Here is a 117,969-nt window from a genome sequence, read left to right as displayed (position 1 = left end):
TTGAGATCTCATGACCGAATAAAACCGGCCGTCATTGAAATCTTGTGACGAAAAAAAAAGTTTGACAATGGAAACTACAAAGAACAAAGAAACCAAAAAACCGACCGCCATTGAGATTTTGTAACTGAACAAAACTGGTCGTCAATGAAATTTCCTAACTGAATTAAAATTACCGTCATTAAAATCTCGTAAAATAACAAAACTGACCATCAATGAAAAGTTTAGGGGGATGTTCTATTTTGGTTATTTTATGGTCATGCAAGAATGTTACAAAGAGGACATTTGGGAAGTTAACAGAACGTCCTATAGTAGTAGTCCACTAAACATTCCCAGAACGTCCTGAACGTTCCCCAAACCTTAAAAGAACTCCACTAGTTGACAGGTTACCCCGCTAGAAATGTTACATTCCCAGAACATTCTCAGAACTCTCTGGTATTAAGGACGTTGTCTAGTAATGTTCCCAGAGCATTCACGATGTGGAGTTCTTTTAAGGTTTGGGGAACGTTATTTGGTGGACCTTCAGGGAACATTCAGGACTTTCTGGGAATGTTTAGGGGACTATTACTATAGGACGTTCTGTTAACTTCCCAAATGCCCTCTTTGTAACTTTCTCGCACGACCATAAAATAACCAAAATAGAACGTCCCCCTAAACTCATATCGGGAACATTATTAAATGACCAACAGAGGACCATGTGGCGATGTTCAGTTAATGTCCCAAATATCCTCATTGTAACATAATTTGGTAATTAACCAAATTGGAATGTCCCCCTAAAATCATATAAGGAACCTTGAACTGCAGCACTTTCATTACCAAAAGAGTAAAACATTTTATGGCCCAAATGTTCTTTAAAATTTCAGAATTTTCATCACTTTTAGAGAACTTTTAGGCAAAGTTGCGCAAGGTCACGAGAACATCGGCTTCTGCGTGGGTGTTTTATAGAAAATAATAAAGTTCACCGTTATTGAAGTGAGCGTTTGTTTTAGATAGGCTCTTGATTCTTGCCATTTTAACATTAGTTTTCAAGATACGTTTGTTATAGCAAAAAATACAAGAGACATTCTGATCAGATGAATTGGGTTGTTTAGTGCTGATGATTCACTGATCATCACCAGAGTCTAAACTATGATTGTATGTTAATTTTGCATTAACTAATGGTTAGGGTTTTTTTTCTTTTTTATTAGTTTTTTAAGTTCATTATACAGACAAGAGTTTTGAGCAGTGTCTAATAACTCACACAGACATCATGAATCAGCTAAGAACCTCAACAATGGTGACAATAAACAAAACTCTTTTTTTGTGACTTTAGTAGCTTGTTTTGTGATGTTAATCTGTTTATGTGAAAATGTTGTCAGAATCTTGATGTCTGTGTGTACATGATGCTGTCTGAATAATTTCTGCATAATGATAAAAACTTTCAAAATGTCAAAGCAAGACAGGATTTTATGCCTTATCATAGGACTACAACACAAAAGAAAATACAATTTTCAGAGATTAGTGAATAAGACCACTGTATGATGACATATTCATCAACAATGAGCAACCAAAGTCATTTGATCAATTTTTTTTCTCACACTTTTTTTTTGGTAACAAATGTGCTTTAGAAACACACAGTTACAACAATTAAGGAAAAAATAAAGTCAAAACGCCAAGGGTCAAGAGCCCAACTAAAGCAAGCGCTTACCTCCGTAACGGTGACATTTATAAAGTTTAATAAAATATCAACACCTCAATAAGAAGATTTGTGTGAAAGAAACAAAGTCAGAGTGGTTTGTAATAAGTGAAGATGCAAAGATCTAGAGAGATCTGTTAGTGTTTAATGTTCTGTTTCTGTTTTCTGAGTTTTGTGAGGTTACCATTGTGCTGGAGAGTAGCGCATGTGCTTCAGTCAATGATGATCCAGAAATATTGTGTTATGTTGTATGTTACTTTATTTAAAGACAGTAACTGTGTAATTGCTGATGCAGTGATACAGTAGTTACATTAGTTCATGCATGTGCTGTTGTCAGTTAAAGACTTATTGCAAGAGATTTGCATTTTAAAGAAAAGGTTTCATAATACTAATACAGGAAATACCTGAGCTTTTTTTGTAAGACATTTAAGAAAAAAATAGTTTTTGTTTGAACAGCTGCTTTTGTTAGTCAATTTAGGTCTAATTTTCAATTCAATTTTTTGACAAGTGCAGCAGGGACGTGCTGAGAACATTTCCAAATAAAGTATGGTTCCCTAAACGTTCAGAGAACGTCTTGAATGTTCTGTGAAGGTCCACCAAATAACGCCCCCCATTCCTTAAAAGAACTCCATATCGTGACCGTCTCTGAAGTTACTGGGAACGTTACTAGGCAACATCCTTAACACCAGTGGGGACGTTCTGAGAATTTTCTGGGAACATAAATTACTTGCGGGGAAGAAAATTTCTAAACATACAGTAGGAGGACAAAATTCGTTCATCAGCTTTTAACAAGTTAAGTTTGTTATTTTTTTCCTTTTCTAAATTTACTATAGATGCTATAAAACTCTTTTGGTTTGTCTTTTGGTATAATTTGCTTGACTAGGCCTAATTAAATAAAATGTCAGTCCAAAATATTAGTGATTTGTCCTTTTTAGACTAGGCTTGCTTGGTTTTCTCTTGAGGATTTGTACAGCTGCATGTGAACAACACAATATTGAACTCCATCATGTGAGTTCAAACTCCAAACTCCTGAGCACTATGAAATGATTAACACTTTATTACAGATGCTTACCAGAATGTCATCCAAGACACACAGTTGTTGAGCATGGTGTGGAGTACAAGAAAAACATCGCTAAGATTTTTGGTGGCTTTTGGTATGTGTGTAACATTGCTTAATTAAGTTAAAGTTTAACTCGACTTTCGACTCGTGTCGAAATCCCCTGTACATTTTCGTTATTTGTAGTTCACAATCGAGAAACTATATTTCCCAGAACTCCTGTACATTTTCATCGACGTTTATTGGTTGCGCAAAGACACACCCCCTCGAGCTGCCTATCAAGTTTAACGCAGCTACAACACGAGCAGATAATGTGCCACTTTCAGCACAGACAGTTATTTTTGTTTTCACGATGGCATTAAACTGCAGCGCATTCAGTCGCCTTATCTTAGGGGCACACACCGCGGCTGAGGCCTGCGCAAAGCGGGCAGTTCGACAGACATGTGGGAGATATAGAGTGTGTCGATGGTATTCCAGTATCACGCATGAAGAGAACAGACTGGAGCAAGTGTTTGTGCCAGACTCTTCCTGTACATCTGTCACAACTGCACAGGTAAGATAAATAGCCTATCTTAAAAATGCACGTGATGATTTTACGTCACAAATAATGATACTGTTATATATAATATAAGTATTAGGAGTTGTTTGATGCAGCCAAACAATAAAACACGGCAATTTATTTTTCTGTTTACATTTTTTTTTTCAATACATTGCAACATATAAATACTATGGTTATGTAATGAATAATAGTCATTCATTACTGTGTAAAAAGTAGCCTCAGAAAAGTATTTGGAAACATAAGCAACATTTAAAAAATAATGACTGTCAAACCAGTAATACACGCACAAGGTCTCATTTATGCTTCATTCAAGAATGGGTGCTGAACATAATGGTTTTAAAGTGTGACAAATTATAAATGGTTCCTTCTTTACAACAGTTGAGTCATAAGACCCTCACTAAAGTACCAAACCAGACATATCAGTCATGGATGCATGTGATATATAACATGACAAACTGTTATGCATTCTCTTTTGCCATCAAAGTGTTTACCACAAACTGGTCAATAGCCTACAAAATGATGTAAATTAAATCGAAATATCATATTCGTACAATATAATTTATAACAAAAATTCTCCCTTAATATGGACTTTGGAAAAGCAAGCCGGGCAGTTTGTTTAGCTGAGTTTAAAGAAAGCTTAAAGGGTTAGTTCAGCCAAAAATGAAAACTCTGTCTCACCCTCATGCCGTTCCACACCCGTAAGACCTTCATTAATCTTCGGAACACAAATTAAGATATTTTTGTTGAAATCCGATGGCTCCATGATGCCTGCATAGATAGCAATGACACTTCCTCTCTCAAGATCAATAAAAGTACTAAAAACACATCTAAATCAGTTCATGTGAGTACAGTGGTTCAATATGATTGTGGTTCATGATTCGGAACGTGTGTCAAACCGCCAAACTGCTGAAATCACGTGACTTTGGCGCTCCGAAGCTTCCTGAAGCAGTGTTTTGAAATCGGCCATCACTAAATAAGTCGTTATTTTGGTTTTTTTTGGCGCAACCAAAAATATTCTCGTTGCTTTATAATATTAATATTGAACCACTGTACTCACATGAACTGATTTAAATATGTTTTTAGTACATTAATGGAGCTTGAGAGAGGAAGTGTCATTGCTGGCTATGGAGGCCTCACTGAGTCATCGGATTTCAACAAAAATATCTTAATTTGTGTTCTGAAGATTAGCAAAGGTCTTATGGGTGTGGAACGGCATGAGGGTGAGTAATAAATGACAGAATTTTCATTTTTGGGTGAACTAACCCTTTAATAAGCTGAATGGTTCTTTTAATTCTCAATACTGAGTTTCATTATAAATATAAAAGTTCAGAAATAGAAACACTTTGTTTGTGCAGCAAAGTAACGCCATTCATCTTTCATTATATTCCAAATAATCTTTTTGGCCTTCAAATAAATTTGGATATTTAAGTATACCAAATTTTATCTCTATACATACAGTAAACTGGTATAGGGTCGGCGATATATACTATACAGCATATCTCAACTGCTCAATTGCTTGTATGTTCGGAAAATGTAAACCATATCAGATTAGAGCTGGGTGATAATAAATGTAAATGTGTAGGGAACAGCACATTCTAGGGCCCAGTTTTATGGCAGGGCCCCTCTCTTACTGCAACAGAGGAGAAAGATTTGCTACATTTCAACTGGATCTTGGTGGACTAGCACAAACAAATGTCCAAGACCATCAGATAAGTAAGCTAGTACAACTGACAGACACCTCAAATGCAGGAAGGACAGGACTTCTCACTGGTCCACACAGGCAGTTTCTGCCCTGCACCCATCTTGAGACTAATCCCTAGGGTTTAAGCCAACCGCCATAATTCTTTAGGACTTTTTGGATGCAAGAGCAGTGGCTAAAACAAAGGGAGGCCACAATGATCCATCCAGTCCATTCATAACTATGTTTGAAAACCTTAAAACTGATGTAAACCACACACATCCATTTCATACTTATTCACAGATAAAAGTATTCTCAGTGACAGCTCTTTGTAGTGCAACATCTTCTAAGTTAATATACATATGAATGCATGCATGACTGCTCAAGCTTGTCCCATCATGTTTGGACTCTATTTGTTATGAATATTGCCAAAGGTGTTCTGGTGGTGGTTTGGAAAGTGAGAAATGCATTGATAAAACTTTAAAGACACTGCTCTAACTGTGTGCTTTAGATTATGCTAATGAGTTCTACACTGGAAAAAAAATGGTGGGCCACCCTGTGTGTGTGTCCCCTCTGATGCTTGCAGCCAATCACAGCACTGGAATAGAGAAGCGCCAACTTGCAGTCTCCTCCTCATAGGAAAGGGATAAATGTGCCCTTTCAACAGACACTCAAACTCAAGACATTAACAGAAACGCTCATGTTCTGACTGAGTCTCCCGTCTGGCTAGACGCTAACAGATACATACTTGTTCTGAGCCTCCAGCCCGTAACATTAAAAAAGGCAGCAAGAGATACATTACATTCAGATTCTGAGTCTCCCATCTGGTGAGATACTAACAGATATGCCATCCTGAGTCTCCAGCCTGCAAAGGTGAGACAGCAACAAATTCCATACTTTAAGTCGACAGCTTGTGAGGCAGCAACAGATACGATCACGTTCTGAGCTTCCAGTCTGTGAGGAAAGAGACAAGAGGCACGTCCCAAGTCTCCATGCCAGAGGGACAAAAGCGGATTGCCCAAGTCCTGAGCGCCTGGCCCAGAGGCAGAAGACATACAGACACATTTGCAACAAGGTTAAGCTCAGGAGAACAAACCTTCACTTCAAGGTATCAGGGCTTCATCCGTGTGTTCCAGATTTTAGGACCCTTTTTGGTGCTCCAGGAGATCAGCATCCCACAGAGTTTCTTGTTCAAGGCTGTTGAAACGGATTCCGGCTCCTCTCCGGACTGCATTGTCACCCAGCAAAATCAGTGGAAGACGTAACCGTCATCGGACTGCTCACTCAACCATGTGGAACATAAATATTACTTTGCCAAACCTCTTTCCAGAGACCTTGACCTTTATGTTATCTGTATGTGATTTTCTCATTTTCATTAAAGGTAATATAACTGATGCTAGTTAATATATATAATCTTTCATTCATTTGTTTGATGTATAATAAGGTTCTTCACCTTATTAGTTTCAGAGAAACAATTTATCTTTCCATAAGATCACGTAACTCTTCCATAGCCTTCATCACTTGTATTTTATGCACATTATGCACTTTATTCCTGTATCATTCATGGTATTCATTTTGTAGTTTTGTTGATTTACTCGTTTATCTTTTTGTTAATAAAATGTATTTTATTACACTTGTGTTAATAATGTAGAAGAGGCTGTACATACAAGTTAACAATATCTCACAAATCCTTCAGATTTTTCAGATGACAAACAGATGACCCTCCAATTAACATAAAATGATAGTTGAATAAATAAAAAAGATTGTTATTTTATTGTTAAGGCAAGATTCCTTAGCTGGTGCCCTGAGGAAATGTCACTTGACACTCTTGCACTCACCTTAAGTGATGTGACCAACACTCACAATTATTTGGTGCCCGTATATACCAAATCCTTACTTATGGTGCCCATTTTAAGCATAAATCACTATAAGATATATTAAGATATCATAAACGTTAACATTCTGTAAAGCTGCTTTGAAACTGTATTGTAAAAAGTTCTATAAAAATAATTTGAGTTGGCTATATTTTATTTGCTCACAAATTAAGAGCGGATAACAATTAAAAGTAAGAACATCACATTATTGATAACTTTAAAGGTGCCCTAGAATTGAAAATTGAATTTACCTCGGCATAGTTTAATAACAAGAGTTCAGTACATGGAAATAACATACAGTGAGTCTCAAACACCATTGTTTCCTCCTTCTTATGTAAATTTGATTTGTTTAAAAGACCTCTGAAGAACAGGCGAATCTCAACATAACGCCGACTGTGACGCAACAGTCAGGATCATTAATATGTATGCCCCCAGATTTTGCATATGCTAGCCCACGTTCAAGGCATTAGACAAGCCAGTATTAACATTTGGAGCTGTGCACAGCCGAATCAACAGACTTTACACAGGTAAGCAAGCAAGGACAATGGCGAAAAATGGCAGATGGAGCAATAATAACTGACATGATCCATGATATCATGATATTTTTAGTGATATTTGTAAATTGTCTATCTAAATGTTTTGTTAGCATGTTGCTAATGTACTTTTAAATGTGGTTAAAGTTACCATCGTTTCTTACTGTATTCACGGAGACAGGAGTCGTCGTTATATTCATTTTTAAACACTTGCAGTCTGTATAATTCATAAACACAACTTCATTCTTTATAAATCTCTCCAACAGTGTGTAACGTTAGCTTTAGCCACGGAGCATATACTATCAAACTCATTCAGAATCAAATGTAAACATCCAAATAAATACCATACTTGCATGATCTGAGGCTGCATGACGAACACTTTGTAAAGATCCATTTTGAGGGTTATATTAGCTGTGTGAACTTTGTTTATGCAGTGTATTACAGAGTTGCGAGCTCGGGGGCGGGGAGCACGAGCATTTAAAGGGGACGCGCGCTGAATTGGCGCATTTATAATTATGCCCCAAAATAGGCAGTTAAAAAACTGAATAAAAAAAATCTATGTGGTATTTTAAGCTGAAACTTCACTGACACATTCAGGGGACACCTTAGACTTATATTACATCTTGCGAAAAAGCGTTCTATGGCACCTTTAATAGGCTGTCAAAAATAAGAGAAAGTTACTGTGCTGATTTTACTGGCCTTGAGCTTTTCCTGTCTGCCACACATAACTATTTACCTGATTAGTTCTTATGTTCTCCATGTACTGTACTATGTACTATAACTGTAAATAAAAACTATTTTGTTCTGCTGATATGTCATCTGATCGTGCCCTGTTTGTTGTTCTCGGCAGGTCCAAGAGCTTGTGGTTCCAGGTGGTCATAAGCGAGTTCTGAAGGATGTTCTGCCTTTCTCAGCATTCCTTACGGACTCTTTTGGACGGAGACATAATTACCTACGCATTTCCCTCACCGAGAAATGTAACCTTCGCTGTAAGTTTCTCAAATACTGTATGCTTTGTAGAAAGACTTCAGCTTCATGAATATGCAGATTTGTGCCTGAGTCCCGTCAGGATTGATTTCCATCGGCAATGGAGGTGAAGACGTCAACTCCCATGATTCCATGCCCCTGCACGGCGTCATCAAGCTAATAATAATCTTTGCTATTGTTTTGAATAAGTGATCTCTAGCGGCTAAACTTACATACTGTCCCTTCAAGACAAAAATTGAGAATCAATAGTGATTCGTTCTTCTATTTCTCAGGTCAATACTGTATGCCACAAGAAGGGGTAAAACTCAGCCCTCGCTCTCAGCTCCTAACAACAGAGGAGTTACTGACGTTAGCCAGACTCTTTGTACGAGAGGGGGTGAGCAAAATACGGCTGACCGGAGGAGAACCTCTCATTCGCCCAGACGTTCTGCATATTATAGGTAATTTTTACACCTTTTATTAGTTTTGTAAATGCTTTTTAACTTTGAATCATAACACAGTAGTGATATAGACTGCATCTCATGTTGCATGTCGGAATGTCTGCAATTACGAAATGTAAATCAGTTCGTACTTTTAATGTACATTACAGAGACTAAGGGTAGAACTAAAGAGTGAACACATTTTTCTGTGTTCAGTTTATTTCAGTGAATGTCATTTTAAGTCAATGTTACGGTGAGACTAACACTGATAATAATTTTGTTGGTCTCTTATCATGTGCTTCGTGTTTCCTGCTTATTGGCTAATATTCTGAATAACAAGCATGACAAATGATGTTGCAGCCAGAAATGCTTTGAATAGTTGACCGTTTCTCTTTTTTTCTGAAAGGGGAATTGAGGAAGTTGGAGGGTCTGAAAACCATTGCAGTCACTACAAATGGCATGAATTTGTCCCGGCTGTTGCCCGGTTTGAAAAAAGCTGGAGTGGATCTGCTCAACATCAGCCTAGACACCCTGGTCCCTGCCAAATTTGAGTTCATCGCTAGACGAAAAGGTGCAATTTGCTGTTGATCAGTCACTCATTAAAGACATATATAACAAGTGTAAAATAACATAGAAAATAATTAACAACCGGATAATGAAGATGTACAGTCACTGTAAGTGGGGAATGCTCCATATTCTCATTTCAGAATCAAAACGCATTGCAGAAGAACAAACGTGTAAACCCTGTACTATGTAACTTCCATCTGTAGAGTTTCTTACATAAATCTAACCCAGTTTTGTTACATTCTTGTGTCAAATGTTCTAATCAGAAGCTGTCCAGTGAAACATTTTGTCAGACTTTTAGGGATATTAGATCTTTTACCCATTCATATTCAACCGTTCAACCGTTATCTTGTTGGGTCGTGAAGGTGAGGACATTTTTCCACCAGTTAAACTGCACAAGGTGGCACGGACATTCATGATGGTGCGGAGCAGAGTGAGCATTTTCAATTAATTCCTATGGAAGTTGAGCTTCCATAGGAATGAACTGAAAACGCTCCACGTCAACAGACACGCACTTGCCCGTATGGCTGCGAGCATTTTACTTTTCCAATTTGTGCGTGACAATTGCTTGAATTTTGGGTTCATTATTATATTTAATGAAAAAAACAACTAATCCTTTGCAGGTTCCCTATTAGCACTGGGTTTAAATCCATAATACTGCAAAAGTCCAAAAATCTGACTCCTGCTGCTGATCTATGCTGCGACTTTCATTCGGCTCACGTTGCATTGAGCAGACGCGTTCAGTTTTTAATTGTAGTGTCTGTTTTGTAACTGAACTAAATTATTTTTATTACTATAAAAAATCAAAATGACGGTGGGGCCGGCTGAACACTGAAAACACCGTCAACACCTACTATTATCTTGTAATGCCAAGTATTTAAGCTGTATAATAGCTGTATTGTGAAAATTAACTGACACAACTATGGTAGCAAACTTTCTAGACACTATTGGACTCCATGTTCTTACTAGAAAATAAATTGAAATTTAAAAGGCTACAGAATTTAGCTTCAGCTGTGAAAGTCACATATTTGCAACCATTATTTTAAATGGTCTTGCCTACAATATGCCTACAATACTTTCTAACTGATGCTTAATATTGGTACCATGTGCAGGGTTTCATAAAGTGATGGAAGGCATTGAAAAGGCTGTTGAAATGGGCTACAATCCAGTCAAGGTAATGCCCCTTTCTCAAAACATCATGTTTATAATCCCTTTTGATGTGTGAAATGGCCCGTCTCTAAGAAGGTTATGGCTTCAGAAAGATGCAAAAGTTCACCCAAAAATGAAAATTCTGTCATCATTTACTCACCCTCATGTTGCTCCAAACCTGTATGAATTTATTTCTTCTGCTGAACACAAAAAAAAGAATATGTGTAACCAAACAGTTGATGGAACCCATTGACTTCCAAAGTATGGAAACAAATACTACTATTTAACTTTATAACTCTGTTCTCAGGTGAACTGTGTGGTCATGAGAGGTCTGAATGAAGACGAGTTGATTGACTTTGTGTCACTGACAGAGACGAAACCATTGGATGTGAGATTCATTGAGTACATGCCTTTTGATGGTAAGATTATGTTAGCTAAAGTCAGAGAAATCTACATTGTGCACTTGTTAGCCCCTGTTACAGGTTGTAGTATAATTGGCACGTTGTAAAGGTTGCAGTTTCTGCCCCAGTTCTCTAATCGTATTAGTAGTGCAGATTATTCTCTTTCCAGGTCAGTGAGACTTTGTTTTCCTCAGGATTTATTTTCATAACACATGTAACACAGTTCACATTCTGGTGATGTTTTAGGTCAAGAACCATTTAAGTCCTATTCTTTCGCTACTAAATTGGTTTAACAGTGTGCAGAGACAAGTTTCAATGACAATGAAGAGATTTGAGATTTGTTGAGCCAGTAGCAGGAGCTGTTTTGCAGTCACTGTTAGAGGTTCTTGCCCTGGGGGTCAATACTACAGCGATCACTCCAATAGCAACTGATTAGATACTGTGATCAGTGGAGCCGTTTGTGAGGTGTGCAAACAATGACTCATCAAACCATACATCACCCGACACAAAGTGAAACTATTCATGACTACAGGATTTCTTTAAAGAATATTAAACAGACTCCAACTTAAGCAACAAAAAAGCCTTGTTTTGAACTATTGTATTATCAGTTTTTCATAGTTTAAGGTTTAGAAAGGTTGAAATAAGCACTGGAAATAAGTCAGCAATGTCACAAACTGTACTAATCGCATCTAGACTAATCACAACAATGACCTATTTTGGATCCAAAACGGCAAATTTCGCTGAAAGGTGACACGTTTGCATCCCTGAATTGTAATGATACACTCCAAGTTTGAGTTAAATATTAATATCTCTTTACAAGTGATGACTTTTAAATACAGGGTCATTCTGTGTCAAATCAACGAAATTTTGGAAAATTCCCTGGCTCATATTTTTTTCTGAAACAAACATACATTGTGATGAAAGCGAAAATATTGAATCTCATGGATGTATATTATTTACGGAGTAATCCACTATTTTGTGGAGGGGGGCCAAAATTTTCACCTGAGATTTGGAGCAGGGGTAAATTACAGGGGGTAAAAATTCCTTTTTTGTAAACCCAATGTAATTTGGCTCCAGGTGAAAATTCTCATTTTGACCCCCCTCTACAAAATAGTGTATTACTCGGAAATTATACATCCATGACATTCAATATTTGGTATGTATGACGTAATGTGCCATTTAATACATGTTTGGAGAAATAATTTCTACATACAAAAATGTAAAGCAGTTAAACGTTGTTTAAGCAAGTTTTTACACATTGGCTGTCTCTGTAAGGTAACAGATGGAACTTCAAGATGATGGTGAGCTATCAGGAGATGCTGGACTGTATAAAGCAAAAATGGCCCAATCTGGAACCTGTGCCCGGAGAGGAAACAGACACAGCCAAGGTCAGCTCAGCTCCAGACTGCTAAATAAATCATTGGCCATGAATCATTCCCAATGTTAAATTCTCATGGTGGAGCTAATTTGAAAATATTTTTGTTTTGGCTCATTTCTAAGGGTCAGTTTTATTTTGCAGCGTTACTGTGCAGTTGTTATACATTGGTTTGTAAATGTTTTGAAACTTTCTCATGTTATTAATAGGCCAAAAAACTTCTATCAAAACATTCCTTTTCAAATCTTGAATCATGAACTATCAGCGGATAAGCCCTCGTGTGTGTATTTCTGTGTTGTGCGCTCACAGGCGTTTAGAGTACCAGGATTTCAGGGCCAGCTGGGCTTCATTAGCTCCATGTCAGACAATTTCTGTGGTTCCTGTAACCGCCTGCGCATCACGGCCGATGGCAATCTTAAGGTACATGTTGTGTGTTTGATGTTCCCTAAACACCCTTATGCTTTTCAACTAGCCGTCTGCTCTGTGTTACTTTGAGTTTTATTGTGTCTGTGTTGGCCTGCTATTAGGTTTGCTTGTTTGGGAATTCAGAGGTGTCTTTGAGGGATTTTCTGCGCTCCGGAGCACCTGAAGAGGAACTACTGCACATAATAGGGGCAGCAGTCGGGAGGAAGAAGAAACAGCATGCAGGTAAAAACACACACACACTCTGGCACAACACATCAACTGTGCAGCAAATGATTCCCAAAAGGATATAATTTAAAATTCAGTCATTTATAACTCAACTAGGTCATGTCTACTTCATCATGTACTTTTTCTGAACTGAATATAACTTTCTCTCTTTTCTTCAGGGATGTTCAATATATCTCAGATGAAGAACAGGCCGATGATCCTCATTGGTGGGTGACGTGGCTGTACGTAATACACTTCCCATCTCACTCGCTCTGTTTCTGTCCTTCTCTGCTTCTCTGTTTTCACTCATAGGGTTGGGTGATATACCAGAAGTTTTTCAAAAACAGTGAAAAATGTTTGCAAAGTAAATGCAAATAAAATTGACAAAGTTTTATGTAATTAAAAAAAAGTGTGATAGGAATAACTTTATATTTTAACATTTTTTTTTTTTAAATCTATGTTTTTCATTAAGTTTTCCATAAAAATGTGTATTTTGTGATTGTATATCAACTAGGGGTGTGTGATATTGAAATACAGAAATTCACTTTTTCATTAAGGGGTGATATTTGCCATCTTTAAAAATTAAAAATTTAATTACTCACCTTCATGTCGTTCCACACCCATAAGACCTTCATTCATCTTCAGAACACAAATTAAGATATTTTTGATGAAATCCGATGGCTCAGTGAGGCCTGCATTGCCAACAAGACAATTAACACTTTCAATGCTCAAAAAGCTGCTAAAGACATATTTAAAACAGTTCATGTGACTACAGTGGTTCAGCCTTAATGTTATGAAGTGACGAGAATACTTTTTGTGCACCAAAAAACAAAAACAAATAACGACTTTATTTAACAATATCTAGTGATGGGCAATTTCAGAGCACTGCTTCATGAAGCTTCGAAGCTTAACAAATCTTTTGTTAACAAATCAGTGGTTTGGAACGTGCGGAATGTGATTTCAGTATACAAGGTTTTATGTCATGTCATAAGTGTTTTGAAATTTCAATGGTTCACCACTGGGGGGCGTGACTTTGGCAGTTTGATACACGCTCCAAACCACTGATTTGAAACAAAAGATTCGTAAAGCTTCGAAGATTCATGAAGCAGTGTTTTGAAATCGCCCATCACTAGATATTGTTGAATAAAGTCGTTATTTGACCGAAAGTGCATATGAAGTGTGCCATTTGGGACAGGACCATAAAAGATCACTATCTGCTTAAAAAAAAAAATCTGTTTATCGATGATGATACATATCCCACACCCCTATCAACAACATTTTTCAGATATGTATTGTTTATTACCCATCCCTTTGCACTCAGGTAAACATGTATACATTTCCCAGATTTCCAGCAGTTGAGGATTGACATTTAGAAACTATTGTTGAATATGTTTGTCCTTGTTTACAGGTAGGGATTGCAGTTGGCTGCTGCCAATGCCTCCATTCAGAGGCAGTCAGAGACCGGCTCTTTCTCTCATCCACTGCATGGACTCAGCAGCCTCTGCTACAACCCGGTCATTACCAAATTACCGTAAACACTTTTGTAGTAATGTGCATCAGGACTTCACAAGCACTTTTGATAATGAAGCACAAGGTTTGACTAATTTTCATAGAAATAATAATCGACTAAAATTTAATCCCATTACGAGCATTAACAATCTAAGACACATCTGTGCAGCCTCAGTGGCGCTTTGTCATCAGGTGAATGTTGGTGCCTCAAAAACCCTTACAGCTGTAACCATTCCTACACATATTTACACCCACCCACCACAGCTAAAATCCAAAACATTGGCTCCTGTGCCCTTTCGTAGTGCACTACTGTCGACATCCACATTTAGAGATTCAGCTCTGCAGTTTGCACGCCACTGCCACAGAAAAACTCCTGAATGTGGATTCGATTTGAAAATACCACATACAGACGCACAATCGTCCAGCTTTGATGGAACTTCTGATCAGTTGACCCACACTGATGCACAGGGTAAAGCCTCCATGGTCAATGTGGGCTTTAAGGCGGTAACTTGTCGCACAGCCACAGCTTGTGGCAAAGTCATCCTGGGCCCAAAAGCTTTTCATCTGGTGTGTGTCAACCAGCTCGCCAAGGGCGATGCCCTAGCGGTAGCGCAGCTAGCGGGCATCATGGGTGCCAAGCAGACCTCATCCCTCATTCCCCTCTGTCATCCGCTTCCTCTTGACCACGTTTCCGTTACCATAGAGCTGCTCGAAGAAGGACATGCCGTCATCGTAAAGGCAACCTGCCAAACCACGGGCCGCACAGGAGTGGAGATGGAGGCCCTGACCGCCGTTACGGTGGCCTCGCTGACCCTCTATGACATGTGCAAGTCAGTCAGCCATGACATTGTTATTACTGACATCAAGTTGCTTAGCAAAACGGGAGGGCAGAGAGGTGATTTCCATCGCTGGCCCGACTCCTAAAGAACGCACAAATCTTACCTGTTTGAATGTAGCTTTATTCACTAGAGTGACATCAGTGTTCTCTAACAAAATGTGCCTTCAGATGCCTCTAGCTGATCCACTAATTGTTATTTGAACCTGTGTTTATAACCAGCATGAAATGTGATTTATTCGAGTAATCATTTACTTTATACAAAGAATACATTATTTTGGCCTAGATTTATTTTGATAATGATTTTGAGCTGTATTTGGTAAGGGTGTCAACATTTAAACCAGTTAAGGTCTATGAGGATTCCTTTGCTCTGAAAAGTGTTTGCATACCTGAGCCAAAACAAACTGTATTCAGGTTATTCATTTGATTCAAAGGAATGTTTCCCCTTAAAAAAGTTGTTTTGAAAAATGTCACAGTGGTCAGTGGTTTTTTTCCCCCCATATAATGAAAGTCAGTGCGGGGTCTAGTATTGTTTGGACCCCTCGTGTTCTTCAAAATATATGAAGAAAAAAAGTGCATGCAGGTTTGGAACAACACAAGGTTTGAGTAAATGATGAAACTAGCCTTTTTATGCAAAATGCAATGACCTGACGATGTCAAAACCCGGTAACGAGTTATCATTTTAGCACTTCCGGTTCCATCGACCTGAAGTGAATGGGTTTGGGGTTAAACTCAGCATGAAACAGAGGAAGAGGATGTGCTAGTGTTTTCTTTTCTATTGTGATACACACAAGTGAAACGGCTTTTTGAGAAGAAAAAAAAAAAAAAGTAGGGCAGGACTTGATTTTGTCCATGGGTTGATTCGATTGTTGGATTGTTGTGGTTTGACAGGTTGTCCCCCCTCGCACCAGTAAACAAGTCGTCAGAGAAGAGTTATTTTGGGTTAGGGTTATGAAAAATAGAGATATGCATGAATAGTTTATAACAGTGGTTCTCAACTCCAGTCCTCAGGACCCACTGCTCTGCACATTTTGTATTTCTCCCTTATTTAATGCACCTGATTCAGATCATCAGCTCTCAAGGAGAGAGCTCCATGGAACTGAACCGAGTGTATCAGATAAGAAAGACATACAAAATGTGCAGAGCAGTGGGTCCCGAGGACTGGAGTTGAGAACCACTGGTTTATAATACTGCAATATTGCAATTTTTTTTTTTTAAATATTTTTATGGTGACTAACACAAGCTCACAATGTTTTCACATACAGTACAGTCCAAAAGTTTGGAACCACTAAGATTTTTAATGTTTTTAAAATAAGTTTCGTCTGCTCACCAAGGCTACATTTATTTAATTAAAAATACAGTAAAAAACTGTAATATTGTGAAATATTATTACAATTTAAAATAACTGTGTACTATTTAAATATATTTGACAAAGTAATTTATTCCTGTGATGCAAAGCTGAATTTTCAGCATCGTTACTCCAGTCTTCAGTGTCACATGATCCTTCAGAAATCATTCTAATATGCTGATTTGCTGCTCAATAAACATTTATGTGTTGTGTACTTTTTTTTTTTCAGGATTCCTTGATGAATAGAAAGTTCAAAAGAACAGCATTTATCTGAAATACAAAGCTTCTGTAGCATTATACACTACCGTTCAAAAGTTTGGGGTCAGTAAGAATTTTTATTTTTATTTTTTTGAAAAGAAATTAAAGAAATTAATACTTTTATTCAGCAAGGATGCATTAAATCAATCAAAAGTGGCAGTAAAGACATTTATAATGTTACAAAAGATTAGATTTCAGATAAACACTGTTCTTTTGAACTTTCTATTCATCAAATAATCCTGAAAAAAAATATTGTACACAAATATTTTCTACAATTGTACACATTAAATGTTTCTTGAGCAGCAGATCAGCATATTAGAATGATTTCTGAAGGATCATGTGACACTGAAGACTGGAGTAATGATGCTGAAAATTCAGCTTTGCATCACAGGAATAAATTACTTTGTGAAATATATTCAAATAGAAAACAGTTATTTTAAATTGTAATAATATTTCACAATATTACTGTTTTTTACTGTATTTTTAATTAAATAAATGTAGCCTTGGTGAGCAGACGAAACTTCTTTTAAAAACATTAAAAATCTTAGTGGTTCCAAACTTTTGGACTGTACTGTATAACAAAGTACATAAGTTATACCTTATGAGTTTTTTTTTTTTTTTTTTTTTTTTTTTTTTTTTTTAAAGCTTGTATTTGTCTGGAAAAGGCAACAGTAAACATTTTCGAAATCTTCCTAATAAAACACCTGATTGAACTCATCAGCTCCTCCTAGCAGAGACTCCAAGACCAGAAATAGATGGGGTCAGATATGGGAGACATTCAAAATGTGTACTGGATGACACCAGGAACAGGGTTGGGGAAACACTTGCTAAAGGGACTCCAGGTAAACGCAGTAGTTCATTAAGAGCCGTTTAACTTCTGACGGTTGTATTTAGAGCTTATTTTGTGCATTAATCTAAAAGCTAACGAAAAACTCTTATTGTGTTTTGTCGAGGGAACTTCCGTTTTGGCCTACAAAAGTACGTCATCGCTGTAGAAAAGGCTTGTGTTGAAAATTCGCACTTGGCCTAAATACTGTGACTTTTCTCATAAATATTATAAACATCTTTTAGATGACATATGGCCTCTTTCATGAAACACAAACAGATCATTTCTTTATGAAACAAGTGTAGCTTGGGCCTGCGGATGCCTCCTGTGGGGCCAGCAATTGTCAGAATGCTCTTCATCATAATATTCTAACCAGATTGATAAAGTTTACAATGTATCATTTGCTCCATATCTTAACTGCATTAACTGCAATTTTGAATGACAGATCCACCAGACGTGTTTGGTAGCCAAATACTTATTTTTTCTGTCTTGGTCAATTGTTATGGATACCTAGAATGATTGAACATTTTATTACTGTAAAGTCATGCCTAAAAACTGTGACTGGTTAGGACTTTATGTTGGACCCAGGAACTGCTGTTTGACTGGTCAAATTTACAACTGTGGTTCCTTCTGTGATCAGAAGAGGGCACCGTTGCACCGTGGGAACAACTTATTCAACCGTGAGAAGAACTGCCATCACTAAATGGAAGAAAGACTGCCTGAGATATTCATAGCACAACATTAGACACACAAGTGATTTAAGAGCCAGCTGTACAGGAGTGTGACCCAAATTAAAAAGTTTACGCAAATGTCAGTGAAACAAGTTTATTTTTACCCTACAAAATGTCACATGGAAAGGGGTCAGGTGGAGGGTTTGAGGGTCGAACCATAAACAAACAATTATATATAAATCAGGAATGGGCAACTTCTGTTGAGAAGGGTCAATGTCTTGCAGAGTTTAGCTCCAATTCTAATTAAACACACCCGAACAAGCTAATTAAGGATTACTAGAAAGGCAGGCAGGAGAGTTATTATGAGGGTTGTATCTAAACTCTACAGGACACTGGCCTTCCAGGACTGAAGTTGCCCATCCCTGGCTTGTCATTTTCATACAAACTATCCAACAATTATCAATCACTATATAGTTATAATTATACAATTTCTGTCGTAATGCTGTGTATACATACAAAATATAGCAAACTAAATAAATAGAGGTTCAATTTACAGGAAAACAAACTCATTTCCACATTCCTCAGACTTTAATTTTACCCTTTCTTATTTTTATGATGGTGTACAAAATATTTGAGAACTATACATCATTATGTGTCAAATCAGCCTTTAAAATTGTGAACGCGGCACAATTACAACCTGTCAAAATCAGGGGTGGAGCATTCCATGAATGTGATTTGTTTCATGTCACAGACAATAATACACCGGTATTATCAAAGAACCACACCTATGCACAACTCGAGCCAATAGGGAAAACATCAAGTGCATTATTGGACCAAGCAGAAGTGTGAGGCAAAACATTCTCTTTCAAAAATATCTAGATATAAAAGTGAGCAATACATTTAGGCAGTTTTGCTTGCTGTATTCAGATGCAGTTTGATTACAATGACTGTCTTATACAGTATATTTACTTTGTTGTAACATGTACCAAAGATAAACAATCAATTTTCTTTACCCTTCATATCACAGCCAATATCATATCTATCGATATTCAATCCAACAAAAGGTTAGTGTTATACAAAAAAAACAATGGAACTTGGAATAATGGATAAATTTACACCTATTTACGAAGGCCTGATTTCTTAACTACAAAAATATACTTAAATTTTCATATTTTTATCAGCCTTTGGCTCCTCAGGTTTGTGGTGCAGGAAAAGTTTGTCCTACAAAAAGTGCATCAAGCAACTATAGCTACATCTTTTCCTTTCTGTTTTGGACAATCAATGACCAAATATATATACAAAAAAATAATAATACTGAAGATTTTAATACTCTGTGGAACTGGAAAGAAAGAACACCAAGATGTCTGCAAAACCACTCCTCTCACGACAAGAACAAAGACGTAAAAGGAAATAAAAGAGCCCAAAACACCCCGATTTTAATTTGGCAAGGGGGATCATTTTTCGATACTAAATCAGGTGCAAGATTATAAAATATATGCCTTCATATTCATTTCGGTGCGCCCTGAACAGTAAATTGTGCAAATCCACATTTCCTAATTGTGCGTGATCTCAATTTAATCGGCTTAAGCTTTAGGACTTTGCCATAAGATCTAATAAGAGCCTCCGTGGGGAATCCTTAGGAAGTGCAATTAAACTAATTACAGACAAGTTAAAGCTAATTGAAATGTTCTGATTTAAATAGGCAATAATTGTCTTTTTCTAAATGTTCTAGACAAGCCTCTGTGCTCTTTTCAGGTCAAACCAAAACGATTTTAAATCACAACTGCTGTCTGTTGTACAAAACATACTGACTCATACTAAGTGTTCAAGCCATTAGTCACAAAACATGTGACCTAAGACAGATGGAACTGCAATTACTACTTTTGGTATATAGGTACACCATTAACAAAACAAACATAAATATACACCTTTCAATCATTAAATCTAAATAAGTACACATAATGAGCTGATGCAAGTGAGAAAGGAGAGAATGACTGCACTGGCCCTTTGTTATGGCACTTGCAAGCTTAGCGTTGCAACTCGTGTGTTTTTGGACTGTTAATAAATTATCCCACTGGCTTAATGAAATATGGATATACCAATGCTCCTGCTCTCGTACAGACAAACCCTTTTTGTTCCTTAAGCAGGGTCAGGAGGCACAGAACTGTACCCGCAAAAATGGAAAAGTAGCACCATATTTAATCATCTCTTAAAAGATAAACACAATCACCTTAAAAAGAACTCCCACTGTGACCCCATATGGACAGATGACACAGGAGGCCTACAAATCTCCAATTTAACTTAGCCTACATGTTGAACTAGGATGCCTCTTGAGAAAAAACAAAGCTGCATTCTTTTCTCTTTTTTTTTTCTTGGTTCAAAACAATCAAAATCTCACTGGACTCAACCTCCCGTTTCAGATGTTCGCACTCGACACCTTCAGCATTGCCTTCACATCTGTGTCTGTATCCAAATCAGTGGCCTCTCGTCTCGTCTTGCCTGTCTAACACCGTTTTCTCTGTCATATCGTGCCAACTACAAGGTCATTGTATGTACATCTGCAACCTTTGTCCTGACTACAGCTACTTAATATACATGTTTTAAAAAAGAAAATATGAACAATATATAATAAACAAGAAAACCGAAGTGGGTTACATAATGTTGACCTCGAGTTAAAAGGTCAAAGTCTGAAATTCAGTGGAAATCTCTGAGATTCAGGAGACAACTGTGGCAAATAGCAGTGTGTACCTAGTGTTTCTTTATAAACATTAAGATATACGTGAGGCATCGTTTTGTTTAACATAATCAAGGCCCAAAGGTTCAGTATGTTAACCTGAAAAAGTGATGAAGACACATGGTAGTACTTGCTCATTGCTAACTGCTTCTTTAAACAAAATGTCATTGTCCCTTCCTTCCTAGAAAGCTACCTAAGAGCGTTTTAGATAAAAGGTGCGGTCGTAGAGGACAGATAAGACAAATTATGACCGATTCAAGGTCACAAAAGTATTCCAGTAACAACCTGATGGAGATGTATTAATGTGTTACTTTGGTATACCTTGAAGCGTCCAAAAGCATTCAAAGAAAAGGCGTTAAACAAAAATAAACGTGAAATATGAGAGTGGGTCTGCCTCTACATTTAAATGCCATGACAATCCTACGGGTTCATTTAACTGTTTGACACAATGCATGTAAAGGAACTCGAATTTCTGCATTCATAATATTCACTCGCATTTTGAGACTTCCGGTTTTGTATTATTCTCCGAGTCTCTCTGTAAAAGCATTATTCTTTTGTCGGTATCTCCATCCAGGAGGTAGTCCTCGGAATGCCGTTATGCTTGTAGAGGCACTTGGGGAAGGAGTATCCCAACCTGTAAGGCTGCATCCACAGTGTCATACATCAAATCTAGCTTTGAATAATAATATTTCCTTTTTTATCTCCATTTTCATGTTTAAGAAGCACCAGCTGCATCCTTTAAATTGAAAAGCACAGTTGGATCCGAAGTTTAGAGGTACTAGATTTCCAAAAATGGGGCTCTCTCTTAATCTCCCAAAGTTAGAGCAAGGGAATAGGCGGCGGGGAAAGGATAATAATCTTGGCTGGTAATAAGGATGAACCGAATGGATTCTACAAGTGATGTCCACCTCTTGTATTGTGAGACCTCGCAGTGCCAGACTGCTCTTCTTGAACTGTTCTTCCAGGTTGAAAGTCTGGTTGGCCACAAAAACCAATAGTAAGATCTCAGTTTGAGAGTACATGACAAGAAGGAAGACCGAAAAGCAGAAACAAGAGGCGAGAGATTGCAGGGTATCCTTCACATAGTAGGTCCAGACTATTTTACAGTGAGCCTGTCCATCTTTGAGCTTGTCACTTATTACTTGTCTGAGCAAAATTTAAAATATAGGGCAGTGTACAACATTTCAAAAGAGTTCCCCGTCAGTCTGTGAATATAAAAAGTCTGGTCTCCTTTTGACTGTATTCACTGGGGTCAATAGTTCACCTTGGTGACTGGTCTTTCACGACCCCCTCCATCCGTCAGCTGGTTGACGGAGCGCTTGCGGTTGCGTTTAAGTTTAGAGTCCTTGTCGAAGACTTCACCTGAGCGAAGTGCCGACACAAGGTCATCAAACTCTCCCACCTCCTCTGACACACTGCCTCCGGTGCTTTTCTTCGCTCGTCTCTCTCGTTCCCGCTGGTCCTTCAGCTGGGATGGATAAACGAACAGAGATAATGTCAAAGAGCTGTGATCATACAGGGCAGCAGCATTATATTGTTTTTAGCAGATATAAACACATATGATGATGTTATTATTTCCTCTGCCCAATGTAAAAATGATTTGAAGAAGCTTTAGATCAAACTAAAAATCCTAATCAGTGAATAGCGGTCAATCACGAAAAATGTGCTACCAAAACAGTATCACAATACAGAAGGGGCCTAGCAGAGCTGTTCTGAGGTGATTCATGGTCTCATGAGTGACTACAATAAATAAATAAATCAGCATCTGTGGTCCTGCTACCAATTACTCCAGGCCTTACAGCCTACATCACTAGTGTCATCACATTTGAAATGGTTTTTCTCATGCAGCATGTGTGAGAATGTGTTTGTTGAAGTGCATGATACTTTATATACATGGTAAAAGTGACAACGCTGTGCATTTTCATGTCTTAACAGTTATGATTTATTAGATAATGTACATGGATTTGTGTGTTGTTTTACATGAGGCTGAAAATTGAGAAGTCAGGGAAAAGGAGAAAAAACCCTGCAGAAAAGTTGTGCATAATATTAACTTTTTTTCTACTTTTGTTATTGTACCGTTAAAACATCTTGCATGTTTCATAGCTTCAAATGACAACAAAAAGCATTTATTTAAACCAAGTTCCAAAAGTGGCTTGTTTGGATGTTGTGAGCTTTGTGACATCACAATGACAAAATATATCTGAATATGACTGCCTCTGAAGAAAGACAGCATTTACATCATTGCACAATTGGTAATGCCAATGGCTGTGGCTGCCAACATTGGGACGTGAGAGTCAAGTCAAAAACAAATAGAAAGCATTATAACCAATGACTATTTCTCACTCATTCCAGGTGCTTGAGCAACTTCTGGAGGAGGAGCTGATCTTTTTGGAACGTTGGCTTTCACACGTCCAGTTTAGACTGAAAACATGGATTGCGGGGAAGTGGTGTCTCGTAAATGACCAATGGTGGGGAAAGAGTTAACAACATCCTGGATAGTGTCAGAGGATTATATGTATGGTTGGAGCATTTCACTGCAGATTGATTTGTAATCAAGCCACAATGTAATTCAGGGTTTGCAAAGAAACTGTTGAAAGATTAAGCAATGGTAACTATACTGGATGTGACAGTCATTGATACTTTTTTCTGTGCATGGCCGTTTACTGACAAGCCTTAAAGTTCCCCCAAAAATGAAACTTTCCCATGATTTTCTCACCTTCAAGCCATTCTAGGTGTATATGATTATCTTTTTTCAGATTAACACAATCTGAATTATATTATAACATATCCTGGCTCTTCCAAGCTTTATAATGATCTCATGATTTTGAAGTCCAAAAAAAAATGCATCCATCCATGATCCATCATAAAAGATGATGGATCCACACGGCTCCCACATCCTACATCATACATCGCATCAGAAGTTACTCTATATGCATAAGCCGTCTGCCGGAAGTTAGTTATTTTAGTTAATAAAGTTTTAAATGTGGATATTTTTCTTACAAAATGCCTTCACTTCACTTCAGAAGTCCTTTATTAACCCCCTGGAGCCGTAAGAATTACTTTTATGAAGGATGATGCACTTTTTTGGCCTTGAAAATCAAAAGCGCCATTCACTACCATTATAAAGTTTGGAAGAGCCAGGATGTTTTTAAATATATCTCCGATTGTGTTCATCTGAAAGAAGAAAGTCATATACACCTAGGATGGCTTTAAGGTGAGTAAATAATGGGATAATTTTTGGATGAACTATCCCTTTAAAAGGTGACCTCCCTGTTTTTGTGCAAAAAGCTTTACCAGCAATATAAGTAAACCATAAGGAACATAAAATAATAAAAAAGGCATATTACAGCTCAAGAAAACCAGCTGTTTTAGATTAGAGGCAAAGACAGAAGGGCCTCCAAGCAAGTGTGAAATTATCCAGATGAACAGATGAACCATATCTATGGATCCTGTTAGCATCCCTGTGTGTATTTTGTGTATTGCTGTTTCAGTAAATGTGTATTGTACCATGGCCTCCATACGTATTCTCCTCTCTTCCTCCTCCTTGCGTCGCTGCATGTTCTCCAGATCGTGTCGGGCCTCACTGAACGACTGCAGAAAGATGTCAAAGATTCCAAAGAACTCATCCGGCTGCATGCGACCTTCCTCCTCTCCAAAATGCTTCAGAGACTTGGAAAACTGGAGTGAAGAGGAAATAGAGAAGAGTGATAACCAAATATGGATAAGTGTGGACTATGGCTGAGAAACAACAACAACAAAAAAAACATGAGTGGAAAGGCATGAAGAGGAAATCAAATGCAACATATGGGGCAACCTATGAACTGGAGAATTACTGAGATTTCACTGTGCACCACCTTTGAGAAGGTAGATTACAGCTAAGACTGGGTAATATACACTCTTAAAAAGGTATGAAAGCTGTGGTGCAGCATCCTTTCAAAATGTAGTAACGAGTGCATATTAGTACCTAAAGCATACATATTAGTCCCTAAATGGTACATGTTAGTACTTTATGAAAGGGCACCGCTCCAGTGACAGCTTTTGTACCATAGACATCACATAGGCTCCAAGCTCTATCTATCTTCAATGCATTGTCAATCCCTTCCATATTTGCCACCAAAACATACACATAGATGCCAAGAGAGGAAGATAAATCCTCTTCACTGTGAGTGCCAAGAAATTTCTTGGCCTTGGGCCTAAGCTGGCAATAATCGTTCAGAACTGATACAGTAGTCATTAGGACTCTTTAGTATTTTTGAACAAACTTTCCAAAGCTGTTTCAATCTTGACTTAATAAGCGACTGCTTGAGCTACATAATTGAATTGCACACAGATGCTGTGGCTAAACATTTGTGGAGAACTAAATGTACATGCCCAAAAAGGCAATACACTTTTAGTGTGGTTTGGCATACCAAGGTGTCAAAGGTCCTTGTTCTAAAAGCCATCTGAAGTTCTGTCTGCCAAGAAAGTATATACTAAGCCTTCATCCACTGTAGATGTGCCATGGGGACTCATTTGTCTGAGTTCTAACTGGCATCTCTCTCATTGTGATTCTGGCCAAGTCTCCGTCTCCTCGGCTCAATGAAGCCACCAATTAAGTGATACTCCATGTGAAGTCAAAGCGAGTCTTCTTTTATGGGGACAATTAATATTTAGTAATATTACTTATTTAACTGCGAGAACAAAATTTAAACCGAATTGAGCTGGATAATGACACTAACTGCAACATTAACACTGTTATTAAACTGAATTGAAACAACATTGAACTGAACTGAGCTGAATAATGACTACTTCCTTCTGCAGAGTCACAACTAAACTGAACTTATTTCATAATTAATGAACAGTTTTTGAACTGAACTGACAACATTCTACTAAACTATTTAATTAATCACTATTACCTTCTGTAGAGCTGCTTTTAGGGCTGTGACGGTAGGCATGACAACCGCGCCACCGCGGTCGTGGAGTGACACCGGCGGTGGTGTGACGTCATATATAATACATATTATTTATATATCTCAGAAATCGCGTTAACTGAAAATTTTTCGTCTTTGATGGAATTTGTTTAGCAGTGACGGAAAAAATCTGCAGCCCGTCCGTCATTTTGACAGATTATGTAGTTTGTATATAAGCTTGTTGTAATTCCCACCCCTGTCCAGTAGGTGGTGAGTGCGCTCCAGTGTGGCAGCAGAGCGCGAGTTCAGTCTCCAGAATAAAATCGAATAAAATGAAAACGATGCGACGAGCACCCAGTTTAAGTAAATTGTATAATGATAAAGTTACTTATGCATGCTTACTTAATTATTATTATTATTTTTTTCTTGCTGCCTATAAGTTTATGGTCAACGAATGGCTTTTCTGAGATATAATGTTAGGTGACATTGTTGGCAACACTGACTGAACTGACGTGATACAGATTTCGGTAAGCTACTGTATCTTTCAACATATATATTTATTTTCATTCATGTTTATTTCGTTCTGTACAGTAGTGAAGAGGAAAGGATGATCGCATTCACTCACAATCCGTGACAAGAGTTCAAGATGAAAACTGAAAGTGACGCAGCTTGTCTTTGATCAACTTTATTTTCATAGTATAAATAAATGCAAGCTTATGCCCATTTGCTTATCCTGTAAGTTCGTGAATAAAATGCCTAATTAAAATATAAAAATTAAAATGACGGGTAATATTGATTATGATGGATTTTTTTTTTTACGATCCTGTCCATCAAAATGACGGCGAAACGCAAGTCTAATGCTGTGTTCACACCAAACGCGAATAGAGCGTCTGGCGCGAATGATTTCAATGTTAAGTCAATGTAAAGACGCGTTTACGCGCGTCTGGAGGTCTCGTGGCGCGAATAAGGCGTTTAGCGCGGCGCGGAAGACGCGAATTCGCCTCATTCGCGCGTCTAGTTCGTGCGAATGACGCGAATTGAGCGTTTTGCGCGATACGCGCGATACGCGCGTTACGCGCGAATGGTGCTTTTTGTGCATTTAGCGTTTGACGCGAATTCGCGTCTGACGCCCGAGTTTAAAAATTTGAACTTTGGCGTAAATTCGCGCCGCGTTAACCAATCAGGAGCCTGCTTGCTGCTGTGGCGGCAGGCCCGCCCGGAGTCACTCATTCAAAATGGAGGAACGACTGATATTATCAGTGAGCAGTCACCCAGAGATTTATGACACAAGTTCATACTTCAGACAGGAATAAAAAGGACCTCGCTTGGAAGAGTGTTGGTGAGGAGATTGGGCTACCTGGTAAGTTGTAAATACACATTTTACTTTTGAGTCACGTACACGTTTTTCGACCCGCGGCCTTCCCGCGACGCTGACCCCTACGCCGCTGTTCTGCTCTCCAGAGCAAATACAAAGCGGTAGCTCTCTCGATGAACGCACGATCAACATCAGCCATCTTGCAAACAGACAACCGCCTAGCACTTGCCCCTCCCACAAGAAGCGGATTTCGCCTCGGACGCGCGTCAATTTCGCTTCAAACGCTTGTTTTTTACGCGCGTCTATTTCGCTCTAGACGCGCGAATGCATTCAAAATGTTCAAGCGGCAAACTAGACGCGGTAGACGCGAATTTGACGCTCTATTCGCGTTTGGTGTGAAAGCAGCTTAACGCTATATATATATATATATATATATATATATATATAAATAAACAACCCCCCCCCCCCCCCCCCCCTTCGGACCCCACCACCGCAACACCGGCGGTTGTTGGTGATTTACCACCGCGGTAGTAAAAATTTGCCACCGTCACAGCCCTAGCTGCTTTACAGCTGAAATAGAATTTTTACAACATTTTATTCTCCATTTTATTAGGTTGTTAGCTGCTTTGAAACAATCTATATTGTATAAAGCAATATATAAATGAATGTGACTTGACTTTATCATGAAACTGAATCAATAATTCTGGTTTCCACCTGAGCTTTAACCATTAAGACCATTTTGCGGTCATTCTATCATTTTGAGGGCTGTCAGCATCTGCAGTCCTGTAAGAGACTATGGAAAGAAACTTGTAGCAATAACTTGACTTCATATACTGTACATTTCAAGCTTCAGGTGGCGATAGTCCCAACAACTCCTGCACAAGCTATCAAGTGCAGAGATCTTCAGCATCTTAGTGTTCACAATACTCTTCCCTTGTTCTCAGCTGTAATGTTTGTGTTCATTTTAACCCACCTCAGGGGCAAGAATTTCTTACAGGAGACTGAATTCTGACCCTTGGGGGGGTAGCAGGAAGAGGTAGATCTGTCTGGAAAGCACAGGGAGGCCTTTGTGTCCTCACAGCTCATAGAGCTTCAGGGTCAGCCATTTCTCATGAAGTCTCTCAAAACCTTTATGGCGTTACTAAATAAATAATTTGGACGATGGTGGAAAGGGTTAAAGCAACAGTTCTGTTATGGGGAATGGAGTTTGGATGTCAGTCTGCCCAGTGACCAAAACACATCCCTACTCACACTTTCCACCACCACAAAATAGACTGCTAACGCACTCACAAACACACATGCACAAATCTTAAAAGTATTCCCAACGGTTTTCAGAATGCTTCTCTTTCATGTATTTGAGAGTTGGGGACATACCATGGTGGGGGAGGGGTTAAGACCAAGCCACATTTCAAAAGAAATAAATCTCTTCAAACCCTAGAGAAAAAGCCCTGAGAAATTTAGGACTGGCTGCCGGGATTCCCCGGGATGTTTAAGTCATCATGCCGAGCCAGGAAGGGTATACAAAGCCTTCTCTTTTCTCTTCATCTTTTTCTTTCTTTCCCTCTCACTCCCTGTTCCTTCATCCTTCTAAGATATCAGGCCCCGGTCCATGCACAGGGTTGGCAGGGCTCTAAACGATGGAGAAGGGGGCTGGGAAGGCCTGCTGGGCCCATACTTCCATGCTTCTCTGAAAAAGCCAAGCTCCACTCTACAACCCTCTCCTGTGACCCACTCAAAGACCCTGTTCTGTCCTCAACAATAACCCTGAGCTCATGTTGGAGAAAACATTTTCAGCCTTAGGCATTGAGGGAAAATCCAGGCCTTTTGTTTTCTCTCTCTCTCTCTCTCTCTCTCTCTCTCTCTCTCTGCCAAGGAACTCCTTTGTACGACTGTATCTGACTGAAATGAAACTTTTTCTTTTGGAATGGAGATGAGGAATAGCATTATTAGCTTGGATATTTAAGGTTGGAGGTTAAAAAGTGAGGCAAATATTGTGTGATTGAATAATTAAGAGATGATATTACCTTATCTTTGGCTTCATTGAGTAGTTCTTCAAGTTCAGAGAAGCTGAAGCTAGCGACCGTGATAAAGTCACTGACCACTGGGACAAACTTGTCTCCCCGGTCACATGCTTGGCTCTGCTGGTATCGTAACTCCTGATGTAAACAATAAATATTACATTCAGAAATTGTGAAATTAATATTTTTAATTTTTTGTTCCTCCTAAATGAATTTTACTACAGAATATTTGTATTTAACTTATTCATGAGGCAATATTTTCTTCATATTTCTAGACAAACACAGTTTTGTTTTTAGGTTTTGTGCAAAAGTGGTGTGTAATTGTAACTTCAATGCAGTTAGCTCATAAACCAGCAAAATTAATAATATTCTCTGACATACACAATTCTTCATTAACATTACACAAAATAAAAGTACAGAGCGTTTTGAGCATCATATTTTACCATGTCTAGAAGCTTCTTCACCAGCAGAAAAAATGAGGTAGCTAGCATGAACCACTGTCAAAGAGTATTGCGAAATAATAATAATAAAATAAAGAGTGCGTCAGCGATGTTTGAGGGGTGTCTCAGATGAGAACATTCAAAGGAATAAATGATGGATGACTCACCGCCTCCAGAGCTTTCAGGCCACTCCTGATGCTGAACACTTCCTTCTCAAGCTCAGCCAGACTGTGTGAAAGTAACAGTAAGACAAAAACTGTCTCTAACCAACTGATACATAAAACAGCTTATGCCCACCACAAACAGCTATTAATAATGAATACATATTCATGCTTGTCAGTATGCAATGTAGGACTCACTTGACTTTGGCAGCTTCTGGTACACTGACTAAATCCTGTTGAATATTGAGGATATCAGGATAATTCTTCTCAAAGATCATGATCAGGTAATGCAACATGGTGATGTTCCTGTTGAAAATGCAAATAGAATAATGATTTATTTCAATTTAATTAATCCATTCACATCAAATGCAATTTATAAATATAACTGAATGGAAAACCTGATATACCGCCAGTTTCACAGACAAGGCTTAAGCTAGGTCCTAGACTAAAATGCATGTTTGAGGTTGTTTTAACTGAAACCAACTTGTACTAACATATCATAAAATATGTCAGTACCATTGTTTTGTCTCAAAATGCACACCAGTAATGCTTTTTTCTAGGATACGTTTATAAAAGCTACTTAAATACCCTAATTGAACTAAGGCCTAATCTTGGCTTAGTCTAAGCCCTATCTGTGAAACCAGGCCATAATGCCTCCTTGAACATTAAGTGAGGACTAAAATAAACAATTCATAGAGACAAGTTGTCCAATTATATCAGTTCAGCAAAATTAATTCTAAATGGTAGCAGTGAAAAGACCAGATTGCTTTGATTGAAAAAGCTGAACAAGTTTAACAAGCAAAAAAAAAGAAGAACCTCTTCATTGACCTCTGACCTGTCTATACTTGACTTGGTGTCTACGATCTTGTTGAGGCTGGACACTTTGAAACCATATGCGTTGCCCCTCTGTCCTTTGTTCATGAAGTTCCCGAATGCCAAAACCACTTCCAGAACCTGTGTCAGACGCTTGCTTCTCATCACCTCACGCGACGCACACAGAATAGCTGGAAATGAAATGAAGAAAGGTATAAAAAAAAATTTTAACTGATGTATACATATTTCTAAAATATTTATTTTCAGGCAGTATGGACACCATGAGCTTCTTTCACAGACCTAAATAGAATTTGGTGCATCATTAAGAGTTATTAAAGGGATAGTTCACCCAAAAATAAAAATTTTGTCATCATTTACTCACCCTCAAGGTGTTCCAAACCTGTCTTCTGCTGAACACAAAAGAAGATATTTTGAAGAATATCAGTAACCAAACAGTTGATGAACCCCATTGACTTCTATGGAAAAAAAAATTCTATGGAAGTCAAAAGGGTTCCATCAACTGTTCATAACATCTTATTTTGTGTTCAGCAGAAAAAAAGAAATTCATACAGGTTTGGAACAACCTGAGGATGAGTAAATGATGAAAGAATTTTAATTTTTAGGTTTACTATCCCTTTAAAGTCATAAGCAGGCCCACATGAAAGCTCAGCAGATTTGCGCAGAATTGGAACGTCTGTCATTCAACTAGTTTGACACATTCCCCAACCTATGTGTTTTTGTTTCTTAAATATTTTGGCTAATTTGATTATGCTTTCAACTACCAATAAGAATGAGATACCCTCAACTCTGTTAAACACATTTTACCACATGTAATTCCATTCCACAGAAAGTGCAGAAAATGCGGAAAAAAGTCAGCAGGTTCCGTCTGGGCCTAGTAATGAGCTGAAAGATGGAATCATCTAAGATTCAATGCGATTCATTATACAAGATCAAAACCCATGGTAATGTCAGTATGAATCAACAAAGACGCTTTTGAAGAAAATCTAACTCTACCTCTTGCTTTTCTCACTAAATCCATACGCAGCCCAGTGTGAAAGCCTATGTTTTTCATAAAGTCCAAATTGTTGAACATTACTGGTACTAAACTGATGTTTAACCTCACTGTTTTTGTGTGTGTGAACTAGTTTCAACTCCAGTTTTCCCTCACAATTCCCATCATAGAGCTGCATTACTGCAGTCACTCCGGAGGGAACAAGAAAGAGCATGCAACTTTGATGCTTGTCCACAATTTTCCCGCCGCCAGTTTCCCACAAAAAAAAAAAAAAGTTTTCCCGGAGGATCTTAGCCAAAGTTAGACTTCCTTTGCCTGGATGTTAAAACATTCAAAATGCCTTCCTGTTAACACAATTTAATGTGTAAGGATGGGTCAGAGAGGTCCTTTATTTGTTTTGTCTGTATGGATGGTACCCAGTTTCTCTGCTCTATAAAGCTTAATTAGTCACTGCTATTAACTTAGTCTTGTTGCTCGTGTTTTGTATTTATAACTGTAGACATGGCATGACATTGTCAAGTTTGGGAAACTATGACATTTTAGCATCCTAAGGGCCAGATTTACTCAACAGGGCAAATTAGCATGAGAGCACAATTCCAAAACAGCACAAATGGTAGTGGAAAGTTCTGCATGTGATCTACTGATGCTGTGCAAATTAAAGAACACAGACACAGCCGGATCATTTAAACAAGGACCAATGCAATCTACCAAGAGCATTGCAAATTACATCTGGTTTACGACATGCTTTTTTGGGCAGTAAGTAATGGTGCAAATACCAGTAAATTGACAAGCACAAACCTTAGTAAATCACCTTGCATGATTCATTTAAACTTCATACAAATTTATCAGTACACATAGTGGGTATCAGTATACACAGTGTGTGTCCTGATAAATTTGAGGACAACCGATATTTTAAGTGATCTTTTCAGTAAATATCAATTCAATTTAAATTTAGGTCTTTTTCTCACACAAAGCTATTGTGTGGCTGTGTATACAATATGGAATACACAGCCACAATATGGAAAGTGTGAACATTCTTCAAAACATCTCCTGTGTTCCACAGAGAATGACATGAGAGCGATTAAATGATGACAACATATTTGTTTTGTGGTGAACTGTCCCTTTAAGTTTAGCTAAAAAAGAGAGGTCTTGAACCAGAATTTGGGCCGGCTTATGTTCATCCAAAGTACTTTGCAAGCACATGCACGCCACAACTCTTTCATGAAAAGCTTGAAGCTCTTTGAAGAAAAAAAGCAGTGTTTATGAGAACGACTCTCCCCTCTCAACATGTGCCAGCTTTCCAAAACAGCCTCCGTGGAAACAGTGTTCTTTATTTGAACTGGAGATAAATTCAAGTATAAGAGCCACACACTCACAAACACACCAGACCTGACTCGTGCTCTCATATCCAAATCTTTCGCTTCACATTTACAGTACAGTCACTGGCCTCTATCACTTGAATAATAAGTCTGCGTTAATTTGCAAAGAAACACCTCCAGTAGCATCCCACTAAACCTACCAACCTTCAACCTTGGGCTTTGTCTCTGCTAGACGCTCTGCAAACTTCTTTTTGAAGAAAAGAGACTGGAGCCTCTGTTGATAGTGGTCGATTCTGGTGGAGAGAAAGAAGTCAAAATCATTCAGCTTCAGCCATTGGGGTAAATCTCATGAAGACAAAATTTTTTTGTTCAGAAAAGATTCAGAACAAAAATTATAATGTAGAGTAGATCGAGTCCAGCAACACCCCCAAAGCTTCACAGTCATGGGTCGACATTTCATTCGGTAATGTTTTGATTAATATGCTGTTTAATAATTGATGATCGTGTTAATATATGTGTAAGCAATGCTTCTATCTCTTGTTTCTGCTTCTTCTTCGCCTGTGTTTTGATCCAGAGATTCTGTACTCTTTCAGAAGATGAGTAATAGCGCCCCCTATGATATAACAGTGAAAACATGGAAACAGGACTCATTGCATCCCCAATGCATAAGAACTGATGGCAATATCTATGGACTTTTAAGATAATAAGCTAACCTAGCTAACCTTGGTGTTTTACATTCAATTTAAATATCTTTGTTAGTGAGAATAAGAAAAAAAGTTAGATATCAATCTGCATATGCGATGGACATCGGTTATGCAGATCTTTGCAAAGGCATTTTGAGTAAAACGGCTAACAAAGCACATACAAAAGACCTGAACCGTAAGCAATGTAACCCTTTTTATTGAATACAGAAGTTTGTTGCGCAAAACGTGTGCCGGAGAAGCGTTGTGTTGTAAATGATGGAAGATCCCGTCAATGGCGTGGAAAGAGTTAATGTAGTTACCTTATCTTATGTAGAAAACATATGACTTTGTGGGTTGTTGCTTTGCAATTTTATGACCAATTATGGATCTCTTATAGTATGATGTGATGTGAGATCGAACAGAGAATTTGGGGAATTCTAGACACCACAGATTTTCATAGTGGCCTGTTTCTTTGGTGGTAAAATATGCTGGAAAATCGTAGCCTATAAATCACTGTTAAACTTGGGTTGTTGCCTGCCTTGTCATTCATGCAATTCAGTATTAAATCTTCTGATCAAGAACTTTTCATTGTATTATTCTTCCCTCATCCAAAGTGACTTTTTTTTTTAAATCATGTACTCATTTTTCAAATGTATTTCATCTAAGCTTTAATCATTTAGCAGTACCTGCTCATCTCAAACAGGAAGCGATCAGCCCGAGCCATACGCTCAAGCTCATGTTTGTGTTCCTCCAGAAGGTCAATATCACTTTTCTCAGGAACAAACTTCAGCAGCTGTGAATGTAAAATATATTTACATATACAGAGTGTTTACTCATAAGCATTAAATGTACTAATCAAAAATGTTTCCCAACAGAGCACTTACCTGTTCTAACATGTCTTTAGCCAGCTCTTCCCTTTCATCCATCTCTAGAATGGCTCTTTTTATCTCTTCATTGCTCATTTTTAACCTGTATGAACAGAAAAGGCTTTCTTAATTATACAAATTAAGAGAGAGAGAGGTTAGGTATAGCCTAACAATCAATGTACAATCAATCTTCTCTCCCCTTTAGCTCTGATCTATAAAATTTGGCCACATCACAGAACACGATCAATCTATTCCTGCCCTCATTAAGTCATTATGTGGCCCATAGGCCATAGAATTGCATGCGCTAGCTTGTTTCCCCCTAGCATTGGCACCATTTTCTGTTTTCAAAACTCACATTTGTTTTTTAAGTACAAAGAAAAGTTCTGAATGTCTTTGCTGAAAAAAAGGTTAAATGTTCAGTCAATAATCTTTCCATTTTTTAAATCAACTCCTGGATTTGGCTACATGAATTAAAAAATTATGATGTTCATGGATTAATCATTTATAATAAACACTATTCCAGTATTCCATTAAGAATTATCAATTTATAGAACTAGTCTGATCAACTATCAGTTGACCAATGGGCAATCTGTCTTAATTTCTGGATTCAAATGAGACCAATGTATGTTTTTATGTAACTAAGATAAGTTATGAACAGTTTTAACAAAAACGACTAGTAAGACTAGTCTAAATATTTTATGCAATTGGTCACAGAACACATCAGTACACCATCTCCTACTATAACATAAAATTTCAACATTCAAATTTGTACATTTTGTGCCCAACACAAAAAAATAAAAAATAATGTGTTGGCTCAACAACAAAAATTGGTCAGGAAATTAGCCAAATTTCAGAAATTACACTACTTAAAAAGCCATTGCTGTCTCTGAAAAACATCAAAGACAGAATGAAGATTTTGGCAGAATACGGGAAGTTGTGTGTGGAGTGATGAATCACAATGAAACATGAGTTGACGTTGGCGGTGTCTTGGAAAATCTGGCAAGAAATATCATAATAAATGCATCTCTACCACAGAGAGTGTCATTGTGTGGGGAGCCTTTTTAGCTGCAGGTATTGGTGAGCTACTTCACTGTGAAAAGACATGAAATGTTTTGGAGTACAGGAGAAAATTGTTGAATGCCTTGCTTCCCACAAACGAAAAGTTATCTAAAGAGGAATGATCAGATGTTATTTTTCAACAATACAATGCTCCTGGCCAAACTCCAAAGACAACCAAGAAATGGCTTGAGAACAAGTCCATCAGGCTCATATTTTAGCCTGGTAAGAGTCCAGATTTAAACCCTATTGTGAATATTTGGTCTCACACTAAGCTCAATTTTTCTCAAACAACATTTTTCAGCTACGCATGAACTGTTTGAAGCCATCAACATTGAGTAGAACAACCATGACTCTTCTTCCTCTAAATAGCTGTCTGCAAGTTTACCCACATGGCTTAAACATTTAAAGAAAACAAATGGGAAGGCTATTCCATTCTATGTTACTTCATCTACAGTATTTGTGTGATTCTTGCTATTTTTCTGACCAGTGATTTGTGATTAAAATAGTTAAGACCATTAAAAGACATTATTAAAAATATTTTGCCATATTAGGCTTGGCTCTTTTTTTATTTATTTATTCATTTTCTTTTAAATGTCAAACATAACAGCATTAAACACAAACAGGTCTTTCCCTTCACTAAAAAAAAAAAAAAAATCATAATAAAAAATACAAAAAAAAACAAAAATTTCAACATTTTACTCCAATCCAGTCCAATAGAAAGAAGGCTGGGAACTAGAAATCCACTGCCCAATTTCCAAAGTTATCAAGACAGTTTAAGTTACTACAACTTTTTTTTTTTTTTTTTTTTTTTAAAGTAAGAAATTTGAGTTTAAAATGAATTGTTTATTAAGTTTTTACACCATGTTAGCATCACGGCTATTTACATGGCAAACACAAAGGTCAATATCATCCATAAAATTTACGTTATTATATAAAATATTTCTAAGTTAATGTAATGATCAACATCATGATGTCAACAGAACTCATCAAATAATGTTTAATTAAATCAAGAAATTAGAACTTGCAGCCATGTTGTGGTAACAGGTCCCCTTGAATTACATTTTAGAGTGTAACAAGCATAACATCTGTTATCCAGGATATCCATTAACAAAATGCTAACAGTGCTGACTACATACTTGGAAAGCAGGATGACACAGTTCTGGGCTCTCCGGCCATCGATGACAGACAGCTCTTTGACTTTGCGCGAGCTTAGATAAAGGTCATCCATTGACCCCGTCTCTTTCTGCAGAAGAGGAGAAAAACTATCATCATGGCCACTCTCTTTATAATAATGAATGTATAAAATATTAAAAAAAAAAAAAAAAAAAAAGGAACAAACTGATATTAACAATTCATTGATTATGTGGGACTGTGCTTTGGCTTGTATTTGTCTCCATAGGCTGAATTTGTATTTATAAATTAGCCAAAACTTCAAGCAAGGTAATCATTTAATTTCTGTTTTGACTAAACAATAATATTCTTTGTCTTTCAAACCCATTTTTCAAAACTGAATAAGTCATTTCAAAGGTTCCAGTGCAAAACACACAATATACTATATGAGTAACTTTCCATTTGTCTCTCAAAAGGCCAGTATTCAGAACAGTGTGTCAGAAATGATCATGCAGCTGAAGAACCACAGATGCTTGAAAGAAGCTTGGCTGTTTCAGCGAGAACAGTCATCTATTTATAGGTCCGGACCGTTTCCTGTGCTGTGAATGTTCAATGAGGTTACATGGGTCATGTAACTCCACAGTGGTCCAAAGAAAGCACAATTCTAACACAGATCTCTCTCTAAGCAGTAACATGAAGAACGCAGGATAGGTGGAAGGTCATTTCTGCCCAAAACATGCCTCATCTACATGTTTGACATCTGTGTAATAATGTTTAATAATTAGCTTATTGTGCTAATTACAGTAATTTAGTCAATTACAGTGTGCTATCACAGTAGTTTAGCTGATTCTCATAATTATGCACCAATTATTCACTCGAGGCATTCGAGAAGAAAGATTTTACAATTGCAAGATCTCTGAAAGACTTACAGGAATGGCTCACCCAAAAATTAAAATTCCGTTATCATTTTCTGACTTGACGTTGTTCCAAACTTCAGAAGAATATTCATGCCCCTTTCCATGCATTTAAATTATACAGTGATCAGAGGCCGTCAAAGTCCCTATTGCTTTAAGATTTTAATTCTGACTTTTCAACCAACTGTCACATTAATACAGACTTCCTTTGGCCACAGTGGCCAAGATAGATGTAATAGACAGAAACATATAATAAGATGAGCTGTGTGCTGGGCTAAAGGTTCTGGCAGTATAGTAGCTTTAATCAAAGCAACAACTCACCTGCTTGAAGGATTGGTTAGTGAGTAGCTCCTGGCCAGGCAGAGGTACAGCAGCAGAGAAAGAACAAAAACATTGGAACACATGCAGAAGTTAACAACTCAAGCAGCAGAAGAATCAGCCAGAGCTGATTACAGCAAACATTCTCACAGGCCTCAGAATCTCTCAAAAAACACTGAAGAATTTGACTATTGTGTTTGAAATCACTCTTTGATTTTGTTGATATTCGGCCTGAGAGCATATCTGCAGCATTTCTGCACTAAATGCACTAAAACGCTACTTCATGCTTAAAGCACTAAGGCATCTATTACACGCCATTCAGCAAAGAACAACTGCTGTAAAGCCTGAGGTTCCAAGTTGTTATTCCAGAAGATCATTCCATAAATATAAGATACAACTCTTTTGTGCAACATTTGCATACTTGCTGCCTCTGATAAGCTGAAAACATCTTCTCAATGTCTTTCAGGTCAAGAACTTTAAAGGCTCTTCTGTCATCAATCTCATACCAAATGGTACCAGTGATCTTGTTCTGCAAAATTAGGAAAATAATCAGGAAAATTTACTATAATTAAGGTTTAGTTATTATAAATGAAGTTTAATACTTTGTATTAATTAAGTATGATGATTGGTAATAGTGCAACTGTATCTCATGATTGACTTACCTCTCCCAGTTTGGACCAGTTAAAGGATTTGAGTGGTTGCGAAGGTTGGGGGATGCTCTTTGTCCGCAGGCTGGTTGTGGAACCAATGGGAGCAGGTCCAGGTGGAGGCAGAACCCCAGAAAAGATGGGCGGGGCTCCAGGTGGGGGTGGAGGACCCCCCGGGGGAGGTGGAGGAGGTGGTGGAGGTGGGCTGGAGAAAGCAATAGGTGGAGGAGGAGGAGGAGGAGGGAAGCCACCCATCATCATAGGTGGTGGAGGCGGAGCCATTGGACTTCCAGGGAGCAGAGGGGGAACAGGAAAAGGAACTTCACTCTAAAAGTAAAAAAAAAAAAAGATCAAATAATTTGAATAAAATGTTAGAAAAAATTGCTGTAGAGTATAAACCATCACACATAACTCATGCTTAACCAAAACAGCATCTCCTCAAGCATCTCTTACTGAACAACACAAGTTTAACACGTAACGTTAAACGTTACACAATTGGCCAATTTGTGAATGCACACAGCACACTAGAAGAAACAGATGGTGAACTCACTGAAATGTCACTAATGCGGGAGGACAGGTCTAATACTTGCTCCCTTGCAGAGCGCAATTCCACTCCTTCCTTCTGCAGTTTGTCCTTCATCTTGTTGAGTGTCTTCATCATATCCTCCTTCTCTTGTGTCTTGGTTTCACACTCCCTCTCTTTCCTTTCCAGCCGAGCCACCAGCTCTACATGCTCTAAAAAACAGACATGCATTCTCGTTACTTAAGTTCACTCAGGCTCTGCTATGCAAGTCAGTTTTGCAGTGTTACCTTTTCTGAACTTTTCTGCTTGGTCTCGCCACTGTTTGACTTCACTCTCATTGACAAGCCTGTAGACAGAAGAAAACCAAGTGTCATTATGTTGCACTCAAATGCATAGGATTATAAAATTCATTTTGCCCACACTTACCTCAGCCATTTATCAGTTTAAACTGCTGCTTGTTATTTATCAACAGTATTAGCAAAATAAAAGCCAATATTAAAGACCCCATGAGAACAAAATGGTGTTTAGTCTGTTAGCTTTGATGATATCTATATCCAAGCGTAGTCTTAAAGTTTTAGCAGATCAAACAGACTGATGAATCTTCTTTAATATTTTGCCCATTAAAATGCTCTCAAGAATGAGAATGTCCCCTCCACTTAATTATATACCACCTTCTTTCAACTACTAATAGGAAGTGCCAAATTATGGTTTCCTTTCCAAAACATCAATTGGTAATGAAGCAAGTGGTTATAATTTATTAATTTCGAAGTTGTCTTCATTGGTTGCATCCATGGTACAAGCTGTCAAGTATGGTTTTGCTATGTGTTTTGTAGTTTGGTTGTAACACAGATGGCAACACACCAAAGAAAACTGTTTGTCAAACCATTTCATGGGGTCTTTAAACCAAAGCAATGACGTACAGTTGGGGAAAATTTCTTTAATAATTGTTTATTATTGTTATTATTATTTTTAAAAAAGCTATTAGTTTAGTCTGGTTGTGAATCTTATTGTAAGTGGATACTGTTGGAGATTTATGGAAGGATCTAGTAAAGAAAGTGACACCTTGACATGCGCTGCTTTCCATAGCTACAGAAGGAGAGAAATGAAACACATACAGTAACATGTACTGCCAGCATTGGACTAAAGAAATTAAAGATATACATGACTAATATGAAATTAGGAGAAGATGATAAAGGTGCAGTTTCCACACAAGCCGGTAGCATATAATGGATGTATTGCACTATACTTATTTAAGAAGCTATTGACCTCAAAAACCGAGTTTGATTCTTTTGTAGGCAGACTGACATTGTTGGGGTATGACCATAAATTGCTAGCTACAAGGCAAAGCTGGAAAATTAAACTTTCATTATTTTAGCTTTTCTTTTGGACAACTTGCTCCTAAACTCGTAAAAGCAGCATAATAGCCCAAGATGCTTTGAACGCAGCCAGGAGATTCCAGCTTTGGTTCAGCAAGGTACATTTTGCAATTGGAAAGAGTTACACATTATGGGTAAGCATGGGCAGATAAAATTATGTTTGCTAGTAGTATGCATGGCTAACATTAGCCAAGGTTTCCTTGTTCTTACTCTTTCCAGTGTCACCTTCAGCCTCTTCTGGAACACTGGTGGAAATAGAGCTCAAAACTCGATAACCAGCAAATTTGAGAACCAACATTTCTAAGGAGCAAAGATGCCAAGAAAAGAGCAAAGAATGCCTGTCCTGCGATAGTAAAATGTATGGAAAGTTTGGTGAAAGATGGCGAGAGCACAACTTAGGTGTCCAGAGAGTGTTGTTTTGTCCAGAGAACTGTTGGGACACCTGTGGTAAGAGGATCCCAGCAGTGTGCCATAATATAACTTTGTGGTTCATTGAGAACAAACATTTTTAGCATCCCTACAGTGGGAAGTGAGATAGGGGAGAACTTTGAATTTTAAAAGAACTAAAGAGGATCCAGTACCTTATCAGGTAACTTTCCACGAGTAGTATTATTAAAGAGCAAAATATGTGCTATCTGGATGGTTAAAACCATATGCACAATGTGTTTTGAATTGAAAGCATTATGAATTGGGCACTTACATTCTAATGATGTTCTTAACGTTGAAATTGTCCAGGGGTGAAACATCTGGATTTTCTCCCTTCTCATCTTGTAGAACAATTTGCTGAAGGATGCGGTCTAAAAGTTGCCATTGCTGTATGCTGCCAGCACCACGTTTATCTGAAAACATTTTACAAGTGTCATAAACACGCTTGATTGGTTAGAATTCCACTGCTTTTCACACTATCAAAAATTACCAAAAAAGTTGTATAAACTTCTATATTTTTATGGTTTCACAGCCATGTTCTTTGGACATGTAAAAATGGTACTCAAATGAATATGGTCATTTTTCAGTACCATGGCATATATCGAAGCACAACAGTATGAGCATCTGATACATCACTTAACAATGGTACAACAACTTTACTGCTTTGTAAGGGCATGAAAAAAAGATCCAGTCAATTTTTTTTAGTCCCTAGGAACATAATTTTGGCACTGAATTCTTTTATTTTATAGAGCTAATAGCTACACTTTACATTTAGGGGCAGTTAAATACTAGATAAATTGTACCATCTACACTCGGATAAGAAGTTACTTAATTATTCCAGGCAATTTTAGACCTGGTTTTAGACTAGCCTAGGATGACAGTGATATACAGTACAGTCCAAAAGTTTGGAACCACTTAAATTTTTAATGTTTTTAAAAGAAGTTTCGTCTGCTCACCAAGGCTACATTTATTTAATTAAAAATACAGTAAAAAACAGTAATATTGTGAAATATTATTACAATTTAAAATAACTGTGTGCTATTTAAATATATTTGACAAAGTTATTTATTCCTGTGATGCAAAGCTGAATTTTCAGCATCGTTACTCCAGTCTTCAGTGTCACATGATCCTTCAGAAATCATTCTAATATGCTGATTTGCTGCTCAATAAACATTTATGATTATTTTCAATGTTGAAAACAGTTGTGTACTTTTTTTTTTTCAGGATTCCTTGATGAATAGAAAGTTCAAAAGAACAGAATTTATCTGAAATACAAAGCTTCTGTAGCATTATACACTACCGTTCAAAAGTTTGGGGTCAGTAAGAATTTTTATTTTTATTTTTTTGAAAAGAAATTAAAGAAATGAATACTTTTATTCAGCAAGGATGCATTAAATCAATCAAAAGTGGCAGTAAAGACATTTATAATGTTACAAAAGATTAGATTTCAGATAAACACTGTTCTTTTGAACTTTCTATTCATCAAATAATCCTGAAAAAAAATATTGTACACAAATATTTTACAATTGTACACATTAAATGTTTCTTGAGCAGCAGATCAGCATATTAGAATGATTTCTGAAGGATCATGTGACACTGAAGACTGGAGTAATGATGCTGAAAATTCAGCTTTGCATCACAGGAATAAATTACTTTGTGAAATATATTCAAATAGAAAACAGTTATTTTAAATTGTAATAATATTTCACAATATTACTGTTTTTTACTGTATTTTTAATTAAATAAATGTAGCCTTGGTGAGCAGACGAAACTTCTTTAAAAACATTAAAAATCTTAGTGGTTCCAAACTTTTGGACTGTACTGTATATGCAAGCACTATATGTGTGTGCAAAAATTAGCTGTGGAATACTGGGAAAGGAAGTAGTAACTAAATAAAGAGAAAAATCATACAAAAACGCAAACTTATAGGCTCTGTTCAAAACCTACAACCTAAGCTGCCAACCAAGACAGCATTATAAGGCATCACAGGCATGCTCCAAACATGAAGGGTGTTTCAAATAGAAATTGTTCCAAACAAAATTGTGCTACTTTCTAAGATACCTCATTTTGGTCAAATTCTATAGCAGCATAAAATGTATCTTAATGAATAAGGCAAATTTAAAGTTTTAACTCAAGATTACACACCGTGGAAAGAAGGTAAGGCACCCCAATATGGTAGCTACAGTACTGTACATGTGTAGACAGCAGATACTGAGGGAGCTCACTAGGTTTTGGAACAGAACCACAGTTTAATAGTGGAGATTAATAGTGAAGGTCATTAGATGTTTATTAAATCTACATAAATGGTCACTATACAGTGCTTGTGTATAGAGAGGGATGTTTTAAATGGTTTATATGGAAGAGTTCAGGTCCTTACATGGCATTTGGAGGCAGTGCTGTAAGATAGATAGAAGATGGGGGTAGGCATCTGTGATGCTCAATTTCTTCTTGATCAGCTCAAACATCTGGCCAGCACTCTTGGTGTCCACGTGTGTCTGAACACAAAACGTCCATTCATTTTTCCAATTAAAACACACATGAAGCCAGGAGTCTTGTAAACAAATCTAACAATAGCATGCCATTCTGTACATAATGAGCACTATGTAAATTTAAGGGCATGATGTGGCAGAAGGCATGTGCAGTTAATTAACAGATCTCACAATGTCAAAGCGTTTGGCCAGTTCTGACTCATCCTCATTCCGCACCATTTCAAAGAAGTCCAGATGTCTGAAACACACACACACACACACACACACACATGACCTTTCTATTAGTAACAATGGGCTAATGCAGAATTTAGCTTCAACCTTAATTAAACAAACCTGATCCAGCTAATCAAGCACTCCAGGCTTATTTAAAAAACTACAGGTATGTTATTCAGAGCAAGGCTGGAACTAAACTCTCCAGGAGTTAGATGGAAAATGAACTCCGTTTTAACTAGTGTTCTTACCTGTCAAGCGTGACATTATCATGTGTTCTCAGCTTCTCGATGACTGGCTGAATTCCTAACATCAGAAACTCATACCTAAGATGAAGGCGAAACTCTAGACTGTCCTTTGAGAGAAACGGAGAGAGAATAATTATGTTACAGTCACCATGGAATGAAAATGGTCAATTCTTATTTTTTAATGGAATATTGGAGTATTTATTATAAAAGATTTATTTGTGCACATCACTATTTATTTATTTTTTTCATGTGCCCTTGTAATCTTTAATCAAAATAACTTCCCCACCCTCTTGCAAGGACATCTCTTTTCTGATGACGTGTTCACCGTCATTTGGGTGGGACAACCGGTCACTCACATGAGATTGCGGCAATAGCAAATGACAATGATCCAACGATCCAGATCCAATCAATCCCAAATAAACAAAATCAAGTCCCGCCCTACATTATTTTCTTATTCAAGAAACGGTTGCACTTAGATATACAGGGGTTGGACAATGAAAGTGAAACACTGGCCAATATAGCATTGGAGGTTTCACACCTATATATGCATTGCATGGTGGCCAATTTTCAATAATTTCATATTCCATCAGTAAGAGTTCAGAGTTCAAATAAGGACAAATAGTCTAGGACAGCAAGTCTGGTGTATCGAGAGCCACGTTATAAAGTGAAGTGAAAGGTGAAGGCCAAGTATGGTAACCCATAATCAGAGTTTGTCCTCTGCACTTAACCCATCCAAGTTAGTGCACATACATTTGCAATTGAGGGTTAGGTGCCTTGATCAAGAACCTCAGTCGTTTCCCGCCGGTATTGAGAATCGAACCTTCAACCTTCGGGTTACCAGTTTGACTATCTAACCATTAGGCCACAAATGATCAAACTGCATTATCCAGGATAATGTCGGCACACAGTACCACCATGTTGGACAAACCACATCCAAGAGAAGTAACTGTTGACTCGAGAGGAAGTTGTCTGAAAGGGATGTCCAGGTACTAACCCTGATTGAATCCAAAAACCACAGCTGCTCAACTCACTGTAGAATTAAATGTGCACCTCGACTCTCCTGTTTCCACCAAAACTGTTCACCGGGAGCTCCACAGAGTCAATATTCATGGTCGGGCTGCTATAGCCAAACCTTTGGTCACTCGTGCCAATGCCAAATGTTGGTTTCAATGGTGCCAGCAGCAGAAATATTGGGCTGTGGACAATGTGGATTCATGGAACATGTATTGTTCCACAATTTTCTTTCCCACATCCAAGAGAATTACAGTGCATAGAAGCCCCAAGGAAGCTTACCACCTGGACTGTTGCGTGCCCAGAGTAAAGCACAGGGGATCTGTGATGGTTTAGGCTGCAATATCATAGCACTCCCAAGGCCAACTACTTGTGCTAGATGCTTTGGATGAGCGAGTCAGGAAACATTTTCCTCCATCAGTATCATGTAGTGACCTGGCCACTGTTCGTCAAGATGAATGGCTTGGAAACTCTCTGGCCACTGTTCAGGACTTGTATCTGTCATTCCCAAGATGACCTGATGCTGACTGGCTGCAAAAAGGGGCCCTACACCATACTAATAAATTATTGTGGTAAAAAAAAACAGGTGTTTCAGTTTCATTGTCCAACAACTGTACGTCACAATAGTGAAGAAAAGACTATCGCAACTTATGCTGGCTATAATAGCCATACTGTCCCAATTACAAAATTATATACACACGCATTTGAACACCATGTATACTGTTCTGTTATCAGCTGACCTCTCCAACCCCAGCATTCAGCATAGCATTGATGAATGACATGATGGCTGTCTTCAGATTTACTTCGTCCCTGTAGCGTCCTGTGCTTCTGTCCAGCTCATTCAAGAGAGACTGAGTAACAAACACAAAGATATCTAATTAGATACAAATCTTTATTATTTTATCATCAGATATTTGTTGTTGTTTTTTTGTCCCAATTAGAGAATTGCATTGTTAGCTTAGTAACAACATGTTAGGAGTAAACATTACTGTGAATGTCAGTTGAATCTTGTGTGCACTTCACCTAAAAAGCACTCTTTGTGTGATGTTTGTGAGTGACTCTTGATAAAGTTGCCTATGTAAAGAGTTTTAATACAAGTTACATGAGTTTCCATGGAGTTTAGGATGCTGCTTCCATAGAGAGTAGGAAGCAAGCTGGTGTATTGTGAAAATACTGACTGATGAACAATGAAGTATATCTTAAATATTGGGGAGTTCATGGATGGTCTATTTATGCTTTTAGATTTAATGGGTTGACCTAATAGGCTGCTAAGGACAATAAATCACAAGTTTTCGTCACATCCCTGGTTTAAATTCAGTGGACACCGGTGGGAATGTTCTCTGGTGTTTCTTTGGAATGGGTTTCTAATGTCTGCTAATGGTGCTTATTGTGTCAATTGAGTTCAGAGAGCTGTAGGGTCATTAGAAATCAGTCATGCTTAAACCGGCTAATGTTTCAAACACAGACATTTGTTGTCGCCAAACATATCAACTATACATGACTAAACATACAGTAAAGACAAATCACTGTATGTTTAAGCAGCACAAGATAAGGCCTCCACAAGAGTGTTGTTTTTCATCTCAGCACACTCTGCAGTTAAAATTACTGTGCGTCTCCCATGGGGTATGTTAAGAAATGCAGACAATACCCCTAAGTGCTGAAATGTCTACAGTGACTACTCCACAATGACTACACAAAATCCTGCCCACAATCTGACACTTCTATTTATTTAAAAAAAGCTTTTATTAATCAACACTTACCACTTAAAGTTGGCAAGTTTCATAAAAAAGTAACAGTTTGAACAAAACGCTGAGAAAAAAAATCACGTTTTTGTCAAAGACTACATCCAGATCTAATTCAGAAAGATTATCAAAACATAGATGGAGTAGTTTTAATTTACATGCTTTTTAATGTTTGATTATTATTTTACATGTGCGTAAGCAGTTCTTCTATCACTTGTTTCTGCTTTTTTTTCACCTTTGTTTTGATCCAGAGATTCTGTACTCTTTCAGAAGATGCGTAACAGCGCCCCCTACCGTATTAACAGTGAAAACATGGATTGCCAGAAATTTCCACCAATGGTGGAGAAGCTTTGTGTCATAAATGATGGAAACTTCCGTTAATGGCGGGGAAAGAGTTGGTAAAACAATAAGCCACAATATAGGTGAGCATTAGTGATTTTACCACAGTTACTGTAAGAGGCGTTGTAAGAATATGGGAAAATATCTATAACGCGTGACCTTGAGTACGCCTATAAAATGTTGGCAACAGCAACTGTAATAATCAAACCCTTCCAGACATAGTTCATTAGCATAACAGCTGGCTTATGGTCGTCATGCACCATGACAATCAATGATAACACTATGAACGGTGCAACACTTGACAAATTCAACTGATGTGTGGTCACAGGTGTATGCATACGAATATATTTTACATATCCAGTCAGATAATAGAGCTGGAATTGCCCAAACTAAATTACAGTTGTTCTCCATTGGAAATTGTTGTTTAATTCTGTTACAAAAACTCCCATTAAAAGGCAACATTACCTGGAAGCGAGTCCTCTCTGCAGCATACTTCTGGTAGTGTGCCATTGCCTGTAGCACTTTCTTATGCCCATCAGGCACCAAGCAAACAGCGCCCAGGATCTCCAATACAGCCACTTTGGTCTTGATGTTATCCTGGCGGAGGCTCTGGGAGATAGTGTTAATGCTCTGGGGGTGGGCCAGTACATGAGCACGGCCCTGGGAGTTATTCATCAAGGCTTTAATGCAGCCGATGATGGAGGTATGTATGCGGCTTTCTGAGGTTTCGTAGTCCATGCTCCTTAGGAAGTTCAGAAGACATGTCAAGCCATCCAACTCTATGAAGCGCGTCACAAACCTGAAGGGAGAATCACCAAGCATTTGTGAGATTGTTTTTTTCCAGTGCCTAGAATGTTAAGAAATGTAACTATCATTGCCACACTGCACCAAAAAAACATTACTAACACACTGATCCAACAAATCTAACCAAAAAGTTGGTGTTTCTTGGGGCAGTGCCTTTAGAACAAGGCCTAAACTATGAAAATCCCCTTGAGATCATATGGTCATTGGCTTTTACCCAAGGAGAATAACATATATTGACACACAGAATTACATAAATAAAATTCAGTGCCATTTGGATGTAAATGATCTAAGGGCATATTTGCTAAAAACCAGAAGGGACTATCTTTAAAACATCGCTTGTGAAAACATTCTGATCTGCAAAAGTCTTGGCAAAAATCCCATATGGCTTCTTTATATACTCAGCTGCATAAATAAATGACAAGTCAACCATGAAAACCCTTCAGCGCGGAATGGGCATGTACCTTCACATTTATCATGTTGAGCTAAACCCAGGACTCGTTAATCAGGCTAGTTAAGGTCATACCGATCAGGTTAGTTAAGTCAGTGGCCGATCAAGTGACCCACTGTTACAGAGGCTTTATGACATTACTTTTGATGACTCACTGTCGACTATTAACAGAGTTGCTACCAACTCAACTCAGGTGACTCATATTGCAAGTTAACCAAACACTAGGGTGCAGCATGGTTGTGCCCTAACGGAAGACAATACTGACAACAGAGGGAGATGGAGGGGGGTTAGGGGGGCAGCAGTGACTTATCACCTGTAATCATAATGGATGCACTGGCTTCACAAAGCTTGCCAAGTTCAAGTCACCGCATGGTTTTCTTAGCACCCGCTGGCAACAGAAAAGCATCTCCCTCCAACTGGAGTAAATCAGTCTGTTATTATCCCATATATTGTGGCTCTGTATTTCCTGCAAACGTGATCAAACCTTAGTTTACAGAGCAGACGCGAATCACCTGGTCATGGCTCAGTGATCTTTGGGCGACCTGTAATCTTTGGAATCTCCGGGAGCGATGTATACATGAGATCATAGCTGGCCCACAGTCGTTTAGCTTTTCCTCACCTCAACTCTACTGCTTGGATTAGCCCCTTATCTGATTTCCACATTAAATCTATGCTAAGTGTCCATGGACCATTTCATGGTCAAGCCATATTTTGATTCTTCAGCTTTCTTGCAGTATATAAATGCTTGACATAAACATATTACCTCATTTATGTCTTCCATGATTTGTTTTTTTAATACCTTGCAGTACTAATAGCATAGTTTATAAATATGCTATTTATTTAGTACCATGGTATTATGATCTGATACAAATATCACATTTATCCCGCATTCATCAATAGTCGATGAAACAGTGATTCTCTCAGATCTTATTTAAGCACACATACACACTTTCATTTATGCAGTATTAGAAAACATTCTTACTGATGCCATTGGAGTTTCTTTGTTCTTCCTTTTCATGATTCTAGTTTTAAATTTCATATGAACTTTTATTTATATTATTCCAATGTGGAAAGTATTCTCTTCTGAACTGAAACTCCCATTCAGCCAAGAAACTCACATTCCGGAACAGGTTTTGAATTATACATCCATGGTGGCAAGCAAGGCTGCTTACATAAAAAAGTTTGTGCGCTAAGTCTTAAGAAGAGGAACTGTTCTGAGGCTTTTACTTGAATATTCTGTCTCAACTTTTGTGGAACAGTATCTTTGCCTAACAAAAAACGTGTTCGTTTTCTGAGGTGCTGTTTTCTGAGTCCTTAAAGAGCTAGTTCCAGTCCCACATCTGATAATCCCATTATAAACCCATAAACACAGTCTCCATGACCCTGTGTCATCATTGGCTTTTCCTTCTGCTGTGGAGGAGCAGATGCCAGTGAGGTAGGACTTACTGCTTCCCAGGGTGTCAGCAACACTTTAGGGAGACACACACAATAGTCTTAAAAAAACAAAAACAAAAAAACAAACAAACAAAAAACATCTTTTAGATTGAAGAATATTCCAGAGGAAACAACTACACTGGGACACTACAAATCATATATGTTTCTTATATAAACAAGCTATTTTGACACATGGTCCAGGTGTGTCAATGGGACCTGGGACCCCTGGACTGCACATGTATTCTTCCTATTTTTTAAACTCTTAGAATGGAAACGTCACATGAAACACTAGATCTGGTTGTTTAAAATCTATTCAGGGTGATTTAACTGGTCTTAAAAAGTGATTGTAAAGACTTTAGTGATCATTTGGGAAAGTCATAACATGAGCAGTAAAATGAAGCCAGCTGAGCTTTGATAAAGAGCTTTCTGACCTGTTCAAAGTCACACTTAGCCAGACAAAATGTGAACAAAACCATGCACGTGTGCAGTATTGCGTATCAGTTACTGTTCAGCAGGCAAGAAAAGCAGCTGGGAGTGTGTAAATTACACTGGAAGCAGAGCTTGTGGGGGCACAGGTGGGATAGCACATTGTCCCATTAAGCCGTGGCCAACACAAGTAATGCCTGAAGCTACCTCTCCTGCACTTTGCTGTGTTTTTCTTCAGTCATTGACGCTCACTGGATCTGGCTACTACACTTCACACAGCACGGGGAGAAAAACACAAACCCGTCCAAACTCTTAAAGCATTCAGGGTACAATTTCCATGAAGGCATTTGACACATGTGAAAACAAAGAGGTTGAGTTCAATATATTTGGACCTCTTTGAGGTCATCAGTATTTTGAAGTCTAATAGGGGGACGAAGATGTCTGTTCCTTTATTGAGACCCTATTGACAATTCATCCTCAGAATAACAGGGCAGCTTTGTCCAAACATCGGTGAAAACATTCCTTAAACAAAAGATGGACATACTTTCCAATGACCTAAACTGAACCGCAGCATGCTTGGAGTAAGAGTGCATCATATTTTCCATGTCGAAACAAATTAGAAGATTTTAATCATCCCCTTAAAGCCATATAAAGAACTACCTCAGTAATTCAGAAGGTCAATAAACATGTTGCCTCCATCTGTCTCACTGACTTGACACAAGTACTCTTGCCGATCGTGTTGGTGAGAGACTTGGGTTGCTTGGGAGGATGTTGTGAAACCTCTCTCACTTTGTGTGGGATGACCAGCAGTGTGAAGACAGAGGCCATGTGTCGTGGCTACACAGTTTATATTAAAAATACCAAATTAAGAAAGGCTTGTCATCTGCACGCCCTTCCAGAATGTGGACTAAAAAAAAAAAAAAGAAGGTGGAGCACATGAAACTTGAAGACAGTATCCAAAAAAAGGAGGACGTTCTTGCTGTAAGCTGACAGTGCCACCCACTGAACCTCCCTAGATGAGAAAAGTGTTCTAGAATCAGAAAATGAACAACCAAATCCAAAACTTAATTAAATTTACTTTTAGCTAATTCCTAATTTGGATACTATCTATACTATATACAATACATACATATATATTTTGGTTTAAAAATGCCGACAACACAAGATGATGAAATAAGAAGCTGACAGTTTTTTAATGCATGCACCATTAATGAATGCATTCAATTAGATGGTAAAGTTTATATGCAAAGAAAAGCATCATGTGATGAAAGGATCTGAAAGGGTATTATGGATAAAAAGGTATGAAGACACTTTTTTAACATTATTGACTATATACATAATGGCCTTTCTACATATTTATTTCAACATGCTAAACTCACACAAGTATTTCATTCTATTACCACCGAATTACATACCAGAGTAGGAGAGCAAGTAACTAAAATAGAAATACTATCCCTCCATTCAAATTGGCTAACCACAGATTCCTCCTTATATTATTGTAACACACACACACACACACACACACACACACAATAAGCTGGTTCTCCCCACTGAGTGACGCACTGAGAAACCTGCTAAAATTGCCCTAGTTATTGCAGATTCTAATGAACAGAATGTGAAAATAGACACACTAGCCACCATAGCCAGGAGCCAAAGCACGTGACATCATAAATGCTGGCTAATTCTAAGCGTAAATATTCTAAGATTTTTATGTTGGCACTAATGATGTATGATTTCGTCAGTCAGAAATCACTAAAAATAACATTAAAGAGGTGTGTGAACTCGCAAGTATGATGTCAAACACTGTAATATGCTCTGGCCCCCTCCCTCTTCGCCGGGGCGACGAGATACGTAACAGACTGTCGTCACTCAATGGCTAGCTGTCTATGTCGTGTCCACAGAATAACACAGGGTTCATAGACAATTGGACTAGTTTTTGTGGCAGACATGAGCTGTTGAAAAGAGATCATCCCTCCTGAGGTGGTGTCGCTCTTCTCTCTAGTAATATGGAACATAGTCTTTAGAGTTGGCACTTGACTAACTGGGGCCCAGGTCAGGAAGCAGGTCAGGCTAAACCGACCATCTGCTAGCCGTCTCGCGTCACCTAAGTCAGATAAATCCCACCACATATAGACTCCTTCACCTAGATATCATCATATAGAGACTGTGTCTGTCCCCTGAATTAGTAAATACAAAAAACTCTCAAACCCATTTCAGGGTAATAACTTAACTGATGTCCAATAAAAAAAAAAAAACAGATATAATACAGATAAACAAATGATAAATCTTGGCTTGTTGAATATTAGATCCCTTTCTATAAAAAACACTTTTTGCAAATGATATGATCACAGATCATAACCTAGATGTGCTGTGTTTAACAGAATCCTGGCTTAAACCAGACGATTACATTATTTTAAATAAGTCTACCGCCCAAGATTACTGTTATAAGCATGAGTAATATTTTCAATATTTCTCAGAGGTCTGGTTTCAAATATAATTCTTTTGAAGTGATGGTGCTTTATATAAGAATTTGCTTATACAGACTTAATCAAAGAATTTGCTGATTTTCTGAGTTAGTACTGGCTACAGATAAAGTCTTAATTGTTGGCGACTTTCTAAACTTTATTCTAAACTCACTGTCGTAATCATATTTTACAGTACTGCGCTGTCAGAGCCAAAACATCATGATGGCGCATTTATTTTCCTACTTCCAGTGTTAACAAGGGGTGGCAGATTGTTTGCACTGAATAATGAATGGATCTTTTGTCTCAGTAGGCTAACCGTCAAAGATAGCAAGCGTATACACATACAGGAACACTGCTGGATCATTAATCAATGATAAACCGAGATGCGCAAGATCTGAATAGTATAAACATGCATTAGCATAGACATTGGCATGTCTTTTTCTTCCCTGTGTTGATGTATTTCTATTGAAGCAGGGCTAGAATTGTTTACATTTTTATTATGTTTAAAAAAAAAAAAATAAAAAAAAACTTTAGTTTACATTACAGTTTGGGAAACACACTGCAATGAAACACTCTTCACATAAAATTGTGTCAGAATTTCTCTACCAACTCCTACGCATGCAAACCTGCCAAAATTAGGTATTAAATAAGGGCTAAAAACAATTAATAACCTAAATCAGTTGATATTATCTTCTACTAAGTTGTTGCCTATACTGTAGCTACAGTAGTTAAGAGCTGCTTATACATACATTGATGATGCAAAGTTAGCTCAGATAAAGCTCAGTCTGGAAACCAAATAATACACAAAAGAGTGCTCTCATTTTGATAAGATTGAAAACATTTCAAAAGATCTGTAAGGAGAGAGTACTAATTATTTGACAAATGTAACCAGCTATACGGTTTTAACTATGGTAATCTTTTTCTACCTGTGATACCGATCCACAAAGAGAGCTTTCAACAGTCTATACTGCTCTGGGTTACTGAACATTAGATTGTTGTAAAAGATCAGTTTTTCAAAAGGCTGTAATTACTCTTCATAGAAAAGCAGTGGGCAGTGTGTGCACCGCATTTTATATTGGACAAAGATAGTTACTGTATGACTATGTAGATGTTACTCTTACATCATCTAATTGTGGCACTCGCTGGATTTTTAATAGTCTAAAATTACTCAAAGTAATAACTCTATATAAATAAATAGCTGATGATAATAGCATAACTGGAATAAAGATTGCACAGAATGATTGAAAGGAAGTTTTGCTAGATTTAAAAAGCACTCAGACTGGCTTGTAAACCCTTTTCTGGTCCATCAGAACACCACAGCCAATGTTTGCAAGAATGTGCTGAGTTGGAAGTTTTGTGATTTTACTTTTTCTTTAGAGAATTGTAGGTATTCAACACATTTCACTACACTAAATTGGATATTCAATATTTTAATTTCCTTCTGCTCATTTAATGTAATCCCTGCGCTGGCATTAAGGAGGTGCAAAAATAAAAGACCTTAAAACCTCAAAGCATCCATTAGCGGATTACATCCAAGGCATGGCTAGCTGCTCTCAAAGAGCTTGTCATAAATTCATGAATTACAACTATTTATAGCCAAACAGTTTTAAAATCATTTTTAAAATCAACCAAAAAAATAAACCATATAACATTGAACAAAACTGACCACAAAATATAGACACGGTCCAGACGGTGCCTCATATATGGCAATAGAGCGGTAACTCTCGAGAGAACTCAACAGTAAGTCCCTGAGGTGTGAAGGTAGGCAGGTCCGAGAGCAGTAGAAGAGAAGCAAGGCCGGTGGAGTGAATGCTAATTAGAGACACCTGCCCGACACACCAGTCTCAGGATATGAGAACGACCGACGACAGTGAAGGGTGAGAGAGGAGTGGGCCTAGGGCATTTTAAGTTGTTGGTTTATTATGTTATAGTCAGCAAAAAGGCCAATGCCGCACGTTTTGCTTTGTTGTTTATGTTTTATTTTACCATTAATGATTACGTTGAACATTTACCGGTTCCCACCTCCTTCCCTGAACTGAACTTTGTTATAGTCCCGTTCAAGTCACCCTGCATGTCTAGACAACTGAGTCCAGTATGATTGGCAGCTCAGACTTTTTGCTTTGTGACTCAGAGAAGCAGATCTGTTTCTGTTTGCCTGCAGTGATGAAAGAGACTCCAAAGGGCCCAGTACAGAAGACTGGAAGCAGTCAAGCGACTGTTTCAGCTGAACGAATGATACACAGTAATTCAGTGTGTTCAAACATCGGTGATCAGCCCACGCCAGACAGTCACAGACGAGAAGTGATGCAGTAATGTTCACATCCACTCCAATCCTCACAGATGGTAGGTACCCTGAGGCTTCTTGATCCGAGGATCCCACATAATCTAAGCCTAATTTAGCCATGGAAAACTGTCTGCTGAGAGCAGCACTCTTAATTCAAGGTATTTACTCCTGACTCCCTGAACCGGAGACCAGAATTATGAGTTAGCATAATGACAAGATTCACAGAGTTCTCTTACCTCATTGGCTGAGTGCGGAGGGCTGTCTTTAAATCCTCTACCACCTTGTTTCTCATTTCCATTTCCTCTTCATCAAAGGCAAATAGTGTCTGCATCTGAAATACAGATGATTTTTTTCAAACTTTTACTTTGGTTTTAGACAACGACACTGATAAAAATCATAGCAGTTCAGGTATGCTTCAAAAAAAGCTTCAAACCATGTCCAGTCTAACAGCAACCTGCTCCTGATCAATCATAACTCTATTTTAGCATGGAGATCATACATTGTTAGTACATGTAGGCTACATTGTTAGAATTGTCAGAATACCCAGATGTACACCTTTGGTAAAATTAGGATATTAAGATTAATTAGTTCAAGCTCTCATTGTTCAAGTTCTCAAGATCTCTTTAATTAATCAAGATAAACTTTAATTAAGAGTTCTGATGCTTCTGTACATCTGTGCATCATCATTCGCTGGTCATGGTAAAACTTTTTAAGTTAAATATCATTTGATTTGCTGTTTATAGTGATATATCCGTTCTGATCTATGACAGTAACATTTTCAAATTGAACGCAGAGGGAAGGCTCAGTTGATATATAACATGTGACCACATGAGTCTTAACAGTGTTTTATGAATGGCTACTGGGAGCAAGTGTAATTTCAATGTGTCGACTCAGCACTACCAAAGTGAGCTCATCTAATAACTAACAGCTACCAGATTTATCCCACAATTCAGCTGCACTCATCCACATAAAATGAAGTCATGGTGCAAAGTCAGACAGAATCCATCATGATTAAAGTATCGAAAAACAGAGAGAGCATTGTCTTACTCCATTTACCTAATTTGCTAAACACATCAGTTATGATTTTACATATAAAGAAATCAAAAAAAAAATTCCCTCCCATCATCTAATCACAACAGAGCATTGATTATTGAAGTCAGATGGCAATTACTTCTCCTACAGAGAGACAGAGAAAGAGAGAAAGAGAGAGAGAGAGAGAGAGAGAGAGAGAGAGAGAGAGAGGGGGGCAGACTTGGACTTCAATGTTTGAGGAGAGATTATTTTCTGAAACCATGATGATAAACAACAAAGATGTGCAAAATCAGTTGACCTGTAAATAATATGTGCAATCAGGGGCAGCTTAATAACATATTACAGTGCTATAAAGAACATTAGGATGATTGCATTTTGGCAGTCTATTTTGCTAGCATGAATCCACTGATTGTTTGTGATGGCCACAAACAATGAACGCAGACCAGTGTTTTCTACACTGTTTTACAGGTGTGGAACATTCTTTGCAGAATTTTCAGACATGACACTTATAGGTTTTCAAATTCTTTAGATTAACTGGACAAACAGATAACTTGTAGTCTTGTAAGTATTTTTGCCTTAGTTCATTAGAATAATTTGTTCATGAAAAGGGCCACATTGGTTGTGTTCTTTGTTGAATGAGGAACACTCAGTAGAAAAATTTGACTAATTCCATTATTCTGTGAATTAATTTTTCATTCAATTTAGACTGCAAACTCAGATACTATATATGCCCAACACAAATGCAAGACAAATTCCCAGCAGCAGATCAGAATCATTAAGCTCGTCAAACTCAATGAAATCAGATGACACTTTGACTGCAGTGTGTCCAAACAAAACACACTGTATGCAGACAAAAAAAAAAAAAAAAAAGGCTCACATTTTATAAGCTAATCTCTTTGTTATTTCACAAGAACCTTAAATCACATGAACCTTAACTGGTGTCAAAATTGGGTTTTAATCACAAAGGGTGCAAAAAATGTGCGGAACAGAGTAAATACTTACAGCTGCCATGGAGTTGATGCGGTCTATGTAGTAATCAGGCCAACTGGTAGCAAGCTTGTTAGGGTCCTCTTGTTCCTAGGAGAAAAACACCAGAGAGAGAGAGTTATAATATAGTGTATAATAGTATATAATATAGTAGCTTGATCCCACATTGTATTAATTATCTTACTAAGGGGGATGTCTCTTGCTTGGCACATATTCACTTTGTCAATATGTCAATATTAACCAGGCCATGACAACTGAAATTGTTTATTGCCAAACAAGTGAAGTTACTAGATCAATGTTTACAGAGCAGACTGAAAAACTGTAATGAAATGGAGTCATGGTGCTTTGGAGTCTGAGGTCTAGGATTAATTTTGGTTTTCTTCCGACTTCCTTGTGCATGACGTTCTTGTTGTTTTTTAGTTCAAATATTTTAGTTTTAATCACCACAGATCATATCATACAGTTCAGTTTCTTGTGCGTTACTAATTTAAGGGTCAATCTGAGCCCATCTTATCTTGGTAAATGTTTATCAGGTAATATAATTGATATGCTGAACATGGACTGATTTTCCATGCTGCCTAAGTGTGGATTGTATTCTGTGATGGTTGGCTGCAAAAGTAAAAAAGTAGTATTCTTTTTAAATTCAGTTAAGCTGTTTGTTTTTATATTGCAGGAGTGTTACCTTTTAACCTTTTAAATTTCACACGAAATGTGATTTCTTGTACAACAGAAAGACATGATATGCCTAAGATGGCAATTATAAATATTTTATGAACAGAACTTTGAGTACTATACTACACAACACACAGTCAAGCCAGACAAAACAACAAGAACCTAGGATGTATAACTTGCAAACAGATTTAAGCAACTTGCTTCTTTCCTCTCAGCGGTAAGTGTTCAACATCAAAGCCAAACAATGCTGGAACCCGGCACAACAGCCTGGCCTGGACCTCGATCATGTGTTGTGTTTTTCCGATTTGTACAGAGATGTCAGTCGGTCTTGCAGCCAAACTGATTGCGACAACCAGATTATACAGTTTAATGAGTTTTCACATTCTTCACGGCACAATTTCTTATCACTCAGAGTCTCATTCCTGTCACGTTGCTCCAAACATTTACCCTGACCAGCTCTAGAAGGTTATAAGGACGCTCTAATTTCCCTGTCTGGTACAAATAAAAAGCGATAGAGAGATGGGGCATACTTGGCTTAAGGTCAGCACAGTAGTGATCTGTTCCTCCTGTGCGTCAATATTTGCACTATCAATAAAAAGGAACAATACAGGAGGTAACGATAATAAACATTATTTTTGCCAGCAGATTCCCAGTATGGGTCAAACACAGTTTAGAAAAGAAATCCAAATACAAAGTCTAGAATCATTTTCTTTTGTTTTGTTAAATCAGCACACAACCAGCATCACTGGAATTTGTTTCCACACAGTGTTCCATTGCGATAATGGATAAGTTTGGCTGCCTTTACCCAAGAAGCTCACTCTCTCAGTGTAAAATTCAATCCCACCATGACCAGGTGACCTCTGGGTTTGTGCGTTTGCGGACATGTTTCTCCATGTCTCCAATTTCTGTGGTTTTGTTTGAACACCGTTTCATCTTTCAGATTGCGCTCATGAGTGTTTATGGAGATTTGGAGCATTTTTGGCTGAACTCAAAGACTTCTTTGAGGGTCCAGCTGTCAAAATGCGAATTTGATGACACAGTAATCCAAACAGGAAACAGATACATGTTTGCGAAGGGCGTGCACTCTGCAAACTTATACACAAACAACTGGCATGCCGTTTACAAATCAACGCTCTCGAAAGTGTTGACTGTGTTCCAAATTGCCATGTAAAAGCCATCACTGCTTCTATGGTAAGTGCATTGAATCTAAAAGGATGGCTTTTGCACTCGGGTTCCTTTATAAGTGTGGGAGAGAAAAAAACTCCAAGTTGGGTGGGAAAAAAAAAAATGTACAGGATATTGAATTTTTTAGATTGCACAATCGGAATGTATCCTTAAGGTAGAAAAGATTATGTGAGTTTGAGAACAATGCAAACACATGTTTAACCTTTAAACTTTTATTGGCATGCCAACAATATTAGTTATATTACATTGTATATCTGTTCCTTATTACCCCAGAAGAGTGACAGCTCAGGGCAGGAGCTCAAAAAGACAAAGAGATGAATGCTTTCCTTGGAACCTCAGGCAGGTACAGCATTAGCTGTTCTAGCTGTCATCAAATAATAATAATAGCCTACATATAAAACAATAACAATGGAGATGTATATTATTTGGGAATATTTTCCCACTCTTGCAAAAACTTTCCAGACTGGTTAAATTGCGAGGGCATCTCCTGTGCCACTGCCCTATTCTAGTCCCACACAGATTTTCTTAGGATTCGGGTCTAGGCTCTAACTGGGTCATGCCAAAACATTAATCTTTCTTTGCTGAAGCCATTCTTTTGTTGATTTAGATGTGTGTTTTGGATCACTGTCACTGTCAAGTTCTTTTCATTTTCAGCTTTTTAGCAGACACCAGAAGGTTGTGTTCCCAAATTGACTAGTACTTGCAGCTATTCATGATTCCCTCCACCTTCAATAAAAAAAAAGGTCCCAGTTCCAGCTGAAGAAACCACCATGCTTCACTGTGGGTATGGTGTTCTTTTGCTGATGTGCTGTGTTGTTTGTGCATCAAATATACCTTTTACAATCTTGGCCAAAAAGTAGCTTCCTGAGAAACGCAATAAAGCTGCTGATAATATTGAATGGACCTTGTATGCAGGGATGCTATAATGGGTGTCGTATTACTATAGGTAGATGTGGATCAGCTAAGAGTCAGCTGATGAGAGCTTGACTGACGTGACCCACCAGAAAAAACGCTATGCTTGATTTTTCCACATGATTTTGGGAGACTGGATGCCTTTGGTTTGCGTCTTGCCCCATAGCCCAGACAGATGGAGGATACAGGAGATATGTAGGGAGTAACCAATTCTTGCCAGGAAGAGCTGCATCTCTTTTAATGTTGCTGTAGGCCCCTTGACAACCTCCCTAACCAGTTTTCTCTTTGTCTTCTCATCAATTTTGGAGGAACACCTTGTTCTTGTCACAGCTGTGCCATACTTTCTTGATGACTGTCTTCACTGTGTTCCATTGTTAATCTAATGCCTTGGACAATTTTTGTAGCCCTTACCTACAAATACCATTCAACGATCCTGTTGATGCTTCGTAAGCTATGTTGTGACACCTGCTTCAAACATTACAATGCTCATGATAACTTTTGTTAACTCTACAATAAGTAAATCCACTTCACCAGCTAATTACTCTTTGACAGTGATGCCAAAAAAATATACAGAATTACTGCAAAAACGGAAGTTCAAAAACAAAATTCTAAAGATGGCTGCGTGTTTGTTTCTCTGGTGCATAAGATCTATATTGTGGGGTAAACCAGAGCAAGCTGAGCAATGGTGATTATAACTATACTTAAATTAGATTATAATAAAGGAAAGTATTGACTGTTCAGTCTAGTTAAAAACCATGTGCTTCAGGTGACGCTTATGTAGACATCTCATTTTAAAATGTTCTACTTCATTAAGTTCCATTTTAGTGTCTTTGAAGGCAGCTGCCTAAGCATAGGACAACACAGTGAATTTATATATGTCCATTGTCTTGTCTTAGGTATCTCTCTGTGGCAAGCAGGGCGAGGCTGAGAGCCGTTGGAACGGAGCTCTGTTACTCGCAGGCCCCCACCTGGGGGTAAGGACAGACGAAGCGAGAGACAGACCACTGAAAAGTTGTGCATTAATGAAGTTTTAATTTTGTAATGTGTATTTGATCTGCTACACATTTCCTCAAGAGCTCTGACACAATTCGAACAGTCTGCACAAGCTCAACAGTATGTTATGTGACTTGAGAATGGAACTATATTTGTGGGCCAAACAAGGATCTGTTCCTTCAATAACAGTTTGCCTCTCCAGAATCCCCCAGCTAAATCACATTAGCAAACAGATTTCTGCTTGTCCCAAAGCCAGTGCAGTAATTGGCCTTGCTTTTTAGATCTAGACAAACATCTTTCCAGAATCCAACATCTCAGTGGGTTGTCCTCTTTTCTACCTGGCCAAAATATACAGAGATTCAATTTCCAATGCAAAAAATAATTTGTTGTATTTTACAATGATTTATCCAGATCTGCTTCTCTCAAGTTAAATTCCAGTCAAGGATGTTTAAAGTCAACCTAAAACTAATGTTGTCGACTTCATTATTATATTGTGATGCATTTCAGAGTAAAATGGCTTACTGAACAAGAAAAAACAAAGTAGAGCGGGATGGGATTTTATCCAAAAAAATATATGGATTAAGTTTGATTTTGTCAAGAAAAAAAAAAAAAAAAATTTAAATAAAATAAAAAACTGAGGCAGGGCAATCTCAATAGGATTTTCACTCATTTTCCCCTCTTCTGCAGTTCTCTTTTTCCTTAGTTGCATTCATTCATTTTCCAAAGTCATCTTGAATGTTGCATTTTCAAAACTGAAAATTTTAGAAAACAACACATAAGTTAACTTCATATCGATTTCCTAAGATGGCTTTGTTTAAGTCACCATTATGGTGATTAGTGATTTCTTTGGTTAAGAAAAAAAAATGATTTTGATAAGACTCTGACCATTAAAAAAACTATTTTATTTGACAGCAAAGACAGCATTTAAAATGGGCAAATAAAGCCATACTGCTTAATTTATTTGTCGCAATGAACTCTTAAAGTCAGCATAGTAAACAGTTTGTTTCACTTGAAAGTGTTTAGTTGTTAAAAATAGCAATTCTGAGTAGTCTATACTCATAGTCAATTGTAAATTTAAAGTAAATTATCAAGTACACTCTATAGTTATTTATTTTCGAGTTACTTGAACTCTTGTATGAGTGTAGTACACTAAATAAGCATTTGTTAGTACAACATACTATTCTTATTTCACTTGTTTTTATGGCAATCGTTTTCACCTTTTTTTTATTTTAATTTTTTTTACAGGGCAGTCTTCTATAGAAGGCTTCCTTCTAAACAAGGTTTAACAGGTTCCTCGTTTCAGCCTCTGAGGAATACCAACACTTAAAAACATTTTGTTATTGGCACTGACATCTTTCAAAAAAAAGATTGGAGATTTCCAGGTTTTATTTGTGAGCTCTTCCTGTATGGATTTTGATCCTGGCCTGGTTTAGATTTTATTGAAACCAAGGCTAGGATATAACAAAGTTTGCTTCCACTTCAAAGTTGTCATGTTGCAGTCTTTTCTCCTCCGCACTTTAAGTCAAAGGGGAATGAGCGATTGTATAGGCTTTGCCTGATTAGGGTACTGAGAATTTACATTGACTGCATGAGTTGTATTGGTGGCTGCAGTAAGGGTGCTGCTTCTACAAAACAAAGAATGTCACATTGGGTGAGAAATGCTATTTCGTTTTCTCATGAGGTACATGGGTTATATTTGCAGCCTGATCCTCTCTGCATATTTTTATTGGAATTTACGATCTGGATGTTTATCTAACTCCTGGTTCTTCATTTTTGTCAGTATAAACTGACGAAAATTATGGCACTGTGGTATAGTGTTCCCAAAGCTTCAGCTATTGACACAGCATCTCGTTCCCTACTCAGAGAACCAAGGTGACATACGTAACTGAGATATTTCTCATTGAAAGCATTGGGCTTACTGACCATGTTGCAATAAAGAATCTAACAGGCACTTTATCCATTTGCATGAATGGCATGAGTGAACATACAGGACTCTTGCCAAGCAGCAGAAATCGACATCTTGATGGTAAGAACAGTGTGATTTCTCAAAGCTGCACTGTTAGGGTTAGATGTTTGATGTCGCTGCAGATTTAGCAACCTACAGTAACCTACAGTACAATACCACATTTCCACATTACTGTAAAATAATACCTTAGTTTATATTGCATTTACTTTTGATTGAGTGGGGATATTTTACAGTATAATTTAGTGTTGCTCTAGCCTTGCTGTATCTCGACTGCAATATGTCTGGCAATAATACAGGATTTCTGTAAACAATGAAAGCGTGTCACCGGAGAACAACTCCTGGTCACTGGAGGAGGAGAACGGTGGATTTCTGGAAGTTCAGTAACTTTTATAATGATTATCAATTACTTTTATCCCTTTTATCATAAAACTCAACAAGTGAATTATCTAAGGGTTTATTTCAACCAAACCAGAGTTAGAACAGTGGAAAGACAAACCAAGAGGGTTTTGATGAGTTTTATTTTGTTTCTTTTGAGTTTTAATGAAGTGTGTTTTACGATGGTAAAATTACTGTATTTGTCATTGCAGTCTGATGGGTTTGAGGAGAGCGATAAATGGCCGTTTGTGTTTAAACGAAAAAGCTCTTATGATTAACAAAAAGTCTTTGTAGGGATTTCGTTCCATAATGTTGTCCGATCCGAGCCTGTCAGTGGTAAAACAAGCACTTTTAGTAAACATACATTGACAATGCACAAATGCTCAAAAAAATTATAGCTGCAGCCGTTGTGGTCAATACTGGACCAATTTCAATTATTCGCGTAGACACAAAAACATGGGAAAACAATGTCCAGGTTGAAAAATACAGAAGTTTCTCTTACAACATAAATGGGTGATTTGTGGTTATAGAGATTGTCTGTTGGTACCAGTTTCACCACTGCAGTCTGATCTTCAACAGGTTGTACTATCAGACAGGGAATGAGCAAGAAGACAGGAGAGCGGTGTAGAGGAAGATGATGGACGTTACACACATGTCAACAGCTTCATTAAATCCTTGATGGAGTTTGAATGGAAGACTTCAAACTAAGAGCCAGTGGCCTGTTTGCCACTACAGTTGGTATAATTTTTAAGATAAGTCAAGTTCTCTCTTAGGACAAAGGACAAACCAGTCCTTAAATCCCCCACTCTTGCGTGTTTTTGTTTCATATATATTCCTGCACACTTAAAAGGCTTTTATGTCTGTAAATTGCTGATGCACTGTACCCTAAGTAACAAACACAGTACCAAAATATTTAAAAATGTTTTTAAAAGTTTAAATGAATTGATTGAATAAAAATAGTTTCAACAAGAACACCGTTTAGATTGCCTTTGGATTTGTAATGTTTTTCTGAAGTATAATAGTATTAAACTATAGATTTATATAATATACTAACTATAATTATAATATACTGTATAATATTATCATTATTAGTGATTATTATAATTAGTAATATTTACCAGTAATGTATCAATATAGATATTTCAGTACAATACAGCATAATAAAATACAGTATAACAGACCAAATTATAAAATACAGTTATATAGAACTGTTCTGTATACTGTAAATTGCATTACAGTACAATTACTGTAAACCAAAAATACAGCAACTTACTGGCATCTCTGCTGCCAGTAACTGTGTAAATATAAAAGGAAATGTTTTAAGTGTGTACAGACATTTACTTGATAGTTTTTAAGTGCAGTGAACCTCAGAAGAATTGCTTTGACGTCTCTATCCCATCTTGTTTCTTTCAAATCTCTTTTTTGAGTGCTTACTCTAAATACACAGCCTTGCTTGTTCCATTTACATTGCTGTGCATTTTAAGCAGGCCATGTGGTGGGCTTCTATGGCAATTCTCCATTGCTGCAGACATGAATGAGCTTTTTGTTTGATCTCACAACTTGTTTTCCAAGACGTCTGTTGCTTGGTTCTGGTTCCTGTTTCCTGGATTCGGTTTGTTTCCCTCTTTTCTAACTTTTAGCTCTGAGGGGAAGTCATTTTTGAGCGCAGCAGCATTGAGAGAACATCAACTGCTGACAACTTTGTTCCAGAAAGTCCTGACATAGCCACACCCCACTTTACCAGTAATTCCACCTCCCAATCCCAGGCCAAGTGGCCAGAGCTCCAGGTGCAAGCATGGATCCAAACTTTCTACAAGGCTTTGTAGATACAATGGAAACTAAACTGTAACAGTCAACGAAGACAACATCGCCAGACCGGAGCTACAGTGGTTGTCGTTCACTCCGCAGGCCCTTTCAAAACAATAGCACTTCCATATAAACATAAAGTGGAAATGGCTAAAGCCAGCTCATTTAAATCTGTATTCCACTGAGGCTTCTGAAAGCAGTCATTGCCTTCTCTCTCTCTGTAATCAGGGAGAAAGGGAGTAATATCCTGAAAGTGGCTGACCACAGACATGGGTTTCAAAAGGATGGTGTTCTGAGGAGGAAGGGAGGGGCTGTGTGTGTGATAAGTGAGGTAGACGTTTTGGCCAGAGGATTCAAAGAAGCTGTAGTTTTCATCTATTTCAAAGGCTTCGTCTCACAATGAAATGTTTACAAAACATGCTAAACCATTCTATAGTCAGTGACTAGTAGCCATTTAGTCATGTTAGCAAACTGCTGAAGAAAACCTTAAATTATTAATTATGTTGTAAAGGACTCACCTTCTTCTTGCTGCAATAGATTTGCCATTTCTTCTCTGCAGGCAAAGCAAACATGGCTTCCCTGTTCTTGTCTGTGAGATCCAATTCATCCTGAGGAAAGGAGAGAACATGACAACTGAGCCACACTTAACATTATATATCTTAAAAGCATAGTGAAAAGATATAATACCAGCCCCAATAATTTGTCTCTGTGCGTGTTTTGTAGTCATTGTGTAGTTCATGTGTATTTGTAGCATGTTCAGGTATGTCTAGTGTGTGAGAGTGAGATGAATACAAAGCATGTAAAAACCTCAACTTTGCATACTGTAACAAACCTTATGGTAAGTGCTCATGTCACTTGCCATAGATTTCCAGTTATTTCCAATCCAATACAATTCAATCCAAAATCCAATCCATCATAGATCATTAGTTTAACTTTCCCCAGTAATTCCATCAAAAAAAAAAAAAAGTTTTCAATGAAATACCACAAAATGTCCATCTCATCCATTTTCTGGTAACATTTTAAAATAAATACAAAGTTCTGTCATGAAACTCTAGATGGCACAGGCTCATACGTCCTTTATTCAATCTGCATGCAATCACATCATTCTCTAGGGCATAGCTGATTGGTTCCTGCTGTATCAGTAGCCAATGAGCTTGCAGCTCAGCATCTACGTAGCAGTTTGCAGCATGCTTTCAGAAACCCTCCACCTCCCCCAGCTCCACCTGTATAGATGTACAGCAGCAGTATGTCTTACTTGCTCACAGCAGCGTGTTGTGTATGTATTGGCAGCAGCAAGTCCCATACATGCTCTGCAGCAGCAAATACAGCAGTAGCAGCGTAAAGGCCTGTACACACCGAGACGAATATCACGCGCGATTATCGCCGACGCCTCGTGATTAAACAAAGGGCGCCAATGTGAGTGTGCACACGACACGAAAAACGGCAGGCGTAAAAGCGTCATTTTTTAAAAAAAAGCCTCGGGTTCGTTTTTTGGGTTTGACGCGCCGCGTTAAAAACTGGCCGACCAATGAGAGTGGTGCTTTTGTTCACGTGCCTGGAGATGCTGAAGTTACAGTAAAACACGACTTGCTGGCGCTCAAGCACAAAACGGTCTTGCCGAGCACACAGTGATACCAAAATGACGAAGAGAAAGTAAGTAGACGAGGAAGACCCCTACAAACTATCCCTGCGTCTCATTCAGCTCCCTTCCTAGGTCGTGTATCAGTATACCATTTAAATGAATGTGGCCGACTCCCTGATCAGTGCCCTGACTAGTGAACTAGGGAGCTGATTGAGACGCACGCCATGGATGCTCTGCCACTTCTTGGCCACACCAATAGATGTGTATTATTTCTGTATCTTTACTGTTTTACTGTTTTTTTTTCTTTTACAGTCAAGAAATATAGTTGAGAATGTCCATTTCATAAATGTTTACTTTCACTACCGTTTCTGACTACCATCTCTCATATGTCATATATATTCCATTTAATATCTGCATTTTTATCTTCTTTATCTTTATTAATATCATAAATATGTTTATTTGCACTACCGTTAAGCTCAAGCGCCACATACTGTCAGGGAGTGAATGTGCACTTTCACTCTGCGCATCGCCAGTGAAAATTGCTTGGGTATGAACACAAAAACGTCTCGAAAAATGTGCGATATTTGTATTCGATACATGCGATATTTGTCCCGGTGTGTACAGGCCTTAACAGATCTAGTCTGCCAAGACCTAACATATTAATATTGTCATATCCATTACCATGCCAAACACTCTGTGAATTGTCATGACATTTATACTGAAAGTGTGATGTATTGTTAATAATTACACTTACTGCAAGATAAATATAATTCTATCATTCAATTCATTTTATTTTTCCACTAGAACTCTAGATTATGTTTAAGGAATTGTGTTTAAAAGGCACTGACAATTCAATTCACAGTCCTTCTCTATAGAGCCATGGACATACAGTAATAGTGAGAGAAGGAACAAGAAAAAGGGCAGAGTTAAAATGAGGGAGGTGCAGGAAAGACTTAGTGAGGGAAAGATTTAGAGATGGTCAAAATGGAAGGAAGTCATATGTGGCCCACAGAGGACTGACAGGAATCTGTTTCAGCCAGCAGTGACCAAGCAGAGAGCATCATGCATCATAAACAGAAAGAACAACAATAAATATGAATATGAAAACGTAGAGTAAAATGTACCATAAAAGCAGGCCTGATGTTAATGATGTTAAACCTAATTCTTTGTCACATTTTTGAAAACAAAACTATAATTCAATCTGTATTATATTTTAATATAATGATATTTGCAGGCTACGATGAAGAGAGAAATTTTCAGTGTCCTTAGAAGGTCAACAGCCCTAGTTCCACATTATGAAAGTGGAATTAAAAAAAGATATATATATATATATATATATATTCATTGTATTTCATTGAAGAATAGTCAGAGATACAGGGTTTGAACAACACAAGGGATAGTGAAGATGAATTTTGGTATTTTTGGGTACATTATTCCTATAAGGGCTCTAAAAGATGTGTAATTCCAACTGAAACACCCTCAATAATATGCAATTTTTGCCATTAAATTAATACTCAATTAAGGATGGGTCTCACCTCAAGTAACAATCTCTTACCATGACAGCCCATACCAAACCTAATTTGTCACACATTTCCTCTACTGGCCCACTCCCTTATCCAGATCTAATCAGCTGAGTCACGGTGCGAGGACAGAAAGGTTGACTGAGGACATTGAGGTGGCAGCAGTAGCCAGGAAGCTCATTGGCCGATCTCACCACACCCAGAGCTCTCAGCCACGGAAATGAGGAAGAAACACATCTCTGACCTCTCCACTCCAGGAAGGCTGGGCAGCCGAAAGAAGGGAAAGGGCTGTACCATAATGATGTCATGTAATTCTGTAATCTTCACTCATTATTTATTTGAAAAAAACTGTCTAATCTGTCATCTGCGAAGGCTGTGTATGCAAGATTTAACTAAGCAATATTGCAATATTAATAAGAGCTCTGTTGTTCCGAATAACAGAACGGCTGTGATTCGCCCGGCGGCAGGTGGCCACGGGTAATGTGATCGTGCTGATATTCGGACCATCAACATAAACAGCATAAATGTGATATTACATGACTATTTTTCCCAACAAAACCAAAGCAGGATCAACTGAAGCATGTCTCTGAGCAACACACAGTAGGTGTGTTTTATTAACGTGTTTTTGACCAAATCAGTGACTCTTTCATAACACACAGACTAGCATCCTGTCTGGAACGCCACAACAGACAAGCGGAATGATACAAAAGTCTCGGAATGCTGCTCGGCCAATCAAAATCTTACAAAAACTGCTGTGATTTACGGTATCCTAAGCATTGTGTAACAAAACATCATAACAATAAAGGTTCATTTAAATTAAGTGTCTTGTGGAACATGCTCTTGGTCAATGTTATAACCTACACTTGTGGCTCCTATAGGACTGTGTGAACTGACTTCATACATCCACTAAAAATCAGTAGGCTAAGACCAGTAGGCTAAAAATAATTGCAAAAATTGATAGTTCTGGAAAAACAACAAACAAAATTGCATCTGCTTGGGCATTCAGGCATTTTAAATAGGGCTTGAATGCCTTAAAGTGTAACTTAGCCGATTTTCCACCCACTTTGTATATATCGATATTGTATGTAAATAAACAAAGTTGACTCGTTCTGTGTGTTGCCTGGACTGAGAAAAACTTGATTTTTTACAGCTCCAGGGCTTTGATGAAAACTACAGATTATACTTTAGCATTTTTGTTCATTGCCCACAGACAGTCTGATCGACAAAGGATTATCAAAAGAACAGTTAGGCATATGCATAAACTCTGTGTTTGTAGTCAACATTTCAAACTGGATGACTACGAACACAGAGGTTTTTTAGATTTTCCATTGTTGCATTCTTTCCGTATTCATACAATTCTTTGCAGCCTTTAGCCACTGCCTACAATGCACTAGATCCATCACTAGAAACCGAAAGTAACTCACTCCTGTTGAACTCACGTTATGACTAGAAGTTTGCTAAGAAGTATTTCCTACTAAAGCATGTATTTGACTCTGGTAAGTGTAACCATAGCAGACTGGTGGAACAGGCCTTGGATGGCAAAATGCCCAGTGCACTATGAGTGTTGAAGTTTTTCCTTAAGTATTTGGTGAAAGGGAAGACAACAGTTTTTCTGTTCTCTCCAGTCAGGAAGCACTGATTTCTTGTTTTTCTTTTTTTCCCCTGCCTTTCTACTACATAGGCACCCAAGTTTTATTGAAGGCCCATTTTGCCAGTGAAGAAGTATCCCTTTAATTGACGGCACATCAGTTGAATTCTATATTAATGCACTTACCAAGTTACTAACTACATCCTGTTATTGACAGCCTTTTTAGACTAAACATATAATGACAGTTTTTGACTTTCTATGTTTCTCTTTTTCTCTTATGGCAGGGACACACTCATCTTCCATTCATTTCTCAGCTCATTACTACAGCTGGTCCACATGCCCATTTCACAAAAAAAGCCAAAACCTTTAAAAGTAAACACGCATATACATGAGTGAATAAACACACATGCACACAAGCACAGAACACTCAAACACAAGTCACTATACCAAACACAGAACCCCCACAAACACAAACAGATACAAGATACAACCACAACATACAACTTTCTGATAAACTCCATGTTTTTGCAAAGAGGCTGCTGTATCTAAAAGTGTGAGCCATTTAGCTGGAGAGTAAAACTTTATGATTATCACATTTTCCTGAACGCATACATCCACATCTCAAGAAAAACAAAATTACACAACTGCAAACTGTTGTGAGGTTTTGTGTTGCACGCGTTGTTGATTGATTGCATCCACTCAACCCTGTCATATGATCTATCACCATCATGAAACAATCAATCAGAAGAAGCTAATTACTCTAGTCTCATTTACAGCTTATAACTGCATGGAAGGGTTGCTTACACATTTACTCTACAGGCATGCGTGCAGTCAGAGACAATGACTGATTGAATTGACCAAAGCTGTTAACAGTTGGACGATTTTCTTCTTTTCAAACCTGGTTCTGTGGCAAATAGCTCTCAGTTCCTCAGACTAGAGATCTATTGAGAAAATGTAGTTAAGACAACAGATATACAAGTCAGCTGTGTTTACCATTTAGATGATTAAATCTTTTTGGTTAAGAATTAACAATAATCTGTTGAGCAAGTACAAAAGACAGTGATCAATGTTCAAAACTGTCTCCCTACCTTACCCCGATTCGCAACGGTAAGCTTATAAAATTGATTTATAATTTGAGCTGTCGGGTCCAATTTCACAGGAAATGTCAGTTCGAGGTTATTTATCTTTAGGTTATATGATCACGACATGTCCATAAACAGAAAGAAGAAGACCCGGCTACTATATGGTGTATGCTGAGGATGCAGTTGCTTTGAATTTAAAAATCTAGATGGCTGCTTTTAATCTAGAAAGGTCTAAGTGGCAATTAATCGCTGACATCCGGGGAATCACCTGTTGACAAAACCAAGAAATCTCAAACTGTGAAGAGCATGCAGTCAAAAAGGGAATGCGAAAGAGCCCATGCTAAAATGAGAATACAGTTAATATCGGCATGGCTTTCGAGAGGTGGCGACAACTCCGAGCTTCAAAGGGTTTGAATACTCATGCAAAGATGGTTTTTTTCTGCTGAACAATTTCTAGCTAATTTACAATATGTGATCTGGTGAGACGTGAGATGATTGAGCAATCCTTAGATCTAAACGTCAGTAACATGATTTATTTGAAAACATTTACATTTTCATTTGATCCTACACAAAAAAGCATATATGTTACTTAGTAGTAGGTTGTACTACTTATTCTTATGTTGATGTACAATGACAGATCCGTTCTGATGTGGTGACCACACATTCATTGCACAGAGAAGCAGTGTCAAAGCACAACCCATGTAAAAAAATAATGACTCTGCAAGTAACTTGCAATTTTATGTTTTAAACAGAGATGGCAATAGAGAGGCAAAACTTTCATGTTGCAGCTACATTACTGTTATAGGGTGGGAGAGTTTTTTTTTTTTTTTGCCAGTAATTAAATTGAATAGAAGGAACATCTGAAATGATGTAAATTCAAAAAGTAACTTTCCAATAACTCTGCCCACAATTGTCTGATTGAGCCAGACAAAATTACTAAAGAAATCCTGCTGATAACAAGAGCAGAACCAGAGTAATTTGAGAAACATTTTCGAAAAGTGGATATGAAGTGCCTAAGGGGTATTTAGTAGTGGAAATAAAGTGTTTAACGGGTAGGGTTAGGAGTAGGTGTAGAGGAGGGCTTCATTACACTGAGATGCAAACAGAATCTACCACTATTTGAACCAAGTGTAAATAGCATTTAACTACTATTTACACTTAGTGCAAAGAAAATACTGCTATTTTTCATTTAGTGTAAATAGCATCTAACTGTATTTGCACTCAGTGTAAATAGCCGCTGCCTATTTATATTACCACCAATCTGCAACTCTACAGGTTTATATATTAAATATAAACCAAAATACATTCATGTCTGTGCACGTCTGTGTCTTCATCACAGAGCGGAGAATGTGGCCTCTGTTTGCAAGTATCAAACTCATATCATATTCCAAAAAACTGTTAATCCTGTCAACAGTGACCTAGTTCTGTCAGGTTTCTTCCAGATTCCTGTGAGAGAATATTTATCACATTACTGTAACAAGTGCATGTTTTGACATATTTCTCATTTATGGAAAACATTGTCACTTGGGTATTTGTTTGGTCTTTGCAGAAAAAAATGGACAAGTCTTGCTCCACATGCGGTGCAGCCATTTAAATGTTTGGCAGAGCAGTACCAAGGGCCAGTTTGTTTGTTTTTTTGTTTGTTTAAATAGATAGGGGTAATCCATAGTGAAAGAATGGAATGTCATTTTTCAGTTAAATCCATTTTATTATATTTTTTTTTTTTCCTTCAGTATCAAGCACAAGGCTGCTGTGATTTACCTAACAACTCCCATATGTTAGGCATGTTTTGACTCCAAATGATGAGCTGCTTTATTTATTCATTTTTCCTTTCCACAATCTGTTTTTAGCTCAAATACAGGGTGGAGAAAGACAGAAAAAGATCCAGACAGAAAAAGAGAGACAGACAGAAAAAGAAAATTAATTATTCTCGCAACTCACAACAAGTTTTGTCTTAAAGGGATAGTTCACCCTAAAATGAAAATTAAGTCACCATTTACTCACCCATTTACTGATGCTTTTGCGTCTTTTTTAAAAAGCTTGATGTTGGTTGCTATAAACTGCCATTATATGGATGAGCACAACGGGACATTTTTTAAATAAAAATTCTCCTTTTGTGGTTCATAAAAGAAAGAATGGCATACGGCATTAGAACAACACCAGGTGAGTAAATTATAACTTAATTTTAGGGTGGACTATCCCTTTAACTGGACATTTAAAGGTCCCGTTTTTCGTGGTTTTTTGAAGCTTTGATTGTGTTTATAGTGTGCAATATAACATGTGTTCATGTTTCGCGTGTAAAAAAAAACACAGTATTTTTCACATAATTTACTTATCTGTATACCGCTATTTCCACTGTCATAAAAACGGGCTGATGACTTCCTTGTTCTATGAAGTCCCTCCTTCAGAAATACGTAACGAGTTCTGATTGTGCCAGCGGTTCCTGTGTTGTGATTCGACAGCAGCTTAGCGTTCCTTGCCCGGAAAGGTCACGCCTCTTACCATAACGTGGAGATGCACGCGCTCAGTGTTACTGTAAACATGTCTTTGATTTTACCCTATCAATTTGAGCCGGAATCAGACCCGGTGATTGGACTGCGGGATGAAAATAACAGCGTTTCAACGACATGGCGACAAACACACTCTACAAACGCAACTCTTGTGTATTCCTGTGGGTGGAGATTAGTCAAAAAACTGTTTTAGTGACGTCATTAAAAGTAGAGGGATGTAGTCCAAACTGGCCCTTCGATGTAGGCGACTTCTGTTAAATAAAATATCAAGCTTGGCATTGAACTTTGAGCTTTATAATTTTACAGATTTTATTTATACTCAACAACAACATTACACACTAACTAAAGTTTGAAACATGGGATCACGAAGAACGGGACCTTTAAGTCATTTAAAGATTACAAGCCCTACTTTGTTCGTCAAACTGTATTATTCAGGATGCTCCAAACCACTGCTGTTTGGCAGCAGCGGAGATCAGTATTGAATTTGCTTCACTGAACTAGTAAGATTGCCCGAACCTCAATAATGCAAGTCAGCATCCAATTTCTAACATCAGCTTGGAACACTTGTAGTACAAAAGCTGATCATAAATTTTAGGAAACTATGCAAAGTCACTGAGACAGATTGCACCCTGTTAGCCTCTCAAATATCACTTATGTGTTACATTATGGATTCCCTGAATGAATCTAGAAGTAAATTAAACAGATTTCATGGTATAAACCATGACCACCAGACTAGTCAGCAGATACTAACCACCAATTCAGAGAAGCGGGCATGCAGTTCTTCCTCTGGGGGCATGGGGGCACTGAACTCCAGCAGCTGCAGGGGGACACTGTCTTTCAGGTTGATCTCAGGGGGTTCACTGCTGCTGAAGCAGCACAGGAAGCCCAGGGCGGGCCGTGTGCGCTTCCGGGGAGGCATCCTCTCCGATCAGGAGGAGCCGACAACCAGAGAGGCGAAGAGTCTGCTATCTAGGGGGCATGATCTGAAAGAGAAAGAAAGAGGCAATCAGAATTTAATAAAGACCACACAAGGCGACAAGGTAACTATTAGGCCACAAATAAATTGAAAAACATTAAGACAAAAATCAAGAAACTGAATAAATGTGTCCAGGGTTGAGCCACAGAAATGAAACCCAAAAACAACAAGCAAAGTTAAAGCGTCATGTTGAGAGTTGAGAAAGCCCTCCATACTGCCCGATATGGTCTTCCCTGCATTGATGTACCTCACTGATGTTAAATCTAAAGCAGTTTCACAGCAGTCCAACAACTTTAATTGGTCAACATCAGAATGTGAACATCAATGAAAGACAGAGACTGTTATTCTAGAGGCTAAAACCCTTCAGCTGTGTGGAGTGGCCATGAAGGAGCTTGGACTCTGAAAAGCAACAACCCTTATCCCTCTCCAACGCTTCTTCGGAGCATGTGGGCACAGTGAATGGAACCTCCTGGCACCTCTCTGGATGTGCTGGCATAACCCCCAGGGCGCTACAAAGACCTCTCTGTTTCCAGGCTACAATGATCACCAATGGTAAAAGAGAAGGAAGGCAAGGGAGGGCATGAGTAATTGCCATAAGAGGTGGCCGTACCCATCACACTCACCGGAACGGAGAAAACACAAGAGGGAAACAAGCCTAGCGTTCTTAGACTCACTGTTCTCACAAGTATGTCCACCATATTCAGAATGGTAGTGGTTTCCATTAAGCTTACCAAAAAATTGTGGCAAGGAAATAAAAGTGTCAGCCTCGTTTATTTCAGATTATTTCTCAAACACTAGATGACAAGTGCAAGTGCAAGTGCAAGCCCTGCTGCAAAAACCAACATGGTATGACATAATATGGTAGCTGGATTTTTGGTCCAAGATGATCTGCCAGGTTGAAACCAGGCCAGCTTGAGCTGATCAACCATCTAGACCAGACCAAATTGGCTAAAACCATGTAAACCAAAGCAGGCTGATGCAGACAGAACAATATATACTATTAATATGAATACTAGATAGTCAGATAGTGTTTCCTACTTTGCACCTAAAGTAACACAGCAAAATATTTCAACATGGAAAAAATGTATACTGTATGTTTTTTTGTTTGTTTTTTAGTCAAGATTGCAGGTTGAATGTGATGAGTGAGAAGGACTTAAAAAAATGACTAGTTGCACTTGCCAAGAGGGCTGGGACAATACATCGTTTCTCGATTCGAAAAATGATTTTTGTATAGATTCTGATATTTTCTCTCTCGAATCAATTCTGAGCTTAGTTTTAACAGCAGATGGCGCTCTAGGCTCGTTTTTAACTGCACTCCAGTGTTGCGAATTGCTTTCACTTTAAAGTAGCTAAAATTGTTTGCTAAATGTCGCTAGATGACGTCATACTGGCGACTCCACTGATATATATTAATAAAAATATAGATCAGTGGGAGTCATGGAATCTAGATAAGGTTTGTCCAAGAAGTTGCTAGATTTGTCACTAGGCATTTAAAAATGTCTCAAAAGGGGCAGGGAAGTTCTTAAATCTAGCGACAAAATCACTAAATTGGCAGCACTGCTGCACACTCAAATGCTCACGAAGAAGAGTGCTGGAGAGCGCTCGTGCTTTCGGCTGAGTCATGTACGTGGTTAAATATACTTGCACCTAAATATACTTGCACCTCAGAATGCTTTTATGACGTGAGATTAATGTAAACAGCCCACTGCGAACATCCTTGTAATTCACTTTAACCTTTTCAAACTTTATGCATGATTATTTTAGGTTTAAGTGGTGTGTGTAAAGGAACTGGAAGCAAGCAGAGTATGGGTGAATTTAGTGCCATCTGCTGTTAAAAACTAAGCTCAGAATCTATTTAAGAGAGGATCGCGATACATCGGAAAATACCAGAATCACTACATATTCTTTGTATCAGTGCATCGATGTATTGTCCCAACCCTAGTTGCCACTAAATAATACAAATGAAACAATTAAAATCTCATCTTCTGGATTGTCACTGGTTACATACAATAACAAACAATCAGCATTTATTTATATATAATTTGTAAAATAATAAAATAATAATAAATATTTACAATAATAACAAATATATAATAATAAATTATTATTATTATTATTGTTATTATTATTATTATTATAAAAATCTGAGATGGTTCTTTTTAATGAAATCAGACTGAACCTTAAAAATATTGTTAGGGAATCATTAAGAAACCAGAACTTTAAAGGTGCCCTAGAACTTTTTTTAAAAGATGTAATATAAGTCTAAGGTGTCCCCTGAATGTGTCTGTGAAGTTTCAGCTCAAAATACCCCATAGATTTTTTTAAATTCATTTTTTTAACTGCCTATTTTGGGGCATAATTAGAAATGCGCCGATTCAGGGTGTGTGGCTCTTTAAATCTCGTGCTCCCCGCCCACAGAGCTCGTGCTTGCTTTAAACAACATAAAAAAAGTTCAAACAGCTAATGTAACCCTCAAAATGGATCTTTACAAAGTGTCCGTCATGCAGCATGTCTAATCGCATAAGTACAGTGTTTATTTTGATTCTGAATGAGTTTGAGGCTGTGCTCCGTGGCTAACGGCTAATGCTACACTGTTGGAGAGATTTATAAAGAATGAAGTTGTGTTTATGCATTATACAGACTGCAAGTTTTTAAAAATGAAAATAGCGACGGCTCTTTTCTCAGTGAATACAGTAAGAAACGATGGTAACTTTAACCACATTTAACAGTACATTAGCAAAATGCTAATGAAACATTTAGAAAGACAATTTACAAAAATCACTAAAAATATCATGTTATCATGAATCATGTCAGTTATTATTGCTCCATCTGCCATTTTTTGCTACTGTCCTTGCTTGCTTACCTAGTCTGTTGATTCAGCTGTGCACAGATCCAGACATTCTGCCCCTTGTGTAATGCCTTTCATAATGTTAGGAACATGGGCTGGCATATGCAAATATTGGGGGCGTACATATTAATGATCCCGACTGTTACGTAACAGTCAGTGTTATGTTGAGATTCGCCTGTTCTTCGGAGGTCTTTTAAACAAATGAGATTTATATAAGAAGGAGGAAACAATGGAGTTTGAAACTCACTGTATGTCTTTTCCATGTACTGAACTCTTGTTATTTAACTATGCCGAGGAAAATTCAATTTTTGAATCTAGGGCACCTTTCAGATTAAATCAGAACCAAAATCATTAAAATCCTTATGATACCCATCCCTGAGGAATATATATCAAGCTCCCTCTAAGCCCATTAATAATATATCATCAGTTCTAATCGGACATTCACATTACCGCATAACCATATACAGTTATTTCTTTATAGCTTATATAAATTCAAAGCATTCATGCACAGCTCTCAAATAAATGCTTATTTTATGGAACAGCAGTAAATTCTTTATGAAGGCTTTCATCTGCATATTTTAAAGGAAGCAGAGTCTGAATATTGTTTCTCAGCATCGGTCTCTAAACATGTTAAACATCTAATAGAGTGTTACTGCCAATGTACTTTAAGGATATGAACCCTTTTCTTAATAACATTCTAAATACATACCACAAACACTACTTTTAACTTTAACACTGAGATACATTTAGAATCTAACTTTAATAATTTAGTGTTATGTCAAGTCTCAAATGCTCATGAAGATGGTGAGGAAGGATAGTTCTGCGGTGAGAAAAACCAACATTCTAAACCAGTTACATTATCAGGTTTAATTACACTTGAAATGCTGCCTTTGAAGGAATCTACCTACATATGCAGTAGAAAGGCAGCTCACTAGTATTAGGACAAACAAAAAAGGTGACTGGTTCTTGCAAATGAAAGACAGGACTTCCATTTCTCCAGCTTCCATATTGAATTTTTTTTTTTCTCATTCATTTTTCAGCGAGTAGTCTGTCTCCTCCTCCTTATACCATCTCTAGCAGCAGTCACATAATGGTAAATGGTAAACTGTTTGAGCAGAGGTGTATAAAAGAGAGACAGGGAAGGAGTCAGACAGAGATGGTGGGGGGGGGGCTGTTGGCTGTTGCCATTTCTCATTCAGCTCATGACTACTTCAACATCATCCTGTGTGCTGCTGGAAGTAGGTCAGTGGAGGAGAGAGGGAGGAGCGTTTCCCTCTCACACACACTGCGCATTATTTTTTTTCTTGCTTGTGTGATCAGCAGCATCTGTGTCAGGCAGATTTTTTCCCTTTCCTTTTTCAACTTTTCCTCAACAACATACCAATAAGAGAAACGGTAACACTTTACTTAAAGTCATTATGTATATGCATTATAAAAGTATTTTGACTTGTAATGAACCTTATAATGCATTGTATGGTCTCATGAATATTTGTAACCAGTTATAATACATTACAATACTCATTTTAAGCCTTTAGAAAGTAATGCATTAAAACATGACAAGCAACCAGTTTCAGATGTAACAAGGAATCTGCAAATATTCTAATGCATTTTAAAGGTGCTCTAAGCGAGGTCACACGTTTTTAGGCCAAAACATTTTTGTCACACACAGCAAAATCTCCTCACTATCCGCTAGCTGCCTGTCCCCTGAACACACTGTTAAAAAAACGCGGTCTCTGTAGTTGCAACAAGCTCCAAAAACGGCAACAAAAACTACCTGGTGCAGCCTGGACCACGAATCATAATAAACATGCTCCAGCCAATAACCGACAAGAATGATTTTTAATGCACGTTCATGACTGTTTCAGGAAGCATGGAGGGGAGGGGGAGGAGGAGGAGGAGGGAGGGTCTAGCTAGCCTCTGTTTTGTTTGACAACACTTCGAACGTCAACAGGAAGTTACTCCACCCAGGATCGCTTAGAGCACCTTTAACTTATTTATTTATGAAAAAATATAATGCATTATAACATACATTATGAATACATTTATAATGCATTATACATAAAGGCTTTAAGTAAAGTGTTACTAGAGAAACCTCCATATTCCTACTAGGGTTGTAAGAATATATACACAATATACACAAAACTGACGGTTCGGTTCGTACCTTGGTTTTGAAGTCACGTTTCGGTACGTTACAGTTGAATTCGTTGTTGAAATATAATCATTTACATTGTGGCCGTCATTTGCATGACAGATTTATTTAAACATACATTAAATAATCAAGATATCACTAACCATTTAAGTAAAATATATTGAATATATAGGCTAATATAGTATATATTTAGCAAAAGAGTTAATTTTTCTGACAAACTAACAAGCTGTGGTAAATGCTACGTGACACAGTGTTTACAAGCCGTTTAATTGATGTCTTTCCGCCTTTGAAACACTGATTGAGCGATTACACAAGAGATACTGTATTATACATTTCAGTAAGTTGTACTGTGTTTTTCAACATACCTTCAGATGTTCATTCATGTTTATTCTTTAAGTGTGTTGTGGACAGGGTAAAGGCAAATATTTGGACCAGAGTATGGAATCCTTGTCCGAGTATGTGGAAACTTTGGTTTTGGCCTGTGAATGAGGCTCTTTAGTGGACTTTGGTCTCTCACCTGGAGTGAAGGAGACCATTTTGAACGTGAGGACTCCCTCAAATAGAAGTTTGTATGTTCTAAAGTGGAATCTGTTTGTGTCCTGATGCAGTATAATCGCAGTTTGGACCAGTGCTGGAGTTCCTAACAAGAACGTTTCTCAGCAAAAGTGGGTGTGGCTTGGCGACTCTTAAAGTGAACACATTCATGTTGAGGGTGTTTCTTTGGGGAGACATTCACTTCTCTTCCAAATTATGTGTGGGATGAGATGGTTGAGAACTTTAAGTTCTTTTCTTTAACTTGCACCTCAAAAGGTGTGCTTTTGCTTCAGATATTTCTCTACTTAAGGATTTATGAGAACTTTCTGTCCGATTTTTGTTCCTTCCTGGGGCTTATCTGTGGTCCTAGAAGGCTTCACAGGGCCGCCGTTTATGCCATTGAAGTCAGCCCCTTAGAGATTTCTGACTGTAAAGTTGGTTGATGGCCTTAACATTCCTTAAATGTATTTGTAATTTGCAGGCCTTATTGGTGAGTGCATCCTCTATGGATTTCGCTCTTGGTTCAGTAAGTCTTTTTGTGAACTAAGATAGAGCATGTCTTTAAAGCCGAGTGTACACACGGGATTGAGGGTGTGTTCAAGGTGTGTTCAACAAAAGTAGCCCAAAAACAGCGCAATGAAGTTTTCTCCATCGGGCGGCTGAATTCTCCATTGAATTTGTACGTTTTTACACACGGCAACAACTTAAAAGTAGCTAAATTCACTGTGTATATGGTACGATTTTTGCTGTTGTACGAACTTGTAGGCGATTGTTTTTCTTGAGAGAGAGAAATCGCATGGAAATCGTTGTATGGTCACGGCTCGCATTGTGTGAGAGGAATTTTGTGCCGAGCCAAGAACATTATAACCACCTCCCGAGCGCCCAACAATTTTTAAATATTCTGACAAGTGTATAGGCTGCCCCCTATTGCCAAATCATACACAACCACGTCATATGCAAGATCTATGAATATTATTATAGCCCAGTGGCTGCAGCCCTACATAATTGACACATAAATTGACACACAAACACACAAAATACACTTTCTAGTTGTTTTGTTGAAGGGAATGGATGTGCTGTTCTCTGCTTTCCACCAAATCATTTGCACATTAGTTTTTTTATTTTCTTTCTTTTTTCTATCCAAACCTATAGCAACAAGCTCCAGTCAACATGTTTAGCACAAAAGCTCATGCGATTGCTGCCGGTTCGCCACGCGGTAGTCGTGCCGTGTACCAGCTGCTTTGACACGTTTATCAGGTTAACTGACTCGTAACGTGTGCAATGGCTCACGACCTCCGGAGTGTCAGAACTCGCAGTATGTACGCCTGCCTTAAGGTTCTTCCACTATGTTCTGCTCTCAAGTTGTGGTGTTGCAGTTGATTTCTCCTTAACTTTTAAGTAGTAGGAGGATGAGGGACTCAAAGGGCTTGTGGCTAAAGCACAAAAGATGCTGCATTGGGTAAGACGCAGAGCTTGGTGAACCTATGGAAGGAAACATCCCATTCCCTATTCAGGGAGCCAGGGAAACATACGTAGACGACCTCAGCCATATTGAGGGACAAAAATGTCATAGAGACATTTGATTATGAATGTTTTCACTAGAGCCAGTAAACAATCAACCAGAATACACTCCAGCAACCACAAAGCAATGTACCAAAAACAACAATGTGATGATATGTTTTGCACAATGTTAAACTACTTCCTTCTGCTGCTGTTACATACACATATAGACACCTCTCTCTCTTCACATAATCCTCATTTCTCTGACTCATAATTGTTTGTTCTTTCTATAACACAGCCTGGATCTTATGTAATGCAAATACACTTCTCTCCCCCGCACGTTTCCCCCAGAATTCATTCCATAATGTTCTCACAATAAACCCAAGGGAACTCCAAGGAATCTTTGGCATTCCAAACCGCCTCTGTCACAGTGGCCAAATGGAATCTTTTCATTTTCTTTCTATCGCTCTCTCTCTCCTGGTTTTTAGCAATAATATCAGAGGTTGCCCTCTCCAGAGGGCCCCCATCTGATCTTCAAAGCCAGTATAGCACTCGCTCCCAGTGTCTGAGAAAAAAATAGAGCAGCAACAAATAAAGCCCAAATGGAATAAATGTATCATGTTATGGGAGTACAAAATGAGGATCAGTTTTTAATTAAGTATAAACAAGATAAATGGGCCAATTCACATGCTACACGTTAAAAGTACTTTGCTTGCTTACTTACTTTTGAGTAAAGCAATATAGTACAGTAGCATCAGGACATAGCCTACTTCAAGTCATAAAATTGTACTACAGCTAAACTGAACTTATAACTAAATAAATTCATTACTTAACTTCTGTGTATACATTTAAAAACAGCTGTGATGTTCACTGCACTGAACTTTTCTTCAACTGAAAAGGTTCACTTTGTTTATTATTTATACAGCAGTGTGAATGTACTGTGTCTGTTTATCTGTATATTAATTTTGACCTTCAGCATGAGTGTTATCAACGGAGTAGCTTGGTGATTATGCATTCTTACATGTCCGCCAAAGTGGAGGATGGTGTGATAAGTAAATCACACTTCCTGCCCAGAATCTCACAATCAAGTTCATCTCTAGTCCTCTCATGGCTCGAGGGGCCCAGTCCACTTCAGTATTACTTCAATGGAAACTGATGATTACACTTTGCAATGCCTTTTGCAGTGCTCTTGTATAATTTGTGTCTGTGGGTGTATCAACTTTCTGCACCTATATAGAGATATCATTGTTTTTACATTGTTTTAATTAAAAAAAAATGGCAAATGAACTCGACAGCCAGTGTTCATCATGGGAAGAGTCATGCTAATCTGTTTCGAGTTGTACAAGAGAGAGTACAACTGTGCGTTTAATTTTAAATTTAAACAAATTATTCAAAAAAATCATCCAAAATGATTATGCATGTAGATTTTATGACTTCATATTAAAGGTAGTATAGGTAATTTTTGTAGAGAGGCTAGCAATAGCAAAGCTAGCTTCGAAAGCATAAGATCCCACCCTCCCTTCAGAGCGTCTCCAAAGCCACGCCTCCTCCAAAACACATGAATGCGTACAGCAGAGAGCAAACAAAAGTGTCACGAGAGACAGCGTTCAACTACCTCTCAAAGCACATGACATTACAATGAAAATAAATGTAAATAACATAAAGAGCTCTGACCTGTATCTAATGACTGCTGCAGATTCATTTCGGCGTTGATAGTGTTGCCATTGGAATTCATAAATTCAAGTCACAAACCGCCCCAAGTATAACTCTATCCCTCTGACCAAGGGACTGGATGAACATTTTTTTATGGTTCTACACATTTCACTGATGATAGAAATGCATATAAATACATTTAGACCACTTAACTTAGTGATTGTTATTGGGATGTGAAGAGACTTTCATCCAGCTTAACAAAAATATTGTTTTGAAGCAAATCACTTACCCTGCCTTTACTTGAGAAACTACAAAAATCTGTATTGTTGTCTTCTCCCCATCTTCTTTATCTTGTTTTTCTACTCTTCTTTGATATTATTCACTGACACATCCTCTGCTGCCAAGCATATTATTCATAGCAAGCAGAGTCCCTTCACTGCACTCAAGTGAAAGATGTTTTACATATTTTAGCATTGACACTTCAAACTGCAATAAATACTTAGGCCTTCTCTGCTGTTTTGGTTAAAGTCTGTAAAATTTCAGAAAGCGAAGCAATTCTCTTTGGAATGTTTCCGTATTTGGACACACTGAAAGAGATTTTAAGAGGTTGTAGTTTTTGTTGTGCAAATTTTCTCTACATCATTTGATTAAATGCCACTTTATAACTTAGATGGCACTGCAGCTCACTTCAAAACATTATTGTATTGCAGTGCCATCTATAACTTAGATGGCACTGCAGCTCACTTCAAAACATTATTGTTAAACCGTCTCAGATACATTACACCAGATATTGAGAAAGCAGCACAGTGTAATAATTGGTCCAACATTTATTCAGAATGTGACTAACACGTTTTCTTTGATGCTTCATAGCTGGCATCTGGGACAATGGGACCATAACGGGACAATGGTCAATATAGCATACAGGTCATTGACTGCTGTTCTGTGTCAAAAGCGTGTGTCTTTGGGCACGTGTGTGCGTGCAGAGGGGAGTTGAATATGGAATAACAGAGGGCATTACATAAATAACAAGGCTAAAGTACTGGCTGACTGCTTGCAAACATGGGTTGATTTATCTCATCTGCTTTGACTCACAGAATCACATGCCTGTCATGCATACAGAGAGACATTTTAGTATAACGTGCGTACAAATCCGCCTTACTAAAACTAAACACTGTAGTTATGTAGATTATTTTTCAAAACTGATAGATGACCATATTTCAAGCCAATGAAAAACACATGTACATGTCATGTATTCATTTGGCAGAAGCTTTTATACAAAGTGACTTATATTGCATTGAAAGTATTCAGCACAATAATCTACTGTTTGAGTTACAGAAAGGTCTTCAAGGTAAAGTATTTCACATCTATAAAGGAGGACCTTTAAGTGCCTACGTGCAACAGAGATGATGGTCAAACCCAACCCGTCCTATCTCTCCTCTATTCTCTCCAAATCACTTCCTCTCTCTCCTCTCGTCAGATAAGAGAAAGACTACACGAGCATTCAAAACTTTCACAGTAAAAATCTATTCCAAGCTGTTACACATAGCCCAAACAGTTGTCTGCTTCATAGCATAGAAAGACAGAGGCAATAATGCTTTGTGAATGGTCCCTTAAATGTTGTTAATGACAGCAAAATATTTTTTATAATTTCATATTTGTGTAATTGTAAATCTTGTGTACTGTGCTGTGTCAGTGCATCTTTTTGTGATATGCAGCTTTAGATGCAGATTCTGTATTCAATACACTTGCAGCTAAATAAATCACTGCCAACATCCTGATTACATTCAAATTTACATCCAAAAAACTTGACATTATTGTTGTTGAATTTAAATGGGTCAGACTGAGCTCTTTGGACCGAGTAACATTAATCACGTTGTTATACGGTATTGTAATAAGCATAAAAACACATTTATTGGGTAAAATAGACATTTTAATTAGATTTAAAGAATGATAACCTTTTTTGGTTTTCTCACAGATGACAAACAACTGGCCATTTGCTAATAGAGCTTCTAATTGTGCCTTTCTGAAATTTTAAACAATTCTGCTAAACCACTAAAGCAAGGATCTGCAAAGAATGTTGATAAACCCTGTTTCATTCATTCTCTCTCATAAATTAAAACCATGTCTACATCTGCTTTTGGTCACTGTGAACTCACTCACTTTAACAAGAATCCTTACGATTAAAACAGAAGACTACAAATTTCAATAAGTCAGATTGACAGTGCAGTTTACAATGCAGCTGTCATGTTTCTCTCCTTTTAATGAAGACTTCAGAGGGCATTATAGAAGTCAGAGGTCAAGGATGTGATGGATTTACATTTAAGTAGGAAATTCATCCAAGCTTCACTGTCTGAAGGAGTAAAATGCCAAACACAGTGGTCTCCATTTTTAACACAGACCTGCAGAGTAATGCTGTGTTTACACAAAAACACATGATGCATGAAGGAATTCGCTTAATGCCAGAAGAGAACTGGCCCCCGGGTTTCTCCCAAGGTTCTTTTTTTCCCCCACTACTGTCCCTGATGGACTTTTGGTTCCATGCCATTGACGGCATTGGCTTGCTCATTTGAGGCTTAAAAGACAAACAATATTCAGAAAATATTATTGATCTGACTGTACTGACACTATCAGATGAGAACAAAACTTGACCTGAAATGATCTGGATTAATGTCACTTATCTTCTGATTTTGAAGTCATTTCATAATTGATTGACACTGTTGACACCGTTATTGAACTGAATTGAATCAACAGTCTACCATTGTAGTTTAATCTCATATTTTGACAGGGTATCTTGCTTATTATTATTTATTACGAATTTCTTAAATAGCCAAACTTCAACAACATAAAGGCAGATCTCTCAAACGCAGCTGATGAAGTGATCAAGAATATTCCAATTTGAAATAAGATTCTTCGATTCATCCGCCCTCATTTTCTTTCCTTGCATCCCATCTTTGCATCCTAAGGATGCCCCTAACTTGCTTTGTCTCTGAATGTACCAGCCATTTTGAATGAACCGTTTGATTGAATGATTCAATGACTCACTCATTAAGATAATAATTTGCTGCCATCTACTAGCGGTTTTAGTTTTATATAAAAGTATAATTTCATTTTAGCTGAGAGAGTGAGTATGCTGTTTTTGGTTGTGATTCTAACAATAGTTCTGGTTAAAGAGATAGAATGTGTTGATAGTGGTAGATACAGGGGTGGAAATGGGGGGTAACGCGGGGGGACGGCGTCCCCGGAGTGAATTTCAAGGGGGGGACGGCGTTCCAGTTCAAATTGGTTCGATTTTTTTTATAGAAATGAAGGGATTTCTGTATTTATTCACTCAATAGCCTACGAAAACGAAACCGATTCAGCGCAAAAAACATAGCGCAATAAAATTGCATGATTATTCATAAAAAAAAAAATCGCAATCTCAATTCAAACACCCACGCGATCTTATCAGTGCTCGAACGCACCGGCACTTTAATCTGTAGCATACCCACGCTTTGTCTTGCATACCGGCACTTCTCACATGTTGCCGGCACTCGATCTAACCACCACACCGAAACATAGAATCAGGCTGTTAATTAATTGTATAAATCGCGCGTTCGGAGCTTTTATAAGCATGAGTTGTGGACCGCGCGCGAATCACCGCAGGCGCGTTCACCAGCGCGCTCCAAAAAGTGTGATAAGATTTGCGCGAACCGTTCCTATGATAAAATAGAACGTTCTCAATAGAATGGGTTTCATCTGAATTATATTCAGAATGTAGTAAAACATTATGGAGAAAGTCATCATGATCTAAAAACAGCCAGTAAAAAAAGACTGATGAAAAGAGGGGAAAACATGATGATGATCCTGCAAGCTTTTTAAACTTCTCATGACCACCCTTCCTAGAATTTATCACGTTCTATTGTATTTATTGTGGTACATTTTAACTAACTTGTTCAAGAATTTATAATATATAATCTATTAAGGCAACAGATTTAAAAGAGAGAGAAAAAAGTTAACATTGCCCTAAGCATGCAATGAGGAGCCATCAATGATCTATCTTTAATTATATCCTTATTGTAACAATTACAAGAACTACTTTTTCATAAGGCCAAGTAGGCTACAAGTTAGAATCATGGATCTTCTTGAATTATTGACTAAACTTTAGTTTTCCTCATGTGTAAAATGTGTTCTGCTAATATGACAGATATGCCCGTTAGGAAAAACCTGGCTGTATTCCAAGAATCAACACGTTCGGTATAAGAACATTTTAAGTAGATAGTTTGACTTCCCATGGCACTTTGTAAACAAGTAATTGTTAACTATAGGCTGTTACTTTATTGCAGTTGTGTTATCAACCAACTTTGCATGTGTGGACCATTTTGCAAAAATAAAGCAACAAACAAATAAATAAACCTCACGAGGGAGCAAACCCAAACCCAAACCCAAACCTCGCAACCAAGGAAGACAACCAGTCCCCCATCCCAAATGGAAGTGAACAAAATAGAGTGAATTACCCTTTGAAAGTAACTTGATACTTCAAATAAAGATTGCATCAATTATATTGTTACACCAGTAGGTGGTGACAAATGATTGTTAAAAATGTATTTGTCATTGATTCATTCATTACAAAGAATTATTCAAACACGTTGATTCATCTATGAAACAAGTGACATCTTTATAATTGAGTCATTGAATCATTTATTCAAACCGATTTTTATAAAATAATAATTCATTCAAAATAATTGTTTTTTGTAAATAGACTGCAGCAACTAACATAATGTCAGAATCAGTATTTAAAAAAATGTGATTCTTAATTTCCAGAATCTTGCAGCTTATTGAGTAAAAATCAGCAGTTGAAATTATTTCAGCGAATATTAGAATAAAACTGCATGTTCAGGTAGCAATGTTTTTTGGGTTTTTTTTAACTCCATGTCTATGGTAACATCCTCAAAAAATTTTATAAAATGATAAACATCACCTTTCAACCCTTTTAACCATTGTTTAAGAAAAGGGATGAGTGAATATTATTATATTTACATTATTATCCAAATTATTTTGCTTTTTAGAATGCACATCAGCTTCATTTTGCATTAAAACTGGATTTCCCTTTTAAATGTGTAATTGTTGATTTTCATACTATACTAAACTGAGAGGTAGCCATCCAAAACATTCAGTTTTCTTTAACCCGAGGACAAATGTATTTAAAATGTTTGTGACCTGTTCAATTCAGTCTGCACCATATATGCAAATTCCTAGACAATGTATCTTTAATTTGGCCAAAATCAAACAGGTTATTTTCTCCAAGCAAAAATTCTATTAAATTAACATGTTTGTGCCACACACAATTCATAAACATTGTTCATTGACCTTTCAATGTGCTTGCTTGATAATTAAGAAAATATTGTTTGGAGGAAACATGAAATAGGCCTGTTTAATGTTAGCATATTATATAATTGTATAATATTTTATATTTAAATATATCTGAAAAGTCATTGAAAGTACAAAAAAAAAAAAATCCTCCCCATATAGAGTCCGCCCAGTGAATCTCAGCGATTTCCAACCCTGGGTAGATAGAATGTATTTATAAGGCAGGAACACACCAAGCCGACACTGACAACCCAGTGCCGACGAAAGCAGACCGCAGGGTTGGCTCACGTCGGCAGCGTCTGGGTCCAAAGTTGTCCTGACACACCAAACCGACGATCGACAGCCGACAGCCAAGTAGCACGTCCAGCAGGTTGCAGTAGTTGAATAGCCAATCAGAATGATCAGATGGCCTGACGGACCGACAAGCTCCGATGCCGATTCAACATGTCGAATTGGCCAAAAAAAAGCTGACGAGGACCAACTTCAGCTGATGGTGAGGAAACACACTGAGAAAACTTAGTTGGCCAATGAACAAAAACTGCCCAACGGCCAACCATTGGCTTGGTGTGTTCCTGCCTATAGACTATTAAGCATAGCATACAATGTCTTTTTTTCCACAGGGTTTCTTTGAAACTGACCCTTGAATTTGCTATATAAATAAATGGGACTTGAATTGACTAAGAATTAAGGTACACACTTTTCTTTACCTGGTTTTCTGCCATAGCTCAAAATATTAGGAACTTTGTATTTTGCCGTGTAATTAAACTCAAAACATACTCTTGGTTGAAAGAGACTATTATATTCAAAGCATTTTTACATAAACAAATTTAGAAGTGAAAAGTTGCCAACTAAAACCCGTGGTGTAAATTAATCAACCGGACTTAATCATTCCCTCAAGTCTTCCAATACTATCCAGAACACTTTTCCAGATCTTTAGCGTTCCACACTCCAGGTTCCCCAGAGGTATCTGTCCTTAAAAGCCTTGCAATAAACAAGCTGTTTATAAAGTCAGCCTGTCAGAAACAGTACAGATGTTTACAGTATTCAGGCATGAGGTGGAATTCAGGACATTCAGTACTAATGAGCCACTTTTTCCCAAGCAGACAATACTATTGATGAAACTCCCACAAATAGATCATTGACTGATATGAACTGGACACTATTTATACCCAGAGTCACTGGTTAGCTGTTAGATGTTTAACATTCCATTAGACTTTACAGGGCATTTCCCATATGTCACTGGGGCTGTGAGAGAAACCTGATCACACAGTGCCCCACATCAAATTCCCGAGCATCCTGTAGCGAGTGGACATCAATCTGTTTTCTATATTTAGTCCAAATGCAATTGATGGCACACTTTCAATTCTGTAAAAACATTAAGGCAAGCAGTGTGCCCAAAGTGACAGAAAGCCACCACAGAATGCGATGATTTGCGATCCAGACTTCAGCTCTCTTTCATGCTTCTTGTGACTGAACAGAATAAAGACAGAAAGTCAAAATGCCTGCATTGGCAAGTGTTCACAAACACAGCCAGTATTGTCTTAAAGGGTTAGTTCATCCAAAAATGTAAATTCTGTCATTAATTACTCACCCCATGTCGTTCCACACCCATAAGACCTTTGTTCATCTTCGGAACACAATCAAGATATTTTTCAAAAAATCCGATGACTGTGGGCTTGCATTCAGAGTGCGTATCAAACAGCCAAAGTCACGCCCCCCCCAGAAATTTCGAAACACTTATGATGTAACGAAGCCTTGTTTACTGAAATCACGTGACTTTGGTAGTTTGATACAAGCTCTGAACCACTGATTCGAAACAAAAGATTCGTAAAGCTTCGAAGCTTAATGAAGCAGTGTTTTGAAATCGCCCATCACTAGATATTGTTGATTAAAGTTGCTATTTTGTTTTTTGGCTTCATAACATTAAGGTTGAACCATTGTAGTCACATGAACTGTTTTAAATACGTCTTTAGTGGCTTTCTGGGCATTGAAAGTTTTAATTGTCTTGCTGGCAAAGCAGGCCTCACTGAGCCATCGGATTTTATCAAAAATATCTTAATTTGTGTTCCAAAGATGAACGAAGGTCTTACGGGAGTGGAACGACATGAGGGTGAGTAATTAATGACAGAATTTTCATTTTTGGGTGAACTAACCCTTTAAGTGAATGCAAACCACTGAGAGAAAATTGAATGTGTATCAGTACATGCATTAGGTCTTAAAGTGACAGCAGCCTAATATACCTCCTGCTGCATTAATTTTAATCACACAACAAAAGAAAACTCACTGTTCTTGACTGAATAACCCTGTAGTGTTTCATACCTACATGCTACTCTTAAATAGTCTGTACCTGAAAAAAAAAAAATTAATGCACTGTTTATTTTATTTATCTTTCTTATATTGTAATTGTCCTATAGTTTGTATTTTTGTTCTTATTTTTAATATCAAAAAACAAAACAAAAAAATAACAATATTGAGATACATGTTATCGTGAAATAAGATTTAGGTCTAATCACTCACCCCTAAATGACAGGTTAATGAATGCGATAACATAATTAACCTATGCATGATGCTCATGCATGCTCTCAAATCAAATGAGAGTGGTACAAGTGAACTTTTTTCACCATCAGAGTTTGATGCAGTTGAGGGCAGTAATAACTTTAATTTTTGTCTTGATCCTTTTATTAATGTTGCAAACATCTCTATCTCATCATGTTACAATAATAATAATAATACAAAAAAAAATGTTCTGTCATCTATTATTAGTTACTTGTCCTGTTGTTTTAGGCTTCTGCCTTGGTTCAGTATTAGTATCAAGATATTTTATTTTATTTAACCTTAAGTGGTACAACATTTTTATGTAAAATATATATGGACCTAAAAGTAATGCGGCAACATGTAAGTAACTGTGTTAATTACAATACCTAATCTGTGATCAAGGCTTTTTAAAATATGTCAGAACTACGTAACTCAGACTCTCTGTCACAAAATTGTTTATTGGTGTTTAGTAAATCAAGCCAGTGACTTCACATCATTCCTCTTAGTAGCATGAAAATTACCTTTTATTTAAATTGTGAATAAATTATATACAGAAAGACGACAAAGAACACTTTCTTTATAATCAATGGAGCTGTCAATTACTTCAGTTCAGTGCAAGCTCACTGAGTACTGCACACTTGCCAAAATTTGTTATAATCAATGATGCAGTCTACACTGCACAATAAATATTTACATTGTGTCTCCACTATGAGAGTGCAGAAATTCAGTTGCAATGGCAAGATCATTGTATTGTGTATTTTGACACCATTTTCTTTAAGAGCTGCTGTGCAGCCAAAATTATATACCAGTTATCACTGTAAAGCTGCTTTGACACAATCTGCATTGTAAAAAGTGCTATATAAATAAAGGTGACTTGACTTGACTTAATAGTCATCAATAGACTGTGATCAGCTACAACACTGAGCACTGCAACCTTTAATGCAATGGGAGTATACCTAAATATAATGCTATAATCAACACTTTTTACAATTAGTTAGTCTTGACAGCTGTAACATTTTAAATGTAGTAAAAGTTTTCAAAAGAGCTCCACGTGTAATACTTATTTCATATGCAAAGATGTTATACAAACATACCAATGGGCATTTACATTGAAGTCTTAAAGGAGACATTGAGTGTTTAAATCAGGGGGCTAAAGTGGCCTAAAATTTGTAAATGATGACAGTTTTGATGTAAAAATCCTAATAAAATTATAAGTGAACCTCAGGAAACATTTTAAGACAAAAATAAAATGTCGTTAACGACCCTTTAATGTCCTGACATTCACAGTTCGTTCCATGTCACTTGGTTCCACTCATGTGAACTGTAAACATGCTGTGCCAAGAACAACATGTTTGAACAACAGATAGGTTTGCTGCCAAAGCTAGTAGCTGATGATTGAGAGCAGTACGAGCATCTTTGTGAGAGACCGCACTTAATTCATTTCAAGGTTGTGATATATGCTTGTTATAGCCTTTTCCTGATGAGAGTGTTCAACTCCATCCTTACCATCTCAAAAATATACGACTGACCAAACGCCCTCACAAGGGAACAGACAAGCTGTTCAGACTTCAGATAACAGAAACTTGGAGATTCTCCCAAAGTCAGAAACCAGTGGATGACAGGTTTATTTTGGTCTGTGATATATGATCAGATGCTGGAGAAATTATGAATCAGAAGTAGAGTTTTATATAATTCAAAATGAATAACTCTTCAATTCACAACATGCTTTTCCGGCAAAATATGGATATGCCAGTCATGGCGCTGTCACAGGCATGAAAACAGCTGTACACTTTCCTTTTTGACAGACAGATTACATCTAAGGTCCTCATATAATCCTGCTTCTTATAATGCCTTTGAAGCACTTAAGATCTTGTAAAAAGGTCTTTAGCCATTAAATGCACCAGTACTCACCCACTTCAGAGACCAGCCCTTTCAGATATACCATCCTTGCCCTACTCACTGTAAGCCAGAATGTTTCCTAGTGCCCTTTAAATGTGTGCATCAAGTCCTTTCAGACCTGCTTCTCCTTTTCTTTTATTTGAAACTGTTGTTGAATCTGCAATGATACTTCCAACCCAGAGCGACCAGAGTGCTACTGCGCCAGAGCCTGGATTTCAGCTGACTGTGCTGGAATCAAAGCTGTTGACATTGCTCCCTCCCTCTCTCACATCGCTCTCTCTCTCTCTCTCTCTCTCTCACATCTCTCTCTCTCTCTCTCTCTCTCTCTCTCTCTCTCTCTCTCTCTCTCTCTCTCTCTCTCTCTCTCTCTCTCTCTCTCTCTCCCCCCTCCCTTTCCACTTCTCTGGAATCCAGGCTTAGCACATGACAGCATGCATGCGTATATCTGTAAACCAGCATGAGAAGAGATGGAGTGAGAGGGAATGAGTCCTGCTACAGCCTTCCATTTTCCCATTCCCAACCCAGGCTGTCAGAGAAAAATGCTGAAGATATGGGAACTATATTCATGTATGTCCTCACCAGAGCAACGTTGAGTTTTTTTTTTTTTTATCTGATGTAAATGGGGTGCATGACCCACCAAATCTCAGCTGAACATGTTAAGAACACACTGTTACATCCTTATTATATAAGTCAACATTGCAATAGATCACTTGCATATGACTAAATTTGAATTTTACAATGGAAAAAAAAAAAAAAAAAATCAACACTGAACTGACTCAAGCTAAACAATGAAACTATTTTCTTCTGGAGCTGCTGTGCAGCCGAAACAAACTTTGTTGCATTGGCTAATTTTCCTGTTTTCACTGTAAAGCTGCTTCGAAACAATCTGTATTGTAAAAAGCGCTATATAAATAAAAGGTGACTTGACTAGACTGACCACTTTATGGTGCATATATAACACTCTGATTGAGCATTTGACAGGAAAGAATGTGTAAGCTCATTTAAGAGGGTGTGGAAAGAGTCATTCTAAATTTTAAATATAGCCTATCGACTCGTGTGGACAATGCAGTGATGCAATGGCCATGTCTCTTTTTAAATCCAGTATAAGTCTTTAAGTGTCTCTTTATAGAATGTATTATATTAAAAGACAAAAATTTTGTCTTTTTTCTTTAATTGGACAACAATACATTCCGTTTTAAACCAATGTTTTCAATATATATATATACACAAATTAAAATAACATTTAATGATATATAATCATTTTGAAAATTGCAGATGTCTTTGCAAACTAATTATATTGAAGTCTGTTGGATTTCTATGCATTTTATGACTTCATAGATTTTAATCTATGAGACCTAAAGGGATTTCTTGACCTGTGGCTCTCTCTGGTGGACAGTCTTCAAGCAGAAGGAACTGGATGAAATATTCTGAGTGATCTGATTTGTGATGCAGCCTGGAATCATAATTACACCATGTTGACTCATTTGACTTTTGCTATCCTCACTTACATAAATGATCTATAGTGTCCTGCACCCACTAATAAAAATATATATTAAAAAATGTCTGAATAATTTTTGGTTTGACTGTAAGTGTTTTCACACATGGTCACTGGGTGTAGGTAATCGGTAAAAAAGTGTGCCATTGCAGTGTTTTCCAAATGAAACACAACATCTGCTAGTTTTGACGGATGTGTCTTTTGCGTTTTGCAAAAAGTTTGCTTTACAATTGCAAACTGAGTGTAAAGCAGATAATGTGCTTGCAGTTTTGCAGTCTGAAGATTAGGTATACGAGAGAATGGGTTCACTGAGAGGGCCTCAAGTACCACATTTAGTGTGTAAGCAATAAAAAAAAAAACTGCAAGGTTCCAGGGGTATTAGGGGAAAATGTTATAGCGCCACCTTGTGACCAATTCTCATCAAATTTAATACACAGCTCAATCACCTTCTAAGTATCTAAATTTCGTAATGATCAGCCAATCAGATTTGATATTATTAAAACCTGCTAAAATGTGAATTATATGTTTGTTTGGTTATCTGGGTGACATTTGATTAAAATGTAAGAATTTTCTCCAAAGACAGTGTATACCCATATTTAACTTAATTGATCATACAGCTGTGGGGTTACAAGCATTTTTTATTTAACTTTCTTTTTCAAATAGTTATATAGTGAAAGGAACTAAGTTATAATAGTTTTTGCTATGATATTGAAATTAGAACAGAGAACTTGAAATTTTTCAGTATTCTGTACCAATATCAGTAATTTTGGTATCGTGACAAACACTAGCTCTTTCTTTAAACACATGTATGATTTGTAAACGCATTAAAACTCCACAGAATTTACCAAATATGACTCTGCACCAATTCGCTTCAAAATGAAACAAACCCTCACTTCCTGTTTATCTTACAAAATAACAAGCTGTTACTGTTTCCACAGTGTCGTCTCAAGAGATTCAAACCATTCAAGAGTTCAGTTCAAGCCTTACTAAAGTAGCACCAGTTAACCTCACTGAAACTGCTTTGTGGCATTTACAATATTACTAAATGACACATAAAACTATTATGGTACTGTATGTACTTCAGAAAACATAACTCTAATTTATTTCTTATCTCACACAGTTTTACATTCCTCTTGCTCCTTTGAAATTCATCCATTCTCAACTGTGATTCAAAGCTCTTACATATTGCTCTCATTTTAGACAGTCCACCTGTCAAACTAGAAAAGTCAGTGTGAAATCAAGCACACACACACGCACACACACACAAAAAAAAACTCTTAATCGTCAGTGAATACACTTTGTATAGCCATTGATATGCTGACCAAAAGAAACAGCAAGTTTGAAAAGACACAAAGTCCATCATGTTTGATATATATATCCTACTAGAATGTGTTAGCATACACAAATTTATGCGACTTATTTTCTATTATTAAATTGTTAAATTATAAATAAAATACCGGCCACCCTGCACTCTATATACTGGCATTAGCCATAGAAAAAAACTGACCGGGAACCACTATGCTAAATGCTATGCTCTAAAAGTTCCAACTAGGTTAATGCTGTGGGATTCTGTAATGTAGAGAAAAAAATAGTTCAGTATGAAGAAGCGTGTGCGTGCGTGTGTGTGTGTGTGAATGTGTGTGTGTGTGTGTGTGTGTGTATATGGACCTGGAAGGAAAGCTTATTGCATCCCTGACCAGAAGCAAACTTTCAGTCAAGGATATGAGTAGCGGTTGAGAGGAGAAATAGACGGAGAAACACAGAGAGTGAATAACAGTGAGAGAGACTGCAAATGTAGATGAGGGAGCTCTTTGTGCTTTTTTTGGGAGTGCTGATTGAAACCAGCTGTGCCTGTTGGGTTCTCCGGGTCTTGCAACGTGACTCTACAGTACACTGGTTTAGGATGGCCTGCTAACATTAAAATTTACATCATTTGTTTATTCTTATCCAATCATAATGCAGCTTCAGCTTTAAATGTTTTTGGATTCATGTTGTTTTCATAATTGTGATTTGTTTTGCACTTCTTGGCCACAGTAGATTACAGAGTGCTTAACAAGATGGGGAACCAAAGAAAAAAAAAAAAATGACTCCTGAAAAAAATGAGTCCTGGAGCAAATGTAAAGCTTTGAAGCATGTACATGTAGATGCATCTGTAGACAGGAAATCAAGACAATGACATGGCAAGACATACATGCACAAAGCTCTGCATCCACTCCAGGAGTTTACAGATGTGTTTATTGGAGAGGAATATGTTAGTGTCTCCTATCTTAAGCTGGTACTTCACCTCTTGCTGAAGATCAAGACACAGATCTCACGAGAGCAATCAAAGACAAAGTCCTTTGAGCCACTCAAGATCTTCTGAATGTCACATCATTCTTACAGTAGATCCTAGCTTCAAAACAAACTACATCAGTCAAAACAACATCCCAGCCATAAAGACTAGAATGATGACAGAGATGGAAGAAGCTGCAAGAAAGGTAAAAAAAAAAAAAAAAAAAAAAAGGCACTTGGTTTTATTAAGGTTTCTATATGAAGAAACATATTGAGCATTCATTTCTGTTCTGAATTTTTTTTTTTAAGGCCACTGATCTATATATAGATCAGTGGTTAAGACTTAAGTAACATGGTTGCCATGTATTTTGAATGCTATGGGAGAAAAGATCATCACAGTCACAGGTTTTAGAAGCAGCTTTATCTCTGAAAGTAAAGACACTTAGCAGCTATTTCAAGAGTTCCTCTGTCTCCAGAAGTACCTTCTAATTTTAATCATGTGGTGGAAGCAGAACTGAACATCTACTTAACTGCACCAGAAAATGGAGAAGAGAATCCCCTGGCCTGGGGGAAACAGCACCAGGTTAACTTTCTCAGGTTGCGCAGGATGGCTTGCCAATACCTGCGTGTTCCAGCCACAAGCACACGATTAAATGTGACGCAATTAAGATGTGAAAGTTTTCTTCTTCATTTATTTTGCACTATAAATGTCAAAAACTTGCTATTGTTGCAACCTTAATGTAGGTTATGGTCAGTGGTTTAGTGATGTAGAATTGTTTATAGTGTGTTAATGTCCATAACGATTAAGATTTTATTTATTTTTAAATTAACTGACCTTTATTCTACTGTAGTTACTCTATTCATATTGTCTTAATGTAAAATTAGTGTTATGTGGTCTGTTTTATTTTCAGTCACAGAAAACTTTAATGAAAATTCTCTGCATTTTACAGCAAAGGTACTGTGAATTTTACACATTTATTTCTTATTTAACATTTTTTGATTTTCAGCCTGTGAATGCAGAATAAAACAGATTGGATTTGATGCTTTTAATGTATTTTTTAAATGTAAACTTTTTTTTTTACATGTTTTCAATGTATTTTAATGTAAAAATTTGCAAAATTTCCAAAAATTACTTTTCTTTATTTTCAAATTCCGACACATTTATTGTGAGAACTCTGCATGGTACTAACATGGTAATATGTTTCCAGGTTAGTCTTGTGCGAAGTCTGTTGACTGTCAGGCCAGCTGCAGAAAACACATTCTGATGGGGCAGATGTTTACCAGCCGAGACAATCTGGGAAATCTGGTGACATACACTTTCCACCAATCGAGTGGAATTGTGTCAAGCAAAGGAGGCTGTTCTCTAAGAAACTTTCTGATTCGTTAAAGCACAATTTATTGTAATTATATCCATGAAGCATCTGAAGGGCACTTTTCCTATCGCCGCCTCCGGCTTGAATCTGCTGTACACTTTTAGTATCCCCACTATTTGTATTTTCTGTTTTGTGGCTCAATCATTACCACTGCGGGTGCCATTTTGCGCAGCTTTGCGTTGGCAGCCAGCCTTTCTGATTGGTGTCTGGCATTCAGCATTGTTGCCATCATGGATGGTTTTGATGGTAGTGGACCAGAGTGAACCTAATCGGTTTGAAGAGATAGGAGGCGCATCCACTATGTAATGATTTTTTATATAGACGTTTCTCAAAACGGCTCTGATCTGCATTCATTGTGCCAGTGAGTCACGCACGTTTGCTTTGAACTCCAAAACCCGAGCGCTGTCCTCTCATAAGATGTTTCTCATAAGATGTGATTGGAAGAGGCTGAAAGTGATGCAGGATTGTATCAGGCAATGCAGTGGAAGTTTCATATGTACCTGTGCTTTGGTAGCTATAGTACTGTGATTGATGTGCTGAGTAAGTATTCCAGCAGCTGCGATGACCCATGTAAGTAGTTAAAGCCATCATTTACGGAGAGTTGTGAGCAAAGCACAGCACAGAATCCCAGTTGACATGAGTTTGATTGTTTACTGCCACTCTATTTGTGCGTTGTTGTGGACACAGGCTATAACTTTCCCTGTGATGTCCCATAACTCTACGACCTCGTTTAGGTTTGAGGTGTGTTTCTCTGACAGGTTCTCAGTTCTTTACCCAGCTACAATGGAGGTTATTGTCAGCTGTGTAGTTTCATATCCTCTCATGGAGACCGATGGATGCACCTTCTTCAAGAGCCGACACGCACCTCAAAACTAATGATGACCTTGCTTAATTAGCCATCGATAAGTTTGTTCAATTACATTATTAAAGAAAATGAATGATCATTGATTAAACATTAGTTTCATTAAACAGAAAATCTCTTCTACGGTCTCTGAAAATGTTCTTATTTGTAAATCTTCTCATAAGAGGTGTTTAACTACTACAACACATTTAAAACATGCATAACCAGTAACTATGGAGCAGCGATTTATGAAAACGGAGGTACGTCACAAAGCTCAGTGCAAGTAGTTCGTTTGCTTTGTGGCTCGGTCAAAAACCAAGCCAATCACTACATCCTGCTTTGGACTGATTATTCAATGGTCTTTACTTGGAGTTATAAAGGCACTCTATACTTATTGCAGATGAAATTAGGAAAGAACATTTTCCTGCAATTGTCTCTCCCATTGATTTAACACAAAGAGTCGTATATGGCGGTTTGTAAAGGATCATTTGAATGGTTTCTCCTGAAAGCTCTCTTTCTCCTGAAGGTGAAGTGGAAAGAGGAAATGCCGTGCTGAATTTGCTCCATGTGCTGCCTGAGTGACATCCAAAGGCTTGGAGATAAAGAATGCGTAAGACTTCCTGCTCCAAACCCCACAGCTCCCAAAACATCTCACCGTTTATATACTGCAGCAAATTACCCTGGCAACCTGGCAATGAATCAAGGCCTCACACCAGAACACAGTGTTTCTGGGGAGAAAAGGAGATGCAAGCCCATCTTAAAGACTCAGCGACACTCTATAAACTAGATTTTTAATTTTTTCATATGTTATGTTTCTTCTTGCAGATTTTGCAACACTTTCAAAGTGAAATCTCCAGTTTGGGGTGTTAAAAGCGCATTCAGTTTTATTCGAAACAGATGAATGGGAATCTGGCAATGTAGGTTTACGTTGACTGTTGTACAAATCATGGTAGTGACATACCACCTACACTAAAATTGAACCAAAATCTAATCGATAATGTTTAAAAAAAAAAGCCAATGTAAAACACATTTGCTAAAGCAGCCATGTCATTTTAGCTTGCTTCTTCAAGTCTTTGAGCTCTATTATCATGACCCGTGTTTCACGGAAACTCATGTTTCGCAAGTGTACCAGGTGTATAGCTTAGAAAAGCCATGGAGCTGGTTCTGTGATGCAATGTGTTAGCTTACAAATCATGCTCTGTTAAAAGTGTTTTGAGGTCATAACATGGTAGTCTTTATTAATCTGCTCCTGCTATAATAATTTGTGTGAAAATGAATAAAAGCTGTTGGTGTTTTACTGCCTCTAGTGTTTATTTCAACTGGAAACTGCAGTGAATTATATGTATAGGTATGTTTTTTCCGATGAGCCTAGGTTGATTTTTTTTTTCCACATGATCCCAAACGAACAGAGAGAAGCACTGCCTAGTCTCTTAAACACAAACCAATTCCTGCCCCCAGAACATTGTTTACCTCTACACTTCCTGGATGCAGATAACAGACCCCTTCCATGTTTATTCCTCCTGGAAGAAAAGTAAACTGCAGTCAGGGAAGCTCTGGCCAGGCATGTCCTCAACCACTGTAGGCTTAAGAGGTCATAGCAATACAAGTACATTCAGAGAATTGTGTTTTCATAATACAAATATTATAGTAACAGTGAACTATGAATACGAAAACTAACTCCATATTTAAAAGGACAAAATTGAACTTAAGCAACTAACCATAATGATTCATGCTGCAAACATGATGTGCATCAACGGTAAGACAAAGCGCACACACATCAAGAAGAACATGCTGTATTTTGGGGGTTTTAGACTTTTTGATTAATTGGTCATTGCACTGCTCTTTAAGGTTGGATTGTCTGAAAAACTCACCACAAATGAATGGCACATTTCATTAAACAGTCCACTTGGAATCTCCATAGCAAAAGAAGCAAAAACAATGAGTTACTGGAGATTAAGGCCAAAGTAATGAGCCTCACTACCAATAGACATACTAAGACAACTCTAAAGAGAGAGAAAGTTCTCATTGTTCAATAACTGCTTTTTCGCTTCAAAAGATGTGCTGTGTTACTGTGCAATAGGTTGCTGCGGTAGTCAGTATTACACGGTGTTCAGTCGTACCCCACTGTCATTTTTTCTATTTTATAGAACTAAAAACCATTTAGTTCAATTGGAAAATGGATGCTACAATTATAAACTGAAAGTGTCTGCTCTCTGCTCCATACAGCACGAGCTGCAGAGTCGCAGCACACTGCAGCAGGAGTCAGTTTTCACTTATCACATGAAGATAGTAAGGAGAGATGACTGACAGGACGATGGTGGAACATTTGGTTCACAAGAAATCCTGAGCGTGGCAAATATCTTATCTTGTAAAATGTGTGGTCAGTACCACTGCTCCCTATACACAGAGTATGCGTGATCACAAATTTAAAAGCAAAAGTGAAAAGCGATGGCACATTCAAAACCGAACCCTGGTGTGAAAATTTCCTCACCGTGACATCCCTACTGTGCAATTGAGCTTCCTTAAAAGGATATAAAAAGAAACGTGTGGATGACTGGTCTTCAATCATGCCTATTCACTGAGTGTAATGTAAGCTTTCAGAATAAAGGCCCCAGTATACTTATGGCGAAGTTTTTTTCCATTCTTGCCTAGGGGTAAAAAGCAAGAACAAAATACATGGTGAGAAAACAGCAGTTAAAAAGCATCTGATCATAGCAATATGAATATGTTTGTACGAGCTCTGCAATTTGGCCACGTCACGTTTATTTATATAGAAAATGTAAGTGTCTCCTTAAATTAGAGTTACAATACTATAACTACTCTAAAACGGCACTCCAGTGTGTTCATGCGTTTACTCCAAAAGCTTACGCTGTACTTCTTATGCCTTCCTTATTCTACTTGTGCTGCGTTCATTCCGTAAGTTGAATAGGGAAGGTGTAGGACATACAGCAAAAGCTTTTTGAAGATTACAGAAAGCGGAAGCACATGCAAAGTGATCATTTGTGTTTATAAAGCATATACAGTTGTATTTTTTTCGAAAATGACCGATCATTTCACTAGATAAGACCCTTATTCCTCGTCTGGTATCGTTTAAAGCCTTTTGAAGCTGCACTGAAACTGTAATTTTGACCTTCAACCATTTGGAGGCCATTGAAGTCCACTATAAGGAGAATAATCCTGGAATGTTTTCATCAAAAACCTTAATTTCTTTTCGACTGAAGAAAGAAAGACATGAACATCTTGGATGACAGGGGGGTGAGTAAATTAATCAGGAAAATTTTATTTGAAAGTGGACTAATCCTTTGATATGAAACAGGAAACTCATGAATATTTATGTATGCTCCGCCCAGTGCCACAGAATATCTCATACACCAGAAAGTTCACTTTAGAAACTTTGTTTTGAAATGACATGACCCCAGTTTGTCCACACCAGCTTCATAGTAAATTGCAACTATGTCTGTTACAGGCAAGATGGTGCCCTTATTGAATTTACTGGTCACTGGGGTTGGGAATCAAAAATCGTTTCCAATTCTGAAATCGGATACTTTACGGTCAGGAATCCGATACTTGTAATAAAATTAAAAATTTTTATTACGCTTACCGATTCTTGTGTGAGCATTTTAATGTGATTTTAAACCACTTTGAAGCACAAGACGACGCAAAAGAAATTTTAATTCTGCACTCGCAACGCACGCCGTTTACTAGCGCACACATCCAAAGCGCTCACACAGAAAGCCTACTCTCATAGTGCGAGATACTCAATTGCGTTCTTGTATGCATCTTCTTGCACTTGAATTTGAATAGCTCAAATTCAAACAATACTCAACCCTGTTGCTCACCAAGTCTCAGTAGGTCTATAATAGGCATCTCCATGCAACTGCAATATCCATCTGTATCATGAGAAAGATCATGTTAACTCTACTTGTCTACACTCCCTCTGGATGTTACAGCATCAAATTTCTGCCCTTTTGTACAAGCTTAACCAGCTGATTCTTCAGCTTTAGACAAAAAGCTCAAAACTGTAGCAAACTCACAATAGATAAATGAAACTGAAAGAGGTGAGCACAAAAAAAAAAACACATTTTTGTCTGTTCTCTTTTCCCATTCTTTCCCACAATATACAGTAGATAGGTCTTGTAAATGACACACCTAGTCTGCAATGGTTGAGTAAAATGTGCATTAATATGACAAGATGAAAAACTAAAATGTCTTCAGTTTACTGTGCACCTGGCTTTATCAGACCGATCCAATCAATAGTGCATTTGTCCATTCTATGTGAAAAGGAAAACCAGCTAGGTCACAACCCTACATATTTCTCGCTGAATACCAGTGCTAAAATGGAAAATACCTAAAACACCAAATCGAAGATTAAAGTGAAGATACACCATTGAGCAACCAATGAGCTTGTTTGTTTCTTTCTTTTGCAGTTTACCTCTTTACAGTTCAGATTTCAAAAAGATAAGAATTCACAAAACACAGACAATATAGGTTTGGCCATCTACCTCAGCCCTTTGTGAATTTGTCACTTGATGTACAACGTAAATTCTGGGTTCTGAAGCAGAATCAGCTGAAAGGAACTTTACTAATATTCACTGTCTTAAAAAGATAATTTAACAAGGATGGGATGACAATATTGATTTTAATTGATCTTCATTTTGATGAACCAATATCGATTCTTAAACAAGTTTATGACAGCCACTATTTAAATGGGAGTAACAAACTAAAGTAGAAACAGTTGATATAAAAACAGCCTTTAACGTGCAATTTAAGTCATGGACTTAGGGTTGCAAAGTTTCCAGAAACTTTTGGAAAGTTTCTGAAAATTTACCAGAAATTTTCAGCCCCTTTGCAACCCTATATGGACTTAATTTTAACCTAATATTACAGTAATGTACCATCTGACAGGTTCCACTGTATAGTTTACAGCATTAGTTGAGAGATGTTTGGAAACAGATATGCAAACATGTATGTATGCAAACAAACTTTTATGGAAAGATATGGACCCAAACGTAATGCTGCAACAAGTAAGTACAGGTAGTAACCATGTTAATTCTTATGCCTAATCTGTGATTAGTAAAATGTAATCAGAACTCACATACAGTTAGACATTCTTTCTCGCAAAATAGTTTATTGCAGTTTATGCATCAGTAAAACACATTGTTCCTCTTTTTTTCCTTCAAGACCCTTTTAGGATTCCACATATCTGTGTTTTCGCCACATTGCTGTATAGTGCAGCAATGACCTTTCAGTCATCTCCTGGCATATCTGTATGTTTCTTTTCCCAAAGTTTTTTAGCAAGAAGTGTATACTATAACAAATCACTGAATGAGCTGAAACGGTTGTATTGATGGGACCGGACGAAGCACTAAATGGTTTAGCTCCCCAGTACCTGAGCGAGCTCTTAAAGCATTATAGTCCTTCACGTCTATTGCGATCTCAGAATTCAGGCCAGCTGATAATACCTAGAATATCAAAATCAACCGCAGGTGGTAGATCCTTCTCCTATTTGGCACCTAAACTCTGCAATAATCTTCCTAGCATTGTTCAGGAAGCAGACACACTCTCTCAGTTTAAATCTAGACTAAAAACGCATCTCTTTAACCTGGCATACACATAACACATTAGCAATTATATTTTCAAATCCGTTAAAGGATTATTAGGCTGCATAAATTAGGTCAGCCGGAACCGGGAACACTTCCTATAATACCTGATGTACTCGTTACATCGGAATAAGAATGGCATCTACGCTAATATTAGTCTTTCTGTTTATCCTGAGGTTTACTGTAGTCAACTGGATCCAAGCCGTATCCAGGTGAGACCAAGGACCTGCACCTTGACACGACCACAACGCAGCCCTGAAGTATCAGCAGAGATCGAGTCAATTAGATCATCCACTGTAAAGGCCTCATCAACACGACAACCAGTAGCGCAGCTCCTCAACACCGTCCATATACCGGCGTGATGAATACGATCCTCAACTCGATAAAACTGAAATAAATACTTTGAATGTTGCGATCCTATCGGACTTATGATAGCATCCTGAGTCGTAACAAAGCACTGTTTGCCAGAGGAGAAGTGGCCCCCCGACTAAGCCTGGTTTCTCCCAAGGTTTTTTTCTCCATTTTAACACCTATTTACCACTTGTTTGCCACCTGATGTCACCTGTTGGAGTTTGGGTTCCTTGCCGTTGTCGCCTTTGGCTTGCTTAGTTGGGGACACTTGACATTTGACTTGACATTTGATATTCAACAGTGCTTTGATCTGCCTGCATTGACACTATTCTTTAAGAGCTGCTGTGCAGCCAAAATAATGTACCAATTATCAATGTAAAGCTGCTTTGACACAATCTACATTGTAAAAAGCGCCATATAAATAAAGGTGACTTGACTTGACCGGAGACGCTGAATTTTGGAACCCCTGCCACTCCGAGGAGCTACTGGGAGAAGTTGGACCTCTGGCTTAGCACACTGAGCCCCTGGGAAATTCTGTGAGAATGGGGTGGTTTCTCTCACGGACAGAGTAGGAATTTTCCCACAGCCCCACTCTGCAAAGAGGGAGGGCTGTCATAGAAAAAAACCATTAAAAAAACAACAACAAAAACTAAACACAGCTGATCCCTGAACAAAAAAAAAAAAAAAAAAACAGTGGTGGAGCCATGATATAGTGATTGAATCAGATATATATGTGCCATAGTAATAAATGAATAATGAATTAATTGTATTTTTTTTTTTTTTATCACTATGAACAATTCCCATAGTGTATGATTGCAGAAACGTTTTTATTGAACCGTGATGGAGCAACACTTCAGCCAGTTTTGTCTGTTAGAGCAGCTCTTTGTTTCAGAGGCTGTACTAAGGGTGTGCCACTGTCTCACTGGATTGTGGAGGTGACTGCTTTAGCTTACACTTCACAAGCTGAGACTTTCCCATTCGAGGTTGGGCCTATTCCACTAGAGGCATGGCATCCTCGTGGGCAGGAGGTATTTCTATTCAGGATATTTGCCTGGCCACAGGTTGGGCTTCTGAGGCTACATTTGTTAGGTTTCATAAACTAGAAATCCCATCTTTTGCGTTGCACTTAATGTCTATGCAAGGACATTCAAGCTAAGTGACCACTGGCTTCCCAAATATGCCTAGGCTACGCCCCCTTCTTGGTGAGTGGTGGTTTCAACTAGGTCGTATATAAACTGAATTCATACACGCTGTGTCACGTCAGTGCCATGTGTGTGAATACGATATGCTGAATATTCATGTAGTCATGTTTGAGTAAACGTTCTCCACACACATCGACACAACTGTAAGCACTGTTAAGCCCGGGATACACACTGCACGATTTTAGCAATCCTATAAGATCATTACAAATCACACTGTGCGACATGGATCTATTAAACCTGGGTACGACATGCATGTCGATTGCACGATGATGACACCTGTTGACTCTTAGACAAAGATGCAAGGTTCTATAGAAGAATAAAACGTCATCCGCATGAGCTAGTATAAACAAAACACCATGTTGAATCACACTTTGGCAGTTGTAGTTTTTATGTGTGCTGAAAATAAAAAGGAAGCAGAGAAAGAAGAAGGAAAGCGCCATGTCGAGTTGATTTCATGTTGCATTTTTATTGGTCCGTCAGTAGATGTAGGCCGTAGCAGCAAGCACACTGTGCGTTGATCATGCTGAATTTCTGACACTGTCAGAAAATGATCGTAGGCTATCTTTGGTCGCAAGACCGGGAAAACGGCGTCTTTGTACCACTCTAACTGTACGACATTAAGAGCCACGATCACAGAAATCGCCACGATAGTTTCACGATGGCAATCTTTCGTCTGGGACAGCCAAAAATCATGCAGTATGTCCTGGGCTTTAGTTCAGACGTTGAGACTTACAAATGTTCTCCACACGTATGTTAACACATCTTTAAGCTGGGTTAGAAAAGAAATTGATTACCATATCAGAGAGAAGAGAGTGAGAAAGCGCAGCTGGTATCAATGTATCGACACTATGGAACATGAGCATTGGAACCGTTTCAGATATTTCAGTTTTATATTTCAGATAAATCAGTTTTATGAGACACCACTTTCTGACCGTCAACTTGGCCAAAACCCAGACAATCTTCAATATTTCATGTAGAAACATGAAAAAAGAAAGCAAAAGCAGCATTCATGGTTTTTAGCCCTCATTCTCAGTGGAAGCGCTTATTCGCACCACTGAGCATACAGAGTAGAACCAGTGTGTTGGAACGCTCACTATCTCTCTTGCTAACTTGTGCCAACAGCTCTCACAATCCATATGTAACTCAACACCTTTTACCAACTCATTAGGGGTCATATGATCAGATTTAGACATTTTAAACAAAGTATTAGCATGCCAGCAAGGGCTGCAACAACTAATCAAAATCTATGGGGATTTTGTCTATGCAAACATCTGGTAGGCAAAGTAATACCATGGCTCCCCTCAACAAGCCATTATTAATAATATTATTAATTAGGGTTGCCACAATTCTCAATTTAATAATAAAACCATTCAGTACGACATCCATGGTTTAATACACACTTCGGTGGGGGTCGGTTTTGCATTTAAATTTCTGTGCGTTTTATTTCTCTCCAAATGGACTCTATGCACGGTCAGTTTCACGTTTTTTCTGTCAAAATGACTGAGGAGATGACTTTTTAGTGTCGCTGCTTACAAAAACTTCCCCGGATTACTGTAAATGATGTCCATTGCATTGTGAGGCTGTCAGCAGTCACACCATCCAGTAAAATGGTCCAGTAAAAAAAGTTACATCAACAACTTTGAGGGTGAGTATTATGTTATCGTCTACTAGCAAATCTAGCTAATAATGCTGGATAACGCTGATTTTACCTTTTACACCAAATTGATCAGCACTTAAATAAGAGTTTAACTTTAAAAGCCATGAAATGAACCAACATAAATGATTATTTCACCTCTCGAGTCTTCGGGTCTGAACCATTCATTTTTTTGTCACATGACGTGACAGACGTATTGGATACAGAAATTAGTTCGCCTAATAATTACCAATCTTCCTTACAAACAAGCACATAGTTCTTTTTTTTTTCTTTTTTTTTTTTTAACTCATACAGTTAAGTGATACGTTTCTGGTCTCAAATTTCTTACAGTTTATACATTTGTGAGCTGCCAGTGTTCATTTTTATATTTATTTATTTTATATTATACATACACTAGGAATTTGTATGCGAATTGTTTTTTTTTTTTTTTTTGCTTTTAAGTAAAATAAAGTAAATAGTATTTTTTCTCCTTTACCTCTTACTGTTCCTGTCGCCTAAGCATAGAATAACAAAAAACACTCTGATGTGCCAAGCCATCAGAACAAAAAAAAAAAAAAAAAAAAGTGGTTAAAATGAGGTATATATTGAACCGTGGGCTAACTATATTGTTGCATCTCTATTAGGGCTGGGCGATATATCGCATGCAATTGTCACGCTCATTTCGTTAGTAAAGCCGGTTCCCTGATTACCGCGAAATCACCATCACCTGCTTTCAAATGGAGTGGCATTTAATAGACAGAACCGTAGTTCACTGACAAGCTACGCAATATCGCGTTCATTATCGCAGATGAATCGCCTTCGATAATGAACGCGATATTGCGTAGCTTGTCAGTGCCGATTTAGCGGTAATCAGGGAACCGGCTTTACTGACGAAATGCGCGTGACAATTGCATGCGATATATCGCCCAGCCCTAATCCCTATTATTGGTTTCTGGATCATGCACCAGTGTTTATCTTGTATAAAGCACTCATGAAGTGCTTTTACTATTACTAGTGCAAACACTAAAAAGTGCCATTTTATATATATATATATATATATATATATATATATATATATATATATACCTCAAGTTCAACCTCCCCTAGTTTCTCTTGAAGCAAATACGGAAGTGACTTAAACTGCAATTCATCAACTGGCCGCTAAGAACAGGCTCCAAAAGAGAGCAGAATCTCATTATTCCCATGTTAAAATGGCCAACTTTACAGCAAAAAAAAAAAAAAAACATGTCTACAGCTTGGTACAAATTGTGGTTTTGGTCTATACAGCTAATTTTGCCCTTCTTGACAACTCTGAGGGGGGTAAATATTTTTTTTAGAGTTTTAACATAAACGCTGCTCAGATTGCATAACTTCTTGAAGAACAATGATGGAGAGCAGATTGTTCAGAAGAAATATGATGCAAACAATGGACAATATATCAATATTTCATGGATTTAACATTTTTGTGGACAAAAAGTATTGTTGTTCGTTTTGGACGCTCATGGACATCTCGCGATCACTATTTCATTATAAATGTATGGAGTCCCATTTTGATTTAGCGTGTTGTCATTTGCACTGTGCAAATTGGACACCCCACAATTACAATATTACTGGTGCTGGTGACAACGTAGACTGGAAGTAAACCTTTAGAACTTTCTAATGGTATAACTTATCTTTATTAATATTTTAGATAGTATCTAAGATAGATAGATAGCTCCTTAGCCTGATATCATGATCACGTAGCGCTAGGCGGGCATGGTTTCAGCAACCAGGGCCCTCAGTTCCAACCACGTCCTGCATCTTTGTCCATTTTCAGTTATCCGGGAGTGACGCGCGATGACGCACTGCCCAAGATGTCAGTGGCCATATGTATATATACACACACATATACACATATACACACACACAGCACCAGACGGGGCAGTCGGAGTTACAAACACTAGGACTGCTCCCTCACTGTAACCATAACATGCCAAGAACGGCTACCACTAACTTATACAACAACAAGAACAGGCCTTTGTAAAGCAGGCAGGCGACCAGGGGCGAGAAGACAAAGGCATCCAGTGTGTTTCTAGCACAGAGGCTTGGATGCTAATAAATGTTAATAAATGCTTCCAGATTTTCCTGCAGTCAACTCTCTTTGGCTAACACACACCAGCTGGGCACAGTGGATTGTAACTACAGGCTCTGATTAGCAGAGAGGGGTGCAGAGATACTGTATATTGTGCTGAGTTGCTAATTATTGACAGACTTCAGAGGAACAGTGTTAACAACTACACTTAAAACTGATGAACTGACCAGCAGCATGACAGAGAGAAGGCTTAATAAACAAGAAGAAATATTAGAGACTTATTACTGTACCAGTTAGAGCCTAAAGTGTCCAACCATAATGTTACTGAAAATAGTATTTTCACCTTATGGGACAATACATCGATTCTCGATACAAAGAATATGGAACGATTCTTATATTTTCCGATGTATTGCAATTCTCTCTCGAATCGATTCTGAGCTTAGTTTTTAACAGCAGATGACAGTACATGCTTTAGAAACACCTTTACTCTGCTTGCTTCCAGTTCCTTTACACACACCACTTAAACCTAAAAGAATCATTCATAAAAAATTAAAAAAGTTTGAAGCGAATTACAAGGGTGTTTGCAGTGGGCTGAGCCGAGATGCAAGTATATTTAAACACTTACACGCCTCAGCCGAACACATGAGCACTCTCCAGCACTCTTCTTCGTGAGCATTTGAGTGTGCAGTTAAAAACTAGCCTAGAGCGCCATCTGCTGTTAAAACTAAGCTCAGAATCGATTCAAGAGAGAAAATATCAGAATTGATATAGAATCATTGTATCTTGAATTGATGTATTGTCCCAACCCTACTTATTATTCTCTTTTATTTTATTAAAATGTTGGCATGTAACCTGTCCTGCACTGTGATATGTGAATGAATTAATGGAATTATATCCAGACATTAATGATATTGAAATTTGTGCGGCTTATCGAGGAGATATGCCAAGCAATCAGATGTATTACTGTCACAAGACAAAAAAAAAAAATTGAAAGGAATTGAATATGATTCATAACTTAATTTATGACTGACACTTTACACGTAAATCAGACTTAAAATGGGCTGTTTTGGCCTTGACCAGTAAGACAACACCTAGCAACCACCCAAAACATCCCACCAATGCCCTACAAACCACCAAGAACTGGGCAAGTTGTCAGGCCAACTCCAACATCATGGCAAGCACCGTTCATTTGTACAAATCTGGTCTTTTTTAAAGGAATTTAACAGTTCCACTAGTGCCAAAAGCCACTGTAGAAAGATACCCAATATTTCTTGCAGAAGTTTACATTCTCTATTGGTTTTGGCGTGTTGGTGCTAATGTTCATCAACATCTGGTCGTGAACACCTTCAGCTGCAGGTTTCCAGAAGCTGCAGTCTCTCTACGGAAGCAGCCAGCAGAACACCTACAATCTCACTTTACTTATATCCCAGCCAGGAGCACTGCCAAACACAACATCTGGATGCGAATGAAGAGTCTGAGCAACTTACATCAGTGACTTCCATCTCGATCACTGGGTCAGCATACATGTGTGCACAATGCCTAGTGCCCATTTGCATGGACATAATTTCACCACCCGGCCCACACCTCCTCACTTGGTCAGAAGAATACAGCCGCTGATGAGCAACTGACACAAAGAAAACTCTGAAAGATCTTAGTGTATATAAACACAAAATGAAGTAACTAAAGTATGCTGGCCCTATTAAGTATGGGGGAAAAGTAATGGCATTGGTATGGTGTCATAATTTCATGTCTACCTGATGGAGAATTGAATGAAATGGAGTTGTGTTGCACACAGCTGAGACATTTTACTCTTTATGCATTTAATGAGGTATCTAATTCATCTTTTCATTTAACACGACAAGCCATTTTGATTAAAATTGCAAACTGGAGTCCAGTAAGGCATCAAAACACTTCAGCAGCAGTTGGTATAGCCTACCAAAATACAAACAATCAAAGTAACTGCCAGGTATTAAACCTGACAGATTCCAAGCCATAAGTCACACACCAACTTACAAACTACACAGCCCCTTTATTCATGGGTTGCCAACATATGAGCAGAATTATGGCAACAAACAAAGGGGTATTACATGTACATATTGTATTGTATATAAATTAGTTATAGATAGTGTATAGATTAGTTATAGACAATGTAACAAGATAATTTGAAGAACGTATGTATTTTTGTGAGCAGCCAGAACTGCCAGCCTAAGAATGATTTGTAATTTTTCCCTGTGTGGAAAGAGAGAAACAGCGCCCTCTACTCGCCATGAAAAAAAATACAGCCACAGACTACTACAGTATTCAACACCGGCTGTTGGATTTGGAATGAAATCCAACTGTAAATAATAGTGTTTCTAATCACATTTCTCTTACACAGCTGTAGAAGTGAAAGAACTACGTTCTTATTCACAAAAACAATCAATCATTGACTGCCATGACGGCTGTATGAACGCCGTGCATCTGAAATTCCACATGTAGCCTATCATTCCCAAAACGTTGAGGAATTGCAATAGGCAAAACAGATATCAGACCGCCTTTAATATTACAACATATAAAAAGATCTACATTACAGGGAAATTCTGATGCCGTAATGTGGATCTTGCTCAAGGTTCATTTCTAAATAACTGAACAGGATAGGTCCAAATATATCATACAGAAATTAAGTAATATGTAATGTCAGCAATGTATCTGCAATGTTAGCAGAGCAATCATCATTAAAAATCATCACACAGCTGGTACAAATCAGCAGTGCCTATTTACTTACCGTATATCTTCATCTCTGAGAGAAAGGCGTTGTCAAATTGTAATCCGTTTGGGCTGATACCGTCAATTTATCCGCTGTGACTTCAGAAGTGCCAGTAAGTGAGCTGCTCGCGTCTCACCATCAGTCCAAGCGCTACACACGCCTACTACAAGTCTCTCTTAAAGCCACAGTTCCATCACCAATCCTGTCTATCATGTCTATAACCAAATCTGCTGGCATACTAGAACCGTCTCAAGGGCTTTGCCAAGTGTGCGACCGCAGACTGTCTCGAGCAAAAATAAAGTGACAACTGCCTTAAGCCAATAGCTAAAGTTTGTGTTTTTGTTTTTTGAAAGACTATAGCTAAAAGTCTTACAGAGACTGTGTGAATCGTGATGTTGTATTATTCAAATGTTTAAAGGTGCAATATGTAATATTTTTACAGTAAAATATCAAAAAACCACTATAGTGTTATATATTTTGTTCACTTGAGTACTTACAACATCCCAAATGTTTGCAACTATTTGTAAATCGTGAGAAAATTGCAATTTTAACCAAGGCTCCGGGACGTGTGAGGAGTCGCCTGTCAATTGCGTCATACCCGCGTTAAACCTCGGTTTCAGGTTTTATTTTGTATAAACCATGGAAACACCAAAGACGCGTTAATATTTACATGTTTTAATAGGCAAGGAAACAACTGTTTTGATATAGGCATTTATATTTATAGACAGAAAACTAATTATTGTTATATAGCTCAACACGTTTAGTCTTATTGTTTAAATCTAATTTTCTTGATTTTTTGCGAGTACCATGTTTTACCATGCCTCAGAGAAAAACACTATTTTGTGAAATAGCTAACATAGCATAATCAGATGCAGTTTTAGTAACGGTAATACAGCATTTTCTCCATCATACAATACGTTTTAAAATTAATTTCATGCCATTTATCAACACAAGCCATCCAGCATTTATTAATATGATATTCTAATATCGATCTATCTTACTGCAGTGTGCAACAAGTGCCTCATAGCAGCCGCCGAGCAAACGCACAGAGTAACATTATAACATAATTTTCAACACACTCAAATGTATCTAATATGATAAACAGAGATGTGTTACCTCATACTTGTGACCGGAAAAGTGGAAGCGGCGCCGGTGACTGCGGCATGATAAAAGTTCCTCTGCTCGTGAGGCGTGTGTTGCGCAATTGCTCCAGCGGCCTCGTTCAGCTCCCAAAACACTCGGTCCTGCTCTGCTTCATACTACAGTAACGTTAATAACCGCATCCATGAACATGATTTCTTCCCGAGTCCTATCCCAATTCTTTTCCACCGGTCGCTGACTTGAAGACCACATGTCCTAAGATTCCGCGCTCAAACTTAGCGTCATCAAGCTACGCCTTTGTTTTGAATAGGCATCTAGCGACCTCTAGCAGACAGACAATGTTACATATTGCACCTTTAATAATGTATTATTATAATGTGCAGTAGAACTTACAGTTCAGGCCTCAGGCGTAAACACTGTATGTCCAAAACCGCTGCTTTGCAGGAAATGGAAAAAAAACAGTGTATTTTTAAAATAATTATCCTAAACACTGCGTTGTCAAAGTTGATATTGAGGCTATTTATGGTCAGACACTGATCCTAGTTTACAAACAATACATTAAAAACATTTCATTTTTTTAACCATACCCTCACTGGCTGTGCCATAATGTTGAAATCCTATAATCACCCCTGCTTTTCAGCCCTCTGTACATCCCTCTATACCTCCCTAACACTTGAGAGAGAGAGATGGAGAGCGAGAGAGAGATAGAGAGAGAGAGAGTTGGCATTGTCTGCCTGCTAACCAAAGCTCTCTATTTTTACTCTGCGTTTAGGGTGGTTAACAGCATGCTCTGGGCTCCAGAGGCAGACCCACTCTCCAAAGCCACCCGCTGCTCTCCAGTGCCAGGGGCTGTGCTAGATGTCCCAGCCTACCCAGAGCAGCTAAATCTGAACTTGCTGAGGTTAGAATAGCAGCTGGGATGCTGGGTGAAATAGTCAAGCACCCTCCAAAATCCCACAGAAATAGGAATAACTCAGGGCGTAACATCGTTTTATATCTTTCATCTTTAAAACTTTCATCAGAAGGCTGACAGCATGTTTGATCACAGATTGATCAAATGTGAATTTTATGAAAAGAAAAATGTTTGGTGATGGTAATCTGCACTAAATATCTAAAGAAAGTAAAGATACAGCCAGATAGCTATATGTACAGGTGGTTTTCATTGCATTCCACCGACTGAATAACCATGAGACTAGGACACCTTCATGGGAGGCCCTGATATAATGTCCATAACACAGCAAATTTCTGAAATCCTTTGGAAAGAACATTTCTATAAAAGGTAATGGTATGCACCTAAAAGCTTCTGCAAAGTGAACAGTGCACGTCACAGATTACTTTGGCTCTGTTTCTGTAAGCAGATATCAAAATGTTATCAGGAAAGCCCCAAAGTTGTTATGGCTTTCAACAGTTTAATGAGACAAATTTTCAATAAAATTGAACATGCTTTGAATATAAGAAATACAAGATCACAAGATGTTTGGTCTGGTAGATCAACATAGACTTTAAATTCATCATTTATTCATAATCAGTTATCATTCCCATAGAATGATGTTTATGACCGTAAATCAGTACTTCTTTATGAAGTTTGTTTGGACATTTATGAAGAACATAAGCCAGAGCTAATGACTGAGTCACTGGATAGGTAGTCCCTGTGGAACCATCTTATTGGTAAAAACAGGGCATTAGTTTGTAACTTCATGGATGTCTGCTACCTATTGACCTATTACTCCCCTGAACCCATGTTAGTGTTTGGTTATACACTTTCTACATGCCATGACATGAATAACAAACATGCCGCAAACATGCCAAGATGGATATTTTATAAGTGTTTTCACACATCAGTCAAAGTATAGAGATGATTTAGACTACATGTCTAATAGTTTAGAATGCCTCCTAAACTGCACTTCTGGATCAGTGTTCTTATTTGCTATTGTGCTACTATATACTAGGTATGAAGCTCTAACAATATGGTGTGTGACCATTCACAACATGTTAGCATAACACAGCCAGTGAAGCATGTGAGAAAACTGAAGTGCTCCAATCACAAAGAGCTTTCGTGTGTATTAGACAGGTTTTTCAACATGATCAAGATCTCATTATAATTGTTCGCATGAAATTTCCGGCTCATTTAGTCTTGTGACTCATTGGTCTCTTTCTGAGAAGAGAACATCAACACAAAACATTTCAGAAATTTGAATCATAAATGAAATGAACACACAGAGGATTAAAGAGATGCATATCTATCTCTAATATCAGTGTCATCTGTCATAAATCATCTGTCAGTCTCATCAATTGAGACAAAACATGTCACATCTTGCGGTGTTTAGTTAGAACTTCCAGTAAAGTCACCAAACAACAACAGTTTTGCTTTTACTTCTTGGCAACTTGTGATATATGAACCTTCAAAATGCCAAGGTTGTCACATGACAACACTCTCTGCAACAGATCTCAGCATGCCCTGATGGAAATGGTCAAGGTATTAATCTCTGAGCCCTTATGGAATTACATAGTGGATGATGTTTGATACAAGTCAAGACCGAAACTTAAAGAGGGTCAAGTCTGAATACAAATGCTTGAGTCCATGGCAAGACCAAAAATGTCAGGTTTTCTGATAGGATGGACCCAAAAGCAGATAAATGCTTAACTCAGACTTTAATAGCACTTGAAACAGAAAAGACAGGGCCTACGCAAGATGGCCGATCTCAAAGTGGTGTCAGACAGGGAAGGGTCTAACCAGAGAGACAGTCTGTATAGTGATCAGATTCAGGAAGATAAGAGACAGGCGAGAAGGTCATTATGAGGTGAACAGACAAATTATGAGGTGAACATGACAAATTAGTACCAAGGTCAATATACATATATATATATATATATATATACACACATTATATATATATATATATATATATATATATATATATATATATATATATATATATATATATATACACACACACACACAAATATACAAATATATATATATATATGGGTCAATGACGTGACGGGTCATTTTTTTGTCCAAAGGCCTTAATAATAATAAAAAACAAAGATATGACATCCAAATTATGTAAGGTAGTAGAGCTCGATCTCTTTTATTGAATCCAAAAGGCTTTAATTATATTTTGCTACATATAAAGGTATTTTAAAGATTTTGAAGTGTCAAAAGGTCATTCGGTTTAACCATCCAAAGGCCAATACAGCCATTTAATTTGTGATTAAAATATCTTAAAATGTAATTAATGTTTTGGGTTTTTTTTTTATTCTGGCATGATTTTATTACATCATATATCAACATAGTGCAAAATGGTATTAAAGGTGCCATCGAACATTTTTTTACAAGATGTAATATAAGTCTAAGGTGTCCCCTGAATGTGTCTGTGAAGTTTCAGCTCAAAATACCCCATAGATTTTTTTTTATTAATTTTTTTAACTGCCTATTTTGGGGCATCATTAACTATGCACCGATTCAGGGCTGCTGGCCCTTTAAATGCTCATGCTCCCTGCCCACGGAGCTCGCACTTGCCATTAACTGCATAAACAAAGTTCAAACAGCTAATATAACCCTCAAAATGGATCTTTACAAAGTGTTCGTCATGCAGCATGTCTAATCGCGTAAGTATGGTATTTATTGTTTACATTTGATTCTGAATGAGTTTGAGGCTATGCTCTGTGGCTAACGGCTAATGCTACACTGTTGGAGAGATTTATAAAGAATGAAATTGTGTTTATGAATTATACAGACTTTCAAAAATGAAAATAACGACGGCTTTTGTCTCCGTGAATACAGTAAGAAACGATGGTAACTTTAACCATATTTAACAGTACATTAGCAACATGCTAATGAAACATTTAGAAAGACAATTTACAAATATCACTAAAAATATGATATCATGGATCATGTCAGTTATTATTGCTCCATCTGCCATTTTTCGCTGTTGTCCTTGCTTGCTTACCTAGTCTGATGATTCAGCTGTGCACATCCAGACGTTAATACTGGCTGCCCTTGTGTAATGCTTTGAACATGAGCTGGCATATGCAAATATTGGGGGCGTACACAGGGACGGACTGGGACTAAAAAACGGCCCTGGACTTTGACTAGGCCCGGACCAAAGCAGTCGGCACGCGTAAGCTCAACCTGAATAAACACATGATGGAATGAATTTAAAAACAACAAAAAAAAAACAGGTTTTATTCCAAGATAGCATGGAATAGATTATATAATATGCTGTTATAACAGCATATTATACAATCTATTCCATGCTGTTTTAAAATGAATTTATTTCTTAATAATCTTAATTAACTTATGCAGTAATTCATCTTACTGCACAAATAATAATACCACATCTAAATGAAAATACACCATTACAAATGTAGCTTCTGTATTCAAAATTTTTTACTTGGCGGCCACGGCCAGTGCAGCTGACATCCAACCAACTTAAAGGCGCATTGCTGCCACCTATAGTACTGGAGTGTGAAACAGATTAGTGGGAGAAAAAAAACAGGTGATGACTGCGTGTGTGGCGGGTGGTGGGCCGGCCCGCCGGCCATTCTGTGATTCTCCACACAGATGGCCAGTCCGCCCCTGGGCGTACACCCCGACTGTTACGTAACAGTCGGTGTTAAGTTGAGATTCGCCTGTTCTTCTGAGGTCTTTTAAATAAATCAAATGTACATAAGAAGGAGGAAACAATGGAGTTTGAGACTCACAGTATGTCTTTTCTATGTACTGAAATCTTGTTATTTAACTATGCCGAGGAAAATTCAATT

General features: G+C 37.7%; 2 protein-coding genes across 5 annotated transcripts; one reads left to right on the top strand and one right to left on the bottom strand.

The window, feature by feature from the left end:
* The first annotated feature begins 2,991 nt into the window (after nucleotides 1–2,991).
* On the top strand, nucleotides 2,992–15,712 carry mocs1 (molybdenum cofactor synthesis 1). Of its 2 annotated transcripts, none has more exons than XM_048191950.1 (11): nucleotides 2,992–3,282; nucleotides 8,224–8,362; nucleotides 8,633–8,800; nucleotides 9,186–9,350; nucleotides 10,456–10,517; nucleotides 10,800–10,911; nucleotides 12,169–12,281; nucleotides 12,578–12,688; nucleotides 12,796–12,916; nucleotides 13,078–13,125; nucleotides 14,307–15,712. In XM_048191950.1, exons 1-11 carry the CDS (start codon nucleotides 3,082–3,084, stop codon nucleotides 15,329–15,331), a joined length of 2,265 nt encoding a protein of 754 aa, XP_048047907.1. In that variant the 5' UTR covers nucleotides 2,992–3,081; the 3' UTR covers nucleotides 15,332–15,712. The 2 variants fall into 2 exon arrangements, with proteins under 2 accessions (XP_048047907.1, XP_048047908.1); XM_048191951.1 differs by having other exon boundaries at nucleotides 2,995–3,282; nucleotides 13,078–13,140; nucleotides 14,307–14,445.
* A 2,773-nt stretch (nucleotides 15,713–18,485) lies between these two features.
* On the bottom strand, nucleotides 18,486–112,269 carry daam2 (dishevelled associated activator of morphogenesis 2). 3 transcript variants are annotated; one of them, XM_048191948.1, is made up of 26 exons: nucleotides 112,120–112,269; nucleotides 73,830–74,061; nucleotides 65,315–65,404; nucleotides 56,903–56,977; nucleotides 55,105–55,199; nucleotides 47,473–47,806; nucleotides 45,667–45,777; nucleotides 43,919–44,022; nucleotides 43,629–43,695; nucleotides 43,346–43,463; nucleotides 41,243–41,381; nucleotides 39,454–39,512; nucleotides 39,194–39,378; nucleotides 38,659–38,970; nucleotides 38,418–38,525; nucleotides 38,000–38,029; nucleotides 36,791–36,897; nucleotides 34,614–34,698; nucleotides 34,416–34,522; nucleotides 33,251–33,339; nucleotides 30,738–30,906; nucleotides 30,101–30,208; nucleotides 29,909–29,969; nucleotides 29,308–29,439; nucleotides 24,587–24,757; nucleotides 18,486–22,547 (listed from the first exon to the last, which is right to left on the bottom strand). In XM_048191948.1, exons 2-26 carry the CDS (start codon nucleotides 73,995–73,997, stop codon nucleotides 22,332–22,334), a joined length of 3,240 nt encoding a protein of 1,079 aa, XP_048047905.1. In that variant the 5' UTR covers nucleotides 73,998–74,061; nucleotides 112,120–112,269; the 3' UTR covers nucleotides 18,486–22,331. The 3 variants fall into 3 exon arrangements, with proteins under 3 accessions (XP_048047905.1, XP_048047904.1, XP_048047906.1); XM_048191947.1 differs by lacking the exon at nucleotides 112,120–112,269 and adding an exon at nucleotides 92,531–92,757; XM_048191949.1 differs by lacking the exons at nucleotides 38,000–38,029; nucleotides 112,120–112,269 and adding an exon at nucleotides 92,531–92,757.
* Between the last annotated feature and the right edge of the window lie 5,700 nt (nucleotides 112,270–117,969).

Source organism: Megalobrama amblycephala, linkage group LG5, assembly GCF_018812025.1.
Source record: "Megalobrama amblycephala isolate DHTTF-2021 linkage group LG5, ASM1881202v1, whole genome shotgun sequence".
In the NCBI taxonomy this organism is placed as follows: Eukaryota; Metazoa; Chordata; class Actinopteri; order Cypriniformes; family Xenocyprididae; genus Megalobrama; species Megalobrama amblycephala.
This window is presented reverse-complemented; position numbering and strand designations above follow the sequence as displayed.

Bases quoted from the DNA above. Each gene is read 5' to 3' on its own strand.
- mocs1 (XM_048191950.1), top strand. From the start codon at position 3,082: ATGGCATTAAACTGCAGCGCATTCAGTCGCCTTATCTTAGGGGCACAC. The intron at 9,351-10,455 runs GTGCAATTTGCT...TACCATGTGCAG, and splicing joins GTTCATCGCTAGACGAAAAG to GGTTTCATAAAGTGATGGAA. The intron at 10,912-12,168 runs GTAAGATTATGT...TGTCTCTGTAAG, and splicing joins TGAGTACATGCCTTTTGATG to GTAACAGATGGAACTTCAAG.
- daam2 (XM_048191948.1), bottom strand. From the start codon at position 73,997: ATGCCTCCCCGGAAGCGCACACGGCCCGCCCTGGGCTTCCTGTGCTGC. The intron at 33,340-34,415 runs GTACTGCTAAAT...TCTCTCCACCAG, and splicing joins TTCCTGTTTGAGATGAGCAG to AATCGACCACTATCAACAGA. The intron at 24,758-29,307 runs GTAATATCATCT...TCTTCACTCCAG, and splicing joins TCAATGAAGCCAAAGATAAG to TTTTCCAAGTCTCTGAAGCA.